The sequence below is a fragment of the Portunus trituberculatus genome, chromosome 42 (assembly GCF_017591435.1).
Source record: "Portunus trituberculatus isolate SZX2019 chromosome 42, ASM1759143v1, whole genome shotgun sequence".
Taxonomy (NCBI): domain Eukaryota; kingdom Metazoa; phylum Arthropoda; class Malacostraca; order Decapoda; family Portunidae; genus Portunus; species Portunus trituberculatus.
Genome location: NC_059296.1, coordinates 25,273,973 through 25,418,151, shown reverse-complemented (window position 1 = coordinate 25,418,151; position 144,179 = coordinate 25,273,973). Strand labels below are relative to the sequence as shown.

Genomic DNA, 144,179 nt, shown 5'->3' with positions numbered 1-144,179 from the left:
CCTCTGCCATTTCCTGGGATCTTCACTGCATACTCCATTTACTTCTAAACTTTCAATACTTTCTCTATTTTTGATGTTGTTGTTCACATGTCTGTAAAAAGCCTTGGTTGGTCTTTACATTTATCAATTATATCCTTTTCTTGTTTCTTTCTTTCTTCTCTTCTAATCAACACATATTCATTTCTTGCTCTTTTGTAACTTTCCACTGCTTAATCCGTCTTTTCCTTCTCCACCTCTTCCATGCATCCTCTTTTCTTGTTCTAGCCTTTTCACATCTATCGTTAAACCAGTCCTGCTTTCCAACTTCTCTATGTTGTCTTATTGGTACAAATTTTTCTCACCTTCTTTGTATATTTTTATAAATTCCTTCCACTTTTCATTTGCTCCTTAGCACTCTTGAATTTCATCCAATTTGTCTCTTGAAAGAATTTCTTTAGGTTTCCAAAATCTGTCTTGGCATAATTCCATCTTCCCACTTTATATTCTTCATTTCTTCTAGATTTCTCTTCATCTATCACCTTGAACTCCAAAACTGCATGATCACTCTTTGCTAAAGGGCACTCCACCCTCATCTCCTCAATGACCATTGGCTCTGTACTAAAGACCAAGTCCAGTCTTGACGATGCTCCCTCTCCTCCAAACCTAGTATCTTCTTTGACCCACTGAGTTAACACATTTTCCATTGCCAGTGTCAATAGTGTATTTCCCCATGTTGTCTCTGATCCTTCCATTGACCAGTCCTCCCAACACACCTCTTTACAATTAAAATCTCCCATCATTATAGTTCGTTCACAGCCACCCAACATTTCTTCCAGACATGTTCCTGTATCACTTATCATTTCTTCATATTCCTGTACTGACCATGCATTTGTCTTAGGTGGTACGTACACCACTATGTAGTGCCTCTTTTTCCTTCATTAGTTTCTGCTCTGATCTTTAGCACTTCTGCCTTTCCCATACCTTCTTTCACTTGATCCACCTTTATATCTTTTTAACCAGCAACATCACTCCTCCTCCCATCTTACCTACTCTATTTCTTTTCCAAACATTATATTTCCTTCTCCAACCATCATCAGGTCTTCTCCCTCTCTCAGTTTTGTTTCAGTAAGACCCACAATATCTGGGTTCTTGTCCCTCAAGTAATCGTTGAGTTCTAAAATCCCGATATCACTCCATTTATGTTGGAATACATTACATTCCGCTCATACGTAAGTTTCTTTAGTCCTTTCTTGCTGTACTTTTCTGGGTTATGAACCACTTCCTCAGTCTCATATCCAAGATTCTCCAGAAAAACTCTTTCTTCTCCTCTTCTGTCCTCTCTTCATTTTTTTCAAAGCCTCCTTTCTCAACTCATTTAACATTTCTCTTTCCTTTTCACCGAGATCTCTTCTCAACCAAATCTTCCTTGTTGTTTCCTGCTGGGCTAGCCTCCATGACTTCTCCACCAATTCATCTACATCCTTTTGTGACTTAAGTTTGATTCTTATTGGCCTCATACCTTCTCTTGTGAACTTTCCAATTCTATGGAAGTCCTCTATTTCTTGTACTAGGTCTTTTCCTCCTCCTGCACCACATTAATGATATTATTTATCACCTTTTTATGTTTTCTCTCTCTCCATTTTACTCGGTGTCTTATCCTCCTCCACACCAAATATCACCACACATCTCTTTTTGTCTACAGTTTCCCTCACCAATGTCTCATTTGACTTAATAACCTTCACCACTTTCTCAGCAATCTTCTCTTCTATGATCTGTTGATCTATAATTTCAGCAAGGCCCAAAGTTTTCTCCCCAGACTCTTTGATTTCCTTTTCCAGACTTGCAACTTTGTAATTTACCTCCTTTCTTTCCACTTCCTGACTTTTTCCATTCAGCCTGCTTCTCCATCACTTTTCCTAGAGATTCTCCACATTTTTGCAATTCACTTTAATTAGCTTAACTTCCTCTTTCAGTGCTTCATTTTCCTTCTTCATATCGGCACACTCTTTCAATACATTGTCATAACTCGTTTCCAGGCCCCCATACTTTTCAAACAGTTTTTCAATTTTACCTTCCAACTCCAGAATTTTCTTCACATAAGCGCTCTTCTCCATTATTCCTTGAAATCCTGTGAAGTCTGATTCATCTTTCGAATTCACGGCCGCCATGTTGCGCAGATGTAAACAAACCAGCTGATGGCTCAAACATTATTTTGCTAATCAACAGTTAACATGACTATATGGAGACGGGACAAACATTACCAGCTCCTTTCCCACCTTGGTTACTCTTAGGCAATGGTAACTGTAGAATTAGAGATGATTGCTCTGGAGCTCAGCGACCACATCCGCCATCGATGATGTCCCGTGTGTGTGTGTGTGTGTGTGTGTGTGTGTGTGTGTGTGTGTGTGTGTGTGTGTCTTCTTGCATTTTTGTGTTGAACTCCATACACATGACCGTCCTGTCCTGAACCCAAATTTCTGTTCATATGACTTGTTCTTCTTCAGATGTTTAACCCATTTTTCTTTGATAATTATTTCACACAACTTCCCCATCACTTGTAAGTGACACCATCTTTTAATGGTTCTTGCCTTTCCTCCTTTAAATATCTATTACATTCTCTCTTCCATTCTAAACTTTTCCTTCATTTAGTAAACTTGTAATTATTTCCCAAATTATCATATTTGTCTTTCATTCTTTTCACCACCTGATCACCATCAGCTCCATTGCTTTTCTCATCCAAATTATCTAATATTCTTCCAATATCCTCTTTGTGTGTGTTTCCTGTAATCTGTTGTGTGTGTGTCCTGTGTGTGTGTGTGTGTGTGTGTGTGTGTGTGTGTGTGTGTGTGTGTGTGTGTGTGTGTGTGTATTTACCTAATTGTATTTACCTAATTGTAACATACGGAAAAGAGCTATGCTCGTGTTGTCCCGTCTCCATATCTATTAATGTCCAGCTTTTCTTAAAATCATGAATATTCCTTGCGTTGACCACTTCCACGTCTAAACTATTCCATGCTTCCACCCTTCTATGAGGAAGCTATATTTTTCACATCTCTCCTATAAGTGGCCATTTTAGTTTTTCCCATGCCCTCTCGACATTCTTCCATTCCACATACACAGATCTTCCCTATCCATTTTTCCATGCCAATCATCACTCTGTATATTGCTATCAGGTCTCCCCTTTCTCTTCTGTTTTCCAGGGTTGGAAGTTGCATTCTTTTCAGTCTGTCTTCATAAGTCAAATCTCTTAAGTCAGGCACCATTTTCGTTGCAGCCCTCTGTACTTTCTCTAGTTTCCTTATGTGTTTCTTTAAGTTCGGAGCCCACTGTATTGTTGCATATTCAAGCCTCGGTCTTATCATTGCAGTAATTATTTTCTTCATCATTTCTTCATCTAGATATCTGAACGCCACTCTTATGTTCCTCAATAAGTTCAATACTTCTCCAATTATTTTGTTTATATGTCTCTCTGGCGATAGGTCATTGGTAATTGTCACCCCAAGGTCTTTTCTTCATGACTGGTTTTATGTCTTCATTTCCTATCTTGTACATACTCCTGATTCTTCTTTCACTCTTGCCAAACTCTATTTTCTTGCATTTTGTCGTGTTGAACTCCATTTGCCATGTACAGCTCCATTTCCATATTCTGTCCAAGTCTTCCTGGAGTAGTTCGCAATCTTTGTCACATCTCACTTTTCGTAACAATTTTGCATCGTCTGCAAATAGGCTCACATAACTGGACACCCCATCCACCATGTCATTTATGTAGACTGCGAACATTACTGGTGCCAACACTGATCCCTGTGGAACTCCACTCTCCACCAATCCCCATTCTGATGGTCTGTCCTTAATTATTGTTCTCATTTCTCTTCCTACCAAAAGTCTTCCATCCATTTTAGTAAACTGCCATGCACTCCTCCTACCATTTCAAGTTTCCAGATCAGTCTCTGGTGTGGTACCTTATCAAAGGCCTTTTTTAAATCCAGATATATTCCATCAGCCCAACCATCTCTTTCCTGTATTACATCTATCACCCTCGAATAGTAACATATCAGGTTTGTCGTGCATGAACGCCCTTTCCTAAAACCAAATTGACACTCACAAAGTATGTCATTTTCTCCAAGAAGTCTGTCCATCTAGTCTTCACCACCCTCTCACACATCTTAGCTACCACACTTGTAAGTGACACTGGTCTATAGTTCAATGGGTCTCTCTTGTTACCTGATTTATAGATTGGGACAATGTTAGCTCTTTTCCAGTCTTGGGGCACTACGCCTTCCCTTAATGAGGCATCAATTACTTCACAAACTTTTTCTGCCAATTGCTCCTGCATTCTCTTAAAATCCATCCTGATACCCCATCAGGTCCCACAGCTTTTCTCACTTCTAAACTCCCCATCATGTTCTTGATCTCCTCCACCGTTACTTGAAACTCCTTCATAATCCCTTTCTGTTCCATTACCAGTGGTTTGTCAAAAGCAGTCTCCTTTGTGAATACCTTCCGAAAGCATCCATTCATAGCCTCTGCCATTTCCTGGGATCTTCACTGTATACTCCATTTACTTCTAAACTTTCAATACTTTCTCTATTTTTGATGTTGTTGTTCACATGTCTGTAAAAAAGCCTTGGTTGGTCTTTACATTTATCAATTATATCCTTTTCTTGTTTCTTTCTTTCTTCTCTTCTAATCAACACATATTCATTTCTTGCTCTTTTGTAACTTTCCACTGCTTAATCCGTCTTTTCCTTCTCCACCTCTTCCATGCATCCTCTTTTCTTGTTCTAGCCTTTTCACATCTATCGTTAAACCAGTCCTGCTTTCCAACTTCTCTATGTTGTCTTATTGGTACAAATTTTTCTCACCTTCTTTGTATATTTTTATAAATTCCTTCCACTTTTCATTTGCTCCTTAGCACTCTTGAATTTCATCCAATTTGTCTCTTGAAAGAATTTCTTTAGGTTTCCAAAATCTGTCTTGGCATAATTCCATCTTCCCACTTTATATTCTTCATTTCTTCTAGATTTCTCTTCGTCTATCACCTTGAACTCCAAAACTGCATGATCACTCTTTGCTAAAGGGCACTCCACCCTCATCTCCTCAATGACCATTGGCTCTGTACTAAAGACCAAGTCCAGTCTTGACGATGCTCCCTCTCCTCCAAACCTAGTATCTTCTTTGACCCACTGAGTTAACACATTTTCCATTGCCAGTGTCAATAGTGTATTTCCCCATGTTGTCTCTGATCCTTCCATTGACCAGTCCTCCCAACACACCTCTTTACAATTAAAATCTCCCATCATTATAGTTCGTTCACAGCCACCCAACATTTCTTCCAGACATGTTCCTGTATCACTTATCATTTCTTCATATTCCTGTACTGACCATGCATTTGTCTTAGGTGGTACGTACACCACTATGTAGTGCCTCTTTTTTCCTTCATTAGTTTCTGCTCTGATCTTTAGCACTTCTGCCTTTCCCATACCTTTTTCACTTGATCCACCTTTATATCTTTTTTAACCAGCAACATCACTCCTCCTCCCATCTTACCTACTCTATTTCTTTTCCAAACGTTATATTTCCCTTCTCCAACCTTCATCAGGTCTTCTCCCTCTCTCAGTTTTGTTTCAGTAAGACCCACAATATCTGGGTTCTTGTCCCTCAAGTAATCGTTGAGTTCTAAAATCCCCGATATCACTCCATTTATGTTGGAATACATTACATTTCGCTCATATGTAAGTTTCTTTAGTCCTTTCTTGCTGTACTTTTCTGTGTGTGTGTGTGTGTGTGTGTGTGTGTGTGTGTGTGTGTGTGTGTGTGTGTAATTCACCTCGGTTCTCTGCTGGTCACCCAGCCAGTCTTCCCCATTACGGAGCGAGCACAGATCTCATAGACTGGTCTTCGGGTAGGACTGAGACCACATCCACACACAACACACACTGGGAAAGCGAGGCCACAACCCCTCGAGTTACATCCCTATACCTATTTATTGCTTGGTGAACAGGGGCCACACATTAAGAGGCTTACCCATTTGCTTCACCACTTACCAGGACTCGAACCCGGGCCTCTCGATTGTGAGTCAAACATGCTAACTACTACAGTACGCGGTGTGTATGTGTGTGTATTTACCTAGTTGTAGTTTTACAGGGCCTGGGTTTATGCTCGTGTGGCCCCGTCTCAATATCTACACTTATCCAATTTTTCTTTAAAATTATGCACACTTGTTGCTGACACCACTTCTTCACTCAAACTGTTCCAAGTTTCAACACATCTTTGTGGGAAACTATATTTTTTAACATCTCTCAGACATCTTCCCTTTCACAGCTTTTTTCTATGCCATCTTGTGCTTCGAATGTCATATTCTTCTCTCAGGATCAGTTTCTCATTCTCCACTTGGTCCATTCAGTTGATCAATTTATAAACTTGTATCAGATTCCCTCTCTCCCTTCTCTGTTCCAGGGTTGGTAGATCCATAGCCTTTAGTCTCTCCTCACATGTCATCCCTTTACATTCTGGAACCATTCTTGTAGCCATTTTTTGTAGTCTCCAACTTCCTTATATATATATATATATATATATATATATATATATATATATATATATATATATATATATATATATATATATATATATATATATATATATATATATATATATATATATATATATATATATATATATATATATATATATATATATATATATATATATATATATATATATATATATATATATATATATATATATATATATATATATATATATATATATATATATATATATATATATATATATATATATATATATATATATATATATATATATATATATATATATATATATATATATATATATATATATATATATATATATATATATATATATATATATATATATATATATATATATATATATATATATATATATATATATATATATATATATATATATATATATATATATATATATATATATATATATATATATATATATATATATATATATATATATATATATATATATATATATATATATATGCACATAAAGACACATACACACATATACTATTGAACTTAATTTGGTGGTTGTAATGTTAATGAAAATTTAGTCTTTAGTACTGGATGGCCTGTCTATTTTGCTGATTTTTCTTTTTTTATTTTCATTCATACCTGCAGATCTCAGCTATCAGGAATAAAATTAAGACACGGAAGAGTAGTATTTTTTTATTTTTTTTATTTTGCTATTGGGATTTTTTTTCTCCAAGATACTGTTGTAGGTAAACCAATATTTGAATTCACTGTTACTACTTGCATTCTAACTGACACATATTTGTATTACCCAAAACTTTTAAATCTTCCTTGGCATGACTGCATTCTGAACCTGGTTAGTGATCTCATTGAAACAATATTTAGTGACACTTTTGACTTGCTATATGTGAAAAATGTTATGCTTTGAACCCTGAAGAGTATGATCAAGAGGAAAGAGGAGAAAATTTGCTTTGTTCATTGTAAGCTTGGAAGAGTAAGCAGGATGGCAGTGCTATAAAGGAATTGCCTCTTATAGTTTCCATTTCAGATTTCTGAAGTCTTTTCTGGTCTCAGTACGTATTTATTGCTTGGTGGTGGAAAGAGACTGACAATGTATATGAGGAACAATTTTGGTTCCTGTGTGATTATACAAATATCATGTTTACCTTCATCCTTTGACATCTTGATTTTTGCCAGAGACAGACTGAAAACTTCTGAAGCATGTTAGGTGTAAAGAACCACATCTGTTGTCAAAGACTCACCTTCCCACACTTTCCCTGTACAGATGCCGGGACCCAGACACCACTTAACACCTCCTGGGGCCAGGCTCCACACATTACTGTCATGCACTCATGCAGATCCAATTTAGTTGTCTTCTGCAATTACAGTTTTATACAAAAATGTATTTAAATTGAGGTTACCATGTAGAATACGAGCATGACATGGTTATTTGCACAGATTGGTCATGTACTTCATTTCTTCTTGATTTCAATAAAAGTTAAAATACCTGTCACTGTAATAAGGCAAATCCACAGTTGATCTTAAATGGTAAATAATGTTAGCAAGTCATTTGAAGTAAATGTGGATGTGCATGAAGGGATGAGTATGTGGTATGGTACTGCTCTGGCCCCAACCTCTCCTTGTGACCTTAACTTCTTTCCAGGTTTGTTGCATGCCTTTGTTCTGGCCTGGTTTTTATGAGTTTTTTTTTCACACCTATTGTCTTCTGTACATAAATGACAAACACATTGCTGTTAGTTTTTTCCTAGAATAAATGGTAGTGGTCATACTGTCTTCAGTCTTGCTTCAGTAATACTGTATACCGGACTACAGTGAACATGTTTCTGACTCTGACGTGACCTACGTATCTTGCATCATAAGTCTGTTCTGCACCTTCCATCATTGCTATTTGTACTCCATATCACCAGTTTCTCACTCCTTGCATTTCTATCACTCTCCAATTTCTATTAATCTGTTACTTGTGTTCAGAGCCGACAAACTTAAGAGTGTGAATTATCTTGTTTATTAATTTTTATTTATTCATTCAGATAATCTATTTATTTTCTAATATCTTTATTATTTTCTTTTTGCTCATCTCAGTGATAAGTAGAGGTGTGCTTGTGTGTATTCCAAAATTCTGAGCATGCTAGGTAATTGATTCTCAACCTGCATACTCATAATTAATTTAATTTTTTGAATTTAGATTTTTTGTTTAATTATCTAGATAAAGCTGGTCTAGTAATTAGACTGGCTGGCATAACTTATTGCTGGATGACTGCCATGTAAACACCTATGAAACATAGCTATCACTGCCATTATTTGACAGTTCCTGGTCATTAGCTGCATTTTCTGTTGTTAAATATTCCACTCATTCTCTGTTGTTCTTGAAGGCTTTATCCACTTGCTTATACTTATGCACTAGTTTGATCCTTCATGTGAAGTGAGTGATGGGGATAAAGCTGTTCATGTTAAGTGTAAAGATGTTATATAGCATATGTATTAATTACAATATGGTATTTTTAGACCTGGTGTCCGGCACAAGGAAGGAGAGGAAGAGGAGGATGTGTCTGATCCGTACAGCTCTCTTGTCACCACAACCACTGTTGTCACTACCACTGATGAAGCTGAAGTATAGCACCACTACTCAGGAAACCATCTTGGCTGTGGAAATAATGATTATTTGTTTCTGAAAGTGCTAGTGACAATTATGACAACTAGTTGAAAATGTGTGAAACACTTATAGGAGAAGTTCCTTATGATCATGTGAAAGTGATATCTCCTCCATAACACATTTCAGCTATGGCTGTTGTCCTTACAATGTAAGAAATAGTCATGTGGCAGCCTCTTTATGAATCATTATAAAAGAATAGCCATAACAATGGTACAGTTACTTGTTCATTCAACCATAACATAATTGTGCTTACCAGTGCTATTGTAAATAACTATACATAGATCTGAGTGAGTGTCCAGATGAAGAAATAATTTATTTTTGTGAAAATAAAAAAAACTTATCTATATGATGAAACCTCTTGTGATAACTTGTGCTTACTGCTGTCTCTGTGTTAAAGTATTCCAGAAGTGGAGTAATTCAGAACACCACAGTAATAGAAGATGTCTACATTTCACCCCATTGCTACTTATATGGTATCACGTATAAGGATTCCATGTCAGAGCTTCAGTCATGCCATATAATTTAAAAGAAGCACTTAGGTATAGATTGGCTGCCAGTGTTGTGGTCACTCACCTGCTCTTAACGTTCACTCATTGAGCTTCCACATGAAGGAAAGTGATGGGTGCATCAGCTCCCATACAAGTGCTAGGATCCCTTGATGCTAGGCAGAGGCAGGCCACATGCAGAGCCATCTTGCCTCTTTTGTAGTAAGGACCTAAGAAATGAGGGAAATCATACTGGGCTTTCATGATACTGTATATAAGTGAAGTTATTTTTTATATGAAGAATTCAGATTATTGAGATGGTGTGACAGAATAATCATCAGGGAATGTACATATTGTGCAGTTATATTTCTGTTAAAATGGCTATTAATTTAGTGTTTGTTTCCCAATGTGGGATGGAACAATCAGTATTACATTTACAGTTTGTTTAATATTCAGAATGAGATAAAACTGGATGAGTAATAAGGGAATGTACAAATTAGATAGACCAGTATAATAGTATTGGTCAGACAAAGTAATTAAACTTAAAATTTAAAGTGAATACATGCATATCTACTAGTTTATGATGTTAATTCCAGCTTTGGCAGAGCAGATGTAAGTAATAAATTATTGTAGATTTTAGACTGTCAGTGCTTGTTTCTTAAGATGTTCAAGATGTACCTCTCAATCAACAGAGAATCCTAGTGATGAATTATAGTAATTGCATACTTTTTATTTAATCTTTGATAATTTCTTAATCTTTGGTAAATTTCTTCATATCCTTTGTGCTGAATTTTCTGGTTCAGTGATAAAGTTCTCCTTTGTTGTTCCATTGATATTGTAAAGCATCATACATTGTCTATAGAATCCTAAAAGTTTAAAAGTTTATTTTTCAGAATCAACATAATAATTCAATTATTTTGATTTCTTTTTTCAAGTACTTTTAGAAAAAAAAAAAAAAAAGAAGAAAAGGAGAATGCATGTGTACATTGCAAAGCATAGGTGATGAGTGTGTGTGTCATGGGTGTAGCTCCTTCTCACTTGTTGGCCCTGCTATGTCACCTAGGCCTGCCTTACCACCTGACTTGAGGATCAGGTTTCTGAATTCAACACAAAATCTATTAGTCTACATCTACAATTTAAGAGTTCTTATTTCAGGTTTCTCTTTTTGTTAAGAATCTTGAGAATCTTGAAAATTGCAAATCATGAAGAGTTATGATTGAAATAGCTGGATTTGACGTCATGCACCTGTAGCAAAAAATACAGTAATATAGTTTCTATATTAATATTACTGGAAAAACTGTAAATAGCAATGAAACTAAAATTTAATTATTTATATGAGTAAAGCACAGTGGATGGTATACAAAGTTGATCCCTGTTGCTCATCAGTTAATGAAGAGATCCATTTCTTAATAAAGTTAGTAATAACTGCCATTCTTAATAATATAACAGGATAGTACTGCCATAGCCATCCTTACTGTAATTATCCATCCATTACCACTGTGTGTCATGTCTTGTTGCAACTATCACCACTATTACTGCTACTGCTAGCCTCTTCCACTTCTACTGTTATAATTACTATTAAGAATAAGAGAAAACTTCATCATAAATAACTACAATTACTACTGCTATATCATGACCACCACCACTACTAACATAAACACTGCTAGTGGCAATGCTTTCACTACTATTACTACTACTTTTACTGCCATTACTGTAATTACTATAACTACTACTGAAAGTTCCACTATCTCTGTATTAGTATGTACAACTAGTCCTGCTAATGTTTTGTTACTGACTCTTATTCACTCATCAAACTTTAAACAAACAACCACCAGTATAGAAAATCACCATACCATTACAAAAATTACAGTAAGCCTGGCCACTATGCTGTCAACACCATCACCACTACTGTTTGTTAGTGTATATTTCTGATCCTCTTTAGGAACTCTCTATTATCATTATTATTATTTTGATTAATTAATTAATTTATTTGTACTTTTACTTTATTATTGTTTTATGTATGAAAGCTCTGCTTTCCATAGGTTGTTGTCCCTCATATTCTTGAGTATGTTAATGTGGTACTTGTGTTTGTATGTATGATATGCAGGATTCACTCATTCTTTGTGTGTATGTATAGGGATTGAAAGCAATGAATGGTAATGCCTTAGTAGAGATGAGTATAGATAATGCAAAATTGGATTCAAAGTCAATATAGATTTGTTTACTGATGTTATTTTCCAGGTAGATGATAAAAAGTACTGTCATTCAAGTACTTCAGTACTATTTGTGAAAGGAAAGGCTAGTCTAGTAAAGAGATGGTTTATGTGAAAAAAAAAAAAGTTGATTTTGCACATCATTGAGCTCATGCCAGAAATAAGTTATGACAAAAAACAATTTAATACACACACAAAAAAATTGTATTAATCAAACCCCTTACACACACACACACACACACACACACACACACACACACACACACACACACACACACACACACACACACACACACACACACACACACACACACACACACACGGGGCTATGAGCCCCGCCTGAAGCCTGTAACACAATTAGGTAAATACACACTTGTGTGCGGAAGAATATATATGACAGAGTGAGAGCACAGTGAGGAAGTGTGATAGTAGTAAAACAAGCCTAAGTCAGTGAGGATGGTGCAGTAATCCTGTCACTAACATTCCTATATTGTATGGAGAAAATAGTGTTAATTGTGTTTTTTACTTTTAGGTTTTTGAACGCATTTAGTTTTGTTATGTGACTGTCACACGTTTCTTTATTTGAGGCGAATCTTCTTTTTTAAGTAAACAGATTATATTTTTTTGTCATTTTCACCAGAAAATACTGCAGCACAAAGTCTTGACTTATGAAATAATTAGAAAATACTTTGATGGCCATAATAAATATTTTGCTGTTTTTGGTGAAATCTTCATTTCGATAGATCCTTCGAAAATTTAATTAGAAGCTGTGCTTATCAATGAAACTTTCATGCATGTCTTTACATGCTCATGTATTGGATAGGTTTATAAGGAGGTGAAGTGCATAGTGTACAAGGTGTGCACCTAAGAATTTAATTACAATAACATGGCATCCAAGTGAGGAATTGTAATTATAATGTGGAGAGATAGATAACATGGAGAAATGTGCCAGGGAGCAAGGCCATATGGTACTATTGGATAAGCATGGGCTAGGAGGAGGAGGAGGATTCGAGAGGGGCTAGATCAGATTAAGAACACTAATGGCGTGGACGAAAGACATAAGAGCAGTGGGAGAAAAGAAGGGGAGTCGGTGAGAATGCCGGCAAGACAGGGAGCACAGAACAGGGAAGAGAGGTGGGGGAAGGCTGCAAGGCAAGGAGCCATGAAGGTGGGACATGAAAGAAGATGGGGAAAAGAGGCAGAGGTGGGGAGGGGAATGGGACATCAAATGAGAATGGGCAAATTTAGTGTGGCCGATGTGTAAGCAGGCCAGGGCAGTCTTCCAGCATCTGGTAGTATGAAATGGGTTAGACTAAAGGAAAACAGAAGGTTTATTAGAAACAAGGGAGGACCAAAAAGAAAAGACTGAAAAGTTGGGAAATAATTGGAAAATGGGTAGTGAAGTAAGGTAGTAGGAAGGGTAAAGGCAATATGTGCCAAAGAATCAACAGCATCATTACCAGGGATTCCAACATGGCTAAGCACCCAGCAAAAACTAACTGTTTTGTGATGGACAGAATAATGAAGGATAAAAGGAAGAGGGATGATCAAGAGTCAGTAAAAATAGTATCATGGGAGTAGAAGATACGTCAGAGCAAAAAAGTACTGCAAACAGCTCAGTTGTAAGCATGCTAACCTTGAGAGGGAGATACCAGAAATAGCTATCAGGGAGAAGGACAGTACAGCCCGAGTTGGCAGAAGACTTGGAACCATCAGTATAGATATGGATGCTATCAGAAAGAGTAGAATGCCATTATGATACCCAGGTTCTAGGTGGTTACACCAAAAAGATGCACTTGGGTGGTGATATGGGCCCTAATATGGGTACCACTATAAATAAAATTGCCTGCGCCAGTAATGGAAGTAAGCTTGACAGTGCTTTCCACATATACTCTTCAAGTATACCTACAGGTGCTATAGGCCATAACATAAAGAAAAAGAAAAGTGAGCCCAGAAGGGGGAACAAAGGATGCAAGGAGGGGTATCAGACTTTGAGGAAGCAGAGAAGACAGACAAACAAAGGGAGAGAAGAAGGGAAAGCCATGGAGGGGAAGAGGAGACAGAGAATGGGAGGGGGAAGAAGGATGAGACAGAAGGGAGGAATAGACATGGCAGCTGTAATTAAGGACTGAAAGGATGAACACAGTATCTAGCAAAAACAAAGTCTTGTGGTCAGCACTCCAAGACACATGGGCAAGGGTCTCTAAGAGATGGAGGCAGCAAAGGATGATATCTTTGAGAGAGAGAGAACATGCTGGCGCTATGTGAGGTGAAAGTCAAACTTAAGACCAAGAAACTTGCTAGACATATAGTACAGGCAACCCCCGTTTAACGAAGGTTCACACAACGAAATTTCGCTACAACGAAGGTTTCGTTTTACTACCATCTGTTCGTTTAACGAACACCAAACTCGCTTTAACGAAGTTTTATCCAGGTATTTTTTTCCAAATTTGAAAGCCCCACCGTATCATGCAAGCTGACAGGCTTTTGAATACACCAGGAGCTGCTGGTACTAAGGCCTGCCTCAGGAGAAATCCTAAGACACCTGTAGAATAAAAATCAAGATCAAGCTTCTCGTGGACAACAAAGGCGCTGCCGATACAAAGGACTGACTCAGAAGAAATTCTGCGTCACCTGTAGCATCAAGATCAAGATCAAGATCACACGCACCACTCACTCCCTAGTCAAAACATAACAGCTTCACCAGCAGCTCATCTTCCCTAGTTCAGCTTACCACCAAAACGCCCTGCAATGTGGCCTAACGTTCCTAAGAAGACCAGGAAGTGTCTTACTCTCGAAGTGAAGCTGGGTATTATTCACAGACAAGAAAACTAATAACATTGCATACCATCATCTTGACTCCATCTACTGTCTACTATTTTCAAGTCACCAGACTCTATTAAGAAGGCTGGTGAGACCGCATCTTCCTTGAAAGCTAAAAGAACCACCTGAACTCATGACTCTACAATGGATGAAATGGAAAGCCTTGTGGAAATGTGGTACATAAGTCTTGTATGCGGTACCATGATGTGCACTTTGTTTACATTCCACAGGTTGCCGGTTAGTGTATTTCCCGTTTCACTCTCCCTCCCTTCATAAAGTTAAGATCATTAACATTATATAGTTACGTACATACATACATTAGTGTACATCTTAATGATTTAAATTAAAGTACCTAAATGTTTAACTTCATAATTTTTACTTTCATTAAACCTTTTACTGTACTATGATGCACTCTCGCTTTGCTTACTCTCAATGGAAGTTCAAATCAGGGGTTAGATTTATTATAATTGGTTAGCTTTGCGAAGTTTCGCTTAACGACTTGTTTTTTTTAGGAACGTAACCCCTTCGTTAAGCGGGGGTTGCCTGTACCTGAGAGGGGTACCATAAAGAGAATGGGGATGAGGAGATTTCGGTAAAACTTTTGCTGTCACATTAGACATATCAAAAGCTTTTGATAGAGTGTGACACAAAGCTTTGAATTCAAAACTGCCCTCCTACGGTTTCTATCCTTTTCTCTGCAACTTTATCACAGGTTTCCTTTCCGAGTGTTCTATTGCAGCTGTGGTAGTTGGCCACTATTCTTCTTCTAAATCTATTAACAGTGGTGTTCCTTAGGGGTCTGTCCTGTCTCCTGGACAGTTTTTAGCTATAGGCGGACTAGGTGATTGCCTAGGGCCCCCAAGCCACCAAGGGGGGCCCCAAGGTAGCTTGGAAAATTCAAATTTCCCAAGTCACCCAGGGGCACCCTATCTAGGGCCCCCCAAACAGCATTTTGCCTAGGGTCACCACAAAGCTTGAAATGGCCCTGCCTGTCACCCACTGTCTTTCTATTATTCATTAATAATCTTAACCAAATTTCTTGCCCTATCCACTCCTACGCTGATGATACCACCCTACATCTTTCCAATTCCTTTCAGAGACGACCAACCCTTCAGGAAGTCATCAGATCATGCAGGGATGCCACAGAATACCTGACTTCTGATCTTTCTAAGATTTCTGATTGGGCAGAAAAAACTTAGTTAAGTTCAATGCCTCAAAAACTCAATTTTTCCATCTATCAATTCGACACAACCTTCCAGACAACTATCCCCTCTTCTTCAATGACACTCAATGTCTCCCTCTTCTACACTGAATATCCTCAGCCTGTCCTTCACTCATAATCTTAACTGGAAACTTCACATCTCATCTCTTGCTAAAACAGCTTTTAATAAGTTAGTCGTTCTGCAGCATCTCCACCAGTTTTTCTCACCCCTCCAACTACTAACTCTGTACAAGGGCCTTATCTGTCCTTGTATGGAGTACTCTTCACATGTTTTTTTTTTTTTTGGAATCAAAAGCTTTTGTCTCATCAACTCTCCTGCTCTGACAGACTGTCTTCACCCTCTCTCTCTCCGCCAAAATGTTACATCTATTTCTATCTTTCATTGCTATTTTCATGCTAACTGCTCTACTGATCTTGCTAACTGCATGCCTCCCTTCCTCCTATGACCTCGCTGCACAAGGCTTTCTTCCTCTCACCCCTATTCTGTCCAACTCTTTAATGTAAGAGTTAACTAGTACTCTCAATCATTCATACCTTTCACTGGTAAACTCTGGAACTGCCTTCCTGCTTCTGCATTTCCATCTTCCTTTGACTTGACTTCTTTTAAGAAAGAGGTGTTGAGGCATTTGTCCCTGAATTTTTGGCTAACTCCTACGTCTTTTAGGGAACTGGCAACCTAGTGGGCCTTTTTTGTATTTTCCATATTTCGTTGCCCTTGGCCAGCTGCCCCTCCTACATAAAAAAAAAGCAGCATGGGAATAAGAGAAGTAAATCTAGAAAGACTGCACGAAATAATTGGAAGCCATGGTTAATGGGTCCATGAAGAGGGGGCCATTAACAGCAGACTGAAGGAGACAATAGAGAAAGGAAGAGGAACTGCCCAAGGCATAGATGGCAAAGTTGTCCACATAGAGGAAGGACCCAACACCAGGAGGAAGGGCAGAAACAATGTCATCAATGGCCAGGGAAAAGAAGGTAGTATTCAAAACTGAACCCTGGGCTACACCCTCAAACTGATAAAAGGAAGGGGAAGCAAAAAGTGGCCCTAATATGAAAGGAATGATCCTGGAGGAAGTTATGGAGGAAAACCCTCATGATGCTAGAGACATCGACACAGGACAATTGGTGGAGAATGTGATAGCGGCAAGTAGTACTATAAGCTATTTTTGAGATTGAAGAAAATGGGTAAGACAGATTCTTTCCGAACAAAAGTGGAAGCAGTACATGTGTATAAGCAGGCGAGAAACTCTGCTACACTGTTGTCATGCCAAAAGCCAAACTGAGAGAAGACAAGGCTCTTTTATTCAAGATACCACATCAAATATCATAAGCTCAAGGAGCTTGTAGACATGCAAGTCAAAGCAACAGGCTGGTAATCCTGGGGGAGAGCACCAGATTTGTTAAGCTTGAGAAAAGGAAGGTTAAGTGTCTCACTCTACTGGGGATGGTGTGGGGGGGGGGGAGGAAATTCCCAGTTAGCCAAACATGGTTAAAAAAGAGTAAATTCAAAGATTAGAGAGGTGGTAGAAAGGGTGGCAGAGCATCTGATTGTGAACACCATCAGCTAGGGCCTGTGGAGGTTTTATGGGAATACTTTAAGCAAAGATCAGTTCAGAGGGAAAGAAGAGAGGCATTGTAAGAAGCAGTTGAAGAAGGTGCGAAAGTAACAGGAGTACATTCATGGACTGCTTTAAGGGGAATAAACTCTGGGGAAAGATGAGAGCCACTGCTGATGTTGCTGAAATATAGACTCAATTCAGTGGTAACATGGAGTGGCTCAGCAATATTACCCTGGGGAAGGCAAAGAACAGGAGCAAAGGAGGGTGGATGTTTACCACATAGTTTATGAATGTGGCAATATGGGGATAGAAGTTAAGGTAGAAACACAAACACACCAGCTGTTGGGCCAGCCCAATTTAGCAGTCCGCAAAACCTAGCTGAAGCACATTTAAAATAAACAAGGGCAGGCAGCTGGTTGGGAGTGTCCTGTTTACACCAGTAACTACTCCAAGCCACCTGCTTCAAGTAGAAAGCTATAGAGCAAGTAGGATTCCACCAGGGAACACACTTGGAGGCAAAGGAGCAGGAAGTTCAAAGGATGAAAACAAAAGCAGCAGCGAGAACAGATACAGTAAAGTAAACCAACATATCAGAGGAAGAAGTAAAATCAGAAGAGGAGGAGTGGAGTGTAGACAGAGAGGTAAAAGTACATGTTCAATCAGCTCTACCAAAGCAACAGCAAGGGGAGCTGGGGAGAAGACTGACCAGTCAAGATTGAGCAGAAGGTCAGGAGAACAGAGGGCAAGGTCAAGGCAGGAGAAAGACTGGACGTGAAGATCAAAGTGGATGGGGGCGCCAGTATTAAAGAGAGAAAGATCGAAGTTTTGAAGGAAGTGATTGAGAGAGTGACCACTGGTGGTGACCATAGAATGCCCCCAAAGTGTGTGACAGCAATTGAAGTTACCAACCATGAATATGGGGGAAGGGACATTAGAAAGAAGGGAGTGGAGGGCATAAAATCGAGAGGTCGGGAAGGAGGAAGGTAAAGGGAAACAAGAGACACCCAACACCGGAGATGAACACAAAGGGCCATACAAGGAAGCGTAGCAGGGACATGAAGAGGGGCAGACACAACAGACTGGTGAAAGAGGGTAGCAGAAGAGATAGGGTGTGGGGAGGAAAAAAAGCAGTAGTGACAGATAGGTATGGGTGGACTAGTAAGAAACCTTTCCTGAAAGCAGAGGACCATGAGGATATAGAATGAGATGACTTAGCGAAGATATTGTCAATGAACATGAAAACCATGAATGTTCCACTGAAGGATGGACATAATCAGAAAGTGACAAGACTTGGAATACGGATATGGGAGGTAGAAATGTCCATAGAAGTCAAAGAAAAGGAGTCCATATCCATAGAGAGTAAGGGAGAAGGAAGAGTGCCAGGAGTGGGTGAGGGAGAGGGAGAGTAAGGCTGAGAGAGGAGATTGGCACAGGAGGAACCAGGAGACATGGGGAGAGTGAGGAGAGTTGAAACAACAGAGGAAGAAGGGAGGGCAGATGAAGGAGGCTGCACCAAAGAACATGTGGGGTGAGGGGAAAGTAAAGCTGGGAAGGTGGGGGAGGAAGCAGTGCTGAGGGTGGAGGGATGGCTAGACTTTGGAAGGAGGTGGGAACCAAAGGGGAGGTGGGGGACTGGGGAGGGGAGACAATAGAAGAAGATGACTGTCATTGTGGAACTGAAGTAGGAAGAAGACGCATGGAAGGAGGGTGAACAGAAGCCACGAACTGGACAGGAAGGGCCAGGAGGGAAGGGTGGGAGAGTCATGTTCTCTATTATTGTGACAATGTCATGACGGGTCTTATTTTTGGAAGGAATGGGAGAGGAGGGGATAGGACAAAACTTTTTAGGGGGATGAGGAAGAGACGAGGGAATTAAGGCAGGAACGGAATAGGAGGCCTGGGATGGAGGGGAAGACAAAGCTGCAGTACAACATTGGCCTTTGGTAGGGTGGGGGCGCTATGGGTGTGGAGAGGAAGGGACAGAAACACGGGAGGGAGAGAAGGTGGGAGTATTAGAATCAAGAACAGGGAAAGGATTAGAGCAGGAGACAGAGGAGGGAGGAAGAGGATAGGAGTGGGTGGAAGCAGGGACTGAGGAGGGAGGCTGAGGGCTGGACCAGGAAGAGGATGATGTAGCAGGAATGCGAGGGACAAAGGCAGAAGTAGAGGCAGGGTGAGGAGAGGAGGTGAAGCCCTGGAGACAGGCTCCTAGCAAGCTTCATGCAACTAGAGGCCGTTATGGAAGTGAATCCTAGTGATTGCAGCCTCAAATTTGTACGTTGAGCAGTCATGATAAAAGGCATTGTGAGGGTCTTTGCAGTTGCATGCCGCATTGCTGGGTAGGAGCTGGGCAGTATTCACGGATGTGGCCATGGCCACACAACGGGAAATGACGGGCAGAACAGCAGTGATGTTCAGGGTGGCTGAAGTGCCAACAGTTTTCACACTGGTGAGAGGGAGGGGCATACGGTCAAATGGGCTACAAGACACCCACAATGTAGACATAAACGAGAGTTCATGACGTCGGAGAGAGATCCAGGGAACGTTAGTGGGGGTCTTCTGGTGACCTGGGGAGATAAGACTGTAACAGTGGATATTGACAGCATCGTAATCACTAAGATGACTGAGATCAGCATTGTAGTCTGACCAGCCCTTGTCATCAATTGGACATTTCTGGGGAGAGATGAAGATAGTGCCTGTACATGTGCTGCGATGGGAGTCAGGGATCACACAAAAGGGAGTGCATACATGGTCAACAAGTTGCACATGGCCTGAGACTTGGCTGCTTATTGTACACATACTAGACGAGAATGGTCATGCTGGATCCGGAAATAGACCTTGCCCACCTGTCTCGGGAGGCAGCGGTGGAAGAGAAGGGTATTCTTGGAGGGGGTAAAGAGGAGATCGCAGGGAAAAGACATGATGCATTACGAGATAAGCCTCTCTGGGACTGTGCCGTCTTTTTCCATAAGGATCCAAGCTAATCAAGGTAACAATGGAAGTCGGAGTAGAAGAGGAGGGAAAGGAGGTTTGGGAAGTAGTAAAAAAGGAAAAAGAGAGAGAAAGAGGCTGGCAATACACAGAAGAGGGCAGAGAGGGACAGCAGGATGAGCGTCAGAAACAGGGGCAACAAAAGGAGGAGCAGGGGACAGAAGAGACGAGTAGACAACAGCAGTGCGGGTAGAGACCGTGGTAGTAGTAAAGGAGGATGAGGAACACCAAGTGCCAGACCATAAGTAAGACTGGGGGCAGCAACAGGAGGGAGGGAAGGCGTGAAAGATGAGACAGGAGTAAGAATAGGGGGATGAGATAGCAAGAGAATCTGGGGAGGAAGTAGAGGTATAGAGGAAGCGTAAAAGAAGTGGAAAATGGTGGCCAATGACATTGAGGGGCTAGACTCCCTTACAGTTGGGTATGTCGTGGTGGAGGAGGAGGAGAGAGATAGTGTAGACATCGGAGTTGTTTGTGGCTGTTGGACAAAAACATTAAATGAGGGCAAGGATTTATCCCCAGGAGCCTGTTTAGCAGACAGGGTAGTAGTCAAGAGAGAGAGTTAAGGTCAGTGCCAAGGAAGACGGGGGGAGTCAGGTTGGTGAGAGGCAGACCCAGGAACCCTATAGGAGGTAAGTTACAATTTCCATGATAAGTCTGGTTAAGAGGAGGGAAATAAGGATATCCACCCTAGAGCCCTTATGAGGGTAAGGACAAAAGAAGAACAGAGGTATTGTTTCCGGAGTCCACTGAGGCTGTTCGCGATTGGGACAAGCCCAGGCTTGAATCCCATCAGTACAGCTCTCACGCTTTGGGAAAAGGGAGGGGAAGGGAGGAAAAAGGGAAGAAGAGAGAAGGAGGAAAAGAGCCAGGCACTCCTCCTCTTCTGATTTTGCTTCTTCCCCTTATATGTTGGTTAACTTTACTGTACCTGTTCTCACTGCTGCTTCTGTTTCTATCCCTTGAAGTTCCCGCTCCTTCGCCTCAAAATGTGCTCGGCACTGTCCCCGAGAAACCGTCCCGCGCGCTCGCCTTGATTCCCAACTCCCCCTTCGCAGCTCCTCCACCCAGCTGATTTGACGTCACATTAAATGACAAATATATGGTATATAATTTTGTTTTTTGCGTAGGGGTTCCTTGAGACATATGATGTATTTGAAAGGTTATGCAAGGGTAAAAAGGTTGAGAAACGCTGCCTTATTAGTTACCATATTCTCTCTCTCTCTCTCTCTCTCTCTCTTCTCCTTATTCGTTTTCATATCTCTCTCTCTCTCTCTCTCTCTCTCTCTCTCTCTCTCTCTCTCTAACTAATAGCGTGGCTTCATAATATGTGCCATGTGTTCCTTGGTGGAATCCTAGGTAAATTTCCAGTTTCACCACATTCTCTTTTCTGGACGAAACTAATTTTTCTGGTAGATTTCAGCTTGCTTTTAATTAATTTACTACTTGTTTTTGGCGCAAATCACCCAGTTTTTTTTTTTTTTTTTTATCACCCCCAAAACCTAACCTAACCGCCAAAAATATGATTAAATCTTTTAAATTCGGTATCGCCATTATAAATACGTTGCGCCTTATAAATATGGGATTCAAAATACTCGTAATGAGGAGCTCCATCTCATGAGGTGAGTAAAAGATACTTCCCTGTACGTAGTCTCGGTGACAAGTAGGACACTGCACCACAGTAGGTAGATCGCCGTGATCACGTAAAAACTGTACGGATTTAGCAGTCCTCGAAAAACTCAGCGATAAATTTGAAGTAATGCAGTTCACAACCTGCACAGTGGGACATCTTGCCTCAAAGCTCAAACTGAATTCAAATTCATAGTTGATACCGCGAGCCTCCAGGCCACCGTGATTGGTTGAATAAATTATGATTTTTTTTCATTGGCTGCCGGTTCACTTTCAAACGGAAGTAATCAATCAGCGGAAACAATAGCTCAAACAAAACGAGTCACTAATGTTGGCCCGCACGGTAGCCGCTGCCCTGGGTCCAGCAGCTCTCGCGCCAGTCTGCCTCTGTTCTATTGCCTCGGAAGTGAGATCGCCCAAAAATACGATTAAATCTTTTAAATTCGGTATCGCCATTATAAATAGGTTGCGCCTTATAAATATGGGATTCAAAATACTCGTAATGAGGAGCTCTATCTCATGAGGTGGGTAAAAAACACCTAGTGAAATATGGTGACACTGGAATAATACCGAATCCTAATGCTTTGCACTTGGATCAGGTGGCTCCAAGTAGTTACCGATGTAAATGGGACACTCCCGCGGCCAGCTGCCAGCCTTTTTTTTTTATTATTATAAGCGTGCTTCAGCTAGGTTCTGCCAGACTGTTTCTGCTTCTGTTCTGCTTCTGTTTCTACTTAACTTCTTCTATCCCCGTTGTTTCAATCTGGTGCTGTATTCATAAACTTTTAGGTAAACATCCACCCTCCTTTGCTCCTGTTCTTCATCTTCCCCAGGGTGATACTGCTGAGCCACTCCAGGTGACCACTGAATTGGGTTCATATTTCAGCAACGTCAGCAGTGACCTTTTTCCTCAGAATTTATTGCCCTTAGAGCACTTCATGAATATGACCCTGTTACTTTCACGCTTTCTTCAACTGCTTCTTACAATAGGGTTGCCATATATGAACTATCAAAATTCCGGACACCTTCACTAACATCTGATTACGGTCCTGATATGATACTGGAAAACATGTAAATTAATTAAAAGAAACAACTTATTTACCTTTGCATGTGGCTGATAATCATGTGACTGTAAGTCATTAATGCCTTTATGTGCCAGTGAGACAAATGTTCCTGGTTTACACACCAAACACTCAACTTCCCACTCATCCCTGCCTTTTTTTGAAGCACGGGAGTTTGTTCTGTATCTCTGCAGTGAATTTACACTTTCATTTGGGCATCTTGACAAGAACAAGTAATAGTTGTAATGACAAGGTCACAAGGCCGCAAACAGTAATCTAAACTGACCCCTATCAGAGCTGGTTAAAGACTGGGGCGTGACACGAAGCGGCATTGGGAAGGCTGCGAGCACTGACTTTGTACAGGACCCATACGCGTCAGAATCTTGATCAAAACCAAACCAAAGCAGCTGCCACTCAGTGAACCCCTCTCTCTCTCTCTCTCTCTCTCCCATCATTTCAACCCAAGGAAATTTAATAAATGTGATTTTTTTTTAACAGTTACTGATGAAAGGTGAAATTCCGGACATTTGAGGGATTTTCAAAAATCTCCCCGGACGCAGATTTCGTTATCTGAATTCCGGATATGTCTGGAAAAATCCGGACGTATGGCAACCCTATCTTACAATGCCTCCTTTCTTCCCATCTGAACTGATCTCTGCCTTGAAGTACTGTAATAATACCTCCACAGACCCTTGCTGATGATGTTCACTATCAGATGCTCCATCACCTTTTCTGCCGCCTCTCTAACCTTCTTACTTACTCTTTATAACTGCGTTTGATTAACTGGGGATTTCCTTCCCCCCCAACCCCCTTCGTTGAGTGAAACACTTAATCCTCCCTTTTCTCAAGTCTAACAAATCTGGTGCTCTCTCCCTGGATTACTGGCCTATTGTTTTGACTCGCTGTGTCTGCAAGCTCATTGAATGTATGATCAACTTCCATTTGTTGTGGTATCTGTGATGTATCATCAATAATCTATATCACAGTATGTGAATTACCCTTATTAGCTTCAGTTTTCTATAATGTACCACATAACCCGTTTTCATCACTATACTGTAAAGGTGGGTTCACACGTGCCAATTTGCGACTGAAATTGCAAGTCGCTAGAAGTATTGACTGAGCCCTTCCAGTGGGAAAACATCACACATATCGACTGATAAATATCGACTACTTGGCGCCTTGGCGGGAAGTGAGTGTAAACAAATAGCTACCCACCAAGATGTCTTCCTTCAGTGACGGTGCTGAAGTGGTGGTTGCTCTTCTTTTGGATTATTGGAAGAGTCAACAGAAAAGAAAATGCCTGTGGATACGTCCCTGGCTAAGTAGAAAGAAAGAAAGGAGTGTTTATCATACACTAATCGTAAGAAGACTATGTACAATTGCGATCAAATTTAATCCTGACGTCTTCAATCCTCACCTCCAACAGCACTCTGCACTGAGGGAAACAGTTCTAGGAGAGTGGCAGCTATTTCAGATGAGTTCTTTTTCCCTCACCAACTTTAACATCTCACACCTGAAAATCACATTTTCAAACCTGATTCTTTGATGTCACAATGTAAATAAAGTCGCAAATCGACTGAACAAGACAAACATGTTGGTCTTGTTTGGCGACTGATTTCTCCAGTCGCTAGGCACTGATATTCAATTGGAAACTCTAACGACTTGCAATTTTAGTAGCAAATTGGCAAGTGTGAATCCGCCTTAAGGAAAGTCTAATACTTTAAGAAGAGGTTCATAACCTATTAAGTGTTCTTATGTATTACTCTTATGTTCCTGTGTTTATAGCCATAACTTTTATATAATCACAGTATTTATAGAAATCAAGAAAAAAAGAACTACCATACAAGATGAAAGTTTGTTTTGCCAAGTCTTTATATAAATGAATAAGTAAGAAACCAAGATGACTCCATCCTTCTACAAGACTTCGTTCCGACGAGGCTGAGATATTGATGCCTCTTATGTATATATTGTTATGTAAGGGGTGTTATAGTTATCCCCCTCCCCAGTGATAGAACCTATAAGTAAGGGAATAGGGGTGTGGAGTGGGGACATTTTTCCTTCGCAACCAGAATTATTTATTTATTCTTATGCCAGTTTGTGTGATTCTTTGTATTGTATAAATGTCTTACCAATAAATAAATTTCTGGTTGGTGCCGTAGATATACAGTAAGGTCTCGGTTTACGACAGAGTTACGTTCCTGAAACATGACGTAAGTCAATTTTGTACGTAACTCGAGTTTCCGTACATTTCAAAGCATATTATGGAGTTTTCAACCAATCATTGTTTATGGTCATTCAGGTAAGTTAAAGGTTATAATGTTATATTATTTACAACTATGTAGGAATATGAAACACAAGCTTGTTTTTGTTGTTGATTAGGGCTACGAACGTGAAGGACTGCAGGTTGCAGAGAGGGGTGGACGCCTGAGGCCGCCAGAAGGGTGGGCAGTTCGAATGTTGTGACGCCTAGGGTGGACAGCTGGGAGCGTAGTGCAGTGCGGTGGGAGTAGAAGCGTGGACAGCGGGGCAGGAAATGCAATAGGAAAGGGCAATAGGGATCAGCAGACAGGCGCATACGGTGCAAGTCGGGTGTCGCAAGGCGAGTGTCGTGTGGCCCAGGCGAAGGCTCCGGAGTTGTTATTGTTGTGATGGGTGCGTGAGCCCTCAAGGGCGTCAACCTCCCCGTTGTCATGGTAACGGGCTTCCCATTTTCTTCTTCCCTCCCTCACACACAGTTGCTGCCTCCCTTCTCATGTCTTTTAATTATGTCCTCTTTTTTCTTATAGCGTAATGGTTTTCCTTTTCTTAGCATCACTGCTGTCACTAAGAAGTTTTCTCTTTGGTGCCATTGAACAAGATACTAAGAACTTGAGTCAGTAAACGCAGAAGTAGGATAACACTCTTGCCAGGGGCGACAGTGTGGTGGAACTGAGGCAGGGTGTTATTATATTCAAGCGTGAGGCGGGCGGTGTGGCGGACAACCACCAACAATAACAATAAATCCTGCACTTTACAATTTATAAATTTTCAATTTTTTTAATCTTAAATTGCCTTATAGTGGACTGACGCAACTACGAGTTTGACGTAACTCGAGACCGACGTAACCCGGGACTTTACTGTATTGATGTTCAGAAGAGTGAGGAAGTGCAGGTTGGCATCATTACACGTTGGGGAGGAGTTGCAAGTGTTTAGTTCCGCCAACCATGTACCAAATTGTGTTTGCAATAAACAGGCTTGAAGAAGGCTGGTTTCTCCAGTTGATCCTCGTTGCCTCTTAGATAGACTTAAGGGACTAGATACCGCTTGGGATTGAGTTTGGTAAATAAACTATGCACAGAGGATAATCAAGGAAGCCCAGCCTTGGTACCTGAGTTAGAAAGACATAAGTGCCTAAGGGGAGATCTATACTGCTGGAGTTATGTACTCCGGTCTCCACTGTCTACTAGCTTGGGGCGTCGTCATAGATGAGGCTGCACACTGCCTGCCCGTGCACCATGAGGATAGGCTACAATAAGGCAAGGGGTCACGGCACGTCACCCAGGAGCTTCGGCGGAAGCGTTTCCTTGCTGGCAGCATATAGGAGGACCAGTCCTGTGTTGGGCCTTCATGTGGCTCACAAAGGTGTAGTGTTGAGTGTGGTCTTCCCAGCCTCTCCTGCCTTGACGTATGTGTGGGGGACCGCAGTGAAGGGGGCGTAACAGTGGTATCAGTCAGGAGTTTGAGATACACCTGTAGGCTGTCTCGCCTGGAAGAGGCAAGATGGCGGACGTAGTGAGCAGTGCAGAAGAGAATGTAGTAATAATCAATGCGAGCTGGCCTGCTTCACTCTTCTCGGAAGAGGACGCGGTGTCACCAAATGTCAGCGGGGCTGCCTCCTTTGTCCTAGACAAGCTTTGACCTGTTCATGCAGTGGATATCACAGCAGATGAAGGATGGATGGATTTAACATTAGGCTCTGCAACAGCTTAGGTCATTTGGCACCACTACAATTTCTTAATTAAAACCATATAGTTTATAAAAAAAATGACTAAAAACAAATAAAAATAAGGAAATTAAAAATAACTAAAAATACTAAAAAAAACAATAAAACCAAATAAAACATTAAAATACATATAATGAAATAAAATTCACAAATTGGGGAGGAAGCCAGCTTCTCCCAAGTACTTGTAAACATCATGGCCTGGGGTCAGATATGCTGGTCCAAAGACCTTTGAGAGATTGTAGACACCGCTATATCTACCGCGACACCGGTAGAGGTAGCGGTGTCGTATATCAATCAAATTAGAGCACTACCAGCAGGTGCCGCACGGTGAGCGGCACCAGGCAGTCATCACAGTAGGGTTGAGGGTCCCTGGTCAAGAGATATTTTTGTGTAAGATAGGTGTGACCTATTCGAAGCCGCGCTAATACAATCTGTGTATGGTGGTCGCGGATATGAGTGTATGTCCAGTTATGGAGAACGGAACTGGTGATCTCTCCCATTTTCGAGTTGGCAACCCCCGTTTGCCACCTTCTCTGCCAACTTGCAATAATCTCCAGACGAATACACTGGAATACATCTCGAAACGGGACAGGGGCAGGGGATGGAGCGTGACTTGACGCCTCTTTGGCAAGGCGATCTGCCTGCTCGTTCCTGGGAACACGAACATGACCAGGGATCCAGCAGAACCCAACACGATATTCTCTTTTGTTAACCAGATAAAGCCACTCCAAAGCTGATAAAACCAATGGGTTGGGGGAAATAATAGAGGAGGAGAGAGCAGCAAGAGCACTGTGAAAATCACTAAAAATTGTAAAAGACGAAAGTGGGAGGTTAAAAATGATCTGTAAAGCAAGGACTGTGGCAGTCAACTCTGCAGTAAAAACAGATGCCTCTGAAGAAAGGCTACCAGCTGCGTTGGATTTGGAACCATCAGTAAAAACAGGGATGTCATCAGAATGGGTAGAAAAGTGTTCTAAAAACCGTGTGTAGGACAGAGCTGACAGGAAATCCTTTTTGCCATCCATGGCAGGAGAGCATAACGAGACAGCAGGAAGCTGCCAATATCCAACTCGTGGGAGTCGGAAAGAGCATACAGTAGTGGGGGCGATAGATAAGTCTGTCAAGAGAAAGGTGACTCGAAAGCCAAAATGTTTAGGGAGACTAGGTCGAGTGACATACGCCTGCGAACACGAGTCTCGCAATATTGACACACAAGGGACTGAATCAGGAAGATGGTGGATGTGAAACCAACATCGGAGCAGCGAAGACTGGCGCTGGAGGTCCAGCGGCCAGAAGCCAGCATCCACCAAGAGGCTAGGAATTGGAGATGTCCGAAATGCATCTGTAGCCAAGTGGAGCCCAGCATGATGCACGGAGTCCAGCACGCGTAGCTGTGCCTCCGTTGCAGAAGAGTAGATCTCACAACTGTATTGCAGCTTGGGAAGGATAAGTGTTTGGTGAAGAAGCAGCAGAGTGTCCCTGTCCACACCCCAAAAGATGTGACTTAAAATGCGAAGAAGGGATAGTACTGTCCTACAAGACACCTTGAGAGGACGGAAGTGAGCGACCCAGGTGAGACGGTGGTAAAAAACAGTCCAAGATATCGTGTCGCCTCCACACATGAGAGACGTTTATTGGCTAGGTATAAGTCAGGATCTGGATGGACACCACGGTTACGACAAAAATGTATAGCTACGATCTTCAAGGTGGAGAAACGAAAACCGTTTATACTGGCCCAACGGGACACTGTCGTGCTGGTGATGGGTTGGAGTAGAAACAACTTGAGTCTGCTCCTGGTGTTTTATTGATAATTACATGCTTGCTGGAAGCGTGGAAGCTTGATAGTTGAACGGCCATGGTGAGGCTTGGTAACGGGCTGGCCGTGATGAGGAATTAGAGGTCTAAACCACTGGAGTCAGGCGGTGTAGAAGTAGGACTGGCTGTGCAAGGACCACAGCAATGGGTCACGGCACTGCAGAAAGACAAAGCCAGCCAGAACAAAGGCAAGCAAGATGCCAAGCCAAGCGTGAGCCCTCTCCCTAAGCTGTGTTAGGAGAGACTGCCGCGCGGGGGGGTCTGCGGAACACCCACCCCCGCAGTACACAGAGTAACAATACTGCGCGTAAGAAAGTAGTCTGTCTATCGTATTGTTCGACCACGCTAATGAATGTGTTCTCACCGAGCACTCTAGTCAATACATAAGCACTTTAAAAAAGACAATAATAATAATAAGATATCTCATACAATGCACAGAGCAAAATAAACATCACATAAGTGTGAGAACAATTAAGAAAATATAGTTAGTTCGCAGATGAACAGCAATAACATGATATTGTAATTATAACATGGCTAAATATATTAATTGATGCAATTTTAAAAGTAAGATACATTATTGATCAAAGATTTACACAGTTGTGGTAATGACAAGTAAATATAACACACAAAATTTTGTGTAAAGACATAGAAATGTTACATGATCATGTATAATTAAGTCACTGAGACATAAAGAACAATGTTGCATATGTATGTGTAAAAATGTGTTACATATGTTGAATAAAATGTATATGTCATATGTATTGTTTCTTACATGTATTACATGTGATAATTGTTCAATATATATATATATATATATATATATATATATATATATATATATATATATATATATATATATATATATATATATATATTGCAATTGAGCACAAGTGAAAATCATGAAAAGATGAAAATGTAAACAAAAACAACAAACAAACACTCAACTAAAAATATCATAAATCATCTACATACCACGAGTTGAATAGCTAATTCAACTCGGATAGAGCAGATAACAATGCATGACAGAAGAGGTCTTGCTAAAGCAAAATGCAATGAATGTGATATTAGTATTAAAGTAACATACATATAATAAATAGAATTGACACTAGCAAAAAAAAAAAAAAATACTATGTAGGTAGGTACAATGCCAAAATGTTACAGTAAATTTAGTAATAAAAAAAAGTAAAATGGGATTTTAAAAAAATGAGACTGTAAATGGGACCCCCCCATTAAACACACGATATACCCTAGGGGCCACGCCTGTGTGCTAAGGCCTGAGAAGCATGAAACATGTCTTCTGATAAATCAGCAAATTTACAGTAAAAAAAAAAAATATTACCTACATTACTTTAATCCCTCCCCATGTGTCATCTGGGGACAGCACATAAAAATATAATATAATACAATGAATACAACATAATATAATATAAGAAGTACACTTTACACACCTGTACGTGTCCGCAAATTGTAACGACATGAGGTTACAACAGGTGAAGACTCAGAAGTAAATGTTGTAGAAAACTGTGTAGTCTGTAAAGGCATGTGTGTAGAAGTGGAAGAAGGTGACAGTGAAACATTACTCTTCTTTAAACGATCAACATATGAACTATCTCAGAAATGTTAGATTCTGGGCAAAGAATTTTAAACTTGTTGCCATGCAAACGTTCAACAATACGGTAGGGACCTGTAAACTTTGGATTGAGTTTTGATTGACGTTCAGGAGTAGATTTATAAACAATGTCATTAACTTTGAGAGTGACAGGATTTGCGCTCATGTGTTGATGCTGGATCATTTCAGTACGAGACACTTGAAGATTACGTCGTACAGACTCATGAATAATCTGAAAAGCTTTTAGTTGATTTTTTGCATAATCCTCTAAAGAGTAAACTGGTACACGACGCTGAAGCAATAGATCATAAGGCAAACGTTTCTCAGAGCCATAAATGATATAATGAGGCGTTTTACCTGTAGAAGCATTAATTGATCCATTAATAGAGGCAGCAACATGTGGAAGCCAATCCTGCCAGGAATCATTAAGTTGACTTACTATATGACGAAGGACGTCCAGAATTTTTTTGTTTGCACGTTCCACTATACCATTAGAGGCTGGATGCTGTACAGAGACAAAAGTCTGTGTTATGTGATATTGTTTACAAATGTTTTGCAAAATTTTATTTTTAAATTCTGTCCCATAGTCACTGAGCAAAACAGTCGGCATAGTATATGGACATAAAAAATGTGTCACTAAAGCATGGGCAACAGCATTAGAAGACTTGTTCTGCAAAGGAGCTAACACAACAAAGTGGCTGAAGTAATCTACACAGACAAGGACGTAAGAAGAACCTTGTCGACTGCATGGTGGCTGCAATAAGTCAATAACAACAGTCTCAAAAGGACCTGCTGGTGTAAGATACTTAAGAATGGGCGCTGTACTAGTGTTACCTTTATGCTGTGCGCAAGAAACACATTAAAATACATGAGTAGTGATGTCAAGACGCATTTTAGGCCAATAATATTTAAGGCGAGCCATAGCAAGAGTTTTGTCTCTACCTGGATGACCTGCTTGCGGCACGTCTTGAACAAAATGCAAAACTGTAGGGACAAGAGATTCAGGAATGACAATTTGTTGTACTTCACGGTCGTAAACATGAGAATGTCATTATGAATATCAAACTCTTTTAATGGAATAGGTAATTCGGGCAAATTTGTTTCATCACCAGATTCTAGTGTGTAAATGACTTTACTCCAAATGGGGTCATTACGTTGAGCTGACGTTAAGTCCTGGTGAGAAAAATTATGAACATGTGTAACTGCGACAATAGCAACGTTACGTGAGAGAGCATCTGCAACTAGATTAGCACGTTCAGGTAGATACTTAATATTTGCTTGAAACTGGTCAACTGTTAAGAACCATCTGGCACGTCGACCTGTAAGGTTCTTTCCTGAGAAAAGTTGAGTGACAGCAGAATGATCAGTATAGATAGTGACTGGATAGTTGTAAATAATATCACGAAAATACTTGAGAGCCCACACTACAGCGAGTGTTTCCATGTGAATTACAGAACAATGAGACTCTGCTGTGTTGAGAACACGACTAGCAAAAGCAATAACATGTGAGTATTGACCCTTAACTTGTTGCATCAAGACAGCTCCTAAACCAATTGGTGATGCATTGGTACAAATTGTGAAAGGTAAGGAGTAGTCAGGAAATGCTAAAACAGGAGACTGTGTTAGACAAGTCTTAAGAAACCCGGCAACCTCATTTGAGCTCTTAGTGTACTTTAGTGCTTGATCGGCAACGTTTCCTTTTTCTTTTCAAGCCTGATTCCTACGTTCACCTTTATCACGAAGCTCAGATTTATTTCAGCTTCCAGGCTTTTAGATAAACAGCTCAGCATTTCAATATCCTGGAAGTGTCCAGGATGTTTCTTCGGTTGATGCTACATGTAACAGAACCACAGCCTGGCCTAAGGTGAAACAAATGCAACATGTCCGAAAGATACATTCAGAGACTCCCACTGTACTTTGTTCCCTATATCAGATGCACTACGACGATACAGCTTGCAAAATAATAGGAAAAAAAACTCCAAGGGAATTAAAACAAACTCAGTGATTGTAATTCATTTTCCGTAATGTAATAATGACGCCAGAGGGTTGAAATGTAGAGAAATGGGAATTTATTGTAAAAGTTAGGTAAATGATTTTCAGTCAGTTTGCAATACTTCGGAGAGTTTCACTAGACGGCAATGCAGTCATCAAATAAGTTGGAAATTCTGTCACTAGAGATTAAAACTGTATTAATACCCATAGCATGTAAACGCCTTTAACGTTCTGAGTTATGACATGCCTGCTTGCATTCATCAAATTCTAATGTCAGACAGACAAAAGAACATCAGGAAATGGGTCAATTATGTCACTTTTGTAGACAAAAGTGAAAACAGTTGATTATGTTGATAGTGAGGTTGATCGAATGGTAAGCTGTGGTAGGTTACAATATAAAGCCAGGCCAGACAGACAATGAACTAACACTAACACAATTTAATTTGCACATGGTAACTAGCAAAAATATGTAAAAAGATGGAGAGATATTTGATGTCGCTGACATACTTTACTGGGCAGCAGATGATTACCATTACGACCATTACTGTTCCCTGACGGTAAAGACGAACTCATTGGGCATTGCCTTGCGGAGAAAGAAACCACTCAAATCAGGTGTCAGGTTGACAGATTTGCCAGGTGCAGGAGCGATGGTGAAGCATTGGAAGACCATGGTGGTGAGGATGAACAGCTCCATCCGGGCCAAACTTTCCCCGACACACACTCTTTTTCCTGAAACAAGCCAAAACACAATGAAAATTAATAGGAAAGAAGGTAATATCATTTTGGAGTTTGAAACATGGAGCAAAAGTACCTTCGCCCAATGAATACAAGGTGAAAGACGCAAATAGGTAAATACATCAAGATAAAAAAAAATAGAAAAGAAACTCAAAGCAATTCAGTTCTATTACCTCAACCTTAACTGGCCTCGCTCCTGCTAAGGAGTTATAAATGTTACCGCACATCTATGTACAGTCCACTGTACCGTACTCTATAAGTCGTCATAGTTGAATCTGTTGTTTATAGCCATACAAAGAAAAAAAATCTTACCCACACCGAAAGGCAGGAAACCATCCTTCGGCATGAAGAATTCGCCTTTCTCATCCAGCCAACGCCTTGGCCTGAACTCCTTTGGTCGATCCCAGGAGCGACTGTCATAGTGGATCGATATGACGTTCGCGCTCACAACCGCTCCCTGCAAAGACGTGTGTTCATTTGACTCAAAATAAGTTCATGTTGTTCTAGTTCTTGTCAGCACCACAAGTCACTGGATCACACGAGAGTAACGCACCTTTGGAATGGTGTAACCCCCGAGCTGCGTGTTATTGGCGGCCATGTGCTGCAATCCAAAGTTTACCAGTGCACAAGCCCTCATCACTTCGTTGATCACTGCTTCTGTGTACGGCATCCTGATAGAGACGCAACGAATAAGCAAGTGAAGACATAAAATACCTGTTTATGCTTACAAGGTGGTACCTAAGCAGGTACTGACAGATGAACAAGACAAGAAAGGGATCTATCTACTTGGATTTCTCTGCCAAAGTGGGAAGAGCTCCACCGGGAAGCACTTCGTCAATCTCAGCTTGCAACTTGCGCTGAACCTGCGGGTATGCTGCCAAGTAGCAACACAGCCACACGAAGGTGTTGACGATGGTCTCGCTTCCCGCAATAAACATGTCCAACATTAAAAACATCATATCCTGCTCTGAAATAAATATGCCAAAGTGGAAGTTTTCAGAAATTATAAAAATACATATCAGTGAAAGAATTTATGGATACAAACATGAGTTGTCATCAATTCAGAGGAGAGCGATTGATATGTCTCGCTTCAGGACTAAACCGACTAAATAACCTTATAAAGAAATTCATAAAGATGGGGAACCTATAGAGAAAAGAACAAGGGAGCGATGGAGCACCTCTAGCAGACTTACCGCTGCAGGTTGTGTCCGGATCATCTTTCTTGGCCTCCATCTCCAACAGGTAGCTATCAATAAGATCCCGTGGGTTGTCTGGATCCAAAGTGGCCTTGTGTTCCTTTATCTCTTCCTGACCGCACAAAGGGAAACAGAAATCACACCCTTCATAACATGACTCCTGTTAGATAAGACTCTACCCACAGTTCAAGGAATGACGATTTCCTAATCAATTGAAATATTATTCTGTTAAAAAGAAAGTAAAATAAAAACAGAAACAAAACTTCTTGGGAAATTAAAACATTTCACAATATCGTCCACTAAGATCAGATTAATCTCTATGAAAGAAGTGTAACGTATGTAACAACATGTAAGATAGAAAACTCACCGCAAAGTATCGCAAGAACTTTTCTTTCAAGTCCATCATTTCATGATATTTTATGAGGCGTTTAAAGAGAAAATCAGGCATGACGTTTTGCAGCCACGGCATGAAGTCCTTGATGGCCAATCGATTGGAAAGCAAGACAAATTCTGACATAAGTTTTACAAACTCATGTAATCTTTTGTCTTCTGCATCGAACTGTTTGCCTGTGAGGATGAGAAATACAAATAGATGAAATGGACAAGACTGGAGTGACAATACAGAAATGCAGAAAAGTAAACTCTTCCTCAGGCTCACTCGCCACGCACTTGCCACCATGTGCCAGATCACGTTGACCACAGTCACGTGAAGCTGATGTGGAATCATTGCAGGTGTTCCAGCCCCCTCGGCAAGAGTCTCGCGTAGCTTGAGGCATTGGTGCTGCACCGCCTCCACCAGCGAGGACTTGCCCATGCCAAGATCACGCAGCTGCCGCAGCGTAAATCTCCGGTTGTTGTGCCATAAGACACCATTACTTGATACGATTCCTGTTTATGAACATAACAATAGTCACATGTGGTACAGCACAACTCTGCATAAACAAATTCCTCATCTCTACGTTTCCTGAGGGTTCACGTAAGGAAGCTAAATATTACTCAAGGAAAATTATAATTTCATTACGTTAACATAAGATTGTTAAGTGGTCTCACCACTGGGAGTTTCATCTATATTCTTCAAAACTTCCCAGTCTGGTCTGAAAGTAAACTCGGATCTGGAGCAAGCTTCCTTCATCAGTTTGTAGTTATTCAGAAACACCATCAACTGAGTTCCCATCCTCCACCTGCATGAGGAACACATTGCTGCTCAAATACATGCTTCTAAAGAGAGGGCGTTTGTTGTATATAGAGTGTACTGAGTAATATCACATCACATTATGCCAATAATTATTAAATTGATGCATAAAACACACACACACACACACACACACACACACACACACACACACACACACACGGCCCTGTAGCTCAGTGGTTAGAGCGCTGGCTTCACAAGCCAGAGGACCGGGGTTCGATTCCCCGGCCGGGTGGAGATATTTGGGTGTGTCTCCTTTCACGTGTAGCTCCTGTTCACCTAGCAGTGAGTAGGTACGGGATGTAAATCGAGGAGTTGTGACCTTGTTGTCCCGGTGTGTGGTGTGTGCCTGGTCTCAGGCCTATCCGAAGATCGGAAATAATGAGCTCTGAGCTCGTTCCGTAGGGTAACGTCTGGCTGTCTCGTCAGAGACTGCAGTAGATCAAACAGTGAATTACACACATACACCGCGTAGTGTAGTGGTTAGCACGCTCGACTCACAATCGAGCTCCGTATTGGGGAAGACTGGCTGGATGACCAGCAGACGACCGAGGTAAATTACACACACACACACACACACACACACACACACACACACACACACACACACACACACACCCGGTAGCTCAGTGGTTAGAGCGCTGGCTTCACAAGCCAAAGGACCGGGGTTCGATTCCCCGGCCGGGTGCAGATATTTGAGTGTGTCTCCTAGCAGTGAGTAGGTACGGGATGTAAATCGAGGAGTTGTGACCTTGTTGTCCCGGTGTGTGGTGTGTACCTGGTCTCAGGCCTATCCGAAGATCGGAAATAATGAGCTCTGAGCTCGTTCCGTAGGGAAACGTCTGGCTGTCTCGTCAGAGACTGCAGCAGATCAAACAGTGAAACACACACACACACACACACACACACACACCGTCACTCACAGGAAGATGTCTCCATACTGCTGGTGGAGGTCCATCACCTGCTCCTCAAAGTTCTTGCTGGTCCAGGGTATGTAGCCCACTAGGGGAAGCCCCCACCTGCCTGAGAGACAACATCACCAAGTACCACCATTACGAATCACAAAACTAAGGGTGTGAAATTCTGCACAAAGTGTAAAATCTCCTAGCATCAAGTTATGTGACGTCAGGTCAAGAAAGATTTACCTGGAGGCAGTCCTGGGGGTTTCCTGAAGGTCTTCCACAACAGAAACACCAATACAGCGAACAGAATCACTTCCACCAGCATCTTTGCGGCTTGCCACCGAACCTTATCTTGTATTCTGAAATGAAAATGGGACAAAACTAAAGGCTAAGACATCGCTATCAAAGGCACTGCTTTCAACCCTTACATTTTTTACTTTCACACTGGTGATGTTGTGAGTAACACTCTTTACTTGACGTTGGTTTGATGGCAAGTCTAAGAGGCACAGATGTAGCCCAATACGGAGTAATGACTCCTCACAGGTTCCATGTGAATATTGCAGGAATTTTCTCAATTCGGTAAATTGATAAATAGTCGTATGGATAGGTTTTCTTCACCACACAGTACCAAAAAAACTCCAAATTACACTTAACAATTAAAAAGACATACACTATAGGCTCACACAATTTCAAAGAACTTGTAAACTTGTGAAGAAAGAACAGGTGATGTAATACAATGATTCTCCTCCGACTATTTTGTGCACACCAACTCGACGGTTCCAGTACCGCCAAGTCCTGCAGTCAGTCCCTCACGTCTCATGATCTCATCCCTTTACTACTGTTGCTGCTGATGATGTGGAGAGCCCAGCAGTTACCAAACATGGAGGCTGCATTGCTGGGTCTGTCAGTTTGTCTCTCTGTGTTTAATAATCATCACACGATTATAACTTTCTGCACAGGCTTGTGCCAGAGTACAACACCAACACTGGTGTCTTCGTACATCTGCAGACACTCATTATACTAAATAATTCACTTATTAGCATCCAGCATGACTACTATCATTCGAGGAGACACTCTCTCTCTCTCTCTCTCTCTCTCTCTCTCTCTCTCTCTCTCTCTCTCTCTCTCTCTCTCATAATCATTAGTTTCACATGAATGGTTAAATAATTAGATAAAGGAGAAAATTAAGAAGTGTGTGTAATTCACCTCGGTCGTCTGCTGGTCACCCAGCCAGTCTTCCCCATTACGGAGCGAGCTCAGAGCTCATAGACTCTTCGGGTAGGACTGAGACCCCAACACACTCCACACACCGGGAAAGCGAGGCCACAACCCCTCGAGTTAAATCCCGTACCTATTTATTGCTAGGTGAACAGGGGCCACACATTAAGAGGCTTGCCCATCTGCCTCGCCGCCCCGGAACTCGAACCCGGCCCTCTTGATTGTGAGTCGAGCGTGCTAACCACTACACTACGCGGTGTGTGTGTGTGTGTGTGTGTGTGTGTGTGTGTGTGTGTGTGTGTGTTGGATTATCACCCGTTTTGCACATGCTAAAAGCTAAAAGTATGCATTGAGACAGGGACATGACACTTACATTAGAACTTCGTCGCCAGAAACGAACATAACTTATTTCTTAATATCGAGCACCGCAGGCAAGGAAGGCAGCAAGTCATCGTTACTTGCTCTGTATTTGAGATACCTGTGTTCTCTCTCTCTCTCTCTCTCTCTCTCTCTCTCTCTCTCTCTCTCTCTCTCTCGTATCATGTCTTTTCGTCATCCCAATGAATTCATTATTTTTTTGTTTATAGACTCCGATTTACTAAAATGATATGACATGTATAAAGGGCTTTAATCGTCTTCCTTCAGTAGAATTTATAGAGTTCATTATGTGCACAGTCACGGTAGTCTCACACTATCATGTTTGTCGCTTTGCTTGACTCATGATTTCCTTTCTTGCAATATCTGATAGCTGAGAGCTGTTTTACGTGATCAATGAGATAAAAAAGCTCCCTCTTGACTTCTCTTATCATACAAACGCATTACTTCACTGCCCATCAGACAGTTCTCTCTCTCTCTCTCTCTCTCTCTCTCTCTCTCTCTCTCTCTCTCTCTCTCTCTCTCTTTGCGCATACTCAGATCGACAAAAAAAGAGGGAGAAGGAGAAACGGCGAGTATAGCCTCTGCCACACTTACTCGTCCAACCGCATTTAACTCACAAGCACACACGAAAAAAAAAAAAAAAATGATAATTTTCAATCATTGTTAACAGGTGTTCTATGAGATATGGAACGATATTGACTTTACAGTAGTTTTGCCCAACCTAGGACAATCTAAAGTGTGGCCCACAGCAAAAGCACAAAGGGAAATGGGGAAAATAATTGGTGAAACTATCAGGCACAATGAATGATCTTTAACATCAGTATTAAGCAGGCTACATGTGACTCCCAGCTCGGCGCTACCCTCTTATGCTGAAGTAAGCTATGTTGTCTCATTCTCCTCATATAGAAATAGGCTCTGCTCTTAATATGAATACCATTATAGAAGCGACTAGTATAGTAATAGTACTAGCAGCAGCAGCAACAGCAGCAGCAGCAGCAGCAGTAGCACCAGTAGTAATACTGTAATAGTAGTAGTAGTAGTAGTAGTAGTAGCAACAGTAGCAGCAACAGGAGCAGTAGCAGCAACAGGAACAGCAGCTGCAACAGTAACAGCAGCAGCAGCGGCGGCGGCGGCAGCGGCGGCAGCGGCGGCAGCGGCAGCGACAGCAGCAGCAGCAGCAGCAGCAGCAGTAGTATTAGTAGTAGTACTGTGGTCAGTCACTAGAGTGAACCTTTGTTTATCATACAAATATGTGTGAAATTTTGTAACACCATACACCAAAGCTAGAGCTTCCTTTTGTATTTGTGAGTAGTTTTTCACAGCTGAATCTAGTGAGTGAGAAGCAAATGCTATTGGTCTTTCTATTCTGTCTGGTAGGACGATGGCAAGTACAGTTCCTATGCCATGAAATGAGGCATCACATGTTAGTTTAACTAGTATGTCTGGCTGAGAGTGAGTAGGGAGTCTGGGAGAAGTTATTTCCCCTTTTGCCTTGCGTATAGCTTCATCACACTCTGAAGTCCAGTACCATATGATTCTATAGTATATCTGAGGAGGTTATGTAAAGGATGTGCAACTGTTGCCAAGGCATGGATGAAGCGTCCATAAATTGTCATTAAACCCATAAATAACTTTAGTTCTGCAACATTTTGGGGTAATTTAGCATCCCTTATAACCTTTACATTACCTGTGGTCTTATGTATATACCACTACCATCTACCTTAAATCCCAGATATTCCACAGACGATACTGCAAATTCACATTTATCTTTTTATTATTTTCAGTCCATAATCTTCAATTATTCTTAGTACTTCTTTTAGTCTGTTAAGATGCTCATCAACAGTTCTACCAGCGACTAAAATGTTGTTCACAAAACATAAAGTTTCTTGAAAATCAAGAAACATTTTATCCATGGTTAACTGCCAAAGGGTTGGACTACTAGCAATTCCACAAGGTAGTCTTTTAGGGAGGAAAAATTCTAAATTTCTGCTTAGTGTACAGATTTCTTGTGATTCATCAGTCATAGTTAGTTGCTGAAATGCTTGTTTTAAGTGTTTTTTTTAAACCTGGCAGTTTCCCAAAGTAGCAAACATGTCCTCAGGTTTAAGCAAAGGGCACTGAGCTACTTGCAACTGAGGATTTACAGTTACTTTATAGTCACAACAAAGCCTTATGCTACCATCTAGCTTTACTACAAGAACAATGGGTGTACCCCAATCAGAGTAGTTAACCTTCTCAAGAGACTTTCTATTAACTAATGTGTGAACTTCTTGTTCGACTAGTGATTTTAGGGCTAAAGGTATTTGTCTTGGTGGACAAAATTTAGGTTTGGCATCAGCCTTAAGTAACAATGAAACAGTTATTCCATTCACTGTTCCTGGGTTATCATTGAAAATAGCTGCATGTTTTTTCAAACAATTTACTAAGATTAAGACTTTTCTCATGGTGAACATTCTATACCTTATTGACATCATAATTATCAAGATCCAGCTGCAGAATTACTTTTCCAATCCAGTCTAAACCAAAAAGACTTTGACGTTGACCTTTAACTATAGTTAGTGGTAATTCTATGTGCTTTTTACCATTATAGCTAACACCAACTTTAGCAATACCTAAAACTTGTATTCATTCTCCATTATAATCTATAAGGAAACTCACAGGGAGATACTATGTTAGGTATTGTCTTTGCCACCTCCTCAGATACTACTGAAACATCCGCTGTTATGTCTAGCTGCATAGGGATGGGAATCCTATTTACATGCAAACTTAATATTATTCTTTTTCTACCATCATGAGAGGTGTTTATTGAAAAAGCAAAATTAGTAGCATTTAGCTCCTTCTGGGCCTGACTGTCTCCTTGCTGTGTACATGAGGAGCATGCATTTTACACTTATTTCTTTGCTGTACAATACTGTTTAAAATGGTTTAGTTTACCACATGCTTGACATTTATTACCTATTTTTGGCTAGGTATTTAAGAGCATAATATGTATATTTGATACTATTATATCTACCACAACTCTTGGGTTTGTACTCTGTTGGTTTATAATATTTCCCAGAGATTTATTTTGTTGATTGTTACTGGAAGCTTTCTTCACTAGTTTATCATGCTGACTTTGTTTATATGTTTATTGTTATTCCCATTCCCTTCTGTTAAGGCGGGTTCACACGTATCAATATGTGATTGCATTTGCAAGTCACTAAAAGCATCAAACTCTCGTCCCTTGTCTGAGTGGAGCTCCCCTGGCACCCCAAAACACAGGAACACCTGAGTGACCAGGAAATCTGCCACTGTCTTGGCTTTATGGTTGGGAGGGCAGAGGCCTCTGGCCACTTCGTGAAGTAATCCATGGCCATGCAGAGGAACTTGTTGCCCCACTGAGTGCAAGGAAATGGGCCTGTTATATCCACAACAACTCTCTCCATGGTTGCTCCAGCCAGGTGCAGCTGAAGGAGCATACATGTCTTCCGAGCAGGACCTCGCTTCACCGCACACACACACAGCAGGCATGACTCCATTCTGTCACATCCTACTTCAAGCCCACCCAGTACACGCATTGCCGCAGCCGACCCAGTGTCTTCTTAACACCTGAGTGGCCACTGGTGTTTCTATCGTGCATCTTTCTCATGAACTCCTTCTGTCAGGAGCGTAGTACCACCACCACCCAGCAATCCTTGCCTCGCCTGGTGTCCACCCACCACCGCTGAAGCACGCTTTCCTCCAGGCACAGTGCATCCCACTGCTCCATTAAGTATATACTCCATTAAGCTCTCATGTGATACGTGTTGCCAGCTTAGCTGCCCCTGGCCAGGCTCAAGCCACTAGATCACAGATCTGGGTCCTCACACTGATCCTTCCTCCACAGTTCACCAGTTTCCGCATCTCCTTGGACCCGTAGCCGCTGGCACGTGACATCAGGTTCTCTCTGGGAGTAGTGAGCACAGCTGGGCTCACATGGGCGACAGCTGAGACTGTCGGTATTACCGTGCACCCTCCCAGCGCGGTGCACAATGCGGTAATTATACTGCTCCAGCTTGCCCAGCCATCATGCTAGCTGCCCCTTGGGTTCCTTTAGCGTCTGGACCCAGCGGAGAGCAGCGTGGTCTGTTCAGATGGTAAATTCTGCCCCGTAGAGGGAGTGGTGAAAAATTATGCAAGTTCTTTACTACGCGGCCAACTCCTTCCTCCTCATGCAGTAGTTTCTTTCCGGTTTTGAAAACTTGGCACTAAATTAAGCCACCACGTGTTCTTGTCCATCCTTGAGCTGAGACAACACAGCTCCCACCCTCTTAGCACTAGTATCAGTATCCAGCAAGTACAGTAGAGACGGGGCAGGGTAAGGCAGTACAGGTGTGTCCACCAAGGCGTACTTCAGCGACTCAAATACCCTTTGACATGCATCATCCAACCGGAAATGTGCCCCCTTCCTTGTAAGCTGGTGGAGTGGAGCGGCGATGGCGGCAAACCCTGGCACAAACCATTGATAGTAGAAGCATAACCCCATAACCCCAGGAAGCTCCTCACACCGATCACATCCGTGGGCATTGGCTAGCTCTCTACAGCTATCACCTTTACAGGGTCCGCATGGATGCCTTTCCACCCCACTATGAGGCGTAAGAAAGGTACTTCTGACTAAAAGAGGGTGCATTTCTTGGGGCTGAGCTTCAGGGGGGTTGCATGTAGACGATGTAGCACTTCCTCTAGGTGTCCCAGCTCCTTCTGGAAAGTGTTACCGTACACGAGGACGTCTTCTAAATACACCAGGATCGACTTCCACTGCAGCCCCTCCAGCACTCTCTTTATCAGTCTTTTGAAGCAGCTGGAGGCATTGCACAGGCCAAAGAGCATCATTCTAAACTGTCATAGCCCCTGGCCAAACGAGAAAGTGGTTTTCTGCTTGTCCTCCTCTGCCATCTCTGGGTACCTGATGGTACCCAGACTTCAAATCCAGTGTTGAGAACCACCGCACTCCAGCTAGCACTTTCAATATGTTGTCCATTTGCGGTAGGGGGTATGCATCCGTCATCATCCCGTATTCACCACTAGCTGAATAGAGCGCCCATTCACTGTGCCTGAGACATGCACGGCTGTACTTACTGCTGTCAGCCAGCACCTTATTCCTGGTGGGGCAGGACAGTCTTCGGCTGATGCTTTTCCCCACTGTTCAGCCCAGTTGCGTTTCCCATCTCCACCACTCCTTTGGGAGTCCTGGCAGTCCCTCGAGCAGTGTCCTGTTTGGCAACAACTCCAGCAGCATGGCTTTTTTTTTTCTTTAATGTTATGGCATATAGCGCCTATAGCCATACTTAAAGAGTATATGTGGGAAGCACTGTTAAGCTTCTTCCCATTAGTGATGCAGGTCATTTTATTTATAGTAGTACCCATATTAGGGCCCATATCACCACCCATGTGCATCTTTGGTGTAACCACCTAGAACCTGGGTATCATGGTGACATGTAGTTAACTTTAAACCACTCAACAAATGTCATAGCTTCAATGTGGTATGTGGTAGGATTCAAACCTACACATGGACATCTGCCTGATCCCATGCTCACCATCTTAACCAGTACGCCACCACCTCTCTATACAGTCAGTGTCCTCCAGCGAGCGTGATCTTCTTGGTTGGCCACACTTCTCTCGCTTATGACCCAACTTGCCACATCCCCAGCAGTCTCCAGTGAAACCTCCTGGGCTCTCCTTCCACTGTCTTGTGACTCTTGTCCGTCGTCGTCCTTCTGGCTCTCACATGGCGGGACAGGGCGTCAGTTCCATCTTCATAACGGGGCAGAACCAACCTTGGGGCATCGGTAGTGGTCCTTTAGAAGGCCTCCATCTCAGAAGCTCGGGTAAGTGCCTCCTGCACGTCCTTTGGGTGAACCTGCTTCACATAGATCTGCAGACGCAAGTACCTTGCCAGGATGCTCACCATGTCCTCCTGTGCAGTCAGGTATGCTTGGCGGACCAAGGATTCCACCTCCTGTGCCAGCTGCGTCAAAGGCTCATCTTGGCCCCTCACTCACACCTTCAAGCATGACTAGTGCACCTCCGCTTGCTGGAGATCCCCAAAACGACATTGCAGGGTCTCTACCATATAGCCTACCTGTAAGACACTCTCTGCGCAGGGGTCAAGTGGTTCAGGACCTCCACCACCTGGCCCGATAGACAGAAGACTAAGTGCAGTGCCCGCTCCCTGTCGCTCCACCCAGGATGTCTGCCAACAACTCAAATTGGGCCTAATAAGCCTCCCAAGGCACCTTGCTATCGAACTCCGCTGGCTTCCTTCACTTAAGACTGGCCTTTGGGGAAGGAAATGGTGATCAACTGCATCTACAGTCCCCCTCCTCACTGCTGGGAGGCGAAGAAGGATGCAGAAAGGTGGTGCCAGTTCCAAGCACCGGGACTGAGCACACAGCCCTCACTGGTGCCCCTGCGTCCTCTTTGTCTTCCACTCTTTCCTCCTTGTAGTGGATAGCACTGATTGGAGCCTCCCAGTGTTTTTCCTCAGCACGGGCACACTGCTCCTCAACAATCTCCGTAGTTCCTGCAGAGCATGGGCACAGTACGCTTTCATCTTTTTCTTAACACTGTCACATTTAACGTCAGTATACTGCTTACTCTCGTCCTGCACTGTTTGGATCCCGTCCTGCATGTCACTTAATTGCCATCTGATACAACTGCTTTTCCATCCGCTCTTTCAGCTGCAACAGCTGTGACATTTCCTGTCACAGCTGTTCCAACTGCTGAGACTGTTTTCTTAACTCCTGTCTCAGCTCCTGTCTCTGTTCCTTCATTTCCTGTGACTGTTCCTTCATCTCCTGCCGTGCTTGGGCCCGCCGCGTTTTGAGGGAGGCAAAAAGAGCCTCTTGGAAAGCCTATGTCTCTTTGATTAACGTTAGCACCCCTCTTACGGATGTATTCAATAAAGTCTGCCGAATTGCTGGGAAGTAGCTATTCTGCGCCTTCCCCGCCAGTATTGTTGTCTGCTGGGCAAACGGTGGCAGATCCTAAGACTGTCGCCGACCTCTTTGCAGAACACTTTGCCAGTGTTTCTCGGAAGGATCCTGCAGCACCAGGTGCACGTTACCGCCAGAGTATGGAATCTCTTGGGGTCAACGTTTTTTTCGACTGGATGGGAGTCTTATAATGTCCCCTTCTCAGTTTCCGAGTTGCGGACTGCTTTGTCCCAGTGTCATGACTTTTCTCCTGGTCCAGATGATATTCTTTATGCCTTCTTGCGCCACATATCTGACAGTGCTTTTACCTTTTTATTAAATCTTTATAATATGATTTGGCATACCGGCGATTTTCCATCTTCTTGGGTTGTGGCAGTGGTTCTCCCATTTCCAAAGCCTGGGAAAGATCATCTCCAGGCTACGAATTACCATCCTATATCTTTGACATCCTGTATTTGTAAAGTGTTGGAAAAGATGGTAAATGTAAGACTCATGTGGTACTTGGAGAAAGAACCACTTGTCATCTGTACAGTATGGTTTCCGAAAGATGAGGTCTACTACTGATGCTCTTTTATCCCTGGAGTCCTCGATTTGTGAGGCCTTCACTAATCACCACCATCAGGTAACCGTGTTTTTTTGCCTAGAGAAGGCCTATGACACAACTTGGTGCCATGGTATTTTACGTTAATTGTTTGATTTTGGCCTTCGTGGCCACCTTCCTATTTTTATTCAGCAGTTTTAATCCAGACGTCTTTTACGGGTTCAAGTGGGGAGTGTTCTCTCCGAGGCTAGTGCTCTAAATGATGGTGTCCCACAGGGAAGTATTCTTAGTGTTACACTATTCGCTGTCGCTATAAATGGTGTTATTGGTGTTCTCCCAGATGGCGTTCACAGCTCCTTGTACGTTGAAGATTTATGTATTTCTTTTGCTGCTGCTAGGATGTCACTGATTGAGCACAAGCTCCAACTGGCAATCAATAGGGTATGATAGACAGATTACTTTCTTACGCGCAGTATTGTTACTCTGTGTGCTGCGGGGGTGGGTGTTCCGCAGACTCCCCATGCGGCAGTCTCTCCTAACACAGCTTAGGGAGAGGGCTCACACTTGGCTTGGCATCTTGCTTGCCTTTGTTTTGGTTGGCCCTGTCTTGCTGCAGTGCCGTGACCCATTGCTTTGGTCCTTGCACAGCCAGTCCTACTTCTGCACCGCCTGACTCCAGTGGTTTAGACCTCTAATTCCTCATCACGGCCAGCCCGCTACCAAGCCTCACCACAGCCGTTCAACTATCAAGCCTCCACGCTTCCAGCAAGCATGTAATTATCAATAAAACACCAGGAGCAGACCCAAGTTGTTTCTACTCCAACCCATCACCAGCACATATTGATGGTGACAGTGGTGACCACCAGCAGTACTTTCTGGTGGCATCCACAGCCCTGTGATACATCGGCGTGCCTCCAGCCTGCCCCAACCACCCTGGTTTCCATCTGGCTATCTGTTGCTGCCCAGTCTCTGCAGCCCTAAGGAGCCTTTAGTGGAGCTGAGGACTACTCAACACATCTCTGCTACTTTATAAGTGTCACCTGTCGTGAGTAAGACTTTCTAGGTATAGTGATTATTTTTCTATTAATTTTCTTTTTTGTGTATAAGGGAGTTGGAGTTCCCACGCAAGGATCCGCCATATTGTCTTTCTCCTTTGAAAACAGTGCTCTGACTGGCCGCCAGTGATGCCGAGTGTTGTGATTGGTCGCCCATAACATCATAGGAGCTTTCTGATTGGCTCTGGGCAGACGCCATATTTGTTTATCTTGGCTAAGGTGCCAAATGCTTATTTTTTTTGCTAGTATACACATTTTTTTTTTCAGTGAGTACACACCTACACATTATCTTTTTGTCAGTGCTGACTGCTATTACATTTATTGTGCATGCTTTAATGTTTTGGTGTATATTATATGCTGTGATTCGTTATTTACATGTGCATATATCATTATTTATTTATTTTCCTTGAGTTTGCCTTGACACGCAGTTCTCTTTGTGTCATATTTTAGGGGTAACTCCTATGTTCACGTTTTTTTTTTATTGTGCACTTACCATAATTGTCTTAATTGTAAACTTTTCATAATTATTTCATTACATTCTTATTTATAGTTATATTAACGCAATTAATACAGTACTTTATTCATTTTATAGTGTAAATTATCATAATTATATCTCTTGATTATTTTGAAAGTGTACTTTGTATAATTTCATCTTATTTCATTTTTCCTCCTGATACAATTATGTTCTTGTTAAGTACTTTTGTACTAATATTGTTCATTTTCACAGAGTGACCGTTTTGCAGACCTGTATTTTGAGTGTGCTTGTCTAATCTGTCTGTGACTCAAGTTGTCGTCATTGTTTTACCCACGTGTACACCCAGCACATCTGTACGTGGCCCGACACAATTTCTCTTTGGATGGTAACTATATATAATATTTTTTGTGTATGCTTTTACGTAGTGGTAAATCTTATCATCAACAGTTTGTCATAATGTCTGACCCTGTTGTTTCAACTACTACAACTTCTACTATAACTACTACAACTCTTACCATGTCTACTACTACTTTTACTCCTATTGTGACTAAATCCACTACAAATGTCACACTACCTCTTACATCTGTAGCATCACCAGCTATTAAACTTCTACAACATGACTCTTCCATTCAGAAATTCAGTGGAGAAGATACTCCTGCTCAATTTTTACAGCTATGTGAGGATGTTCTTAGTAACTCTCAAATTCACTCAGGGGCTGACAAAATTAGCTTTGTACGTTCTCATCTTGTCCCTGGATCATTGGCTAGTGACCTTATGACTGCTACAGCATTTGACACTAAAGTTCTAAACTATGATTATAACCAGTTTAAAGTAAACTTTTTGCAGATCTTTGGTGTACAACAGCCAAAGCATAATTTTCAATGGGCATTTGATGCTGCACAGACAATGTTACACCACTTTGGTAATATAGATTATAGGAAAGCACAGGCTCGTTCTGCACAGTTAGCTAACCAAGCTGTTTCTTCCCTTAAAGCTTCTTCTTGGTTTCAAAATGGTACCTTAGACGAAGAATCTTTTCGTCAGTATTACATACATTGGCTGAATCCAGAGGAACGTCACATTGCCTCTACCCTTCAGTACACAAAAGGTGAAAGTCTTTTGGACTTTTCCTCTAAGTTGCGGCTACTTCTGATTCTACTTCTGCTAGTTCAGGTGTTACACTTAAAGAATCAACAAAGCAGAACACTAACCCTGTTGTATGCCAGTATTGTCATAAGACTGGACACATACTACAACGTTGTTTTCTAAAACAACGTCACGAAAAAGCTAATTAATGCTCAGTATCACAACACAGCTTCATCAGTGAAGTCAGCATCACGTTGTGACCATGACATTCACTCAAGGCAGTTGTCTAGAGATCCAAAACCACAGCGTTATAGGTCTTGGTCGCATGGTAGTCACTCTGATACCACTAAACCAGCGTTGCCTCCACCTTACTATCGTATGATCCATGGCAATTGTAACCATCCTACTGTGGAGTGTAGAACTATATTTAAACTCCAAAAGGAACAAACTGTCATACCACAGTCAACTTCTCAACAGGCTGCCTTTCACAAAGCAAAGGACTAGCTACACAACCTAACACAGCATCACCATGTGTTCCTTCTTTAATAGCTACTGTTTCTCACCGTCAGAATTTTCAATGCTATACCTACAGTACACCATTCTCTGTCTGTATGGACACAGGTGCCTAATCACTGAAAGTGCATATCTTAAATCGTTTCAGTTATATCAGCTTTCTTTTCAACCATGTCGACGCATCTTCAAAGGTCTTGAAGGTTCTCTTTTACACATTCTAGGAAGTGTTCTCTTACCTGTTTCTTTTCACCCTCATGACTCTACTTTATTTGCAAATTTTCACATAGTTTCAAATTTTTTCTTGCAGTGTGATGCTCTTTTAGGGTTTGATGCACTTGCAGAAATTGATATTTCTCTTCATCCTAAACATCAGGCACTTTCTTATAAAGATGAACTTTTCTATGCTACATCCAATCCCAAATCTATTTTAACAGTCACCTCCAAACGTGCACACTTTGAACAATCACCTCTGCCGAGGGTCAAAGAGTCTTCCTCGACGAGGCACCTAACTGTTCCAGCTGCTAATGCAGTAGACTCGAAGTGTTCTGTGTCCGCACCTAGCATGAGTGCAGCTGTTGTTATTGGTGACCAGTACGTAGGCCCTACAAGTGCTTGCGTTATATCAGTGCGTGTCAAGGATGCCCCTGTTGGCTCCTTTGTGTTATCGCACCCTGACACTTCAAAAGTGAAGCATCTTGCAGTAGAAAGGACCTTGTCGTCTATATGCAAGGGTAATGTTACTTCTGCCTTAGTCACAAACCTTACTGGCTCCTCTATCACCCTTAGAGATGGACTTCACTTGGGTTCATTTACAGTTATTGATTCAGCTTCATTGCAGGATCCCATGACATGTGTAGCAGCTGTGTCTTCACAGCCTTCTACTCAAAGTTCTCCTGAAGAAATTGCCTCTCAGCTTGAGCCTCATGTACAAGTCATGGACTTTCTTGATATGAAGTGTAGTCTTATTGACTTACTTATGACCCACAGGGAAGCTTTTGCTTTTCCTGGTAAGCCTTTTGGTGTTACCAATAGAGTTGAGCACCACATTGATTTAAAACCTGACACATGTCCAGTGTACGTGCAGTCATATCGGTTATCGCATTCTCAGCGACAGATTGCTGATGAGCTAGTTCAAAACATGCTACAAGAAGGCATTATACAGGAGTCTTATTCTCCTTGGAACTCATCCTTACTGCTTGTAAAGAAAAAAGACAACTCTTATCGTGTTGTCATTGACTTTAGAAAAGTTAACACAGTGACAGAACCAGATCATTATCCCTTACAAGTTTTTTCTGAGCTTTTACAGAACATTGGCAGTGGGAATATAGTATTCTCAACCCTTGATATTAAATCAGCATTTTGGCAGATTCCCTTATAAGAAGAAAGTCGTCCTGTTACAGCTTTTTCTACTCCTACAGGCCAATGAATGGCTACACTGTCCAATGGGTTTACATAATTCTCCTCTGGCTTGCCAGAGACTATTCAATTCTATGTTCCATGGCCTCATTGGTAATGGTTTATTTGTGTACATGGATGATCTTATTCTTGTCTCTAAAGATACTGACACTCATTTGCAGAAGCTTGATTTGCCTAAATGTCAATTTTTTAGATCACGCATTGAATTTTTGGGACATGTTGTGGATTGCCAAGGAATTCATACAACCTCAGATAAAATTAAAGCCATTCAAAACTTCCCAGTACCTAGTACTCCAACACGTTAGTTTATTTTTAGGTCTTGCTGGTTACTACCGTGCATTCATCAGGAACTTTGCATCTATTGCTCACCCTTTGAACAAGCTTAAAAAGAAAAATGTACCTTTTCAGTGGACTTCAGAACAACAGCAAAGCTTTGATCAACTTAACGACACTTCAAGGTAAACAAGACAAGATGGAAGAGAGTTTGAACAAGTTGACCAAACAAATATCAACAGTGGTCGAGAATGTCCATAAGACTAGAGCTGAACCCCTGTACCTAACTAACTGCTGGCTCCACGGTACAGATACTCACGATATTACACGCTGTACAGGATTTCAAAGGCTTAGCAGTGATGAAAGGGTCGATGCTGTGCGAAATGCGGGTGCTTGTTTTCTTTGTTTGCAATTAGGACATCGAGGACGTCAATGCACGACAGGCGCTCCTTGTAGTGAATGTGGTAAATACCACCATCGAATGCTCCATAGTTTCTTTTCTAAGCCCCCTCCCAACATAAATAGTAACCTGCTATCCCGAGATGGGGTACTATTGATGATAAACTCTGTGTACAGCCATACACGTCCAGTGACCACGCTGTGGGACCCCGGTAGTAATATGACTCTGATAACCAACAGAATGGCCAAACACTTAGGATTGAAGGGAAGAAGTATAAACCTAACGGTGACTAAAGTAGGTAATGAGTGCACGAAGATGGAGACTCGGGAATATGATGTACCACTCAGTGATTGCTATGGTGAAGTACGAGTACTCAAGGCTTGCGGAATCGCCGAAATCACCTCAGAAACGTATCCGGTAGACACAAGAAGTGTAGCCACTCTATTAGGTGTGCAAGATAAGGATATTGAACGTCCACATGGGAAAATTGATTTGCTAATAGGATCTGATTACTGTGAATTATTACCATCAGTGGTGAGGACAGTAGGAAGTCTCCAGCTCATGCGAGGGCCCTTCGGTTACTGTATTAGGGCTCTCATCCCTTGCTAAAGGTTGGATTCGTTGACAACACTAATGTTTGTGTCCGCATTAGTCATATGACCAGTGTGTCCAATGTTAATGACTTGTCTGTGGAACCAAAGGCTAGCTTAACGAAAAGACTAGATGATTTTTTTGCTGTTGATAACCTGGGAACCTACTGTAATCCAAAGTGTGGTGGCTGCAGATGCGGGAAGTGCCCACTGGGGGGCAATAAATACAGTATTAAGGAGGAGAGGAACTGGCCCTCATCACACAAGGATTGTCTCATGACAAGCAGACCAGGCGATGGACTGCAGCATACCCATGGATTAAACCACCAGAGAAGCTACCTAACAACATATCAGTTTCTGTGGCCAGGTTGTATTCCACAGAAAAGAGATTAGCCAAAGGGAAGGGAATATGCAGAGGCGTATAGTGACCAAATCCAGGACATGGTGTCACGTGGAGTAGCCAGGAAACTGACCAAAGAGGAAATCAAGAATTATAAAGGCCCTGTACATTACCTACCTCATCATGAAGTACTGAAGCCAGAATCAAAGTCCACACCCATCAGGATTGTATTCAATTCATCTGCCTCCTACATGGGCCACATCCTGAATGAATATTATGCCAAGGGTCCTGATGTGCTAAGAGATCTATGGGTATTTTACTAAGGTTTCATCAGAAACCAGTGGCAATGGCAGGAGACATAAGTAAGATGTATAATTCTGTGCTCATTTCGGAGCTGGACCAGATGACGCACAGGTTCCTATGGAGGGATATGAACCCTAACAGAGAACCAGACCACTATTGTTTGCAAACAGTGACCTTCGGAGACAGACCAAGTGGCATAATTTCCATAACAGCGCTACACATGACAGCGAAAATGTTCAAAAATAAATATCCTGAAACATCCGACATGATCATTAATGATTCCTATGTCGATGACATTCTCCATTCATGTGAGACCATCTCAGAAACCTATAGCAAAATAAATGCCACAGATGAAATCCTTAAGGAGGGAGGATTTCAAATAAAGCAATGGGTGATTTCGGGCCACCATGACATGACAGAGGATGTGAAAGTAATTGATACCGAGGTCGAGAAAGTGCTGGGCATGATATGGGAGCCAAAGGAGGATCAGTTTTCCTTCAAAGTAAGAATCAACTTCTCAAAAAGGTGCAAGAATGTCCGCCCTGGGCCTGATCTCACAGCAGATGAAATAACACACAAACTGCCGAGCAGTTTGACAAAAAGAATGGTTCTGAGTCAAGTGGCTTCACTATATGACCCTCTGGGCTTACTGACACCTTTCACAGTCCAGTGCAAACTACTACTGAGAAAACTCATCACTTTGAAACGGGAACAAGACGGAGTGGAGCAAACGCTGGGTTGGGACGATCCAATTCCTGATGATGTGTATGGGGAATGGGTGTGCTTATTTAAAAACATGTTTGCACTAGAGAAAATAAAATTCCAGAGATGCATTAAACCGGATTCAGCAATCGGTAAACCTACGCTTGTTGTGTACGCGGATGCTAGTAATATTGCTTACTCAGCTTGTGCATATGTTCATTTTCAATTACAGGATGGCACACACTCGGCCCAGTTACTTGCAGCCAAAAGTAGAATAGCTCCCCTACGACAAATGACTATTCCAAGGCTTGAACTCTGCGCAGCCGTGCTGGCTTCTAGGTTACGTAAGACAATCGAGAAGGAGTCAAGGTTTGTAGTTGAACGAGTGTTCCATTTAGTTGACTCACAGATCGTGCGATCACAGATACAGAAAGAATCTCATGGATTTGAAACATTCGTGGCCACAAGAATCGCAGAGATCCAAACGCATACAGACCCCAGTGAATGGTGGTGGGTGGCTTCAGATGATAACGCTGCCGACTGCGCCACACGTCCCCAGCATCCTCTGAGTTTGAGGTCCGATTCTGTATGGCAGAAGGGACCAGAGTATTTGACTCTTCCTGTCGAAGAATGGCCAATCAGTCAACCCTATGTGCGAGGGCTTCCTGATAGGAATGGCACATCACTTTCATGTAAGACTGAGAGTAATCAGAACACTAAACAATCCCTAATAGACATTGAAAGTTTCAGTTCTTATGAGAAAATGATCAACACTACTGCAATCGTCTTGTCCATCTGCAAGAAGAAAACTTTCCACAACATACTGCAGAACATTACATCTGAGAACCTAAGGAAGCAGAACATTACTGGGTGAAAATGGTGCAGAAGGAGTTCATAGACTGGGAAAGAAGATTCGCAAGGCTAGGACCTAGTAAAGATGAAAATGGGATAATTGTAGTCGGAGAAAGGATTAGCCAGTGGCTAAAGGACAGTTGGAATCATAATCAGTTTATACTGCTCTCGAGAAAACATCCTTTCACTAGACTATATATCCATCATCTCCACAACCTCGATCATGGTGGCGTGGACATGACTTTGGCAAAGCTGCAAGTAAAATTTTGGGTTCCAGGAGCACGCAGGGTAATAAAGTCAGTAAAGGAGAAATGTGTTATCTGCAAGAAGACTGACAAAGTAAGGATGGAACAACAAATGGGACAGCTCCCAGAGCAGCGTTTAAAACCTGCGCCTGCTTTCTTCAACACCTCGCTGGACTTATTTGGCCCGATGATGATAAGAGATACTGTTAAACGTAGAGTAAGATCAAAGGTGTATGGCGTGATATTTACTTGTCTCACTAGTCGTGCTGCATACATTGACCTGGCGGAGGGATATGATACTGACAGTTTTCTAAGTACGTTCCGGCGATTTGTTTCAGTACGAGGATATCCTCACACAATCCACTCTGACATGGGAACGCAGTTAACATCTGCCAGTAAGGAAATTAGGGATATGACTTCCAGATGGAATGTCACTGAGATATCAAAGTTTGGCTCACATCAGGGAACAGCATGGTCTTTCAACAAATCAGCAGACGCACCATGGCAGAATGGAGTGTGTGAGGCTCTCGTTAAGTCAGTGAAGCGACTATTGGTCATTGCCATTGGAGAAAATGTGTTGAGTTTTGGTGAGCTGCAGACAGTGGTATTTGAAGTAGCAAACTTGTTGAACGAACGGCCAATAGGACTCAAACCGGGTTATGATATAAACTTGGGTACTTACTTATGTCCTAATGACTTGCTGCTTGGTCGCGCTAGTAACAAAGTACCAAATGGACCTATGGTTGATACTACTGATGTGAGAAAAAGATTCAGTCTTATTCAGAGTATTATAACATCGTTCTGGAGGCGATGGATGAGGATTACTTCCCACATTAACAGTTAGACAGAAATGGCATACTGCACACAGAAATCTGAAGAAAGGAGATATTGTATTAGTCCAGGATAATGAGATGATAAGGGGAAAGTGGAAACTAGCACAGGTATGTCAAGCTGAGCCAGGTAGAGATGGCAAGATAAGAGATGTGGTATTAAGATACAAAACTTGAGCTCTGATTCTATATATAAAGGAAAGGGGGACCGCTTGATCAACCGATCTGTACATCGATTGGTGCTGCTTCTTCCTGTTGAGGATCAAGGAATGTAATTTGCTGGGGGGAGTGTACTGAGAATAACTCAGTATCCCTACATGGAAAGGTTTTCTTAGATGGGGAATTATAAACCTATTGAGAAATATTGTGTCAATTACTTTTGTATGTAGTCATGTATATTATATTACGTGTTGTAAGAATTAAATTAAGGCATACAATGTATTTCTAGGGTTATTTATGTTTTGTTAATTAAGTGAGCGTTTCATGGTTGTGGGTGATGAGGTGGCAGGGACGCTACGTGGCAGGTGCTCACGCAGGCTCGGTCAGTTCCTAGTCGGTGAGGGGTGTGATTAGTCGACGGACTGCGTTGGCTGGGGGTGTTACGTGATTGTGTCGGAAGTATCCTGTCGTTAGGTGAGTTTGTGTTGGTGAATTTTGTACTATTGTTATTTATTTAGTTCTTTATTGTGTAATTACTTGTTCACATATAGTGAGGAAAGTGACTTTGTAACACATAATTAGGAGGTGTTTGAGGCCGACGTTGCGTTACAGCTGGGTTGTGCTTGTGCCCCTGCTTGTGCACAAGTAGACGCGAGTTGATCGAGTGGTGTGAAGGATTGTGACGAATGTACCCTGCCAGTAGACAGATGTCTTCATGTCTTCATGTGAGTTCAGGTGATTGGTATTCATTGTATAGGTAATTACTTGTTGACATCACGATAGAGGTGATATTTGTAATAATTATGTAGGCCGCAGTCGTTGACTCCGATATTGTGTTACAGTTGGATGGTGCTTTGGGTACTTAACGTGTGGGATCCGAGGTGTTGTAACATAGCAGTAACCAGGACGCTAGGAAGGGAGGCACTGTGTAAGTTATAATAATGTATTTCTTTAGTATTTAATGGTGTAGTAGCAGTCGACAGGAATGTGCATTATAAAATTGATTCTCGGTATTAGTTGTCTCAGACTTACTATGGTTACAGGTTGGACCCAATAAAGGTGTTTACTGCCAGTGTTATCTGATTGGCGCCTGGTGAAACAATAACGATTAGATTTTCCACGAGTTTCCACGATAACGATTCGAGTTTCCACGATAACGATTCGAGTTTCCACGATAACGATTCGAGTTTCCACGATAACGATTCGAGTTTCCACTAGTTTCCACGATAACGATTCGATTTTTCCAAGTTTCCACAATTACGATTCGAGTTTCCACGATAGCGATTCGATTTTACTCGAGTTTCCACGATAATTATTCAATTTTTCACAAGTTTCCACGATAATTATTCGATTTTACTCGAGTTTCCACGATGATTATTCAATTTTCCACGAGTTTCCACGATAACGATTCGATTTTCCAATCGAGACATTGTCTTTGCCGGAGTGAAGTTCGCTGTACCATGTGCATTGTACGTACAGCACCTTGTTGAGTCGGGACAGGAAATTTTGACACTCCAGCAGACACCCGACTCATGTTTCAGATTCTGTAACCAGACTGTTTGTCGAAACCAAGACAAGTGTTGTTCTAATCTCTTGAGAACCAAAAGAAAAAAAAAAAAAATTTGCTTCTTGTAGATCACAAGATGAAGAGTAGACCGGATACCAATAGAGCTATATGACACATATATCACATACCAAAGTAGCACCCTTTATATATTCAAGATTACTACATCAAAGCAATTATAGTTTTGTTGACTATTAATATCTGTGTATATATTTCAGGAAGTTTTGCATCCCTGCAAACAATCAAAATGAATGTAAATATAACCACCTTGACAACATAGCATACCCAAAAAAAGTTGTCATGTGGCACAACTTACCCCATGTATGACTAAGTTGAGAACAGATGAGGAGCAAGTTGAGCCAGACTCCCCATTCCCTCCCCCAACCCTCCATCTGTATCCTCCCAAGCACATCACCTTCTCCCCTTCCCCTCTCTCCCTACCTACCTGCCTAGGTTAAGCTATTCCACAGTTATACATGTGTGTAGTGCTGAATTAAACAAAAGCTACTTCTTTAAATTCAAAATATCTTTATATATACAAAAACAACTGAAAACAAAAACATTCTCCGTTCCCCGCCCTTCCTTTGTCCATTCCTCCCTGCATCTAGGCCTGTCACGATATGAAATTTTGCTGGACGGTATATTCTCCCAGAAATTATCGCGATAAACGATATCATCATCGTTTTGAGACAATTTTCAACTAATATAATCTTCTTCTTCTGCAGCTGCTCCCATGTTCATATGGGGTCGCTGTTCCTCACTAGTCTTCTCCACAAGGCTCTGTCCCCAAACTCCTCTCCACTCAATCCTCTCTCCCTCAGGTCCTCTCCAATACGATCCTTCCATCTTTTCTTTGGCCTGCCACGTCGTCTTCTTCCCTCCACTTCCATATCCAATATCCTTCTGCCGACATATCCTTCTTCTCGCCTTTTGATATGACCGAACCATCGCATTCTCCTTTCTTGTACTTTCTTTGTCACCTCCGTTACTTTGGCTGTTCCTCTTATAAAATTGTTTCTCACTTTATCCTCCTTGTCACCCCAAGCATCCACCTTAACATTCTCATCTCAGCAACCTCCAACTTATTCTCCTGTGCTTTCTTTATTGGCCACGTCTCCGCACCATATAACATGGCAGGTCTAACCACCGATTTGAACACTTTTCCCTTTACTCTTGCACTAATTTTTCGGTCACAGAGCACTCCAGTTGTTCTTTTCCAATTCTTCCAGCCCGATTGGATACGGTGAATGATCTCTCCATCCAGGTTGCCGTCCGCTGATATATGAGAGCCCAAGTATCTGAACTAATATAATAAATAGCATAATTATGCAAGCATACCCTTTCATAGAACAATAAACTTTTATTTTTCAGTCTCAAAAATTGAACTTGAATACAAAATAACCAAAAACAATAAATAAAAAGGACTCTCAATCTCTGTTAGCAAAAATTGAACTTGAATACAAAATAACCAAAAACAATAAATAAGATGGACCAATCTCTGTTAGCAAAAAATGAACTGGTGGCTCGACTTACCCCTAGCCATATTGCTCAACTTACCCCACAGCTACCATATTGACTACGAGTATTAGTCCCCACAGCTAAAATTGTGCACATGTGTGCTAGGTTAGCAGCTTGTTTTGTTACACATAGATACCAACATTGATGTATAAAATCAAAATCAAAATATCTGTTTTGATCTAAACACAATCCTCATGAAACTTATAATAAACTAAATTAACTTTCTTGAGTGAAAAAAATGTTGTTTTAGACAAAAGTGTCTAACCACTTTACCGTGTGGTTCTCACCTTCACAGAGGAAATGATGCCTTCCTACTAAATTTTTGGTCACATGGTCTTCTTTTTTAACGGTTTCCTAGCAACAAGGGGTGGATCAACTTACCCCTATGCTCAGCTTACCCCAGTCTCCCCGTACTACTACTACTACTACTACTACTACTACTACTACTACTACTACTACTGCTACCACTACCACTACTACTACTACTACTATTACTGCTACTACTTCTATTATTATTATTACTACTACCACTATTACTACTACTACTACTACTACTACTACTACTACTACTACTACTACTACTACTACTGCTGCTGCTGCTGCTGCTGCTGCTGCTGCTGCTGCTGCTGCTGCTGCTGCTGCTGCTACTACTACTACTACTACTACTACTACTACTACTACTACTACTACTACTACTACTACTACTACTACTACAACTACTACTATGCATATTGATGTTTTTATCAAGGCAGGTTATAAAATAAGTCTATTTTATCTATGAAGTACTGAAATGGTTTTCTTGAGTCATTACGAGTTGTATAGTTTGGCATTGTGATGCTTGGATGCTGCACGAACACACACACACACACACACACACACACACACACACACACACACACACACACACACACACACACACACACACACACACACAAAGCTTCCATTACGGTCTAACAACACAAGGTCATAATCGCTTGTTGTGTAGATAGCGCAATAACACATAACTGTGAATAATAAATACAATTTCTAAGTAGTAGTATTTACAAGTTTCACTAGTTATATATATCCCTTGTGTCAAGAATAGATATCACTTTGAAGTACAGATAAATAGATAATGTTCCTGTACCTTTTCTAAAATAACCTCGTTACCCTATTGCGTGTTTTTGAAGAAACCTTAGTACAATAATTACACGAATGTTTAACAGTGTGGTATGGCTATCAATTTGAATACAGGTAATATAACGGACTGACTACTCTTGAATTAACTTTGCAGCGAAACGAGTGATATAAAGAAGAGGGGAAGGAAAGAGGCAAGAAAGGAGGGAAGGAGTGTTTGGAGACAAAATCAATGGTTTGGGTAAATGGAATGTGCGGAATCCACATAAACACAGATAACGTGACAACAAAACTGACTCATTATTGTAGCATAACAAATCAAATTTAACCTTAATTTTGCATAGTAACTTAAGGGAGGAGGAGCAAAAGATTCAAGTGTTTCGAGACTAATTGAATGTGTTTGCTACAGACATTCAACTTGATATACAGATAACATGATAACAAAACAAACATTGCATCACAGCAAATCAAACTTAACTCATACTAAACTTTTCAGGAAAAAACAAAACAAAAAGGTATCAAAGATTCAAGCATTTCAAGACCAGAATTAATGGATTGAAGCTTCGCCCCTTCCCCGCTGACTCTCACTTTATGTCGGAACCCACGGACGTACGGACACGGACCTCCTGATACCTCTCATCTGCTCGTAAGTACTGAATTTTGTTCGTTATATGAGATGGCATGTACGTGGATGTGTGGATGAATGACAGGTGGTGTTGGAGGAGGGAGGTATTAGCCATAGGTGAAAGCGTGAATGGGCGTCTCGGGGGTCTGTGAATATAATGGTGAGTGGTGCTTGGGATTGCTGTGTGGATGGGTGTTCGGTATAGTTATGTGGATGACTGTGTGGATATGTAGGGGTTTGGTGGTGCTTAGAATGGTTGCGTGGATGAATGAATGGATGTGTGTGTGTGTGTGTGTATGTGTGTTGAGGTGTAGCTGTGTTGGTGGCGAGGAGGTGTGTGTGTGTGTGTGTGTGTGTGTGTGTGTGTGTGTGTGTGGTTCACCTCGGTCGTCCGCTGGTCACCCAGCCAATCTTCCCCATTATGGAGCGAGCTCAGAGCTCATAGACCGATCTTCGGGTAGAACTGAGACCACATAACACACTCCACACACCGGGAAAGCGAGGCCACAACCCCTCGAGTTACATCCCGTTCCTAGTTACTGCTAGGTGAACAGGGGCCACACATTAAGGGACTTCCCATCTGCCTCGCCGCTTACCGGGTTTCGAATCCGGCCCTCTCGATTGTGAGTCGAGCGTGCTAACCACTACACTACGCTGTGTGTGTGTGTGTGTGTGTGTGTGTGTGTGTGTGTGTGTATTTACCTAGTTGTAGTTTTACAGGGCCTGGGCTTTATGCTCGTGTGCCCCCGTCTCCATATCTACACCACTTATCCAATCTTACTTTAAAAGTATGCACACTCGTTGCAGACACTACTTCTTCATTTAAACTGTTCCACGTCTCAATACATCTCTGCGGGAAACTATATTTTTTAATATCTCTCAGACATCTTCCTTTTCTCAGCTTTTTACTATGCGATCTTGTGCTCCGGATGTCATATTCTTCTCTCAGGATCAGTTTCTCATTATCCACTTGGTCCATTCCGTTGATCAATTTATAAACTTGTATCAGGTCTCTCTCTTCTTTGTTCCAGGGTTGGTAGATCCATAGCCTTTAGTCTCTCCTCATATGTCATCCCTTCAAATTCTGGAATTCTTGTAGCTATTTTTTGTAGTCTCTCCAATTTCCTTATGTGTTTCTTTTTATGAGGGGTCCACACTACTCCTGTATATTCCAATATGGGTCTTATTATAGTACTTATCAATTTCTTCATCATTTCTTTGTCCATATAGTGAAATGCTACTCCAATATTCCTTAGCAAATTATATGTTTCTCTAAAAATTCTATCAATATGGCTTACTGGTTGATTGTTTTCTTCCATCGTCACTCCTAAGTCCTTTTCCTTTTTAACTTTCTCCAGTTCTACTCCATCTCCCATCTTATAGATTCCCACAGGTCGTCTTTTACTCTTTCCCATTTACATGACAAGGCTTTTGTTCACATTGAATTCCATCTCCCATTTTTTACTCCATTCCCAGATCTTATTTAGGTCTTCTTGCAGTATTTCACAATCCTCCTTTTGCTTTATAACTCTGCACAGTTTCGTATCATCTGCAAACAGATTTATGTAGCTGTTCACTCCTTCTGGCATGTCGTTAATATAAATGAGGAAAAGTATTGATGCCAATACTGACCCCTGTGGCACTCCGCTTTCTACTGCTCTCCACTTGGACTTCATATCTTTAACTACCGTCTTTATTTCTTTCCCCCTCAAATAATTTTCTATCCATCTCAATGTGCTTCCTTTTAAGCCACCCTTCTCCTCTAACTTCCATAGTAATCTTGCATGTGGCACTTTGTCAAACGTCTTTTTTAAATCCAAATAAATACAGTCAATCTATCCCTCTCTTGTACTCATATCAACTATTCTAGAATATAAACTCAATAGATTAGTTACACAAGACCGTCTTTTTCTAAAACCAAATTGGCTATTTGATATTAATTTGTTGTCTTCAAGGAATTTGATCCATTGTTTCTTTATTATTCTTTCACACATCTTGCATATTACACTAGTTAGTGATACCGGTCTGTAATTTAAAGGTTCTTCCTTCCTTCCGCTCTTATATATGGGAACCACCTCAGCTCTTTTCCATTCTACTGGTACTGTTCCATTTTCTATTGAGCATTTTATGATGTTGTATATAGGACTTGCTAGTTCTTCCCTATATTCTTTCAGTATTCTGCCTGAGACTTCATCTGGTCCCATTGCCTTCTCTTCATCCAGTTCCTTCATTAACTCTTTTATTTCAAGCTTGGTTACTTTAATCTCTTTCATATAGATTGTCTCTCTATTACTCTGTGGCCTCTCAAATTTGGATTCCTTAGTAAAGACCTCCTGGAATATTTTATTTAATAGTTCTGCAATACTTTTTGGGTCTTCCACCATCCCTTTCTCTCGTTTTAACGTTTCTATTGTTTCTTTTTTGCCTAATTTTTCCATTTATGAATCTATAGAACAATTTTGGTTGCTCCTTCCATTTTTCGACAATGTCTTTTTCGAAGTTCTTTTCCTCTTCCTTCCTCACCTTAACATATTAATTTCTTGCTGCTTTGAAGTTTTCCTTATTTGCTGGATTTTTATTTCTCCTCCACCTTTTCCATGCTCCATCTCTTTTCTTCTTTGCCCTAGCACACCTTGCATTAAACCAATCTTTCTTTCCTTTTTCTTTAGGTCTATATTTCGGAACATATTCCCTGACTCCTGTTTTGTATATTTCCAAAAATAAGTTATATTTGTCTTGCATTGTCTCTGAGTTTTCCATCTCCCAGTCTACGTTTTTAAGATAGTTCTTGAGATTCTCAATATCAGCCTTTCTGTAATCTAATCGGTCTCCTTTGTATGAATCGTCTCTATCTTCCTTTCCCTCTTCTATATCTATTTCTAATATTGCATGGTCACTCTATCCCAATGGGCACTTATATCTTATATCATCATTCATTTGTAAAAATTACGTCCAATCTCGCCGGCTCGTCGTTTCCTCTGAATCTTGTGCATTCCTTTACTGTCTGGTCCATCATATTGTCTATCATTAGGTTCAAGAATCTTTCTCCCCAGGCTTCTTCCCCCATACCACTTTCATAATTTTCCTAGTCCACTTCTTTACAGTTGAAATCTCCTACTAATGTCACTTTTCTCATTTTTTTAACGATTCTCGTTAGACTCCTTATTGTGTCATCTATCATGTCTTTATATTTTTGATTGATCCATGAATTTGTTTTTGGCGGCACATATGTTACAATGATTGTTGACTCTTTTTTATTAATATGCATCTTAATATACAATACTTCTGCTTTTCCTTCCCCACATTTCATTTCGTTTATCACTATCTCCTTCCTTAACATAATCATGACTCCTCCTCCTCCTTTACCCCCTCTGTCTCTTCTCCATACATTATACCTATTATCCAAGTCTATTTTGATTGCCTTATTTAGTTTTGTTTCAGCCAGGCATACAATATCTGGATTTTCTTTCTTTATGTAATTTCTTAATTCTAGTTTACTTGATAAAACCCCGTCTATGTTCGTATACATCATTTTTAGTCTTTTGCCTTTATCATTTTTAGTTAAACTTGTTCCACTTTTTTCTCTTCCTTCTCGTTTATATACCATTTCCTTATCCTGTCTCCTAGAATTCTAAAAAAAAAATGCCTTCTCCTCTTCTTACCTTTCAGTATTCTTTTCCATTGCTGCTGCTGCCAGTTCATTGTATCTCTTCATTTCTTCCTCATTTCTATTTTTCTTTATATAGATATCCTTGCAGCCTTCTGTTTCTCTAAGTTTTGTTGTTCTATATAATATTTCTTCTGTTGCTGCTTGTGATTTTAGTAGTATTTTAATTGGTCTCGTTTTTCCTTCTTGATATGGTGCCATTCTGTTTATTTCTTCTACTTCCTCTTCCAAGTTCTCTCTCTCTCTCTCTCTCTCTCTCTCTCTCTCTCTCTCTCTCTCTGTGTGTGTGTGTGTGTGTGTGTGTGTGTGTGTGTGTGTGTAATTCACCTCGGTCGTCTGCTGGTCACCCAGCCAGTCTTCCCCATTACGGAGCGAGCTCAGATCTTCGGGTAGGACTGAGACCTCATCAACACACAACACACACCGGGAAAGCGAGACCACAACCCCTCGAGTAACATCCCGTACCTAGTTACTGCTAGGTGAACAGGGGCCACACATTAAGAGACTTCCCATCTGCCTCGCCGCTTACCGGGATTCGAATCCGGCCCTCTCGATTGTGAGTCGAGCGTGCTAACCACTACACTACGCGGTTGTGTGTGTGTGTGTGTGTGTGTGTGTGTGTATATGTGTAATTCACCTCGGTCGCCTGCTGGTCACCCAGCCAGTCTTCCTACGGAGCAAGCTCAGAGCTCATAGACCGTGCGTGCGTGCGTGCGTGTGCGCCTGTGTGCGCGCGCGCACGTTTGTCATGTAAAATTTTATTGTATGAATTTTTGACCTTTTTAAGTGCCAATGGTTTTAATTTAGTTGTGTTGCCTTTTCCTATTTACTTTGTTAGGTTACAATGTTTTACCTAAATTGATTTAATGAATTCATTGAGTTGGGTTTGTTTTAATCATCTGTTGTGTTATGTTCTGATGCTTACAGCAGATATTTTATTTAAGGAACGTAACAGATACTATTATCAATGTTTTGGACCAATACCCACCCATTTTATGTTTATTGTAAGATTGCTGTACATTTTATGTGGTCAATAGTAAACTAACTAACTGTGTGTGTGTGTGTGTGTGTGTGTGTGTGTGTGTGTGTGTGTGTGTGTGTTCAAGTTCAACAAGAAGTTTATTCCATATAAAATAAACATACAATAATGCATATATAAAATTAGAATCAATAACATGGATAAGGTCTGCAGAGATTAATCTCGTTAGCAGACCAGTGATAATGTAAATGTATAATGACAATGACCTTAATTAGCAGAAACAGAAAACAAACATGAATTATATTTTAGATATAAGTATACGTACACAAAAATGAAAATACAAATACATAAATCAATATAGATCAAAATTGTATTTCTATACATCATTTCTACCTATACTACATTGTACGCTATATAAATGCTTTTTTAATTTGTACTTGAAACTGTTTACTGAAACAGAAAGTAAATCAGATTTAATAAACATTGGAAGAGAGTTCCATACCTCAGGACCAAGATACATGATAGAATTTTTAAAAAGTGTAGTTCTAAATGGTTGACATATTAAGTTCACATAATTACTCCTGGTGACATGTGGATGTTCCTGAATATTGAAAATTCTATTATTACTTTTTTAGCGATTTGAAAATGTCCAACAGTAGGAAATACTTATGCAAATAATGTAACTTTAACAATTTCAAATCAGTGAAAATGCCCTCAGTAGACTCAAATTTATTTTTAAATGTCATTACTCTTAAAATACGTTTTTGTGTTATAAACAATTTGTCAAGAAATGAAGGCCATGTGCAACCCCAAACAGATATGCAATACATGAGTTTAGAGTAACACAACGTATAATATAGAATTATCATGGATTCGAGAGTAAGGTTATGTCTAATACGATACATGATTCCTGCAGTTTTAGATAGAGTAATAGTTAAATTAACAATATGCTCCCTCCAATTCAAATGATCATCAATTATTACCCCTAGAAATTTTGTTGTGTGGACACGATGAACAATATTCAGATCCAGCATTACAGGAGCCAGCTCAAATGATAACGATCTATTTTGAAATAACATGACATTAGTTTTGTTAACATTTAAATTTAACTTGTTAGCCTTGATCCAATTATTGATGTGATTCAGAACCTGAGATAATTTAAAGTGGAGAGAATGAAGGTCATTACCTGTGACAATAAGGCTTGTGTCATCGGCATACATAGTGAAATGGACATTGTTAGTAGAATTAATTATGTCATTTATATAAATAAAAACAGAATAGGGCCCAGTATAGAACCTTGAGGTACACCATATTTTATAGATTTATAATCAGAATAAACACCATTACAAAATACAAATTGCTTGCGCCCAGTTAGATAGCTTTCAATTAAGTTATATGCAGGTCCCCTCAAACCAATATTTTTTAATTTAGCAAGTAAAATATGATGACTTAAGGAATCAAAAGCTTTCGAGATATCTAAGAAAACAGCAGCAACATGAGACTTCTTATCTAATTCAGAGTAAACCTTTGAAACAAAATGTAACAGGGCAGATTGAGTTGAATATTTTTTCTGAAACCAAATTGAGAACTCGACAATAGATTATTATTCTCCAAAAAATTAGTAAGTCTAAATGCAATAGCTTTTTCGTATATCTTACTGATGACAGGAAGAATTGATATAAGCCTATAATTATTAATATTAGATTTACAGCCTGATTTGTACAATGGTAAAGATTTAGCAATTTTTAACTTGTCAGGAAATATGCCATAACGAAAAGATAAATTTATTAAGTGAGAGAGAGAGGTCGAAATATGGTTTATAGTTTGCTTTAATATGGTTGCAGTAAACTCATCATAACCAGCAGAGTTTGATTTTAATGAGTTAATATACCCTTTAATTTCCAACGCGTCACAGGGGAATAAATATAAGGAGAACACAGATGATTGATTAAGATAACTACTAAAGTCTCTAGTAGCATCAGAGTCGATGGTATTATTCATTGTATTGTCAACAATATTAATAAAATGATTGTTGAATGCATTAGCAGTGTCACAATCTGGAATAGACTCATGGTTAATAGACTTATCAGATTGTTTCCCTCGTCCAAAAATTTCATTAATTATTTTCCATGATTCTTTAGTATTACCTTGATTGTTTTTGAGTTGTCTTTTATGATACTCATTCTTAGCATTTCTTAGTAATAATGTTAAAAAAATTCTATATCTTTTATACCTATTTCTGTAAGTAAGTGGCCATTTAATAGATAATTTAGCAAGTCTGTTTTTCTTTAATACTATTTATTAACCCAGATGTTAAATAAGAAGTAGTATTCTTAATTTTGTTCTTAATACACTTAAATGGAAAGTTATTCTGAAAAATATTATTAATTTTGTCAGAGAAAATACTAAATGCTGAATTAGGGCAGTCACTCCGAAGTACATCATCCCAACCCAGCCGCGCTACACCATCCACGAAGGTCCTCATGTTTCTAGAGATGAACATTCTCCTGAACACTCGGCTCGCAGGCTGAGTCGGGGTGATGCACACTTGGAAACGGGAAACAACTGGAAAGTGGTCAGAGATGTCAGTATATATAATATAATTATCTATGTTACCCTCAGTTTGACTGGACCAAATATGACCGATAAGTGAAGTAGCATTATTGGCAACTCTGGTAGACTTCGTAGTTGTTGGTAACAAAGAAAAGTTAAACATTAAATTTTTAAACTCATTAACATGATTATTGTGATTAAAAAGATTAATATTCCAGTCACCAAAGAAATACACAGCTTTATAGTTGTCACTACTAATGCATTCAAGAATATTGTACATACCATTAATAAAATCAGGAAAATTACCATTAGGTGGTCGGTAAACAGATGCTAAAAAATACTTTTGATTACCATCTTTAGCCCTGACACACACACTCCAAAAAGGGATCACATATACATAAGTCCCGTAACAACACCGATGTGTACACCTCACGCACATACATAACACCACCACCATGTCTGTTGCGGTGCATCGCGTGCATGGAGTAATTAGGTATTTTGAAAAGAGCTGCAAGATCAGTATCAAGTCGCGTTTCTGAAAAACCAATAACATCAAAAACAATATTACTAATGCTTAGAATCTGATCTGAGAGTTTTTGAAGATTCGACGACACACTGGCAATATTCATAGTTAAAATGGTAAATGTATGTTTGTAATCAATAGGAAAATTTTCGTCCATTGCTAAATATTGTGAATTAGGAATGCGTATATCATTTAAATTATTTAGAAAACATTAACACTAGTGTCATCATATCTATCATATTCAAAATCAAAGGGATGTACATTAAATTGGTCTAAAATAGGCATGGTATTGCCATCATTTTGATTAACAACAACTCTAGAGTTCTCATCATCAACATTGTGGAAAGGAAAATGCGCCATCAGAATGATTAGTTAAATTATATAATCTTTCATATATAAAGATAAAATAAAAACAAAAAAGGTAGTTATAATTGGAAGTCTTAACCGTAACAGAACAGTAAAAGTAGTAAATATGGAAGAGGTTAACAAATAGCATCAATAAGACTGAGGTAGTAATTATTGTAGTTGTTGTAGTAGCAATAGTAGTAGTAGTAGTAGTAGTAGTAGTAGTAGTAGTAGTAGTAGTAGTAGTAGTAGTAGTAGTAGTAGTAGTAGTAGTAGTAGTAGTAGTGTAGTAGTAGTAGTAGTAGTAGTAGTAGTAGTAGTAGTAGTGGTAGTAGTAGTAGTAGTAGTAGTAGTGTGGTAGTAGTAGTAGTAGTAGTAGTAGTAGTAGTAGGTAGTAGCAGTAGTAGTAGTGGTAGTGGTGTAATAGTGGTAGTGGTAGTAGTAGTAGTAGTAGTAGTAGTAGTAGTAATAGTAGTAGTAGTAGTAGTAGGTAGTAGTAGTAGCAGTAGTAGTAGTAGTAGTAGTAGTAGTAGTAGCAGTAGTAGTAGTAGTAGTAGTAGTAGTAGTAGTAGTAGTAGTAGTGGAAAGGAGCAGTAGTAGTAGGAATAGTAATAAGTAGTAAATAGCAGCATTAATAGTAGCATCAGCATTATTATCATTATTATTAGTAGTAGTAGTAGCAGCATTAGTAGTAATAGCAGTAAAAGTAGTAGTAGCAAATTCAAATATTGTAATAGATTTTATACCATGGATAATAACAAACATATTATTTGCAGGAGGATACATTAGAAATGGAAATTGAAAATATTGATGGAAATATTTATGATTACAATTGTAGATATTTATGACATTAATGGAAACAGTTGTAAAAGTAACTATAAAAACAATATCAGTGAAGTAAGAAAAAGCAGTAACTAGATGAAAAGTTAAGTATTAATTTGCTATATGCATATAAATAGATATCTTATAGATATGATAGGGTGTAATTACTATAGGGTATTTGTAAGTACTGTATGAAGATTGTTACGTTCACCGGTTAAACTGGTAAGATTGGCATCGGAGAGCCGGTAAACAATAACAATAAAAAAAAAAAAAACACTGCAGATTCAACTGGGGATGGAAATGCAAAGGGGGCACTTTAAAAAGCTATTTTAATAACCCATAATGAAACTGACACACACAGATATAATATGAAACATGAAACACAGATATATAACATGAAACACAGGAAAATGACATACACATATACATATAACACAGAAATAAATACAACAATAAATCCCAACTTAATACCTAACAATAATCCTAATCCTATATGGAGGCATTGTGAAAACATGGGACGAGGGGAAGTGATACTTATGACGTGTCGCAGTGGTGAAGTGCTGGGTGATGGTTGATCCCACGGTAGACCCAAGAGGCGTTGTGTTCACTGGTTGAGGCCTGGACCTCAACTCACTTCCAGAAAGCCAAGAGCTGAGTTATCACTTCCGGTTGAGTCGAATGGGGCCGCGTGAATCCAACTTCGGGACGGTAGCGGGGCTTCATGAAACGGTGACGTGGAGGGTTCATGAGACGGTGGCGTGGAAGGTTCACGAGACGGTGACGTGGAAGGGGAGGCGAAGAGGTGGCGAACGAGGTAACAAGCGGAGGAGGTGATGGTAGTGGAGTATGTTACGGGCGGGCCGTAACAAGATAAATTACAGAATGAGATTGTGACAACTTATCTACTTCCCTTTGCGTGGTCGACGATTACTTTTTTAAGTTCTGTGATGAGGTCAAGCGATTTCAGGGCACCACTTTGTTTCACCTGCTGTCCGGCGTCGTCATCAGGGGTCACCATAGCAGCAGCACCACCTGTGTTGCTACCGTCCTCTTCACTTCTTCCACGAGTTGTACTAGTTTCCTTAGCCGAGGAGGCCTCAGTGAGAACAGGAACAGGAATACCTTCTGAGGTTTGGGGACTCTCAGACACTGGCGCGGTCGTCATTTCATGGTCACTCACGGTCGTTATCACCCCATCACCATTACGAGTATCCTGACTCGGTGACTGGGCAGCAGCTGCTGGGTGGTTGGCTCGTTGATACAGTCTCTCCTTGATTATTAGGCGGGTGTGGCGGAAAAACGCTATCTTGCCTTCATCTCTCGCTTTCTTCATGGCAGGGATTTGTTCTTTCCTTTTTTCAAGAGAGGCGAGGCAGAGATCTTCATTCAGAAAAATCCCTGTTCCTTTTAGCTTTCTTGAGTTTCTTATTGCCGCTTCTCGATCACTGAACTTGTCAAAGCGCACAACAACAGGGCGAGGGGTCGACAGAGTTCGAGACCCCATCCGGTGAGAGCGCTCAAGCTTCACATCTGGCAACTGAAACTTGTCCTGTAGTAATGCAGAAACAGCTGTTGCAGTCTGTTCCCACGTCTCGTTACCTTCTTCTTTGAATCCAGTGATTCTTAGGTTGTTACGTCTGTTGTAATCATCTTGATAGTTTTGACGTCGTTCAAGCTCCGCAATCCTTGCTTGAAGTTCATTGATAATCACTTGTTTGTCCATGTCAGCCTTCCGAAGCACCTTGTTATCACTCTTCAGATCCCGTATTTCAACTTGGGAGAATTCAAGGCTTTTTATCATATCAGTCACTGTGTTTTCTACAAGACGAACACGTTCTTTTAGTTCATCAACCACAATTTTCATGGCCGAATGAAGGGTCCGTTCTTGGGTCTCTAATAACACTTTCACTGCCTTGAGATCCATGTTAAAAGCACTTAATTCGGAGCACTTGCAGGCAACGTTTGCTCTCTGCTGTGGTCACAGTGTGTGTCATTGTGTGTGTGTGTGTGTGTGTGTGTGTGTGTGTGTGTGTGTGTGTGTTTACCTAGTTGTATTTACCTAGTTGTAGTTTTACAGGGCCTGGGCTTTATGGTCGTGTGGCCCCGTCTCCATATCTACACTTATCCAATTTTTCTTTAAAACTATGTACACTCTTTGCTGACACCACTTCCTCACTCAAACTGTTCCAAGTCTCAACACATCTTTGCGGGAAACAAAATTTTTTAAAATCTCTCGGACATCTTCCCTTCCTCAGTTTCTTACTATGCGATCTTGTGCTTCTAATGTCATATTCTTCTCTCAGGATTAGTTTCTCATTATCTACTTCATCCATTCCGTTAATCAATTTATAAACTTGTATCAGATCCCCTCTCTCTCTTCTCTGTTCCAGGGTTGGTAGATCCATAGCTTTTAGTCTCTCCTCATATGTCATCCCTTTAAATTCTGGAACCATTCTTGTAGCCATTTTTTGTAGTCTCTCCAATTTCCTTATGTGTTTCTTTTTATGGGGGGGGGGTGTCCACACAACTCCTGCATATTCCAATCTAGGTCTTATTTTAGTACTTATCAATTTCTTCATCATTTCTTTGTCCATATAGTGAAATACTAATCCAATATTCCTTAGCAAATTATATGTCTCTGAAAATTCTATCGATATGGCTTACCGGTTGATTGTTTTCTTCCATTGTCACTCCCAAGTCCTTTTCCTTTTTTACTTTTTCTAGTTCTACTCCATCTCCCATTTTATAGATTCCCACTGGTCGTCTTTCAATTTTTCCCATTCCATGACATGGCTTTTGTCCACATTGAATTCCATCTCCCATTTTTTACTCCATTTCCAGATCTTGTTTAAGTCTTCCTGTAGTATTTCACAATCCTCTTTTTGTTTAATGACTCTGTACAGTGTGTGTGTGTGTGTGTGTGTGTGTGTGTGTGTGTGTGTGTGTGTGTGTGTGTGTGTGTGTGTGTGTGTGTATGTGTGTAATTCACTGTTTGATCTGCTGCAGTCTCTGACGAGACAGCCAGACGTTACTCTACGGAACGAGCTCAGAGCTCATTATTTCCGATTTTCGGATAGGCCTGAGACCAGGCACACACCACAAACCGGGATAACTATGTCACAACTCCTCGATTTACATCCCGTGCCTACTCACTGCTAGGTGAACAGGGGCTACGCGTGAAAGGAGAGACACCCAAATATCTCCACCCGGCCGGGGAAAAGAACCTCTGGCTTGTGAAGCCAGCGCTCTAACCACTGAGCTACCGGGCCGTGTGTGTGTGTGTGTGTGTGTGTGTGTGTGTGTGTGTGCGCGGGCGTGTGTGCGTGAATGGATGTAGCTAGTATAGATATAATTGTGGGCGTATGGACAGGTGTGGATATTTGTAGTGTAGGTAGTTTCATGAATGTGTGCGTGTGTGCGTACAGTTTACTACCATAACATTTAGTAGAGTGATGAGTAGGGTGACCAGACGTCCCCGGTTTCCGGGGACAGTCCCCGATTTCAGTGACCTGTCCCCGGCTACTGCTGTCCCCGGAAATGTCCCCGGTTTTTTGCAACTGAAAGATCACTTGATGCGTTAAAAAACTATTCCTTTCGATTATGATAATTATGTCCTTTTATCATTACTCTTTTTAGAATGTCAAGAATAAGGAGAAGGCCTTAGTTTCCGTGAAGACGGTGAAGTGTATGGCGGACACATTTTAACAGCTAATGGGTGTTCATGATCTCAGGTATTTCATCAGGTAGAGATTTTTTTTTCTTTGCAACTTGGGTAAATAAGGCGAGAGAAACTTTTGATTGCTGGTTTAGAAATGGTACGGATAGTGTCCCCATTTTAGTTTTTCCAGTGCAAAAACACTACATGTTTTTACCTCCCTGAACTGAAAATGTCCCCGAATTTGTCTCAGAAATGTGGTCACCCTAGTGATGAGTTACTGACAAAGACTTCTGGTAAACATTTAAATCCGTACAATACAGCCGCACCAGATACAACTCACCTATCATGTTAAGGGTCGGTGGCTTTGCCGTAAACGTGGAAAAATTACGTGGCACGCGTGTAGTGCCTATGTCTGTAAGAGGGAACGCGGACGTATTATGAATAAATACTCAAGTTATAGTTTGTCAGTATTTTCCAAACTTAATTTTGTCACTGATATTGTTAAGGTGGGTTCACACGTGCCAATTTGCGACTGAAATTTACAAGTATAGAGGTATAGAGAAGAAGATATTAGAGTTGGTGAGGGAAAAGAACACATCTGGGACCCCAAAAATTAATCATGCAGTACAGAAAAATGTTGCCCAAATCGTCGTTCGACGCTGCTACTCTACAAAAACTGTTTTCCTCAATGCAGGGTGTTGTTGGAGGTGAGAATTGAAGACTTGTCAGGATTGAATTTGATCGCAATTATGAGATCAACAATTTTCTTATAAGAAATGTAGGCTAATGTAGAGTGTGATAGACACTCCTTTCTTTCCTTCTACTTAGCCAGGGACGTATCCACAGGCATTTTCTTTTCTGTTGACTCTTCCGGTACGCCAAAAGAAGAGCAAGCAGAGCTTCACCTCTTTGCGGTTAGCTGTTTGACGTTTGTTTACATTCACTTCCCGCCAAGGCGCCAACTAGTCGATACTCTCCAGTCTTTACGTGTGACACTTTTCGACTGGAAGGGATGAGTCGGAAAATCTACCGACGTAAAATTTCAGTCGGAAATTGGCATGTGTGGGCCCGTCTTAATACAAGAGTTAACCAGTACTCCCAATCATTCATACCTTCCTCTGATAAACTCAAGAGCTTGTGCCTGCTTCTTTATTTCCATCTTCCTACGACTTGACTTCTTTTAAGAGGGAGGTTTCAAGACAGTTATTGTCCCCGTCTTTTTGATAACTTTTAATAACTTTAATGGAACTGACAATCCAGTAGGCCTTTTTTATCCCATCATTTTGTTGCTCTTGGCCAGACTCCCTTCTTGCAAAAAAAAAAAAAAAAGGAAAGGAAAGAATAGCACCTCCTTTCTAATCATTGAAACAACCATGCAAGGTGATATAGTACTTACTATACAACATGTCTGTAATGTTTTTAATGTGGGAATGGCTTTTGTAAAGCCATAGTAATTATATGAATATTCCGGTGCCTGCAGAATCTAAGTCCACAACAATTTGGTTGGTTGCTACAGTTTCGTACAATAAACTCTAGATGATTTGTTCTTACTATTTACAACATTTTCAATAGTACACTACCTGCCGAAAATGAATAATAACGCTGCAATAGGTCCGGGAATGTGAGGTGTTCGGCGAGTTTTCTCTAAGTCCAGCAAGCTGCGGCGAGCCATGGAGCTCCATCACACTCGGAAATGAGCAGTACACTGACTTGCATTTGTTTATTGCTGAAATTTGTGGGTAACTGCTGAATAGAATTCTTATTGTGTCTATAGTTCTTTTGTCCAATGACGTGCCACCACCTCTTTAAAACCACGAGTTGCGCCAACGGGAATTTGCTATATGTATTCGTAGGCGGGGCACAGTTGGGCAGACAGGTGCACAAAGACATCTGTGTGCGCAGTTCAGAACATGGCCACCATTGACATTAGTTGTAAAGGTTGAGAATATGATTACCGGGAAATCATCGCTCCTGCTGTCCCCGTGGAGGACAGTTAACTTAACGACAATCGAGAAGATGTCCCACAGCCAGGACCTTCAACCTTTCATTAAGGTATTGTGAGGAGGGATATTGGTAGAGATAGGGCATATTGTGTGAAGCTATAAGAGAACCGGTGCAGGGAGGGGGTGGGGAAAGCAGCCCCAAAGCTAAGATACGGTAGGTTAGGTTAGTGTTCTAGCTGGGGAGGGTGATGCTGGGGGAACCAGCCCTCCCCCCGCTAGGATACGTTAGGTTAGGTTTATGGTAGGGTTAGGTTGGTGTCCTAGAGGGGGGGAGGGTGCGGGGGGCGCAGCCCTCCCAGTTAGGAAACGTTAGGTTAGGTTTATGTTAGGGTTAGGTTAGTGTCCTAGAGAAGGGGATGCGGGGGGGCGCAGCCCCTGCGGCTAGAAAACGTTAGGTTAGGTTTATGTTAGGGTTAGGTTAGTGTCCTAGAGGGGGGTTGCGGGAGGGGGCGTAGCCCCCTCTCGCCAAGAATACGCTAGGGTAGGTTTATGTTAAGGTTAGATTAGTGTCCTAGAGGGTTAGTATGTTAGGTTATCATAATTTCAGCGAAAATTATCTATTAATTTTTACATTTTCCAAATTTTTCCTTAAAAAACGGCTGCTTTTGTCCTTAGATTTTTTTTTCGGATCGCCATATCTCGCCTCTTTTGGCTTCCCCCGTAAAATCCCCGATTCCCCACAGTCCCCCCAAGCTTGCTGAAGCAGGTGGAGGGTGGGATGGAGGAAAAGGGGGAGGTCCTATTCTGTACTTTTACCGAGTTGAAAATTCAAGTATTTTAAGACCTAAATTATAGGATTGACGCTCCGCCCCTTCCCGCAAGCTCCCACTCTCCCAGACTCCTACTTTACGTATGCCGAAACCCACAGACGCACGGACATCGGCCTCCTTGTACCTTTGCACGTAAGTACGGAATTTTGTACGTTATATTATGAGGTGTAATGTACATGAATGTGTGCATGAATGTGTGGTGCTTGGGATTGCTGTTTGGGATAGTTCTGTGTGCGTGTGCATGGCTGTGTAAATATGTCAGGGTGTGGTGGTGCTTAGAATGGTTGCGTGTATGATTGGATGAATGTGTTTTGAGGTAGCTGTATATGTGTTGAGGCAAATGCATATGGTCTTACGTGTGTGTGTGTGTGTGTGTGTGTGTGTGTGTGTGTGTGTGTGTGTGTGTGTTCACTGTTTGATCTGCTGCAGTCTCTGACGAGACAGCCAGACGTTACTCTACGGAACGAGCTCAGAGCTCATTATTTCCGATCTTCGGATAGGCCTGAGACCAGGCACACACCACACACCGGGACAACAAGGTTACAACTCCTCGATTTACATCCCGTACTTACTCACTGCTAGGTGAACAGGGGCTACACGTGAAAGGAGACACACCCCAAATATCTCCACCCGGCCGGGAAATCGAACCCCGGTCCTCTGGCTTGTGAAGCCAGCGCTCTAACCACTGAGCTACCGGGCGTGTTTGTGTGTGTGCGTGTGTGTGTGTGTGTGTGTAGATATGTGAATGATATGGGTGACTGTGAGCATGTAGATATATCCTATAGGTATTGGTAGTGTAGGTGGAATAACATGAGCCTGTGTGCGTGCAGTGTACTACCGCAACATATAATAGAGTCATGAGTTACTGAAAAGGACTTACAGTAAACACTGAATCTTTATAATACAGCCGCATCACAATAAAATTAGGTAAATACACACACACACACACACACACACACACACACACACACACACACACACACACACACACACACACATACACACACACACACATACACACACACACATCCGGTGTGCCCGGTAGCTCAGTGGTTAGAGCGCTGATTTCACAAGCCAGAGGACCGGGCTTCGATTCCCCGGCCGGATGGAGATATTTGGGTGTCTCCCCTTTCACGTGTAGCCCCTGTTCACCTAGCAGTGAGTAGGTACGGGATGTAAATCGAGGAGTTGTGACCTTGTTGTCCCGGTGTGTGGTGTGTGCCTGGTCTCAGGCCTATCCGAAGATCGGAAATAATGAGCTCTGAGCTCGTTCCGTAGGGTAACGTCTGGCTGTCTCGTCAGAGACTGCAGCAGATCAAACAGTGAATTACACACACACACACACACGCACGCACACACACACACACACACACACACACACACACACACACACACACACACACACACACACACACACACACACACACACACACACACAAACACCCGAAGATCGGTCTATGAGCTATGAGCTCGCTCCGTAATGGGAAAGACTGACTGGGTGACCAGCAGGTGACCGAGGTGAATTACACACACACACACACACACACACACACACACACACACACACACACACACACACACACACACACGCACACGCACAGTACCAATAGAATGGAAAAGAGCTGAGGTGGTGAAGGAAGGAAGAACCTTTAAATTACAGACCAGTATCACTAATTAGTGTAATAAGCAAGATGTGTGAAAGAGTAATAAAGAAACAATGGATCGAGTTCCTTGAGACAACAAATTATTATCAAATAGCCAATTTGGTTTTAGAAAAGGTCGGTCGTGTGTAACAAATTTACTGAGTTTCTACTCTAGAATAGTTGATAGAGTACAAGAGAGAGAGGGATGGATTGACTGTATTTATTTGGATTTAAAAAGAAAAGGCGTTTGATAAAGTGCCACATGCAAAATTACTGTGGAAGTTAGAGGACAAGGGTGGCTTAAAAGGAAGCACATTGAGATGGATGAAAATATTTGAGGGGGAGAGAAATAAGGACGGTAGTTAAAGATATGAAGTCCAAGTGGAGAACAGTAGAAAACGGAGTGCCACAGGGGTCAGTATTGGCGCCAATATTTTTTCTCATATATATAAACGACATGCCAGAGGGAGTGAACAGCTACATAAATCTTTTTGCGGACGATGCGAAACTGTGCAGAGTTATAAAGCAAAAAGAGGATTGTGAAATACTGCAGGAAGACCTAAATAAGATCTGGAAATGGAGTAAAGAGTGGGAGATGGAATTCAATGTGGACAAAAGCCATGTCATGGAAATGGGAAAGAGTGAAAGACGACCAGTGGGAATCTATAAGATGGGAGATGGAGTAGAACTAGAGAAAGTAAAAAAGGAAAAGGACTTAGGAGTGACGATGGAAGAAAACAATCAACCGTTAAGCCATATTGATAGAATTTTCAGAGACATATAATTTGCTAAGGAATATTGGATTAGCATTTCACTACATGGACAAAGAAATGATGAAGAAATTAATAAGTACTATAAAAAGGTACAGATTGGAATGTGCAGGAGTTGTGTGGACCCCCATGAAAAGAAACACATAAGGAAGCTGGAGAGACTACAAAAAATGGCTACAAGAATGGTTTCAGAATTTGAAGGGATGACATATGACGAGAGACTATGGATCTACCAACCCTGGAACAGAGAAGGGAGAGAGGGGATCTGACACAAGTTTATAAATTGATTAACGGAATAGATCAAGTGGATAATGAGAAACTGATCCTGAGAGAAGAATATGACATTCGAAGCACAAGATCGCATAGTAAAAAGCTGAGGAAGGGAAGATGTCTGAGAGATGTCAAAAAATATAGTTTCCCGTAAAGATGTGTTGAGACGTGGAACAGTTTGAGTGAGGAAGTGGTGTCAGCAACGAGTGTGCATAGTTTTAAAGAAAAATTGGATAAGTGTAGATATGGAGAAGGGGCCACACGAGCGTAAAGACTAGGCCCTGTAAAACTACAACTAGGTAAATACACACACACACACACACACACACACACACACACACACACACACACACACACACACACACACACACACACACACACACACACACACACACACACACACACACACACACACACACACACACACACACACACACACACACACACACACACACACACACACACACACACACACACACACACACACACACACACACACACACACACACACACACACACACACACACACACACACACACACACACACACACACACACACACACACACACACACACATGCAAGATTACTGTGGAAGTTGTAGGAGAAGGGTGGCTTAAAAGGAATCACATTGAGATGGATAGAAAATTATTTGAGGGGGAGAGAAATAAGGACGGTAGTTAAAGATACGAAATCCAAGTGGAGAGCAGTAGAAAGTGGAGTGCCACAGGGGTCAGTATTGGCACCAATACTTTTCCTCATTTATATTAACGACATGCCAGAAGGAGTGAACAGCTACATAAATCTGTTTGCAGATGATACGAAACTGTGCAGAGTTATAAAGCAAAAGGAGGATTGTGAAATACTGCAAGAAGACCTAAATAAGATCTGCGAATGGAGTAAGAAGTGGGAAATGGAATTCAATGTGAACAAAAGCCATGTCATGGAAATGGGAAAGAGTGAAAGACGACGTGTGGGAATCTATAAGATGGGAGATGGAGTAGAACTGGAGAAAGTTAAAAAGGAAAAGGACTTAGGAGTGACGATGGAAGAAAACAATCAACCAGTAAGCCATATTGATAGAATTTTTAGAGAAACATATAATTTGCTAAGGAATATTGGAGTAGCATTTCACTACATGGACAAAAAATTGATGAAGAAATTGATAAGTACTATAATAAGACCCAGATTGGATTATGCAGGAGTAGTGTGGACCCCTCATAAAAAGAAACACATAAGAAAGTTGGAGAGACTACAAAAAATGGCTATAAGAATGGTTCCAGAATTTGAAGGGATGACATATGAGGAGAGACTAAAGGGTATGGATCTGCCAACCCTGGAACAAAGAAGAGAGAGAGCTGATACAAGTTTATAAATTGATCAACGGAATGGACCAAGTGGATAATGAGAAACTGATCCTGAGAGAAGAATATGACATTAGAAGCACAAGATCGCATAGCAAAAGGCTGAGAAAAGGAAGATGTCTGAGAGATGTTAAAAAATACAGTTTCCCACAAAGATGTATTGAGACGTGGAACAGTTTAAATGAAGAAGTAGTGTCTGCAACGAGTATGCATACTTTTAAAGTACGATTGGATAAGTGTAGATATGGAGACGGGGCCACACGAACATAAAGCCCAGGCCCTGTAAAACTACAACTAGGTAAATACAACTAGATAAATACACACACACACACACACACACACACACACACACACACACACACACACACACACACACACACTCAATGCAAGGTATACCAGACATGCTATGCCTAACTGAGACAAAGTTGAGAGAGGAACAGAGGTGGTCGTGACTACTTTTACGCCCTTTGTGAACCCTCCATCGGACGCCCTCCGCCCCACCAAGTCCAAACCCAAACCCACCGCCAAACCCCACCTGACGGTGAGACTCACAGGCGAAAGTTGATACCTCGTCCCCCTCTTCCTTGCCTTTTCTTTTGACACACAACCTGTATACATGACTCAACAGTAAATTAATGTTATAGTAAGGGCGCCCCAGCGACCACTTCTCTAACGACGTGGGAGTTAGCGGTATTAGTGTAGAAAACTGGCGTTTTTTTTCTTCTTTTTTTGAGGGGAGGGGAGGAGAAAACGAATATATGGAGGCTAAAACACAAGGAAATGCAAAAGAAAGTGTTAAAAGGCTTAAACAATATGATACAGGACAATGATACTACTAGTTGGGGAATTTGACTAAAAAAACATAAACTGGGAATAAATGGAAGTAAATGAAAATGCTGCGTTGTGGCGTGAAGAAGAGTAACAGCTAATAATGGTGAATACATCTGACGAATGGGTAAATGAATTCACAAGATAGAGAGGAGAGGAGAGGAGGAATTATCTGTGCTAGGTCTGCTGGTGTTCGCAGAATAAAAAAAAAAAAAAAAGGGCTCCGTCCAACCATTAAATACTTAAGCCCCATGGGGAAAACTGATCATTTGGTATTGGAAATAGAACTGCAACACAGTGAGGTTTTAACATACAAGGAGGATCACAAAAATGGGAGGTTAAATTATGACACACACACACACACACACACACACACACACACACACACACACCTTGTTGTCCCGGTGTGTGGTGTGTGCCTGGTCTCAGGCCTATCCAAAGATCGGAAATAATGAGCTCTGAGCTCGTTCCGTACGTCTGGCTGTCTCGTCAGAGACTGCAGCAGATCAAACAGTGAAACACACACACACACACACACACACACACACACACACACACACACACACACACACACACACATGGGGCTATGAGCCCCGCCTGAAGCCTGTAACATACAACTAGGTAAATACACACTTGTGTGCGGAAGAATACGTATGACAGAGTGAGAGTACAGTGAGGAAGTGTGATAACAGTAAAACAATCCTAAGTCAGTGAGGATGGTGCAGTAATCCTGTCACTAACATTCCTATATTGTATGGAGAAAATACTGTTAATTGTGTTTTTTACTTTTAGGTTTTTGAACGCATTTAGTTTTGTTATGTGACTGTCACATGTTTCTTTATTTGAGGCGAATCTTCTTTTTTAAGTAAACAGATTATATTTTTTTTTGTCATTTTCCCCAGAAAATACTGCAGCACAAAGTCTTGACTTATGAAATAATTAGAAAATACTTTGATGGCCATAATAAATATTTTGCTGTTTTTGGTGAAATCTGTATTTCAATAGATCCTTTGAAAATTTACTTAGAAGCTGTGTTTATCAGTCTACATGCTCACGTATTAGATAGGTTTATATAGAAGTAGAGTGCATAGGGTACAAGATGTGCGCCTTACAATTTAATTACAATAACATGGCATCCAAGTGAGGAATTGTAATTATAATGTGGAAAGATAGATAACATAGAGAAATGTGCCAGGGAGCAAGGCCATATGGTACTATTAGATAAACATGGGCTAGGAAGAGGGGGAGAGGTCAAGAGGGGCTAGATCAGATGAAGAACATTAATGGCAAGGAGGGCCGGTGAGAGAAAAGGAAGGGGACTCAGTGAGAACGTCAGCAAGACGGGGAGCAAGGGACAGGGAAAACAGATGAGGGAAGGCTGCAAGGCCACGAAGGTGGGGCACGAAAGAAGATAAGAAGATGGGGAAAAGAGGAAAACGCCACAAGTAGGGCAGAGGGGGGGAGGGAACGGAACATCAAGTGAGAACGGGTGAGTCTGGTGTGGCCAATGTGTAAGCAGGCCAGGGCAGTCTTCCAGCATCTGGTAGAAAGAAATGGGTTAGACTAAGGGAAAACAGAGGGTTTGACAGCCTGAAGTTTATTAGAAGCAAGAGAGGACCAGAAAGAAAAGACTGAAAAGCTGGGAAATAATCGGAAATAGGTAGTGAGGTAAGATAGTTGGAAGGGTAAGGGCAACACGTGCCAAAGAATCAACAGCCAGGAATGCCAGCATAGCTATGCACCCAGCAAAAACTAACTGTTTTGTGACAGAAAGAATGATGAAACAATCAGTCCTGAATGTTGTGGACAAGAGGAGGAAAAGAAAGGAGGATAAAAGAAAGAGAAACAACCAAGAGTCAGTAAAAATAGTATAAGTAGAAGCAGGGGAGTGGAAGATACATCGGAGGGCAAAAAGTACTGCAAACAGCTGGGTAGTAAGGACACTAACCTCAAGAGGGAGACTATACTAGAAATAGGTATCAGGGAGGAGGACAGCACAGCCTGAGCTGGCAGAAGACTTAGAGGCATCAGTATAGACATGGATGCTATCAGAATGAGTAGGAAAGTGAGCTCAAAAGTGGGAATGAAGGATTCAAGGAGGGGCATCAGACTTTGGGGAGGCAGGAAAGACAGATGAATAAAGGGAAAGAGAAGAGGAAAGCCACGGAGGGGAAGAGGAGAAAGAGAATGGGAGCAGGATGAGACAGAAGGGCATGCATATGGAGGGAAGAGGGGAGGGATAACTGGGGCCAGGAGGCAAAGACTGAGAACAAGAAGAGTCAAACGTAAGATCAAGAAACTTGCCAGATGTACAGTACTTGAGAGGGGTAGCATAAAAACGAGGGGAGGAAAGCAAACAGCATGGGAATGAGAGAAGTAAATATAGAAAGACTTTGCATGGGAGAATCAGAAGCCATGGTCAGTGGTATGGAGAAAGGAGGAGGAACTGCCCGAGCCATAGATGGCAAAGTCATCCACATAGAGGGAAGACCTGACACCATGAGGAAGGGCAGAAGCGATGTCATCGATGGCAAGGAAAAAGAGGGTATACCCTCGGGCTGATAGAAGGAAGGGTAGCAAGAAGTGACCCTAACACGAAAGGAACGATACTGTAGGAAGTTATGGAGGAAAACCCTCATGTTGCTAGAAACACCAACACACGATAATTGGTGGAGAATGTGATAGTGTCACACCGACACAGTCAAAGTGGTGGAAGAAATGATAGTGCCAAGGGGTATCATCAGCTTTTTCAAGATTTTTGTTAGGCTTCAGAAAAGGAAGGATAAGTGTTTCACTCTACTTGGGGAGGAGGAAATCCCCAGTTAACCAAACGCAGTTAAAAAATGGTAAGTAAGAAGGTTAGAGAGGCAGCAGAAAGGGTGGTGGAGCATCTGATAGTGAACACCATTAGCTAGGGTCTGTGGAGGTATTATGGCAACACTTCAAGGCAGAGGTCAATTCAGAGGGGAAGAAGAGGGGGCGTTGTAGGAAGCAGTTGAATAAAGCGTGAAAGTAACAGGGATGCGTTTATGGACTGCTTTAAGGGCAGTAAACTCTGAGGAAAGATGAGAGCCACTGCTGATGTTGCTGAAATATGAGCCTAATTCAGTGGTAACCTGGAGTGGCTCGACAATATTACCCTAGGGATGGGAAAGGCGAAGAACGAGCAAAGGAGGGTGGATGTTTAGCAGATAGTTTATGAATACGGCACCAGACTGAAACATGCCAGCTGTTGGACTGGGCCAATTTAGCAGTTTGGCAGAACCTAGCTGAAGCGCGTTTGAAATGAACAAGGGCAGGCAGCTGGCTGGGAGTGTCCCATTTACACCGGTAACTATTTCAGGCCACCTGCTTCAAGTGGAAAGCTGTAGTGCAAGTATGAGTCCACCAAGGAACACACTTGTAGGCAATGAGCAGTAAGTTCGAAGGATGGAAACAAGCAGCAGCGAGAACAGATACAGTAAAGTAAACCAACATGTCAGATAAAGAAGTAAAATAAAAAAAGGAGTGGAGTGTAGACAGAGGTAAAAGCACAAGTCCAATCAGCCCTACCAAAGCAAAAGCAAGGGGAGCTGCAGAGATGGATGAAGGAAGTAGAAGAAAGAAAAAAGGGGAAATGATCGCTATAAGGACTGTGGGCAAGAACCGACCAGTGAAGATTGAGCGGAAGGTCAGGAGAACAGAAGAAAGACTGGATGCAAAGGTCAAAGTGGGCGGGGGTGCCGGTATTAAGGAGGGAAAGGAAGTGATTAAGAGAGTGGTCAGTAGTGGTAATTATAGAATCCTCCCAAAATGTGTGGCGGCAGTTGACGTCGGGGAAGATGGAAAGAAGGGAGTAGAGGGTATTGAAATCGAGAGGTTGAGAAGAAGGAAGGTAAAGGGAAACAAGAGACATCCAACAGCGGAGGTAAATATGAATGGGTATACAAGGAAACCTAGTAAAGACATCAAAAGTGGCAAAAGCAACAGACTGGTTAAGGAGGAGAGCAGATGAGATAGAGTGCGGGGAGAAAAAAAAGAGGTATTGTGGGATGAATATTGATGGACTATATGAAATGTTTCCGAAAGACAGACGACCATGAGGGCATAGGATGAGATGACTTGGCGAAGATACTGTCAATGGGCATGAAAGCCATGACCGTTCTACTGAAAGACAGACATGATCAGGTGACAAGACCTGGAAGTGCGTGAAGCTTGCCACGAAGCCTATCGCCAGGGCTTCATCTCCTCTCCTCACCCTGCCTCTACCTCTGTCTTTCTCCCTCGTATTCCTGCCACATTATCCTCTTCCCGCTCCAGTCTTCTGCCTCCGTCCTCAGCCCCTGCCTCCATCCCCACTCCCTTCCTCTACTCCCTTACTCTTCCTCCTCCCCTCTCCTCCTCCCTCTTCTGTCTCCTACTCTAAACCTTCCTCTGTCCTTGATCCTGATACTCCCACCTTCTCTCCCTTCCGTTCTCCTGTCCCTTCTTCTCTGCACCCCCAGCACTCCCTCCCTACCAAACGTCAATGCTGTACTGCAGCTTTGATCTCCCCTCCTATCCTGTTCCTGCCTTAATACCCTCACTCCCTCCCCATCTCCCTAAAAAGTTTTGTCCTATCCCCTCCTCTCCCATTTCTCCTGAAAGTAAGACCCTTGATGTCATTGTCACATTTATAGAGAGCATGGCTCCCCGCCCTTCCCTTCCTTATCCCCTTCCCCCCGGCTCTTCCTGTCCAGGTCGTGGCTTCCGTTCATCTTCCTTCCACGTGTCTTCTTCCTACTTCAGGTCCCCCACCTTGGTCTCCTCTTTCTACGTATTGTCTCTCCTCCCCAGTCCTCCCTCTGGTCTCCACCTCCCCTCTGGTTCCCACCTCCTAGGAAAGAGAGAGAGAGAGAGAGAGAGAGAGAGAGAGAGAGAGAGAGACTCTCTCTCTCTCTCTCTCTCTCTCTCTCTTTGTATAACCGTCTGATGGTCAGTGACGCAATGCACTTGTGTGATAAAAGGAAGTCAAGAGGGACGCTTTTTATCTCGCTGATTACGTACTAACATTGATATTGGAACAGCTCTCAGCTATCAGATTTTGCAAGAAAAACGTCGGCCTGTCAGGGAAATTAAGAGTAAAGCAAAGCGACAAACATGATGGGAAGGAATGTGAGAATGTGAGACTACAATGAACACAGTCAGCTACTGAAGGAAGACGATTAAATGAAGCCCTTTATACAAAGTTCATGTCATATAATTCTAGTAAATTGAGGTCTATAAACAAATAAATAGTGAATTCATATGGATGACGAAAAGGTATCTGAAGTACAGAACAAATAACGATGACTTTCCGCCTTCCTTGCCTGCGGTGCTCAATGTTAAGAAGTACACTATGCTGGGGTCACACTACAATTTATTTTTTACTACGACGTCCGCGACGGTCGTAGGAGGGCTGTCGCCGGTAGCAATGACGTGATTTTAATCATGTTTGGCCTGTCGTAAGATGTCGTGAGTCAAGTCGTACGTTAACGCAGCGATGTCGTACGATGTCGTAAGATGTCGTTGTTGTCACACGACATCGCAGAAGCATGACGACAATCGAGCGTTGCATTCGACTGTCAGGGAAGTCACGACAGGCAAAGCCATTTCATCGGGCGTACGATGACGTACGATGACGTTATAGAGAGATACGCTGTCGTACGCGATGTTAACGATCGTTCGACATTGAACGAGTAAAAAATCGTTAAAATAGTGAATTTCGACTGGTTTTTGAACATAAGTTTGGCAGTAACGCATGAAAACATTGTAGCTAGAATCGTCGTGACCAGTGTGACAGCTCGTACGTTGTTGCCAGTTAAAAAGAAAAAAAAAAAATTCACAGTTTATCCACCGAAGATAGAGGAAGGGCATGATGGGTGTGATGTCCCATCGTCGTCGCAAGATCTCTTTGGGACATCCTTAGACATCGCAGGCCCATTGGACATGAGTATGGAGGGGCCGCCTCCGACACCAGGAATGAACATCCTCCTTCAGATCCCAACGAAGGTGGATGTCCTTCGTTTTGCGTGTCCTTATTGAACTGAAATGCTCCCGATCGTTACGACAGTCGTATGCAATCGCAGAAAACTGGCCTGTACGACCGTCGGGGGCATGGTAGTAAAAAAAAAAAAAAAAAAAAGCTGTAGTGTGACCCCAGCATTAAGCTCGTTTCTGGCTACGAAGTCCTAATGTGTGTCAAGTCCGTCTCAATGCATACTTTTACCTAACTTGATCTCTAAAATGGGTGATAATACACACACACACACACACACACACACACACACACACACACACACACACACACACACACACACACAAACCGGAAAGGCCCAGGCTCGAGTCCCAGGCGCAAGCCTCTTAAATGTGTAACCCCTGTTCACCTAGCAGCAAGTAGGTGCGGGATGTAATTCGAGGGGTTGTGGCCTCGCTCTCCTGGTGTGTGGAGTGTATTTTGGTCTCAGTCCTACCCGAAGATCGGTCTATGAGTTCTGAGCTTTCCTCGTAATGGAGAAGGCTGGCTGGGTAACCAGCAGGTGAATTACACACACACACACACACACACACACACACACACACACACACACACACACACACACACACATACACACATTGCGTAGTGTAATGGTTAGCATACTCAGCTCACAGCCGAGATGGCCCGGATTCCAGTCCCGGGCGCGACGAGGAAAATGGGCAAGCCTCTTGATGTGTATCCCTATTCACCTATTGCAGCAAGTGGGTATGAGATGTAATTCGAGGAGTTGTGGCCTCGTTCTCTCGATGTGTGGAGTGTGGTGTGGTCTTACCCGAAGATCGATCTATGAGCTCGCTCCGTAATGGGGAAGGCTGGCTGGGTGACCAGTAAGCGACCGTGAATACACACACACAAGCACACACACACACACACACACACACACACACACACACACACACACCTTAAACCATAGCTTTATTTTTACTTTCATTTAATGATTTTTATCATACATGTGTCATAATTTTTGAGAAGAAACTAATGAGAGAGAGAGAGAGAGAGAGAGAGAGAGAGAGAGAGAGAGAGAGAGAGAGAGAGAGAGAGAGTCTCCTTGAATGATAGCAGTCATGTTGGATGCTAATGAATGAATTATTTAGTATAATGAGTGTCTGCAGATGTACGCAGACACCAGTGTTGGTGTTGTACGAGTATTCTGGTACAAACCTGTGCAGAAAGTTATAATCGTGTGCTGATTATAAGACACAGAGAGACAGACTGACAGAGACCCAGCAATGTAACCTCCATGTTTGGTACCTGCTGGGCTTGCCACATCAGCAGTAACAATAGTCCGAGTGGTACTTGTGTACTAGACGCAGCACGGGACGTGACTGCCTCCAGGGTCTGGCGGTGCTGGAACCATCGACTTGGTGAGTAGAAAATTGGTGGAGGAGAATCATTGTATTACATTACCGGTTTTTTCTTCGCAAGTTTACAAGTTCTTTGGAACTGTGTGAGTTTTTTTGTACTGTGTGGTGAAGAAAACCTATCAATACGACTATTTATCAATTTAGCGAATTGAGTTAATTCCTGCAATTTTCACGTGGAACCTGTGAGGAGTCATTACCCATTATTGGATTAAATCTGTGCCTCTTAGACTTGCCATCAATCCAACATAAGGTAAAGAGTGTTACTCACAGCATCACCAGTGTGAAAGTACAAAATGTTAGGGCTGAAATTAGTGTCTTTGATAGCGATATCTTAGCCCTTTTCATTTCAGAATACAAGATAAGGATCGTTGGGAAGCCGCAAAAATGCTGGTGGAGGTGCTTCTGTTCGCTGTATTGGTGTTCCTGTTGTGGAAGACCTTCAGGAAACCCCCAGGACTGCCTCCAGGTAAATATTTCTTGACCTAACTTCACATAACTTGATGTTAGGAGATTTTAAACTTTGTGCAGAATGCACAGTATACGGTGACGGTAGAAATCGAATTGAATATCATGATGTCAGTTCCGACCCTTCACACCCCTGGTTTTGTGATTCGTAATGGCGGTACTTGGTGATGTTGTCTCTCAGGCAGGTGGGGGCTTCCCCTAGTGGGCTACATACCCTGGACCAGCAAGAACTTTGAGGAGCAGGTGATCGACCTCCACCAACAGTATGGAGACATTTTTCTGTGAGTGACGGTGTGGACAGTTACCACCTTTCTACATTCGAACTCCTACCACCTAAACATTATCTTAACGTCTTTCCCCCTTATCTCTCTCTCTCTCTCTCTCTCTCTCTCTCTCTCTCTCTCTCTGTGTGTGTGTGTGTGTGTGTGTGTGTGTTTTATGCATCAATTTAATAATTATAGGCATAATGTGATATAATATTACACAGTATACAATATATAATTATTAGAAGCATGATGTATTTGAGCAGCATTGTGTTCCTCATGCAGGTGGAGGATGGGAACTCAGTTGATGGTGTTTCTGAATAACTACAAACTGATGAAGGAAGCTTGCTCCAGATCCGAGTTTACTGTCAGACCAGACTGGGATATTATGAAGTTTCTAGAGGAAACTCCCAAAGGTAAGATCACTTAACAACCTTATGTTGACGTAATGAAATAAGAACTTTCCTTGAATAATATTTAGCTTCCTTACGTGAACCCTCAGGAAACATAGAAATAAAGAACATGTTTTTGCAGAGTTGTGCAGTACTACAGGTGACTGTTGTTATGTTCATAAACAGGAATCGCATCAAGTAATGGTGTCTTATGGCACAACAACCGAAGATTTACGCTGCGGCAGCTGCGTGATCTTGGCATGGGCAAGTCCTCGCTGGTGGAGGCGGTGCAGCACCAATGCCTCAAGCTGCGCGAGACTCTTGCCGAGGGGGCTGGAACACCTGCAATGATTCCACATCAGCTTCACGTGACTGTGCTCAACGTGATCTGGCACATGGTGGCAAGTGCGTGGCGAGTGAGCCTGAGGAAGAGTTTTCTTTTCTGCATTTCTGCATTGTCACTCCAGTCTTGTCCATTTCATCTATTTGTTTACATTTGTGGTCTCTCATCCCCACAGGTAAACAATTCGATGCAGAAGACAAAAGATTACAAGAGTTTGTAAAACTTATGTCAGAATCAACTTTGCTTTCCAATCGAATGGCCATCAAGGACTTCATGCCGTGGCTGCAAAATATCATCCCTGATTTCCTCTTTAAACGCCTCATAAAATATTATGAACTGATGGACTTGAAGGAAAAGTTCTTGCGATACTTTGCGGTGAGTTTTCTATCTTACATGTTGTTACATACGTTACACTTCTTTCATAGAGTTTGATCTTATCTTAGTGAACGATATTATGAAATGTTCAAATTTTCAAAGGAGTTTTGTTTCTGTTTTCATTTTACTTCCTTTCTAACAGAATAATATTTCAATTGAATAGGAAATAGTCATTCCTTGAACTGTGGGTAGAGTCTTATCTAACAGGAGTCATGTTATGAAGGGCGTGATTTCTGTTTTCCTTTGTGCGGTCAGGAAGAGATAAAGGAACACAAGGCCACTTTGGATCCAGACAACCCACGGGATCTTATTGATAGCTACCTGTTGGAGATGGAGGCCAAGAAAGATGATCCAGACACAACCTGCAGCGGTAAGTCTGCTAGAGGTGCACCATCGCTCCCTTGTTGTTATCTCTATACGTTTCCCATCTCTATGAATTTCTTTATAAGGCTATTTAGTCGGTTTAGTCCTGAAGCGAGACATATCAATCGCTCTCCTCTGAATTTATGACAACTCATGTTCGTTTCATTAAAATTTTTCATTGATAAAGATTTTCATTATTTCTGAAAACTTCCACTTTGGCATATCTATTTCAGAGCAGGATTTGATGTTTTTAATGTTGGACATGTTTTTTGCGGGAAGTGAGACCACCGTCAACACCTTCACGTGGCTGTGTTGCTACTTGGCAGCACACCCGCAGGTTCAGCGCAAGTTGCAAGCTGAGATTGACGAAGTGCTTCCCGGTGGAGCTCTACCCACGTTGGCGGAGAAGCCCAAGTAGATAAATCCCTTTCTTGTCTTGTTCATCTGTCAGTACCTGCTTAGGTACCACCTTGTAAGCATAAACAGGTATTTTATGTCTTCACTTGCTTATTCGTTGCGTCTCTATCAGGATGCCGTACACAGAAGCAGTGATCAACGAAGTGATGAGGGCTTGTGCACTGGTAAACTTTGGATTGCAGCACATGGCCGCCAATAACACGCAGCTCGGGGGTTACACCATTCCAAAGGTGAGTTACTTTCATGTGATCCAGTGACTTGTGGTGCTGACAAGAACTAGAACAACATGAACTTATTTTGAGTCAAATGCACACACGTCTTTGCAGGGAGCGGTCGTGAGCGCGAACGTCACGTCGATCCACTATGACAGTCGCTTCTGGGATCGACCCAGGGAGTTCAGGCCGGAGCGTTGGCTGGATGAGAACGGCAAATTCTTTATGCCGAAGGATGGTTTCCTGCCTTTCGGTGTGGGTAAGTTTTTTTTTTATATATCTTTTTTTATTTTTTATGTATCGTTATGACCAACGGATTCAGCTATGACGGTTTGTCGAATACGGTACGGTGGACTGTACATAGATGTGCGGTAACATTTATAACTTCCTCAGCAGGAGCGAGGCCACTCCCGTTGAGGTAATAGAACTGAATTGTTTTGAGTTTTTTTTTCTAACTATTTTTTCATCCAGATGTATTTACCTATTTGCGTCTTTCACCTTGTATTCATTGGGCAAAGGTACTTGTGCTCCATGTTTCAAACTCCAAAATGATATTACCTTCTTTCCTATTAATTTTCATTGTGTTTTGGCTTGTTTCAGGAAAAAGAGTGTGTGTCGGGGAAAGTATGGCCCGGATGGAGATGTTCATCCTCACAGCCATGGTTTTCCAATGCTTCACCATCGCTCCTCCACCTGGCAAATCTGTCAACCTGACACCTGATTTGAGTGGTCTCTTTTTCCGCAAGGCAATGCCCAATGAGTTCGTCTTTACCGTCAGGGAACAGTAATGGTCGTAATGGTAATCATCTGCTGCCCTGTAAAGTATGTCAGCGACAACAAATATCTCTCCTTCTTTTACATATTTCTGCTAGTTACCATGTGCAGATTGTTAACGTTAGTTCATTGTCTGTCTGGCCTGGTTTTATATTGTAACCTACCACAGCTTACCATTCGATTAACCTCACTGTCAACAATCAACTGTTTTCACTTTTGTCTACAAAAGTGGCATAATTGACGCATTTTCTTATCTTCTGTTGTATGTCCGACATAGGAACTGGATGAATACAAGCTGGCATGCCATAACTCCGAATGTTAAAGACGTTTATATGCTATGGATGTTAATAGTCTTTTCTAATAGCAGAATTTCCAACTTATTTGATGACTGCATTGCCGTCTAGTGAAACTCTCCAAAGTATTGGGAACTGACATCGCTTTGAAAATCATGTATCTAACTTTCACAAGAAATTCCCATTTATCTACATGTTAATCCTTTGGCGTCTGTCAAATTGATATTATTACATTAAAGAAAATAAACTACAATCACTTGAATTTTTTTTTTCTTTGGAGTTTTTTTGTATAATTATTGCAAGACTTCTTTCCTTGAGGCTGTATCGTCGTGGTGCACCAGACAGAGAGAGCAAGGTACACAAGGGAGTCTGAATGTATCTTTTGAACATATGGCATTTGTGCTGCCTAAGGCCAGGGTGTAGCTCTGTTACATGTAGCATCAACCGAAGAAACATCCTGAACACTTCCAGGATATCGAAATGTTGAGTTGTTGATCTGGAAGCTGAAATAAATCTTGAACTTCGTGGGAAAAGTGAACGTAGGAATCAAGCTTAAAAAAAAAAAAAAAAAAAAAACGTTGCCGATCAAGCATTAAGGTACAACACTACTAAGACCTCAAGTGAGTTTGCCAGGCTGCTTGTACAGGTACTACTACTACTACTACTACTACTACTACTACTATAAAATAACAGTTTAGTTTATATACGAAGTATTGAAATGGTGTTTTTGGGGGGTTACGAGTTGGATAGTTTGGTCTTGTGATGCCTGGATGCTGAACGAACGCAAACGCCAGTCTTAACAACATAAGGTCATTATCGCTTGTTCTGTAGATAGCGCAATAACGTTGAATTGTGAATAATAAGTACAATTTTAAGTAGTAGTATGTACAAGTTTCATTAGTTATATCCCTTGTGTCAAAAATAAAAATCACCTTGAAATACAGATAGATAGATAATGTTCCTGGACCTTTTCTAAATTAAAATCGTTATCCTTTTGCATGTTTTTGGCGAAATCTTAGTACAATAATTACGCTAATGTTTAACAGTGTGGTATGGCTATCAATTTGAATACAAGTAATATAACGGATTGACTACTCTTTCATTAACTTTGCAACGAAACGAGTGATATAAAGAAGAGGAAAAGGAAAGAGGGAAGAAAGGAAGGATGGAGTGTTTGGAGACAAAATCAATGGTTTGGGTAAATGGAATGTCAGGAACTCATATAAACATTTGAATACAGATAACGTGATAACAAAACTGACTTAAAATTGTAGCATAACAAATCATATTTATCCTTAACTTTGCTGAGTAACGTAAAAGGGAGGAGAAGATAAAGATTCAAGTGTTTCGAGACTAACTGAATAACTCGCTGTGTGTTTGCTACAGACATTCAACTTGATATACAGCACAACAAATCAAACCTAACTTATATTTAACACTTCAGGAAAAAAGAGGTATTAAAGATTCAAGCATTTCGAGACCAGAATTAATGGATTGAAGCTTCGCCCCTTCCCCGCTGACTCTCACTTTATGTCGGAACCCACGGACGTACAGACACGGACCTCCTGATACCTCTCATCTGCTCGTAAGTACTGGATTTTCGTTCGTTATATGAGATGGAATGTACGTGGATGTGTGGATGAATGACAGGTGGTGTTGGAGGAGGGAGGTATTAGCCATAGGTGAAAGCGTGAATGAGCGTCTGGGGGCTCTGTGAATATAATGGTGAGTTGCGATGTGGATGGGTGTTCGGTATAGTTCTGTGGGCGTGTGGATGGCTATATAGATATGTAAGGGTTTGGTGGTGTTTAGAATAGTTGCGTGGATGTGTGTGTGTGTGTATTGAGGTAGCTGTGTTGTTGAGGGGGAGGGGAGACCAGTGTGTGTGTGTGTGTGAATAGATGTAGCTAGTATAGATGTGTGGGTTATGCGGGTGATTGTGGGCGTATGGACAGGTGTGGATATTTGTAGTGTAGGTGGTTTCATGAGTGTGTGCGTGTGTGCGTTCAGTTTACTACCATAACATTTAGTAGGGTGATAAGTTACTGACAAATGCTTATGGTAAACATTAAATTTGTACATTACAGCCGGACCAGATACAACTCACCTATCATGTTAAAGGTCGGTAGAGAAATTACGTGGCACGCGTGTAGTGCCTATGTCAGTAATATCACTCGGGAATGTGGCACAAACTCAAGATTTTGTAAGTCCAGTGGTGTATTTTTTTTATTTGTTTCGTTAGGTTAGATTATGTTTGGTTAGATTAATTTCGTAGCGGAGGATCCTGGGATAGGTTATTGTAGAAGAATCATTAAGCGGTTGGTGGTTGGAGGAGGTAGAGGGAACGCGGACGTATTATAAATAATTACTCGTTATAGTTTGACAATATTTTCCAGACTCAATTTTTGTCACTGATATTGTTAAGGCGAGTTCACACGTGCCAATTTGCGACTGATATTGTAAGTATAGAAGTATAGAGAAGATGTTTGAGTTGTTGAGGGAAAAGACACATCTGAGACCCAAGTAATTAATTATACAGTTAAAAAAAAAAAAAAAGCTTGCGCAAATCGTCATTCGACAAAATAGATGCCACTCCGTAAGAGCTGTTTCCCTCAATGTAGGGTGTTGGAGGTGAAGATTGAAGACTTGTCAGGATTTAACTTGATCGCAATTGTGCATAGTCTTAAGATTAACAATTTTCTTAGGAGAAATATAGGCTAGTTTAAAGTGTGGTAGACATTCCTTTCTTTCCTTCTACTTAGCCAGGGACGTATCCACAGGCATTTTCTTTTCTATTGACTCTTCCGTTACGTCAAAAGAAGAGCAAGCATAGCTTCAGCATCGTCACTAGAGGAAGACATCTCTGCGGTTAGCTGTTTGACATTTGTTTACATTCACTTCCCGCCAAGGCGGCAACTAGTCGATACTTTCCAGTCGCTACGTGTGACACTTTCCGACTAGAAGAGATGAGTCAGAAACTCTGCCGACATAAATATTCAGTCGGAAATTGGCACGTGTGAACCCGTCTTGATACAGAAGTTAACTAGTACTCCCAATCATTCATACCCTCCTCTGATAAACTCTGGAACTTCCTGCCTGCTTCTGTATTTTCATTTTCCTACGACTTGACTTCTTGTAAGGAGGAGGTTTCAAGACATTTATTGTCCATGTCTTTTTGATAAATTTTGATAACTTTAATGGAACTGACAATCCAGTAGGCCTTTTTTTTCCTCCATTATTTGTTGCTCTTGGCCAGACTCCTCCCTTGCAAAAGGAAAAAAAAAAAAAAATTCCTGTACCTTTTCTGAAATTAACTGATTACCCTTTTTCATGGATATAGCGAAATCTTAGTACAATGATTGTTAATGTTGACCTCTGTTGTATGGATATCAATTTGAATACAGGTAACATAACAGACTGACTTCACTTTGACTTTGCACCGAAACGAGTGCAATAGAGGAGGAGGAAAGGAAGGAAGGAATGAAGGAAGGGGAATGGGGGGGGTTTGGAGGGAAAAAAAATATCAATGGTTTGGATAATTTGTGTGGAATCTTCATAACATTTGAATATGGATAACGTGGTAACAAAACTGACTTAGAATTGCAGCATAACACATCAAATCTTAACTTTAACTTTGCCGAGGAACAAGGGAGGAGGAGCAAACGATTCAATTGTTTCGAGACAAACTGAATGACTCGCTGTGTGTTTGCTACAGACATTCAACTTGATATACAGATAATATGACAACAAAACAAACATTGCAGCACAACGAATCAAACTTAACATTTACCTACCTTTGCAGGAAAAGAGGAGTTAACAATTCAAGTATTTTAAGACCTAAATTAAAGGGTTGAAGCTCCGCCCCTTCCCGCAAACTCCCACTCTCTCAGACTCCCACTGTATGCCGAAACCTACAGATGCTCGGACATCGGCCTCCTTATACCTCTGTACGTAAGTACGGTATTTTGTACGTTATATGAGGTATAATGTACGCAGATGTGTGCATGAATGAGTGGTGCTTGGGATTGCTGTATGGGTATAGCTGTTTGGGATAGTTCTGTGTGCGTGTGCATGGCTGTGTAAATATGTCAGGGTGTGGTGGTGTTTAGAATGGTTGCGTGGATGATTGGATGAATGTGTGTATTTAGGTAGCTGTATATGTATTGAGGAGGAGGGCAAATGCTTATGGTCTTGTGTGTGTGTGTGTGTGTGTGTGTGTGTGTGTGTGTAATTCACCTCTGTCGTCTGCTGGTCACCTAGCCAGTCTTCCCCATTACGGAGCGAGCTTAGAGCTCATAGACCGATCTTCGGGTAGGACTGAGACCACATCAACACACAACACACACCGGGAAAGCGAGGCCACAACGCCTCGAGTTACATCCCGTACCTATTTACTGCTAGGTAAACAGGAGCCACACATTGAGGCTTGCCCATTTGCCTCGCCGCTTACCGGGACTCGAACCCGGGCCTCTCGATTGTGTGTGTGTGTGTGTGTGTGTGTGTGTGTGTGTGTGTGTGTGTGTGTGTGTGTGTATTTACCTAGTTGTAGTTTTACAGGGCCTGGGCTTTATGCTCGTGTGGTCCCGTCTCCATATCTACACTTATCCAATTTTTCTCTAAAGCTATGTACACTCTTTGCTGACACCACTTCCTCACTCAAACTGTTCCAAGTCTCAACACATCTTTGTGGGAAGCAAAATTTTTTAACATCTCTCAGACATCGTCCCGTCCTTAGTTTCTTACTATTCGATCTTGTACTTCTAAAGTCATATTCTTCTCTCAGGATCAGTTTCTCATTATCCACTTCATCCATTCCGTTAATCAATTTATAAACTTGTATCAGATCCCTCTCTCTTCTCTGCTCCAAGGTTGGTAGATCCATTGCCTTTAGTCTCTCCTCATATGTCATCCTTTAAATTCTGGAACCATTCTTGTAGCCATTTTTGTAGTCTCTCTAATTTTCTTATGTGTTTCTTTTATGGGGAGTCCACACAACTCCTGCATATTCCAATCTAGGTCTTATTTTAGTACTTATCAATTTCTTCATCATTTCCTTGTCCATATAGTGAAATGCTACTCCAATATTCCTTAGCAAATTATACGTCTCTGAAAATTCTATCAATATGGCTTACCGGTTGATTATTTTCTTCCATTGTCACTCCCAAGTCCTTTTCCTTTTTACTTTTTCTAGTTCTACTCCATCTCCCATCTTATAGATTCCCACTGGTCGTCTTTCACTTTTTCCCATTTCCATGACATGGCTTTTGTCCACATTGAATTCCATCTCCCATTTTTTGCTCCATTTCCAGATCTTGTTTAAGTCTTCCTGTAGTATTTCACAATCCTCTTTTGTTTAATGACTCTGCACAGTTTCGCATCGTCCGCAAACAGATTTATGTAGCTGTTCACTCCCTCTGGCATGTCATTTATATATACGAGAAAAGTATTGGTGCCAATACTGACCCCTGTGGCACTCCGCTGTCTACTGTTCTCCACTTGGACTTCATATCTTTAACTATCGTCCTTATTTCTCTCCCCTTAAGTAATTCTTCATCCATCTCAATGTGCTTCCTTTTAAGCCACCCTTCTCCTCTAACTTCCATAGTAATCTTTCATGTGGCACTTTATCAAAAGCCTTTTTAGATCTAAATAAATACAGTCAACCCATCCTCTCTCTCTTGTACTTTATCAACTATTCTAGAGTAGAAACTCAATAAATTTGTCACACATGACCGACCTTTTCTAAAACCAAATTGGCTATTTGATAATATTTTGTTGTCTTCAAGAAACTCGATCCATTGCTTCTTTATTACTTTTTCACACATCTTGCATATTACACTAGTTAGTGATACCGGTCTGTAATTTAAAGGTTCTTCCTTCCTTCCGCTCTTATATATGGGAACCACCTCAGCTCTTTTCCACTCCACTGGCACTGTTCCATTTTCTATTGAGCATTTTATGATGTTGTATATTGGACTTGCTAGTTCTTCCCTACATTCTTTCAGTATTCTGCCTGAGACTTCATCCGGTCCCATTGCCTTTTCCTCATCCAATTCCGTCATCAACTTTTTATTTCAAGCTTGGTTACTTTAATCTCTTTCATATAGACAGTCTCTCTATTACCCTGTGGTCTTTCAAATTTGGATTCCTTAGTAAAGACCTCATGAAATTTACTATTTAACAGTTCTGCCATACTTTTGGGTCTTCCACCATTCCGTTTTCTCCTTTTAACCTTTCTATTGTTTCTTTTTGTCTTATTTTTCCATTTATGAATCTGTAGAACAATTTTGGTTGTTCCTTACATTTTTCGACAATGTCCTTTTCATAGTTCTTTTCTTCTTCCTTTCTCACCTTAGCATATTCATTTCTTGCTGTTTTGAAGTTTTCCTTATTTTCTGGATTTCTGTTTCTTCTCCACCTTTTCCATGCTCCATCTCGTTTCTCCTTTGCCCTAGCACATCTTGCATTAAACCAATCTTTCTTTCCTTCTTCTTTAGGTCTATATTTCGGAACATATTCCCTGACCCCAGTTTTGTATATTTCCAAAAATAAGTTATATTTCTCTTGAACCGTTAATGAGTTTTCCATCTCCTCCCAGTTTACGTTTTAAAATAGTTCTTGAGATTCTCAATATCAGCCTTTCTGTAATTTAATCGGTCTCCTTTGTATGATTCATCTCTATCTTCCTTTCCTTCTTCTATATCCATCTTCTAATATTACATGGTCACTCTTTCCCAATGGGCACTTGTATCTTATATCATCGTTAATTGGTATATCCCTTGTAAAAACTAGGTCTAATCTTGCCGGCTCATCGTTTCCTCTGAATCTTGTGTTTTCCTTTACTCTTTGGACCATCAAATTATCTATCATTAGGTTCAGGAATCTATCTCCCCAGGCATCTTCCCCCATACCACTTTCATAATTTTCCCAGTCTACCTCCTTACAGTTGAAATCTCCTACCAATATCACTTTTCTCCTTTCCTTAATGATTCTTGTAAGACTCCTTATTGTGTCATCTATCATGTCTCTATATTCTTGGTTAGTCCATGAGTTTGTTTTGGTGGCACATATGTTCCAATGATTGTTAACTCCTTTTTATTAATATGCATCTTAACATACAGTATTTCTGATTTTCCTTCCCCAAACTCCACTTGATTTACCACTATCTCCTTCCTTAACATCATCATGACTCCTCCTCCTCCTTTACCCACTCTGTCTCTCCTCCATATATTATACCTTTTATCTATGTCTATTTTTATTGCCTCATTTAACATTGTTTCCACCAGGCATATAATATCTGGTTCTTCTTTCTTTATGTAATCTCTTAATTCTAATTTACTAGATTAAATCCCATCTATGTTTGTATACATAATGTTTAATCTCTTGTTTTTATCATTTTTAGTTAAACTTGCTCCATTTTTTTCTCTTCTTTCTCTTTTATGTACCATTTCCTTATCCTGTCTCCTATAATTCTCCAAAAAAATGCCTTCTCCTCGTCTGACCTTTCATTATTTTTTTCTCTTGCTTCTGCCACCAGTTCATTGTGTCTTTTCCTTTCCTCCTCGTTTCTATTTTTCTTTATATATATATCTTTGCAACCTTCTGTTTCTCTGAGTTTTGTTTTTCTATATAGTACTTCTTCTGCTGCTGCTTGTGATTTTAGTAATATCTTAATTGGTCTCACTGTTCTATGGTGTGTGTGTAATTCACTGTTTGATCTGCTGCAGTCTTTGATGAGACAGCCAGACGTTACCCTACGGAACGAACTCAGAGCTCATTGTTTCCGATCTTGGGATAGGTCTGAGACCAGGCACACACCACACACCGGGACAACAAGGTCACAACTCCTCGATTTATATCCCGTACTTACTCACTGCTAGGTGAACAGGGCCTACACGTGAAAGGAGACACACCCAAATATCTCCACCCGGCCGGGGAATCGAACCCCGGTCATCTGGCTTGTGAAGCCAGCGCTCTAACCACTGAGCTACCGGGCCGTGTATGTGTGTGTGTGTGTGATATAGGAGATTGTGGGTATGTAGATATAGCCTATAGGTATTGTTAGTGTAGGTGGAGTTAACGTTATCATGTACCTGTGTGCGTTTAGTGTTCTACCACAACATATTATAGTAGTCATGAGTTACTGACGAGAACTTATAGTAAACATTAAATCTTTATAATACAACCACATCAGAAAAAGCATGTAACTTGCCTACCATGCTGGGGGATCGATGGTCTTGGCGTAAATGTAGATAAATTATGTGGCACGTGTGTAGGCCTTATATGTCTGTAATAGCACTCGAGAATGTGGCAGAAATTCGAGATTTTCCAAGTCAAGCGGTGTGATTTTATGTGTTTCCTTAGGTGAGGTTTAAGTTTAGCTATCTTAATATTCTAGCAGGGTATTATAGGATAGGTTGTTTTAGAAGAATTTGGAGTGTTAGGCGATAGGTGGTTGGAGGAGATGTGGGGAATGCAGACTTTTTATAATAACCCAATTAATATTTGTCAATATTTACCGAACTCAATTTTGTCACTGAAATTACACATGTCATTGAAAGACTTAACTACCTAATTGCGTGTTAGGATGAATATTTACGATAGGTACTTCATTTGTCAAGTATGCCGTTTTTCTGCTTAGGTCTTTAAGAAATACAAAATTTGGTCTATTTTGGTATCCCTGACCATTTAAACCAAAAACTTAAGCTAAGCTTGCCTAACCCTAAAACTAACCTAAGTTAATCTAACCTAAACTTATTATAACTCTTTATGGTGTGATGTGTTGATTTTCAAGAGCATTGATACAAATCAATGATAACCGAGTGTGTGAAGAGGAAAAAAAACTTCATAGATTTGAAGTACAGCGAGTGTATAGCCACTACCATTACATGTAGCCGTGTCATTCATACAGTGTTAGGACATGAAACACTCACTGTAGTTTACTTGTTCTATTGTCTACCTATGTTTTATATATATTGAGGAATTTTTGTGTTTTATTTGATGTTGGATTGTTATAGATATTCAATTATGTGTGCATACATATTTAATGTGTCACCAGAACTTTAAAAACTTTTCAATCCAATGTATTTTGAACTAGATCCTTTTGAAACTAGGTAACCGAGTTCTTAAGATTGTTTCTCCAGTTAATAAGATAGAATCTAAAGTTGTTGCTAGAACTGTAAAAATGGTCTTGAAAACTCGTATATCATCTTTGACTTACATACCTGTAAAGGAACCTAGGCTCCTCTGCACATTTCTCTACTACATCCCTCCTTCATTCTTATTGTAACATACTCATTCTTTGCTTCTTTATACTGGGTCTATTATTTTCATTTCACTGGTTGTTCATTTTCTTGCAAGTTACAGCCTTATCTTTCTTAGCTTTTGCATTTTAGGCATTGTACTAATTGTGTTTGTGCTTCCTTACTTTATATAAAGATACATATTTCAGCACTCCCACATTATATTTTTCCAGGAATGTTTCAAATTTCTCTTGTACTGTCCTGGCCTCCATAAAATCCTTCCAATCAATGTTCCCAAAGAATTTTCTTAAATCTGCAAAATTTGTCTTGGCACAATTTCACCTCCCATTTTTTTTTTATCCTTCTTGTATGTTAAAACCTCATTGTGTTGTAGTTCAACTTCCAATACCAAATGATCACTTTTCCCCATAGGGCTTAAATATTTAATGGCTGGATGGAGCATTTTTTTTTTCTGCGAACACTAGGCCTAGCATGGATAATTCCTCCTCTCCTCTCTATCTTGTGAATTCATTTACCCATTGGTCAAATGTATTCATTACTAGCTGTAACACTTCTTCACCCCATAACCCAGTATTTCATTTACTTCCATTTATTCCCAGTTTACGTTTTTGTAGTCAAACTCCCCAAATAATGGTATTTTATTGTCGTGTATCATTGCTTAAACCTTTTAACACTTCCTTTTGCATTTCCTTGTGTTTTAGCTTCCATGTAGTATTTGTTTGTGTTGGTAACCATGTCGATATGACTCTTCTCTTTTCTGTCACTGGTCCTAATTACCTATTGCCTCCCTTACACCATCTCCGTACTGCACTTCTTCCACATATATATCCTCTCAGACCATTATCATAATTCCTTGTCCTCTTTTCCCTTTCTCTTTCTCCTCCGTGCAGTATAACTCTCTTTCTTAAAGCTCATGCGAGTTTCCTCTCTCAACTTTGTCTCAGTCATGTCTGGTCTACCTTCTTTGTGCATGTGTTTGTGTGTGTATGAATAGAATAGAATAGAATAGAATAGAATAGAATCAAATTTATTTATATGCTCAGACTTTATATAAAGTATGGAGCACAACTCAAACAAAAACAAAACTAACATTATTAATACCTATAACATGAAAAAATTTTACATTTTCATAACCAAACATTAGCAGGCAAAAACATACAAATAGAACAATAGGAAGCATTAACCAGCTGCGATTATCCACCTACCAAAAGGTACCCATAATTGACCTAATAAACAATGACAATTTCTTTAGAGTATTTTCTCGTGTTTTCTGCATGAGTCACCATATTTGCAAACTGTTGACCTAACTGTGTAGTATCTCCACCTTATAATGTTGTCATTAGTGCATTCAAGAAGTACATCAAATTTGTTCCCTATAACATTAATATTACACTTATTACAGAATATTTCTTTTCTGTTTATTGGCAATCTTGTTATTACTAGTTCTGAATCTGGTAATACAAATATGGCTGCATTTTGGTTGTTAAACAAGTTGTGCCTCCATATTTTAAACTTACACAATTTGTAATTACTACACAAGGTTTTTTGTGGACAAGCTATGATACTAACTAGCGATCAACTGATCTTTTAATCTCCTTTCGACTGCTTTTCTAAACCACATTGAGTTGGGAACATTTGTAATAACCCGATCTCTGATATACACCAAAGGCTTATTAGTGGTAAAAATATCTGGTAATCAAACGGCCACACATTTGGTCGTATACAAAGCTCTGTCATCTCCCTTCTCGCAGCCACCACTGTACCGTTTTGATACTGTATTACCGGTAATCCAGTATACCAGATGCCATTGCACTTCACAAGTCCTGGCGAAGTTTTGAGAAAAACAACGTTCTTCTGTGTTCTGTCGGTAGTTTTTCATTTAGAAACTTATGATGGCACCAAAGAGGCTTATTAGTGATGAAAATAAGGAATCTGGTGAGAGTGCAAGTGTTAGTGAGCCACAGCCCTCCACAAGTGGATTCACAGGAAACACACCAGGAGCTAAATTACAAAAATGTTTTCATGGATGATGATTGGTCATCTGGTGACCTCCCTCCTCCTCCCCATCTTTCTCACCTCCTCTTCCAAGTTATCCATCACCAGCACTAGTTCAGGGGGTGCTGTGAACCTTCCATTAAAGCTAGTTGTGATCTTGCTGAACATTTCCCTTTGTGTCTCACTACTCAAGGGGGCAGTCACAGCCTACCCTGTAAAGATGACTCTCCTTCTTCACACAAAACTACATGCACTTACCACACATACACCCTTCACCTGAAAATCAAAATTAAAAAAAAAAATGGGAACTCATAATAACAATGCCTCAGAGTCCTCTTCTGGGGAGGGGACCAAAAATGTCCCCAGGTCGGATGCCTCTCTTAATAATGACCCCAAATGCCTTGACACCTCCCTCAACTTTTTCTACATTAACTTCTGCAACATTTGCGGTCTTAGATCTAATTTTCAATCTGTAGAACACCACCTCTCCTCTACTAAACCTCATCTTTTCCTCACTGAAACACAGCTGTCTGAGGCAACTGACAGTAGCCCCTTCTCTGTTCCCTCCTACTTAATACACAGTTTAAATGGGAGGAATGTACCAAGTAGTGCCATTCCCTCAAGCAAAGCTATGATTTGCTGTAATCCTTGGTAATGCGATGTCCTTTTAGGTTCTGTAAAATCTACAGTGAATACCGTTTGAATAATTTTGCTGTTTGTAAATTTGTAGAAAAGCTTGAGTTCGTCTTTGCTTTTACTCACCACATCTTTCCTCCTCTCTCTTTACTCTAATATATTCATTTCTCGCATCCTTATACTGCTGTCTGTTATTATAATTTCTCTGCTTTACGAGTTTCTTCTGAGTTTTATCTTTTGTTTTTTTTAGCTTCTGTTCATCTAGCATTGTACCAAGTGGTTTTTTTATCTTAACTCTATAAAAAGGTATGGATTTTTTTACTCCGTTATATTTCTGTAAGAATATTTCATATTTCCTTTGTATTGTCCTTTCGTACATAATGTTTCTCCATTCAGTATCAGTAAAAAAATTCCTTAATTTTTGAAAATCTGCTCTTGCATAATTTAATCTCTTTTTTGGAGTCATCTCTGTATCTTATCCCATCCTCCTCCTGTATTTGCATCTCTAATGTCACATGATCACTTCTTCCCCCTCCCTGTACCTTGTTGACTCCTCCACCCACTGGTCCATTGTATTTACCATAGTCAACTGTAACACCTCGCTCTATTGTCTAGCATTATCCATTACTTCCATCTCTCTCCAGTTTATTTTTTAACAATTAAAGTCTTTAACTAAAAGTATTCTTCCATCTCTTCTCATCATATTATCTAAGCACTTAATTACCTCCCTTTGCATGTCTTCATGTTCCTCAGTTCCCCATATATTTGCCTTACACCACACATATGTGACTGATTTTTCTTTTTTTCAATTCCTGTTTTGATTGTTACTCCCATTACTTCCACCTTGCCCTCACCATATTGCACATCCTCCACATATATATTATCATGAACCATTATTTGCACTCCTCCCCCTTTAGCCTTTCTGTCTCTTCTCCAGCTATTATATCCCTCCTCCTTAAAATTAACATGGATCTCTGCTCTTAGTTTTGTTTCAACGACGCACATTACATCCGGCTTTTTTTCTTTCAAATAATCCCTAACCTCCAACACGCTGAATAACAACCTATCTATATTAGCATAAATCACTCTCAATTTCGTGCCTCCTCCTCCTTCCGTAGATACCACTTGTTTAGTCTCATGTCTAGAACCCTCCAGTAGAAATTCTGCTCGATCTCCGTTCTTTTCTCGTTTTTTCCGTAGTTTAATTTCTTAGCACTTTCTCTTTTTCCCACTCCTCTAGGTTCATATCTCTCTTTATCTTTATGTTCAGTATCATCAGCCAGCTTCCCTTTCCTTGTCGTAATTTCCTCCAGCACCACCCACGATCTCATTCTCACTTTTATTGGTCTCCTACCCCCTTCACTAAATCTTCCCAACCTAATCACTTTCTCCACTTCCTGTGTGTTGTCCTGGACCTGTTTGATAGTAGTTTTGGCCAATTTTCTCTCTTCAAGCTCTCTCATGAACTTGTTTTTTCTTCCTTCGTCCTAAAAATCATGAAACATTTCCTCTTATCCACTGTACCTCGCACTAGATCTGTGTGTGTCCGTCTCTCTTTTGTTTTTATCTTGTCCATCTTATATATCTTCATCTCCTTGTTATCTCTCCTGTTCTTCCTAATTTTTAATCTCTCATCAATATCTTTTTCTTATTTCTACATCCTTTTCATCTTTATCTCTCATTTTGCTTCATCTTCACACTTACCTCCTCCTCGTCCATACATCAACAAATGCTACCACATGTACTTGCATCTAAAATTTGTCCTTGTTTTGCAGGAAGAAGCCTGACAGAAGTCAAACCTGTCCTCCTTAGATGGGTCAGTGGTCATCTGCTGAGTTAGTTATCAGGGAGAGAACCTTGGATGCAGCTTGCCTCTGGTGTTTCTTTATTTTTGGTTCTATACAATTTGTTTGTTGTCTTTAGTGATGTCTAAAGATTTGTTGTAAGTTTTTATTTTCCTTACCAAGAGAAATGTCTTTTTAATCAAAATCTAGTAAAAATTGTTAAAATAGATTAAACAAAAAAGTGATGTATATTTACTTCGATAAATATCTAGTAATTAGTAAAAGTGAAGTGATTAGCAATCTATTTTCCTCAGTAGTGAAGGCAGATAACAATGAATTGTAAATCACTTTACCTTTATTAGTTTTTGGCTATATGTACAAAAGCTAGAGATAACTATAGATAGGGTAGGGTACATTGAGATTTATTTTTTGAAGTTCATACATGTCTTTCCATGGAGGAAAAAGGTTAGTTTTTGTAGTCAAAGTGTTCCCAGCCTCACAACAATCAATTTCTTGACCACCAACCACTCATTGCTAGGCTAACATGTGGTTCATCTCTTTCACAGCTCCATCTTCTGTCAAATTTCACTTGTATTTTTAGACAGTCAAGGATGAAAAAGGGGGAGCCAATTCACTCAGGATACAGGGTTGACAGGCAGCAGAGTTCATCCTCCACTCATCTCTTTAACTCTTGTGATGATGCAAGGCCAATTCTGCCAGGACCATACAGGGTTGACAGGCACTAAAATTTATCTATCATCCACTTCATCTCTCCTGCAGCTCCTTTTAAGGCTTCAATTCCTGCTAGCTTGCTGTCACTCCTTGGCACTGATCACTTTGTTCCTCTTGGCTCTACAGGCTTCATGGGGTTGATGGATGACAGCACGAATCAACAATGGCGCAATCTTTCTTGCTTTAGTCAACAGTTCTCCACTCCAGCATCAATCCTGCCAAGCATGTGGGGGTTCTTAGTTATCGATAAACTCTGAAGAATCATAAACATAATTAGTAAAGGAGTACTAAAAGTATGGTACTATATTATCTAATATCACTGATCTGTCTCTATGTCAGACTGGCAATTCCACACAGAATACTCTAGACCAAAAACAACCACACACACACTCTACTTTGGAAATTAGAGAACATAGGACTGTGAGGAACTTTGCTACAATGGACAAGAGATTATTTGAAGGACAGAGAAATGAGAACTGTGATCAGAGATACATACTCATCTTGGGGTAAAGCAGAGTGCCGCAAGGCTCAGTGTTAGCTAGCCCCCATTATGTTTCAGATTAATGTAAACAACACTCACATTGGGGTAAACAGTTATATAGATTTATCTGCTGAGGATGCAAAGCTGCTAAGAGTCATTAAAACCAGAGAGGACTGTCTGCTGTTGCAGGAAGATATAAACAAGATCTATGAGTAGAGCAGGAAGTGGAAATTGGAGTTTAATGCCAAAAAATGTCATATAATGGAAATAGGAAAGAGCAAGAGAAGACCGGTATGGAACTATTTGATGGGAGAGGAACAAATAATGAAGACTAAAGAGGAAAAAGATCTGGGAGTGATCAGGAAAATCAGAACCCTGAAAAACATAAGCAAGATATTTGAACTATAATATAAAATGTTGACTAATAATATACAAGTGACATTTCAATACATGGGCAAAGATATGATGAAAAAAATCATCACAAGCATGATATGTCCAAGGCTGAAATATGGTCTCTAAAAAGGATAAGAAAATTGGAAAGGATACAGAAGATTGCTACAAAGATGGTGCCGGAATTAAAGGACCTAACATATGAAGAACGACTGAAGGAAATGGGACTGCCAACGTTACAAGATAGAAGAGAACCTGGGAACATAATGTACAAGATAGTCAATGGCATTGAAAAGATAGACAAAGAAGACCTGGTGCTGTTGATGGGAGGACAAGAGGACATGAAAAGATCAGGATGAGGCAGTGTGTGAAGGATATTGGAAAATACAGTTTTCCACACAGAACGGTGGAAAATGGAATACATTGGATAATGAAGTTGTTACAGCACATAATGTACATAAGTTTAAGGTATAATGGAGATGGTATAATGTGGAGACAGGACACTATGAGCCCCACTTGAGCCCTGTACAATACAACTAGATACACATACAGAAAAAGAGATTAAATTATGCAAGAGTAGATTTTGATAGTTGATAAAATTTTTTGCTGATATATTGAATGGAGAACATTATGAACAGAAGGACAATAATACAGGGGAAATATGAAAAATATTCCTACAGAAATATAATGAAAGAGTGAAGAAGTAAAGAAAAGTATGCACGCTTGGTACAATTGCCAGATGTATAGAAGATAAAAAGCTTGGAAGAAACTAAAAAAGCAGAGAAATGGAGAGGAAGAAGGGAACTTTGAGAAAGATATGGTGCAAAAAAGCAAAGATGAACTCAAGCTTTTCTACACATTCATAAATGGTAAGACGAAGAATAAGGAAACATTTTATTTATTAAAAGGAGGGAAAACATACCAAACAGCAAAGGAAATGAGTGAAATAATGAGTGATAGCTTCAAAACTGTATTCACTGAAGAAGTGGAATTTGCTGAACCAAATAGGACATTTCATTGCTGAGGATTGCAAGAAATCATAGTGCACAAAGATGATGTTGGAAGACAACTAGATAATTTGGATGTCAGAAAAGCAATGGGGCTGGAGGTGTATCAGGCTGAGCACTAGAACAATGTAAAGAGCAGCTGTTAGATCCAATTTGGGAAACGGTTACAAGTTCATTAAAAGAAGTGAGAGTACCACTAGAATGGAAGAGAGCCAACAAAGTACCACTAGAATGGAAGAAAGCCAACAAAATCCCAATATATTTAAAGGAGGAAACTCGAGCCAACAAAATCCCAATATATTTAAAGGAGGAAACTCAACTAAGCCATTAAATTACAGACCAGTTCACTTACAACAAGTGTAGTGGGGAAAATATGTTATATCGAACAGACAATTTGGAATCGGGACAGGACGGTCATATGTGTCAAACTTATAAAGTTTCTACTCGAGTAATAGAAGGACTGGAGAGCAGAGATGGATGGGTGGACACAGTTTACCTGGTAATGAAAAAGGCTTTTGATAAAGTCCTTCATGGAAGACTACTTTGGAAGTTACAGAGCATAGGAAGACTGAGAGAAACTCTGTTAGATAGGTTGAGAAATTACTTGAAGGACAGAGAGATGAAAACTGTGATCAGAGATACATACTCATCTTGGGGTAAAGCAACAAGTAGAGTTCCACAAGGGTCAGTGTTAGCCCCCATTATGTTCCAGATATGTGTAAATGATATACAAAATGGGGTAAACAGTTAAATTAATTTGTTTGCTAATAATGCAAAATTGCCAAAAATAATCAAAACCTGAGAGGACTGTTTGTTGCTGCAGGAAGATATAAACAAAATCTATACAAGTGGAGTAAGAAGTGGAAATTAGAGTTCAATGCCAAGAAATGTCAAGTAATGGAACTGGGTAAGAGTAAGAGAAGACTGGTATGGAACTCGTAATGGAACTGGGTAAGAGTAAGAGAAGACTGGTATGGAACTATCTGATGGGAGAGGAACAAATAATGAAGAATAAAGAGGAAAAAAATGGAGTGTTTATTCAGGAAAATCTGAAACCCAAAAAACACTGAAGATATTTGAATTAGCATGTAATATAAGCTTTGACGCCTTTGGCGAAAAGCCTATTTTTGGAAGACGAGTGAAGCTAGTGCACTGTGCTATAGTGGAGCAATGCGACCCTCTTTTTCAACCAAGAAATGGGGATGACAGACTATGAAAAGTACCACCAAAAAACATCTAGATAAATCTAGGCTGCACTAGCTGACAAGGAGAAAGAAAATGAGCAGAGGCATCCCTGAGCCAGGAGCAGCTCACCTCATTTGGAGATACCACATAAGTCCTGACCAGAGAGGGGAGGAAAGGCGAAGCCAGGGCGGGGAACTTCATGTGCACTAGCTTCACTTGTCTTCCCAAAAATAGGCTTTTCGCCAAAGGCGTCAAAGCTTGTATTTTAGGAAGACTAATTCTGCTAGTGCACTGTGCTACGTACCACAGGTGGAGGGGCTGCAGTCAGGGCCAACAAAAAACGACGATATGGCCAAAACACAACTTTATTGAAAAAGAAAACAACTGGAAACCCAACCAACCCATGGCTTCTGGAAGCCAGAAATACATAGGAATACAAATAAATCAGAGGGGGTGCTGTGAAGGCAGAAAAACCCAAGTGCAACACAACGGGTGTCCTGCCAAGAATGTGAGAGGTAACGTGTTACAAAGGAACAGGAAGAACTCCATTGGCCCCCTTCTAACACTCTAGACAAGGAAAAAGTCCTCATGAAGGCCAGGGAAGAGGCAGCTCCCCGAATATCATGGGCTCAAGGAGCCTTGCCAGGGTCAGCCTCCTCGATGATGTCCCTGAGGAGACTGGAGATCCTCCTGGAAGACAACTGTTTACCTTCCTCCGAGGCAAAAAGGGCCTGGGGAGGGGAATCCGAGGTGGCATCCAGGTAAGACTTCAGGGCAGCCACCGGGCACAGATGATGAGCACCCTGAGAGAATCAAGCAGGAACGAACTAACAGTGGCTGCAAACGGTGATCCTCCCGCTCGTTCTTGGCCAAGAAAGAAGGAAAGGCAGCTAGAGACGCTGGACATGTCATCAGCAAAAGATGTCCACTGTGGAAAACAAGTGAGGGCCCTGAGCTGGGAGGTCCGAAAGCCTGAGGCAAGGGCAGTCAGGAATAGAGCCTTCTTCAGTAACTGAAGTGGTGAAGGAAAAAGCCTGAAAGAGTCCAACTGAAAAAGGTCCATGACCCGTTGCAGAGACCAAAGGTGGCGTCCCTGCCGAAGCAGGGGACGCTGGTGAAAAAGACCTCTCTTGAGCAGTGTAACTGCTCGTGGATTGAGCTTAATCCCGTAGCCATACAGCAGAGGGTCGGACAAAGCAGTGTGGTGAACACTGACAGTAGAGAGTGCTCTACCTTGCCCGTGTGCTAAGAAGGAAAGAAAAGAGAAAACCTTTTCTTCTGACACGAGAGATGTCTCTTGGGAATGGAGGAATCTGTGGAATGCCTGCCAGAAAGACTTGTATTGTCTGGTGGAGGAAGGGCGCATAGCATGGCGCATACATATTCTCTACCGCCGCTGAGGAGTACTTCTGTCAAAGTGCTTGGCAGAGAAACTCCACGCGTTAAGGTGGAGAGACTTCTGTAGTCTGGTCGTCAAACAGTTGACTAGACAGTTGTTTCCCAAAAACAGGGAGCCCATCGCCATAGTTTGGAGAACCATGGTTGGGCTGGCCACCAAGGAGCTACCAGAAGAACTTTGCCCTCGAAAGTCCGTAGGTGGTGGCAGACCCTGAGAAGTACTCTGGTGGAAGGAGGAGGGAAAAAATAGATGTGACTCCACCTGTTCCAATCGAGTAGGAAAGCATCTGGGCCCCCTGCCACTGTCTTGCTGTTCTTTGTGATGCACAGGGGAAGCTGAGCCGTGGAGTGGGAGGCAAAGAGGTCCACATTTGGAGCAGTGGTGGGCCAGGAAGCAGTGAAAGTCTCAGGATAGAGCATCAGCCCAATGATTTTCCTCTCCTGGAACATAGACTACTGAAAGGTGGAGAGACCAGCTGTGAGCCTCTAAGATGATAATTTCCGAAAGAGACAACAGGGTTTCCGACTTGGAAGAGCTTTGGCGGTTGAGACAAAAAACCGCTGCAGAGTTGTCCATCTTGAAAATGATCCCCATGCTGCGCAAACCTCTGTGAGCCCTGAGAAAGTGAAGGGCCATGTGTAGCTCCTTCGCGTTAATGTGTGCCGCCCTGAGGTAAGGTTCCCAAGATCCGTGATCCTGATGACCCTGGGAGGACTGGTAGCCCCAGCCGTGCTCCGAGGCATCTGTAGAGACTCTCAGGGACGGGAGAGGAGGCACCCAGCGACAGAGGAAATGGGGTTCTAACCACGGCTGAAGAAGCCTTGAGAGATGGGGAGGAACCCAACGAAGATCTCTGGGTTTGGGAGGAAAAATGCATTCACCTCTCTGACAAGCCTGCGGTGCCATAGTCGACTTCTGCTGCAAAGTTTAGGGAACCGAGCAAGGCTCCCACTGGCGGTGCGTCATCGTCTTCGAGACAGAGGCCCGAAAAACTTTGCAAAGAGTCTTGTTGGTATTCTGCTGCGACAAACGAACCCTTACGAAAACAGTGTCCCACTCCATGCCCAGCCACCAAAGGTGTTGGGTTGGCGTCAGAAGAGATTTGTGGTAATTCACCTTGAAACCCAGAGACTCCGTAGTAGCCACGGACGCTGCAGCCTGGCTCTGGGACGGAGAGATGATAAGCCAGTTGTCCAAGTACATCAGGATGTCTACCCCCCATGGCAGAGAGTTTGGAAGCGACCACTTTTGTCAGACGAGTGAAGACTGGGAGCTATGGACAGGCCAAAGGGGAGCCGAGTGAACTGGAAACATCCTGTCTACTTGAAAGGCCAAGAACTTCCTGAAGTGTGGGTGGATTGGAACGTGCTGGTAGGCGTCCTTTAAATCTATGGAGACTAACCAATCCCATTTTTGCAGATGAAGGTGCACCTGAGCGATCGTGAGCATCCGAAAGTGATGATGATAGATGTACTTGTTCAGGGCACTGAGATCCACTACTAGTCTGTCCATGCCGGAGTCCTTCTTGGGCAATGTGAACAGCCAAGAAGTGAAGACTGGACTCGGAGTAGGTTCTACCACACCCGCTTGAAGCATGTCCTGGACATGCACTCCCTGGGCGGTCGGAAAAGGAGCCTCTCTGTCGGAAGATCTGCACAGAATGTGCCAGCTGCTCATCCTCCCACCGTAGGTAAAGGCCCTATTTGGCACAGGCACGACGCGCAGATAACCAACGATGCTTGAGGAGAGCGTATTGGGGAGCCGCTGAAGGAGAAGGAGCCCGGAGGATAGCATCAATCCACTGGGAACAGACGTTGCAAGCACTGGGGGAAAACTTGTCCATCTGAATACAGGGAGAATGAGTGGAGCATTGCCTGTGTCCATTGAAGGAGAATCTGGCTGAACAACCTTCAATGGGGCAAGCAGTCTTGTCCTGATGCAATATAGAGGCCTGCCAACAAAGGAAAAACATAGAAAATGGGCAAGGAAACAACAGAGGTAAAGGCAGCAGGAGAGTACTCAAAAGGTACTTCCTAGGCCGCTGTCCTCATCAAAGAGCAAATATCGCAAGAAAAAAGCCTCAACAGATCCATTCCCCCAGCTGCGCCCCTTAGGGCGCATGCCTCGGGGGGCACTCCTTAACCCCTTTGCGCTGGATGTTAAAAAAGCCCGCCTGTATGATATACGGGTAGTAGTGCCACGCGCCCGAGCGCGGGAAACTCGTGCAAGCTTGTCATACTTGTCGTCTTTGTGTATTATGCCGTTATTTTTTAGTCACTACATCGCCTTTGAAGAGGAAGATGGACGCTTCTCTCTTCGGAGAAAAAGAGAGAGAGAGAGAGAGAGAGTGACATTTGTTAATATTTTAGACACAAGCGGGACGCATGTAGCTTATCTTTCGAGAGGAAGAGGAAATGAAGGAGAGAGAGAGAGAGAGAGAGAGAGAGAGAGAGAGAGAGAGAGAGAGAGAGAGAGAGAGAGAGAGAGAAAATTTGTTTTTTGTGTGTGTGTGTGTGTGTGTGTGTGTGTGTGTGTTTTCACGAATGTTACAAGGCGGGACGATGTAACTTATCTTCGAGAGGGAGAGAGAGAGAGAGAGAGAGAGAGAGAGAGAGAGAGAGAGAGAGAGAGAGAGAGAGAGAGAGAGAGAGAGATGGGAACAGTCTATGCCATTGGGTAATTTTAGACACAAGGTGGGACGCATGTAGCTTATCTTTAGTGAATGGTGGAGACAAGGATGGTGGGAGGAGCACTAGGATTTCAAGGACAGCATACGGCGTGTGTAGTTGGTATCCAACACACTATACGGGACAACTGAGCTGAAGAAAGCTCAGAAAAGAAATATGATGTCTACGTAGGCGTCACCGTATTTGCTACTGGGGCTTCATGATGCCTACATAGGCGTCACCGTATTGAAGGGGTTAAGCCATGTCCGCACGGTCGAGCTGTGCCTGACAAGGCAAAGTGCCCACGTAAGGTATGTGGTGGTTGGAGGCAGTCGGACGCCAGCAGTTGTGAGTGACTGGTTCAGTACGGTACGATCACCATGGTGCGCGCCATACTTTGAAAGAAGATAGCACTCTATTCTATCATAATTGGTGCCTGCATTAAAAAGAAAAACAAGAGACCACAGAGACGTGTCTGTTGCTGGGAGTGGTTGCAGAGACGTGAAAGAATGAGTAGCTTTGTAACAATCACTACGTAAATTGCAGGAGAAAAATGAAACTTTGTTTCGCAATTACGTGCGGATGGACATAAACAGTTTTTATACTCTTGTATCGAAAGTGGAGAGCTACATTAAGAGACGAGACAAATATGAGGCAAAGCATTACACCAGCAGCACGTGTAAAGGCAACTCCGAGATACCTGGCTACTGGATGTTGCTACACATCCATCCAATACAGTACGAGGATATCCAAGCAGAGTCTGTCCATCATCATACCAGAAGCCTGTGATGCTATATATGAAGCTCTGAAGGATGATTACATGAAGGCTTATTGTCTGTGCTATATCCCTTATTGCTGCAGCACGTTTGTTTCTATTTCTGTAATTAAAACACCTTACATTCCACAGACATTCATGTGATTTATATATATATATATATATATATATATATATATATATATATATATATATATATATATATATATATATATATCAATCAATCAATGTACTAGTGTCTTGTCGTGACCAATATGCAATAGTACTCGGTGTGGACATGGTGTACTACTAACGTGGTTGTAGGCGCTCTAGCAGGATCTCTAGTGACTCACGACTGACGTGTTTTTACTGATCAAAGCCATCGTTGTAGGGTCGAGGGAAAGCAGTATTTCCTCTGACAATTTATTTTGGTAGGCTTGACCGTAAAAACTGTTTGGACAAAGTTTCCCTATATTAGTAGTTCTTATCAGTAATATTATTCACTTGTACAAACACTTTCAATACATTATACTAGTTATAAACTCCACATATAATCAATTTGGCACTATGACATTAGGTTAATACTACAAAGAATACAATGTTTACCTTATCGTCTCCCTGCACACGTCTCAATCTCGTGCCCTCTCTCTCATGAGTGAAGACTCGTGATGCCCTGAGGCTAACCCTGAGGCTATAGGGTAGGCAAACACCCAAATAAAATCATGCAAAATAAAATCATGCAGAGGCGAACCTTTATGTGGCATCAAATACTGTTATTTAAGTATATGCTACATGTGTTTTCATGCACATAGAAAAATATTAAACACTTCTTATGATGACAGAGGACTAGCTATACCATAACATAAGTAAACTCTTACAAACTCTTACGTACAGTAACATGGCTCCCCTAAATTGTTTAACAATTTACTTTAGATTTAACAATAACATTTGCCTTAGAATTAGTATTGGCACAGTAGATTTTGTTGCAATGGCTCCTTGGCGGGGACGCTCCAGTCTACATTACATATTACTCTCTAGCAACACTATCAGACTATGTACTGGGCTCTCTATGATGGTCCTGTTGGCCTTTGTACGTTTCCCCTGGTTGTCAATATTGCAATCTGACACTAGCACCGTAACCTTTCTTACAAGCCCATCGGCATCAACATGAGCTTCTGTTATTCTACCTAGTTTCCACTGCTACATTCTGGTCCTTTATAATAACTATATCATCTACACTGAGGCTTCTTCTTGGTGTTGTCCACTTATTTCTAAGTTGTAGAGATTGCACATATTCTCTTTTCCACCTGGACCAGAACTGATTGGCCAGGTACTGTGCTCTGCGCCACCTCTTTGTACAATATAAATCTTCCTTAACAAATATGCTTGGGGAAGGCAGTAACACCTTTGTCTTCATGGTTAGCAAGTTATTTGGTGTTAGTGGTGTAGGATTGTCTGGGGAAAATAAATTATTCACAGTTAGAGGATGACCATTAACTATGTTCTCAGCTTCCACTAAGAAGGTTCTCAGATCTTGGTCATCTAACTGTGCACCATGCTGATGATCAAGTAACACTGTGAAGACATTTCTCACTGTGCATATCTGCCTCTCCCAAATACCTCCCATGTGACTGGCATTGGGTACATTCATCTTACATACAACCCAATCACACTGGTCTTTCATAAGTTCTTGTTTAATTTTATCATTATTCATTTTCTGCCTGTTCTTTGTATATTCTGATTTAGCCCCTACAAAGTTAGTTCCTTGGTCACATCTCAATTGTCTAACAGGCCCTCTTCATCCTACAAAGCGACGATATGCACTGAGGAAGGAACTTGTATCCATGCTGTTTGGCTGTCTCAATATGCAATGCCCTACATGCCATACAAGTGAAGAGCACTCCATACCTTTTAAGTTCTTTACGGCCTTCTTTTATATAGAATGGGCCAAAGAAATCCACTGCAGAGTATGTAAATGGAGGTGATGGTTCTAGTCTGTCAATGGGCAGGTCTGCCATCTTCTGTCCTTGTGTTGAGCCTCTGACTTTATGACAAGTAACACACTTTGCAATATGCTTGGACACAAGGGATGATCCTCCAATTATCCAGTATCCACATGATCTAATTTCATTTAAAGTTATGCCCCTGCCTTGATGATTTGTCCTTTTTATGGTGATGGCATATTATCAGATCGGTTATGTGGGAAACTTTGGGGAGGATCACTGGATGTTTAGATGCACTTTCTAAATTGGCAAGCCTAAATCCTACTCTCAAGACACCATACTCATCAATGAAAGAATCTAGCTTGTATAGAGAACTGGTCTTGTCTATCACCTTTATTCTTTTACCATTGTTCCCTTTAACTAGTGACTTATACTTTGCAGTTGATTTCAGTACATTTATTTCAGCTGGGAAAGCCTTCACTTGCAGTTGCTTTATTATTTTCCCTTTCTGCTTCTTCAATTTCTGCTACATTTACTGGCACATATTTCTCTTCTTTAACTTTATCACTGCCGTTACTTTTCCTTTTAAAATTCTTTAGGAGCTTAAGGCATACAGCAACTGCCCTCTTTGCTTTGAACCAATTATAACCTTTTATTCTAAGTCCTTGAACCTTGATGGAATCAGTCATTTGTCTACCATTAATTGTATGGACGTCAAGTGACACTGTTGGCCCTTTAACACCCAATTCAATTAAGGTGCCTTCCTTAATGAATGAAGCATTTGACTGCTCATCTAACAAAGCATACACTAAGACTTTGTGTTCTTCATTACTGACATGATGGAGCCACACAAGGACTATCATGCTGTGCATGTCATGTGTTACTGACTCAGTCACTTTAACCTTATTTGTTACAACAGCTATGGATGTTTTATCACCTTCGGGCTGAGTAATTTGTTCCACCACCTCTTGGCTCTAACATTTTACCATGTCATTATGGAGAGCTATGGGATGGTATCTCTGACACACTTTACATGTTTTCTTTCTCCTACAATACATCTTTTTATGACCCAGCTTTAGACATCCTGTACACAACTTCTGTTCCCTGGCAAAAGTGTATCTGGTATTAGCAAACTCCTTGCAATCATCTAAGTCATGGTCCGTTGTATAATAGTGACAGATCTGTCTTTTTCCTTCCTGCTCCTTGGGAGATTGTTTGTTGGCTTGCACATCTACTTTACTCTGAAAGGAACACACAGGTTTTTCTTAATTTGCTTTAGCCATGAAAGTTTTACTCCCCTTATACTTTGTTGTAGTGTTTGAATCCCTTGGTTTCCATCTGAATACCTTTGTTCCACTTCTGCTCTGACTACATTCTTCAGCACTTAATGGACTGTCAGAAACAAAAGGATTGCTTGCTTTCTTTGCCTCCAACTGAATCAAGTTACATAAACTTTCAAAGGATGGGTGGTGGTATTTTTCACTGTGAGGAGTATTACTGTTACTTGGATTATAATGTACAGTTGCTCACAAAACTATCGGTGCATAAGGGTCCGATAGCTTTGGACGTATTCGATCAGGTTTTCTGGGGAGGGTTGGTATGCCTGTATGTTGCTGGTTTGGAAGAATCGAACCGGCAGACTGTTGTTTCGAAACGTCGGGAGTGAGACTTACAGTATTAACTAAGTAAGATCATCTGTAGTAAAGGGCGGAAAGAAAAGAAAGGCGGAATTAAAGGTCAGAGAGAGAGAGAGAGAGAGAGAGAGAGAGAGAGAGAGAGAGAGAGAGAGAGAGAGAGAGACAGAGAGTGTAGAGGGACAGTGAGAGTGAGTGTGTAGAGGGACAACTACAAGCATCAGGTCTACAAACATACGACAAGACAGACAGTGAAATTTCGGTTAGCTGCTCCCCATGTTCCACAATGTTTCGACGAATTTTGCACCGATACTTTTGTGAGCGACTGTACCACTACATCTCTCCAACTGTGTTAATTATGTGAAATGGGAGTTTTATAAGCAGTTTCCTTTGCTCCCTAGGATCATCTAAAAATGACATGAGAGAAGTACTTTCCCTTGCAGTCAAGCAGCACTGCAGGAAGTCCGAAAATGCTACTAAGGCTGGTCCGTCATCATGAGGAATTGTAGGCCAATCCTTTAACTTTCTTGTGTAAGCATCAGCTATGATGCTTTCACCTCCAAATCTTTCCCGAAGAATACGCATTGCCTTTGTATAACAGTCAGTCACCTTTGGAATTAAGGTATACTAGCATTTTAATAGCACCCTTTGCTTCACCCCTTGTATATTTATTTAAGCAAGCAAGCTTCCCTTGTTCATCATTAACTTTAGAGTTTACAAAGGTTTCAAAATTCTTTACCCAAACTGGAAATTCCATAGGATTTCCACTAAAGATCTCTGGTTCTATTGGAGACTTCCACCTGGGATCAAACATGTTAGTTGCAAAGTTCCCCACAAGCTGGGAAGGATCTGGACAAATCTGTCTTACAGTATTAACATTATTGCTAGGCATGCTGACATTGTGAGTGGGTCCATGGGAATATGGTACAAAACTTTGAGCTGTAGGATTGAGATTCACTGATGGGGTTCATTAATTATTTGTCTATCTGCATTACCACATATCACCAATTCACTATCCTTATTACAAGAGGGAGGCCCCTTTAGGTCATGGAGTGTAACACTGTTGTGAGGCAGGGCATCAGTACTATGTTGATATGCAATAATTGCCTGTGCTTTTAATTCATTTTGTGACAATGTATTGTTGCCTGTGCTTTCAATTCATTTTGTGACTTAATGTATTGTTGAAGGTGGCTTTGCTTTCCGACACTTTCATCATCATTTGGAAGCCTTTGTTCTTCCCCTTCAACCAAGTTGAATGCATTAAGCTCTGCTTGGGCAATTGCTAGCTCTCTCTCTCTCTCTTTATCTGTGTTATTATTGCTTTTCTTCTTGCCAATGCAACTTCTGTCTCTACCCTTCTAGCATCAGCTTCAGCCCTTTCTCTAACTCGCCTAGCTTCAGCTTCTGCCTTTTCTCTAGCCAATTCAGCTTCTGCTTCTACTAGGCTATTATGATACTCCATTTTCTTTTTAAGTCCGGCTAGCTTTACAGCTGCTGCTTTCATTCTCCTTTGCTCAGATGAACATGAGGTACGTGACACTCTAGAACATCTAGACTGTTTACTAGAGCAAATTGATCCCCTGTCAACCTCTAACTCTCTTTCTCTACATTCTATACTTTGTAATATTTCATGGTGGGCTTCTTGGTTAATTTCCAACTCTTCCTTTATCTCCTCTGACCTTTGTGGTTCTAATTCCACCAATTTTGAATATTCAGCAATATACTGGTCAAATAACTCTCCTTCTTCCCTCAGCAAGGACTGCAGATCAAATGGGTTAGCTACGGTTTCAAGGGTTTTCATAATTCTATTAGTGGCATGGTTCCATTTACTTTTGAAGGAATCTGCCCTTCTCCTTGTTTTACTAATTTCATATTCTCTTCCCTTTTCTGTTATGACTCGCCCTCTCACACTTTGTACATAACTTCCACCCCTGTTCACTTGTTCCTCCTCACCTTCCCTAGAGTCACTCACGGCACAATTTTTTTCAGTATCTGACATATTTAATACTTACTTGTGTCAGCACTGAGTTAAGTATATACTGGTTGCGAAATAAAAATTACCACTCTAATATTAATTCATGTGGGTAATTTTCATTAACTTAAACTAATCACTTCAGTACAAACTCATAACATTCTTGCCTGTGACCAAGGGATGCCACAAAATGGCGGTGCATGGGAGCTGTAGGCCTACAGCGCGAACAAGGGAGTGGTTGTCGTGAAGGGGTCAAGTGCTGACCTGTCACATTCCACTGCGGCGCCCCTCTCTGCTGCCTTGCGGGTTGGCGTCTTGCTTCTTCTAGGCTTGAGTTTTTACTTGGGTTTCTTACTAGGAGATAAGTTCTTACTGTAGGCGCTCTAGCAGGATCTCTAGTGACTCACGACTGATGTGATTTTACTGATCAAAGCCATCGTTGTAGGGTCGAGGGAAAGCAGTATTTCCTCTGACAATTTATTTTGGTAGGCTTGACCGTAAGAACTGTTTGGAACAAAGTTTCCCTATATTAGTAGTTCTTATAAGTAATATTATTCACTTGTACAAACACTCAATACATTATACTAGTTATAAACTCCACATATAATCAATTTGGCACTATGACATTAGGTTAATACTACAAAGAATACAATGTTTACCTTATTGTCTCTCTGCGCACATCTGAATCTCGTGCCCTCTCTCTCGTGAGTGAAGACTTGTGATGCCCTGAGGCTAACCCTGAGGCTATAGGGTAGGCAAACACCCATATAAAATCGTGTAGAGGCAAACCTTTATGTGACATCAAATACTGATACTTAAATACGCGTACATGTGTTTCCATGCACATAGAAAAATATTAAACACTTCTTATGATGACAGAGGACGACTAGCTATACCATAACATAAGTAAACTCTTACAAACTCTTACGTACAGTAACAGTGGTAGTCAGTGGATCTGCCTGCACCTTACCTCGTGCGTTTGGCAGTGACGGAAGACCTCCATCCACTGCCCTCTAATGGCGCCGGGAGCGGACAGTTTGATGGTTTGCCCGCTGAAACTGATCGTACATGGGCAAAGCCTTCATGCCCGATGGACACTGCTCGACCGTGTGGATATGGCTTAATGGCACACCCCTCGTGGAGCACTCCTTAGGGCCCCCCATCAAGACCCAGCTCACAGGGCTTGCTCAATAGCACACCCCTTAGGGTGTACCCCTGACTCTACAGGTCTCAGGGCACACCCTCAAGGCACAGCTTGCAGGGTGCACCCTCAAGGAACATGAGAGACCGAGGAGGACAGAGTACCGGTCCGTCTCTGGGCGGGAAACGCCAACAGAAAGGTTGGCACCAAGCTATGAACTTCGAATCCTAGAGAGGAAATGGAGGACGTGCAGCTCTTTTCCGTAGGAGATACCCACGAGAGGTAACGTCACAACGGAGCATCCCTGAAGGGGCAACCAAAAAGTGGTAACCCAAATAGGGGAAAAGCTGGGCAGGTTTAAACTACTGAACCAGGGTCAAGGAGCCAAGCCTGCTCTGTGCGTTGAAAATACGGGCAGAGGAGGTGGCTCTAAGTGACTCCAAACTCCGGGGAGCAACAAGGGGAAGACCGGAGAAGAGAGAATAGGGGGCGAGAAACAACTCTACCCCCAAAAGCCCCTGAATTCCCAAACCATCAGCCCGGTAACAACTGGTTAAAGGGGTGGGGCCACACGGAAAAATCCCCTTCACTCATCCCCCCCCCGCCAAAACAAAGCCCTACAGAGGGCAAGATAGGAGAGGAAGCAAAATAAGAAGGCGCTCCCTCACCAGCGTCCTCCAAACAACTAAACTAGTAAAAAATCATCACTCCCCCCCTCCTAATACTAAAAAAAACAGAAGAAAAAGTGTAACGAAGGCTAAAACGCCAATGTACCAACCATGACAAACGTAACAGCAGCACAAGAAGAAGAGGCCAGCTGAAACAAACGTCGGTACCCGGAGAGCTTGTAGAAGAAGCCTGGACAAAGGCGCAAAGACAAATGAGGTGAGCTGCTCCTGGCTCAGGGATGCCTCTGCTCATCTTTTTTCTCCTTGTCAGCTAGTGCAGCCTAGACTTATATAGATGTTTTTTGGTGGTACTTTTCGCGGTCTGTTATTCCCATTTCTTGGAACTGAGGGTCGTATTGTTCCACTATAGCACAGTGCACTAGCTGAGCGAGTCTTCGTAAAAAATGTTGACTATTATTAGAGTGGCATTTCAATTCATAGACAAAGATATGATGAAAAAAATATTATGAGCATGATACGTCCTAAGCTGGAGTATGCAACAGTGGTGTGGTCACCAAGGTCTTCAAAAGATAGAAGATTAGAACGGATCCAGAAGATAGCTACAAAGGTGGTGCTGGAGCTAAAGGACCTAAACATATGAAGAAAGGCTGAAGGAAATGGGAATCCCAAACAAAGATAGAAGAGAATGAGGGGACCTAATAACAATGTATAAAAAATAGTAAATGACATTGAAAAATAGACAAGAAAGACCAGGTGCTGGTGACAGAAGTAGCTAGCAGGACAAGAGGACATGTAAAGAAGATTAGGATGAGGCAGTGTGTGAAGGATATTGGGAAACATAGTTTTCCACATGGAATAGTGGAATGCATGGAGTGATGAAGTTGTTACAGCACATAATGTGCATAACTTAAAGAAAAATTGGATAAATGGAGACAAGGAGACAGGACACTGAGTCCCACTCAAACCCTAGGTAAATACACACACACACTTTTATTTACAGAAATCCCACATAGAGGAGCCCAGATATCCCATCACACACACACACACACACACACACAAAGAGTCTGGGGAGAAAACTTTGGGCCTTGCTGAAATTATAGATCAACAGATCATAGAAGAGAAGATTGCTGAGAAAGTGGTGAAGGTTATTAAATCAAATGAGACATTGGTGAGGGAAACTGTAGACAAAAAGAGATGTGTGGTGATATTTGGTGTGGAGGAGGATAAGACACCGAGTAAAATGGAGAGAGAGAAAAACATAAAAAAAGGTGATAAATAATATCATTAATGTGGTGCAGGAGGAGGAAAAGACCTAGTACAAGAAATAGAGGACTTCCATAGAATTGGAAAGTTCACAAGAGAAGGTATGAGGCCAATAAGAATCAAACTTAAGTCACAAAAGGATGTAGATGAATTGGTGGAGAAGTCATGGAGGCTAGCCCAGCAGGAAACAACAAGGAAGATTTGGTTGAGAAGAGATCTCGGTGAAAAGGAAAGAGAAATGTTAAATGAGTTGAGAAAGGAGGCTTTGAAAAAAATGAAGAGAGGACAGAAGAGGAGAAGAAAGAGTTTTTCTGGAGAATCTTGGATATGAGACTGAGGAAGTGGTTCATAACCCAGAAAAGTACAGTAAGAAAGGACTAAAGAAACTTACGTATGAGCGGAATGTAATGTATTCCAACATAAATGGAGTGATATCGGGATTTTAGAACTCAACGATTACTTGAGGACAAGAACCCAGATATTGTGGGTCTTACTGAAACAAAACTGAGAGAGGGAGAAGACCTGATGATGGTTGGAGAAGGGAAATATAATGTTTGGAAAAGAAATAGAGTAGGTAAGATGGGAGGAGGAGTGATGTTGCTGGTTAAAAAAGATATAAAGGTGGATCAAGTGAAAGAAGGTATGGGAAAGGCAGAAGTGCTAAAGATCAGAGCAGAAACTAATGAAGGAAAAAGAGGCACTACATAGTGGTGTACGTACCACCTAAGACAAATGCATGGTCAGTACAGGAATATGAAGAAATGATAAGTGATACAGGAACATGTCTGGAAGAAATGTTGGGTGGCTGTGAACGAACTATAATGATGGGAGATTTTAATTGTAAAGAGGTGTGTTGGGAGGACTGGTCAATGGAAGGATCAGAGACAACATGGGGAAATACACTATTGACACTGGCAATGGAAAATGTGTTAACTCAGTGGGTCAAAGAAGATACTAGGTTTGGAGGAGAGGGAGCATCGTCAAGACTGGACTTGGTCTTTAGTACAGAGCCAATGGTCATTGAGGAGATGAGGGTGGAGTGCCCTTTAGCAAAGAGTGATCATGCAGTTTTGGAGTTCAAGGTGATAGATGAAGAGAAATCTAGAAGAAATGAAGAATATAAAGTGGGAAGATGGAATTATGCCAAGACAGATTTTGGAAACCTAAAGAAATTCTTTCAAGAGACAAATTGGATGAAATTCAAGAGTGCTAAGGAGCAAATGAAAAGTGGAAGGAATTTATAAAAATATACAAAGAAGGTGAGAAAAATTTGTACCAATAAGACAACATAGAGAAGTTGGAAAGCAGGACTGGTTTAACGATAGATGTGAAAAGGCTAGAACAAGAAAAGAGGATGCATGGAAGAGGTGGAGAAGGAAAAGACGGATTAAGCAGTGGGAAAGTTACAAAAGAGCAAGAAATGAATATGTGTTGATTAGAAGAGAAGAAAGAAAGAAACAAGAAAAGGATATAATTGATAAATGTAAAGACCAACCAAGGCTTTTTACAGACATGTGAACAACAACATCAAAAATAGAGAAAGTATTGAAAGTTTAGAAGTAAATGGAGTATGCAGTGAAGATCCCAGGAAATGGCAGAGGCTATGAATGGATGCTTTCGGAAGGTATTCACAAAGGAGACTGCTTTTGACAAACCACTGGTAATGGAACAGAAAGGGATTATGAAGGAGTTTCAAGTAACTGTGGAGGAGATCAAGAATATGATGGGGAGTTTAGAAGTGAGAAAAGCTGTGGGACCTGATGGGGTATCAGGATGGATTTTAAGAGAATGCAGGGAGCAACTGGCAGAAAAAGTTTGTGAAGTAATTGATGCCTCATTAAGGGAAGGTGTAGTGCCCCAAGACTGGAAAAGAGCTAACATTGTCCCAATCTATAAATCAGGTAACAAGAGAGACCCATTGAACTATAGACCAGTGTCACTTACAAGTGTGGTAGCTAAGATGTGTGAGAGGGTGGTGAAGAATAGATGGACAGACTTCTTGGAGAAAAATGACATACTTTGTGAGTGTCAATTTGGTTTTAGAAAAGGGCGTTCATGCACGACAAACCTGATATGTTACTATTCGAGGGTGATAGATGTAATACAGGAAAGAGATGGTTGGGCTGATGGAATATATCTGGATTTAAAAAAGGCCTTTGATAAGGTACCACACCGGAGACTGATCTGGAAACTTGAAATGGTAGGAGGAGTGCATGGCAGTTTACTAAAATGGATGGAAGACTTTTGGTAGGAAGAGAAATGAGAACAATAATTAAGGACAGACCATCAGAATGGGGCTTGGTGGAGAGTGGAGTTCCACAGGGATCAGTGTTGGCACCAGTAATGTTCGCGGTCTACATAAATGACATGGTGGATGGGGTGTCCAGTTATGTGAGCCTATTTGCAGACGATGCAAAATTGTTAAGAAAAGTGAGATGTGACAAAGATTGCGAACTACTCCAGGAAGACTTGGACAGAATATGGAAATGGAGCTGTACATGGCAAATGGAGTTCAACACGACAAAATGCAAGAAAATAGAGTTTGGCAAGAGTGAAAGAAGAATCAGGAGTATGTACAAGATAGGAAATGAAGACATAAAACCAGTCATGAAGAAAAAGACCTTGGGGTGACAATTACCAATGACCTATCGCCAGAGAGACATATAAACAAAATAATTGGAGAAGTATTGAACTTATTGAGGAACATAAGAGTGGCGTTCGTATATTTAGATGAAGAAATGATGAAGAAAATAATTACTGCAATGATAAGACCGAGGCTTGAATATGCAACAATACAGTGGGCTCCGAACTTAAAGAAACACATAAGGAAACTAGAGAAAGTACAGAGGGCTGCAACAAAAATGGTGCCTGACTTAAGAGATTTGACTTATGAAGACAGACTGAAAAGAATGCAACTTCCGACCCTGGAAAACAGAAGAGAAAGGGGAGACCTGATAGCAATATACAGAGTGATGATTGGCATGGAAAAATGGATAGGGAAGATCTGTGTATGTGGAATGAAAGAATGTCGAGAGGGCATGGGAAAAAACTAAAAATGGCCACTTATAGGAGAGATGTGAAAAAATATAGCTTCCCTCATAGAAGGGTGGAAGCATGGAATAGTTTAGACGTGGAAGTGGTCAACGCAAGGAATATTCATGATTTTAAGAAAAAGCTGGACATTAATAGATATGGAGACGGGACAACACGAGCATAGCTCTTTTCCCGTATGTTACAATTAGGTAAATACAATTAGGTAAATACACACACACGTTGTTCACACACTTAGAAATAATTACCTGTTCCTTTCTTTCTCAATACCAGGCTGGCAATCCCACACTTGGTGGCCTAGATAAAACAAGCACAAGAAATCAAGAAAATTATGAAAAAAATTGGATGCAAGTAAGGCTCAAGGACTGGATGGAGTGTCTAATTGGATATTTAAGGAATGTAGTGAACATCGGGAGAGATGTTGCATATAATGCATATCAGTATGTTCTTTTAAGGAAGGAAAAATCCCTTAGGAAGAGCCAATGTAGTACCAATTTTCATTTTTTGAAATAGGTAATAAAGACCCACTGAACTACAGACTAGTATCCCTAACAAGCATGGTTATAAAAATATCTGAAAGGATTGTTAAAGACTGGCGATGGAATACCTAGAAGAATTTGGTTTGAAAAGCAGATCTTGTGCCACAAACTTTTTTGAGTTTTTACAGTAGAGCAATTGATATAATTGAGGAGAGGGACAGATGGGCTGACTATGTCTATTTAGACCTAATATACATTTGATACAGTCCCCCACAGAGATTATTATGGAAAATTCAAAATATATGGGAGGTTTATAGAGCAAAATATTGGATTGGATAAACTTCTTAAACCATGGACAAATGAGAACAGTTAAGTATTATAAAGAATGAGGAATCAAAATGGTGTACAGTTATAAATAAATGATAGTGAATTAGTAATGAAATACCGCGGTATTTCATTACTAATTCACTATCACTCAGTGCCACAGAGTCGAGGTTATCCTCATGACATGAGCATATATGAATACTAAGATATGATATCCATTATAGTAGGCAATAGAGGAGTGAAAACAAATTTTGTGGTGAAAGACAACACGCACGCTAAAAGGGTCACAAGAAGAAGAAGAAGTGGCTGAGTCACTGTGAGTCTCCGCCTCGTCTGTGGGCGATCTCATCTCTGCTTTATTTTCTGGTATTCCACGTAAGATTTCACTTTATGCACTACAAAACAATCCTTTCTTTGGGGACAAGGTTTATAAAAAGCTAATAGAAATATATATATAATTTTTTTTTGTAACCCATATTGGGGACCAGCCCAGAACGCATCCCCGCTATTTCCTATGGGAAAATTATGTCCTCTTAACGAATTTCCGCTCTACGAACACCTTTGACACCCCGTATCCTGTTCATTAAGTGGACTATTACTGTATTTCTATGTGCAAAAAAAAAGACATGTAATTCACTTAAGCATTAGTATTTAATGCTTTATGAGGCATCATGTCAATGCGTGCTTGTCTGTGAGTGCGGTTCCAGACAATGTAACCTCAGGGCATCACTCACGCCATAGACATTGCAATGGGAAGACACAGGAAAGTGGAGAATAAGGTACACATGTTATTTTGTAGTTTATACCAAATGTCACAGTGACAAATTGATTGTATATGTATAATTTATGGCTTGTGTAACATTCTGAAAGTGTTTTATACCAGTTAGTAATGTTATTAATTCAGAAATTGAGTGAACTTTGTCCACAGTTCTTAGTCAAGTCATCAATAAACTGTCAAAGGGAAATACTACTTTTTCTCTGCCCTACGATGATGGCTGTGATAAGTAAAAACAAATCGCCCTGTGAGTCATTAGAGAACCTGCACATGGCCACAGTTAGAACTTCATCTCCAAGTACAAAACTCATCCAGCGCAAGGCTGCAGGGAAGGAGCACTGCCGCTGTGGAATGTACAAAGTCAGCATTTTCACCCTGACAACAGTCACACCCTTCCTTCTAGAAGCACCCACCACCATTTTAAGAACCCTTGGTCACAGGTAAGAAATATATAAGTGTATGTACTGAAATGAGTAATTTAGGTGAATGAAAATTACCCAAATGAGTTAGTATTAGAGTGGTAATTTTAATTTTTCAATCAGTGTATACTTAACTTAGTGTTGATATAATTAAGTGTTAAATATGTCAGATACTGAGGAAATGAATGCCATAGGTGGCTTTAGGGAAGGTAAGGAACAAGTTAGTGTGAGAGAAAGGGTGTTGACATACAAAGGAAGAGAATATGAAGTCAGTCAGACCAAAAGAAGAGGGTAATCTTTCAGAACTAAAATGGAACCATGTCACTAACAAAATTAGGAAAACACTGAAATCTGTAATTAATCCATTTGACATGTAGTCCTTGACAGGAGAGGAAGATGAATTATATAATCAGTATGGAGAAGAATATTTAAAACTAGTGAGATTAAAACCAAAAAGATCAGAAAAGATAAATGATGAGTTGGAAGTTAACCAAGAAGCCCACCACGAATTATTACGAAGTATAGAATGTAGAAGGAGAGAGCTAAAAAGTAACGGGATCAGTTTGTTCTACTATACATACAAAAAAACTCTAGAGCATCATCTACACATTCATCTGAGCAAAGAAGAATTGAAGAAGCTGCAGCAAAAATAGCTAGACTTAAAAAGGAAATGGAGTATCATGATAGTTTAGTAGAAGCAGAAGCTGCATTAGCAAGGAAACAAGCAATGACAATGAAAGAGGAGGGAGAAAAGATATAGCAATTGTCCAGGCAGAACTTAGTTGACAGGGAAGAGCAGAAGCTTCCAAATGATGATGAAAGTGTAAGTAGGGAAGCAAAGTCACCTTCAACAATACAGTGGTACCCTGACATACAAATTTAATTTGTTCCGTGACAATCATTGTATATAAAAAAAATCGTATATCAAATCAATTTTTTCCATAGAAATTAATGGAAATAGAATTAATTCGTTCTTGTGATATGAATTTACACCCCCAAAAAATTAACATGCTCTAAATACCAATCAAATATAGACTTAATATCAGATAAATACAATGTTTATTGTATGCAAAACTCGGGACACATCGATAGACGTTCATCACGCAAGACTCCAGGCATGTCGATAGATGTTAGGCTTTTCACGGCTATATTTTGGCTATTTTCTTTCAGTTTTCTTTCCTTGTGAGCTGGCAACACTCATCAGGAGTAAACATTTGCTCTACATCAGTGTCACCAACGATGGATGGTGGGAGCGACAGTGATTTCATTATGTCTGATTCCGCCACCTCTACCACGCGCCTTACTTCTATACCTCAGGTCTCTCGCCATGTTATGGGGAGACAACTTTTGAATGAGAGTGGTATCAGAATAGGCAACAGGGGAGAGAGAGAGAGAGAGAGAGAGAGAGAGAGAGAGAGAGAGAGAGAGAGAGAGAGAGAGAGAGGATACATGGGGGCCCATTTTCTATTGCTCTAGCCACGGCCGCTGAACCCGATCAGACGCAAGGCCACGTAAACCGATGATACCACCTCATTCAACCTGTGATATTTTGGTAACCATGAAATTTAGAGACTTCTGGTTTTTTGCATTGCAAAGAGGAAGAGTTGCTTGTGGAGTACAACACCATTTGTACTCACTCATTTATTGAATTTCTAAGTGTAATCAGTATGTGAATACAAGCTATTTTGTGTGTTTCTTGCCAAACTTTTATTTTTGGAACCCATGATCTTGAGTTCACAAAACTTAAGAAAAAATACACACTGCCGAGGAGCACAGACACATACATGCACAAAGGATGAACAACGATACACAACGTGGGCTGAATTTCAGGGTGGATGCGGGTAGCCGAGTGATCGCTGCACCACCTACCGATGGCTATTCGTATCTTAAAAATATCTTCATATTTCAAGGTGTAAATTATATTACATTTTTCGTTGTATATAAAAAAAAAAAAAAAAAAAAAAAAAAAAAAATGTATGTTGGTGCGACCATATCTCGAGGTATTACTGTATATTAAGTCACAAAATGAGTTAAAGGCACAGGCAATTGCACATCAATAAACTAATAACGCCCAGCCTCGCAACTATGTTACACTCCATGATCTAAAAGAGCCTACCTCTTATAACGAAGATGATGAATTGATGATACGTGATGATGTAGATAGACAAATAGTTAATGAACCCCCACTAATGAATCTCAATCCAACAGCTCAAAGTTTTGTACCATATTCCCAAGAACCCACTCATAATGTCAACATGCCTAACAACAATGTTAATAATGTAATACAGATTTGTCCGAATTCTTCCCAGCTAGCAGGGAATTTTGCAACCAACATGTTTGATCTCATATGGAACTTTCAAATAAAACCAGAAATTTTTAGTAGAGACCCTATGGAATTTCCAGTTTGGATAAAATTTGAAACCTTTGTAAATTCTAAAGTTAATAGTGATGATGGGAAGCTTGCTTACTTAAATATACAAGTGGTGAAGCAAAAGATGCTATTAAAATGCTAATGTACAGTGGTGCCTTTATTACGAACTTAATCTGTTCATAATTTTGTTCTTACTCCAAAACATTCACAGCAAACCATCCCTGACGGCCCGCCGCAGGCTTTAGAGTGGCTGGGAGCGGCGAAGTGCGGGCAAGTCTTGCCGCTTAAATGCCTGCAGTGACCTGCTGAGGACTTTGTCACAGTAGATGCCGGGAGCGTAACGATTTCGGTGCATGAAAATAGTTCAGCTACCGAGACATTCCTTTGCCCAAACATTAAAAGTATATCCCATTTCACAAGTTATATGCAATAGAACTTGTTTGTGTTTGATTGTAGATAGAAATAATAACCGTATATGTGCCGAATAGTTCCGAGACGAACTCAGCTATACCTTAACATAGTAAATATTTGCATGTATAATTTCTGTTCTTGAAAGAATAGAATATTGAATGTTCTAATATACATTCTGGCGATTGAAAAGATCACTTATGATTCAACGATCATATCTGAAAAAAATTTTTTACATTTTAAAAGAATGCGCCGTTGCTACAATTGGTTGTGTATCATAATACAGATAAGGGAGTTCTTGTGCCAGTTAGGGCAAAATTGTTTTTGAAATTACATTTTGCATTCAGAATTACTGTTTAAATGCTTATGCTGTGTCAAGTGAACCTAATGGGAAGAAAAGACACCGTCCCTGGCGTTTGGCATCGGCACCATGGGATGGACAGTGGCGCGGGAAATCTGTGCCTGTCTGCCTACCAGCCTGCTGTCCTGCTCGCTGTTCTTCCTTCTTATCACCTTTCCTCCTTAAAAGGCAAGTATTCCTAGCAGTAGAATTAATGTCAATGTAGCTTAAGTGCACAGAGGTCAGTTTGTGGTTCGTGAGGCTTAGCTGGCAAGTACAATTGGTGGCATGGAGGGAGAACTGTCTTATTGGAGCAAACGAAGGAGAATTAAGCAGCAGGTTTCAGTTCATTTAGAATATTTGCGTGAAGCAAGAGACAAACAAGATGTTAAACGACAAGCACAAGCAGATTATAGTGGTTCTGACCGACAGAATACTACTGAGAATTCCACAGTTTGTCATGTTAGTGAAATACATCAAAAAATTTCTGGGCCAGACTGTGAGGATGATGAACAGGGTCAGGAAGGAGTAAGCTGTTATGAACAGCATCATTATGATTTGCCCTGTCAACAACAGTGTTCATCTGGAAGTGATTCTGATGTTACAGATTCAGCTTTTGAAATTTCAGGTCATGATGATTATTTAACATAAGTTAACAACAAAAACACTGAAAGATGAACACAGTAAAAAGCTGAGAAAAGGAAATGTCTGAGAGATATTAAAAAATATAGTTTCACGCAGAGATGTATTGAGACGTGGAACAGTTTAAATGAAGAAGTAGTGTCTGCAACGAGTGTGCGTACTTTTAAAGTAAGATTAGATAAGTGTAGATATGGAGACGGGGCCACACGAGCATAAAGCCCAGGCCCTGTAAAACTACAACTAGGTAAATACATAGTACTTCAAATTAATGTAGATGGTCTGCCTTTATTTAAGAGATCAAACAGCCAGTTTTAGCCCATATTAGCAAGAGTTAGTCATCCAGTTGAGAGTGAACCATTTATCATAGCATTATATTGTGGCAGCCATAAACCAGGGAATGTTTCAGAATATCTAAAGGATTTTGTTACTGAAATGAAAATAATCACTGAGAATGGCATAGAAATTGATGGAAACAAGCTTCAAGTTCAGGTATCATCCTTTGTTTGTGATACACCAGCAAGATCATTTGTCAAACAAGTTAGAGAGAGGTCATAATTCATACTATGGCTGTGAAAAATTCATCCAAAGAGGTGTGTGGAAGAGTAAAGTAACATTTCCATCCCTTAATGCCTCACTCCGTACAGATGATAACTTCAAAAGCTTGGCTGATGAAGAACACCACTGTACTAGATCACCTTTATTAGAGCTTGGAATTGGAATGGTTAGCCAGTTTTCATATGATTACATGCACCTTGTTTGCTTAGGAGTAACAAGAAAGCTTATTGGGCTATGGATAAGAGGACCTGTGGGAAATAAGTGTAGAGTTGGAGGTAATGTCATACAAAAAATATCAGAGGACTTACTAAAGTGCAGGAAATATCTGCCCTCAGAATTTCCCAGAAAAATGCAGGTTACTTGCAGAAGTAGATAGATGGAAAGCAACTGAATACTGGCAGTTTCTGCTATACAGTGGACCAATTGTTTTAAAATACAAATTGGTTGATGACAAATATCAAAACTTTTTGGATCTTTTTGTTGGCATTTACTGTCTTGCAAGTCCATTCTATCACACTACACATTCCCAATATGCCCATGAATTATTGTGTACCTTTGTGCAAGACTTTGGCAGGATATATGGTGCAGATATGTTAGTTTATAATGTTCATGGGCTTTCACATTTAGCTGGTGATGTAGCAAACTTTGGTCCACTGGATAGCTTCTCAGCCTTTCCATTTGAAAATTTCCTCGGAAAGTTGAAAGCCAAGTTGCGAAAACCTAACTTTCCTGTCCAACAAGTGATCTGTAGACTTCATGAGGAAATGAATGCTCTTTTGTCAGCAGAAATAAAAAAGCATGTACATATAGAGGTTCCCAAGCACCTGCATAATAATGGACCATTACCAGGGTGATGATAATTTTTATCAGTTCAAGGTCACTTACAAGAAACTGCAGTTTTCAATAGATTCTGGAGATAACTGTGTGAAGGTGGGGTTAAATATAGGTCTGATAAAGAACATTCTGGTTAGAAAGGATGGAAGGCAAGTGATGATACTGTTTGAATCTTTCACTAATATATCCTTTCTTTATGAGCCCACTAAGTTCATCGGATTTGGGTATTTACAAGGTATCACATCTTAGAGGAAGGCTTGATATTGCTCCACTGTCAGAAATCATATGCAAATATGTAATGCTACCTTATAAGACTGATGTCTTTGTTGTAATTCCACTGATTCACCAGTTTAATAGACCATGAATGATGCACAAGTTGGGGCTGTGGTGCTGGAGATGTATGTCAGTGTCTACTTTTTTCTTTATTTATTTAGGGTTGCATTTTGTTATAAAAGGCACTTTTGTGTGTGTTTTTTTTTTTTTTTTACAACAGATGGCTGAAAGATTTCTTTTGGTAGAATTCCTTAAGACAAATTATGTAGCTGTCATCCCTTCATCATGGCTAGTTAGCAAAGATGAAGCAGTGTGGCCTCCATACCATTCCTCAATACGAATAGACACGGCTGTCCACAACAGAAATTCACCAAGTACAGAATGAATGAAGTATTCTGTTAAAATCATGTATGAATCATGTACAGTATATATACACTTTTGGCTTCACAAGGGTTTTGCTATAGCTATGTAATGCATAGATTGATAACAATAGGAGTAGTCACAGTTCTTTATATCATTCCATTTAGTTAATTTTATGCTAATTTTACTAGCCACTTCTAGACCTATTTGATATTATCAGTTGTACTTCACAGAACAGTGTGGCATCCAGTCTGTTGGTTCATCACCTGGGACTTGTGTGTGTCCTTGTCTGTTGTGTTCATCATCTGCGATATCTGTGCTTGTCTGTGTCCGTTGTGTCTTATTGTGCTATTGATGTGAGTATCCTGTTGCACCATATTCACTTGTTTTAATATGTATTTGTGTCTTTCACTTATTTAATTACATTATTTATAGGCAAATTATAAATAAGCAAATTACATAAGAATATAGTACGTACTTAATTCTTTCGTGGCAGATTTCCCCAAAACTTTATTAAATAACCTGTCACTAACTTGAGGCAAGTGAAAGACGAGGTACTGTATGGTAACCAATGATAATAGGAATAATATATACTAAATGGATCCACAGATACATATGAGAGAGCAAGATGAAAGTTGACAACCGCTACGTATCATTCTGACCTGCAGACAGAAGATTCTGAGGATGATGTCAGTATCCGTTGTTCAAAAAGGAGGAGATAGGTGTGTTTTTGCAATAAAAGAAAAATTAATTTGTGTGAAGAGAGAGAGAAAGAGAGAGAGGGTGTGTGTGTATTTATATACCTATGTGTTCAGCTGCATCACTATTTAGCTAGCTTGCGTGTGCTCATACACATGCATGTGAATGTTCCAGATTGTGTTTATTATTTATTTCCACCTTTTTTTTCCAGATCTCCTAGCAGATACACTGACCATGAAAGTTCTGAAGAGGACTGCTTTAGTAGTTCAAGAGCTAAGACAAAGGTTTCCAACAGGAACAGGGATGTGGAGGTAATATCTGAAGGCCAGCGTGCAAGACCAGTTCCACCTAGACCATCTGTACTGAGCTGTATTGTGTCACAGCCACCACAGCCTGAAAGTCTAAATGTAAACAGTAATGCAGTTTCTTCTTTTGAAGTTACTTAACACTATTATAGGTAACTTATTGCATTTAACTTGAAATGCAGTACAAGTATGCTCGTTTTGGGTTGTGACTAGTATTTTGCAGATATTATATGTTAATAGCTTGGTATTACAGGTTATTATGTGCTCATAAGTAATGTGTGTTTGATATTACAGCTCGAGATGCAAGAATTTTTATGGCGTTGGAAGAATTACGCACTATACTGCATTCCCACTCCACCAAGCTGAATACTATCCTCAGACACCACAGTGTGCAGGAACAAGATCAAGCAGTACCTGAGGGTATTCAATTCCCAGTGAAGGAAATCCAAGATATGGATGCCCTTGAAACCAAACTGATGGATCCTGACCTAGAGAAAAAAGTTGTAAGTTTTGTGAACAGTTACTATTTGTTATTGAATCCTTCAAATTGCAGTAGAAATAGGTGCAGGTTTTTGTAAATATAGGTCAAACTTTATTTAATTTGCAGTTTTGACAAACTAGTCGCCGCCGTGGTACAGTGGAACCATGCGTGCTTTGGGGTCTGAGAGGTCTCCAAGCACACAGGTTCGAATCCGGTCCACGGTCCGAGTGTAGGTTGGGTTTCCTCACTCGGGGCAATGGTTTCCTAGCGGGTGGGCTTTGAAATAGGAGGTACCCCAAAAAAGTATCCCCTTTAGCCCATAAATTCCCGTGAAAACCCCACATGGTATAAAAAAAAAAAAAAAAAAAAAAAAAAGACTTGCTGGTAGTAACCCTTGACACTAGAACCACATACATTTTTGGCCTATGATGTGAACTCAAAGTGAATGTGGTGCTGTACAGTTTTCCATGCATCCTTCACTTGCATACTACTGCAAAGTTTCCACTCTTTCAGATTGCCAGTCTGTGTGTAATAGGTGGATCAGGCCTGCCAGACACAGTGAGGCACATTCTGCGACACACAGTGTCCAACTCCCTGGCCATCCACTTTAATTGGTGTGGCAAAGGAATGAAACAGAGCTTTTGCACAATGAAGTTGAAGGATACTATAATTAGTAAGTGCTTCATGATGCAGTCATAGGCTAGTAGTGATCTCACTTAGAACAAGTAAACATTGAAAGAGGCCTTTCGTATGCTGGACTGTAATGTAATAGAATTACTCATTTCTAACTCCTTACATTTCAAATTTGAGTACATTTAAATTTACTGAATTAAAGGCAGATTTCTTTTTTACCAGAAAGTGTCTGCAAGAATGCAGAGCACAAGAGTGCAACAGCTGCCTCAATTGAAAAAGTAATGAAGGAGTGGTTTTGAACAGCCAGGGATCGAGATGGAGGCCGTCAGAGGAGAGATGCAAGAAGTTGTTAGAGAAGTGATACTGCTTAGACTTGCTGGCATTGCATATTTTAAAGTTTTCTCTCTCTCTCTCTCTCTCTCTCTCTCTCTCTCTCTCTCTCTCTCTCTCTCTCATGTGTACCTTAATGCATCATAAAATACTCAGTTTACTGGTACCATGCCAGGCTTCCATGCCACAGTGACACCACACATTCCAGTTTCCTTTCTCCATGTATCCTGAAGCTGTCATGCCACTTCTCCATTCACCTTGACATGCACCTGTATCCCTTTGAAGTGCTTCCACACCTCTTAATGATCTGCCTACTCCATATGCACACCTTATCACATCCCACATAGCCCCGAGTCGGTCTATTTACATGCCTTCTCCCCATTTATAAATACCTTTATCTTAATTTCTTTCTCTTTGCTGTAATATTTCACCAGCACATTCAATAGTTAATAAAATGTTGCAGACAGCATTGCTTTAATGAGAGCCACTTTTATTTATATATTTTACTTATTTATTTTTTATAATTACTCTTTATGTAGGATGTAGGGATAGGATAATTATGGTATTAATTATGTGAACACTGAGTTTAGGAATAAAATTCAGGATAGATAACAGTATTTTTGCACTAACACCAGCACAAAGAAATGAGTCATTTATTAATGTTTGTTTTCATGGAAATGATTAATACTGCTGTTACTGAGAATTATATTAGTGAAAGAATATTAATTGTTCTGCATCAAGGAAGTAATTTTTATAGCTACACATCATGTACAGTATTGTCAAAGAGTGTGTGTGTGTGTGTGTGTGTGTGTGTGTGTGTGTGTGTGTGTGTGTGTGTGTGTGTGTGTGTGTGTGTGTGTGTGTGTAATTCACCTCGGTCGCCTGCTGGTCACCCAGCCAGTCTTCCCCATTACGGAGCGAGCTCAGAGCTCATAGACCGATCTTCAGGTAGGACTGAGACCACAACACACTCCACACACCGGGAAAGCGAGGCCACAACCCCTCGAGTTACATCCCGTACCTATTTTAGTGCTAGGTGAACAGGGGCTACACATTAACCCCTTCGCGCCGGATGTTAAAAAAGCCCGCCTGTATGATATCACGGTGGTAGTGCCTTGCCCGAGCGGGAAACTCTTGCAAGCTTGTCGTCTTTGTGTATTATGCTGCTATTTTTTAGTTACTATATCGCCTTCGAAGAGGAAAGTGGACGCTTCTCTCAGGAGAAAGAGAGAGAGAGAGAGAGAGAGAGAGAGAGAGAGAGAGAGAGAGAGAGAGAGAGAGAGAGAGAGAGAGAGAGAGAGAGAGAGAGAGAGAGAGAATAATTTTAGACACAAGCGGGACACATGTAGCTTATCTTTCGAGAGAGAGAGAGAGAGAGAGAGAGAGAGAGAGAGAGAGAGAGAGAGAGAGAGAGAGAGAGAGAGAGAGAGAGAGAGAGAGATTAGAAAATTTGTTGTTTTTGTATTTGTGTGTGTGTGTGTGTGTGTTTATTTACCTATTTGTATTTACCTATTTGTGTATTACAGGGCCTGAGCTAAGCTCTCTGTGTCCTGTCTCCTTGTCCATTCCTGTCAAATCTCTCTTTCATCTGATTGACACACACCGCGTCAACGACATGACTGCTCAGTTTATTCCACTTATCAATGCTACGATGCGGGAAACTGTATTTTCTCACATCATTTAGACAGATATCCTTTATTAGCTTTTTCCCATGTCCTCGGAGATAATTACTTGTGGTCACCTTTATCAACTCTCTATCCAGTATGTCAATCTTGTTCACCAATTTATACATAGTTATCATGTCTCCTCTTGTTCTTCTCTCTTCTAATGTGATCAGCCCCAGCTTCCTCAGTCTTTCCTCATAGTTTAACTCCCTGAGTCCTGGTACCATCCTTATTGCCAGCCTTTGTACCTTCTTCACATTTTTCTTCATATGCAGTGACCAGACACATGCTGCATATTCTAGCTGAGGTCTTATTAAGGTGCATAATATCTTCTTCATCATTCCTTCATCTAGGTAGTGGAATGCAAGGCCAATATTTTGAAGCATGTTGTATGTTTTCCAAAAAATCTTATTAATGTGTTTCTCCGGTGACAAAGTGTTTTGCACGGTTACTCCTAAGTCTTTCTCCTCATTGGTCTCTTTAATTTTCTCATCACCCAGTCTGTAATCCCAGTTTGGTCTGTATCTACTTCTTCCCATTTTCATAACATGGGTCTTGTCTATATTAAATTCCATCTGCCACTCTTTACTCCACTCATATATTTTATCAAGATCTTCCTGTAACTTGTTACAATCTTCCACATTCTTTACTCTCCTCATAATTTTAGTATCGTCCGCAAACATGTTCATATAACTGTCAATTCCTACTGGCATATCATTAACATAAATCAAAAACATGATGGGACCCAGCACTGACCCTTGTGGAACTCCACTGGTTACCTTCTTCCACTCGGACTTCTTCCTCTCACCACTGTTCTCATTTCTCTTCCCATTAAGTAATTTTCCATCCATTTTGCTAGTTTATCATTTACTCCTCCAGTCATCTTTAGTTTCCACATCAGTCTATTGTGTGGTACTTTATCAAAGGCCTTTCTCAAGTCCAGGTAGATAGCATCCACCCATCCCTCTCTATGTTGCAGTATGTCAGTCACTCTTGAATAAAAACATAATAAATTGGATACACACGATCTTCCTTTTCTGAAACCAAACTGCCTTTCACTCAGAATGTTTTCACTTTCTAGATACTCACTCCACTTAGCTTTAATTACTTCTTCACATACCTTGCACAATATACTAGTCAACGATACTGGTCTATAATTTAGCGGTTCCATTCTACTACCATTCTTATATATAGGCACAATGTCAGCTCTTTTCCACTCTTTCGGGACTAATCCTGTTCGTATGGAGGTATCCACAATATCAAATATGGGGTTCAACAATTGATCCTTACATTCTTTTAGCAACCTCCCAGATATGCCATCAGGCCCCATTGATTTATTAATATCCAGATTGCTTATAATTTTCCTTACGTCTTCCTTAGTAACCATGATGTCCTGCATTTGCTTTATTTCCGTAGGCCTTCCTCCCATAAAATGCTCCTCCTTTGTAAACACTTTGCAAAAGTTGTCGTTCAAAATTTCAGCTATCTCTCCAGCATCTTCATATACTTCTTCCCGTTTTTTACCTTTTCTATTGCCTCCCTTTTATTTAGTTTTCCATTTATGAATTTGTAAAACATTTTGGGTCACTATCACAGTTTTCCACCACCCTGTGTTCATATTCCTTCTGTGCTGTTCTCCTTACTTCAACATATCTATTCCTTGCTGTTTTGTAGCTTTCCTTGATAATACATCACTGTTTTCTTAAGTTTCTTCCATGCCTTTTCTTTGTTCTTTTTGCTTCTTCACAATTTCTATTAAACCACTGTTTATTATTTAAAGTCCCTTCCTGTAATATGGCACAAACTTTTTCACAGCAGAGTTATACAAATCTATAACTTTATCGTACTTCAATTGCATATCTCTTTCCTGGTATACCACGGACCAGTCAATTTCATTAAAGAACTCCCTTATAGGGTTATAATTTGCCCTAGTATAATTTAATTTTTCCTCCCTGCGTTCCACAATCTTATTCGTGCATAATTCTGTATCCAGCTCAAAGCTTAGGACATCATGATCGCTTTTTCCCAAGGGACTTTCATGTTCAATTTCCTCTTTTAGAGATTCCCTGGTAAATACCAAATCCAACCTTGCTGCAACATCTTGTCCCCTGCACCTTGTTGGTGATCTCACCCACTGTGCCATCAAGTTATTTGTTGCTACCTTTAACAATTCTTCTGCCCACTCACCACCATTCACCACTTCGTAGTCTTCCCACACTATTTCTTTGCAATTAAAGTCTCCAACTATCATCACTCTATCCTTTCTGTTGAGTTCTTGCTTCATTCTGTCTAGAGTATTTCTCATCACCATTTGGTACTATTCATATTCCCAAGCACTGGTTCTGGGTGGTATGTATACTGTTATAATATTAATGTCCCTCTTGCCATCTGTTATAAGCATACTTGTGTGTGTGTGTGTGTGTGTGTGTTTTCACGAATGTTACAAGGCGGGACGCATGTAACTTATCTTTCGAGAGGAGAGGGGAAGGAAAGGAGATGGGAGGGAGATAGGTAGGAGAGAGAGAGAGAGAGAGAGAGAGAGAGAGAGAGAGAGAGAGAGAGAGAGAGAGAGAGAGAGAGAGAGAGAGAGAGAGAGAGAGAGAGAGAGAGAGAGAGAGAGAGAGAGAGAGAGAGAGAGAGAAAGATGGGAACAGTCTATGCCATTGGGTAATTTTAGACACAAGGTGGATGTAGATGAATTGGTGGAGAAGTCATGGAGGCTAGCCCAGCAGGAAACAACAAGGAAGATTTGGTTGAGAAGAGATCTCGGTGAAAAGGAAAGAGAAATGTTAAATGAGTTGAGAAAGGAGGCTTTGAAAAAAAATGGAGAGGACAGAAGAGGAGAAGAAAGAGTTTTTCTGGAGAATCTTGGATATGAGACTGAGGAAGTGGTTCATAACCCAGAAAAGTACAGCAAGAAAGGACTAAAGAAACTTACGTATGAGCGGAATGTAATGTATTCCAACATAAATGGAGTGATATCGGGGATTTTAGAACTCAACGATTACTTGAGGACAAGAACCCAGATATTGTGGGTCTTACTGAAACAAAACTGAGAGAGGAGAAGACCTGATGATGGTTGGAGAAGGAAATATAATGTTTGGAAAAGAAATAGAGCAGGTAAGATGGGAGGAGGAGTGATGTTGCTGGTTAAAAAGATATAAAGGTGGATCAAGTGAAAGAAGGTATGGGAAAGGCAGAAGTGCTAAAGATCAGAGCAGAAACTAATGAAGGAAAAAGAGGCACTACATAGTGGTGTACGTACCACCTAAGACAAATGCATGGTCAGTACAGGAATATGAAGAAATGATAAGTGATACAGGAACATGTCTGGAAGAAATGTTGGGTGGCTGTGAACGAACTATAATGATGGGAGATTTTAATTGTAAAGAGGTGTGTTGGGAGGACTGGTCAATGGAAGGATCAGAGACAACATGGGGAAATACACTATTGACACTGGCAATGGAAAATGTGTTAACTCAGTGGGTCAAAGAAGATACTAGGTTTGGAGGAGAGGGAGCATCGTCAAGACTGGACTTGGTCTTTAGTACAGAGCCAATGGTCATTGAGGAGATGAGGGTGGAGTGCCCTTTAGCAAAGAGTGATCATGCAGTTTTGGAGTTCAAGGTGATAGACGAAGAGAAATCTAGAAGAAATGAAGAATATAAAGGGGAAGATGGAATTATGCCAAGACAGATTTTGGAAACCTAAAGAAATTCTTTCAAGAGACAAATTGGATGAAATTCAAGAGTGCTAAGGAGCAAATGAAAAGTGGAAGGAATTTATAAAAATATACAAAGAAGGTGAGAAAAATTTGTACCAATAAGACAACATCGAGAAGTTGGAAAGCAGGACTGGTTTAACGATAGATGTGAAAAGGCTAGAACAAGAAAAGAGGATGCATGGAAGAGGTGGAGAAGGAAAAGACGGATTAAGCAGTGGGAAAGTTACAAAAGAGCAAGAAATGAATATGTGTTGATTAGAAGAGAAGAAAGAAAGAAACAAGAAAAGGATATAATTGATAAATGTAAAGACCAACCAAGGCTTTTTACAGACATGTGAACAACAACATCAAAAATAGAGAAAGTATTGAAAGTTTAGAAGTAAATGGAGTATGCAGTGAAGATCCCAGGAAATGGCAGAGGCTATGAATGGATGCTTTCGGAAGGTATTCACAAAGGAGACTGCTTTTGACAAACCACTGGTAATGGAACAGAAAGGGATTATGAAGGAGTTTCAAGTAACTGTGGAGGAGATCAAGAACATGATGGGGAGTTTAGAAGTGAGAAAAGCTGTGGGACCTGATGGGGTATCAGGATGGATTTTAAGAGAATGCAGGGAGCAATTGGCAGAAAAAGTTTGTGAAGTAATTGATGCCTCATTAAGGGAAGGTGTAGTGCCCCAAGACTGGAAAAGAGCTAACATTGTCCCAATCTATAAATCAGGTAACAAGAGAGACCCATTGAACTATAGACCAGTGTCACTTACAAGTGTGGTAGCTAAGATGTGTGAGAGGGTGGTGAAGAATAGATGGACAGACTTCTTGGAGAAAAATGACATACTTTGTGAGTGTCAATTTGGTTTTAGAAAAGGGCGTTCATGCACGACAAACCTGATATGTTACTATTCGAGGGTGATAGATGTAATACAGGAAAGAGATGGTTGGGCTGATGGAATATATCTGGATTTAAAAAAGGCCTTTGATAAGGTACCACACCGGAGACTGATCTGGAAACTTGAAATGGTAGGAGGAGTGCATGGCAGTTTACTAAAATGGATGGAAGACTTTTGGTAGGAAGAGAAATGAGAACAATAATTAAGGACAGACCATCAGAATGGGGATTGGTGGAGAGTGGAGTTCCACAGGGATCAGTGTTGGCACCAGTAATGTTCATTCTACATAAATGACATGGTGGATGGGGTGTCCAGTTATGTGAGCCTATTTGCAGACGATGCAAAATTGTTAAGAAAAGTGAGATGTGACAAAGATTGCGAACTACTCCAGGAAGACTTGGACAGAATATGGAAATGGAGCTGTACATGGCAAATGGAGTTCAACACGACAAAATGCAAGAAAATAGAGTTTGGCAAGAGTGAAAGAAGAATCAGGAGTATGTACAAGATAGGAAATGAAGACATAAAAACCAGTCATGAAGAAAAGACCTTGGGGTGACAATTACCAATGACCTATCGCCAGAGAGACATATAAACAAAATAATTGGAGAAGTATTGAACTATTGAGGAAAATAAGAGTGGCGTTCGTATATTTAGATGAAGAAATGATGAAGAAAATAATTACTGCAATGATAAGACCGAGGCTTGAATATGCAACAATACAGTGGGCTCCGAACTTAAAGAAACACATAAGGAAACTAGAGAAAGTACAGAGGGCTGCAACGAAAATGGTGCCTGACTTAAGAGATTTGACTTATGAAGACAGACTGAAAAGAATGCAACTTCCGACCCTGGAAAACAGAAGAGAAAGGGGAGACCTGATAGCAATATACAGAGTGATGATTGGCATGGAAAAAATGGATAGGGAAGATCTGTGTATGTGGAATGAAAGAATGTCGAGAGGGCATGGGAAAAAACTAAAAATGGCCACTTATAGGAGAGATGTGAAAAAATATAGCTTCCCTCATAGAAGGGTGGAAGCATGGAATAGTTTAGACGTGGAAGTGGTCAACGCAAGGAATATTCATGATTTTAAGAAAAAGCTGGACATTAATAGATATGGAGACGGGACAACACGAGCATAGCTCTTTTCCCGTATGTTACAATTAGGTAAATGTAGCTTATCTTTAGTGATTGGTGGAGACAAGGATGGTGGGAGGAGCACTAGGATTTTAAGGACAGCATACGGCGTGTGTAGTTGGTATCCAACACATTATACAGGACAATTGAACTGAAGAAAGCTCAGAAAAGAAATATGACGCCTACGTAGGCGTCACCGTATATGCTACTGGGCCTCCTTGATGCCTACATAGGCGTCACCGTATTGAAGGGGTTAAGAGGCTTGCCCATTTGCCTCGCCGCGCTGGGATTCGAACCCGGCCCTCTCGATTGTGAGTCGAGCGTGCTAACCACTACACTACGCGTGTGTGCGGGTGTGTGTGTGTTAGTTGTTCAGTATTGTTTTAAGTTCTCTGCCAGTTGGTTCATAAGCTATACTTTGAACAGAGTTAATCTTTGGTCTTGAGGGTATGATTTATGGATAAGATATGAAAAAATTAATATATGAAGTTTCCTCAGATTGAAGGTAGTAAATACACAAGTAATAATATAAGCTAGGTGTTATCACTGAGGCATAAGGAGTAAGAATATGTATCTTTGTATTCTCTGTAAGGAAGGATGACAAGGGCTAGGATAGAGGGTCAGGAATCTCCTTCCTTTTTGTAGCAAGGAAAAATAATAATTTAATTACTTTTTAGGAGAATTATCTTATTTGAATTTCCACTGTTTTGCTCGGAAACTCCCTCACCATACAAGAAAAAGTTTATAAGGTCCTTAAAAGCTTGAATGTGATTTTAGCTTATTTTTCTTCAGTTTCTAATTAAGGTAATCTATCTATCTATCTATCTATCTATCTATCTATCTATATATATATATATATATATATATATATATATATATATATATATATATATATATATATATATATATATATAGTTAAATCTGGTAATGTTAATGAAGTATAAATGTCTTTTCTCACTTGTCAATGGCATCAACTCTCTAATGTACACTCAATTGTGATAGCTAAAGATCTTGTAAAAATAAACTTATGTACATGAATGCTTCTTTCATTTAATCATCAGGTATATTCATGTAAAATGCATTATATTACTATATATAAGTGGGCGGTTAATGGCAGACATAACTGCACTGGCCCGCTGTTAGCGGGCCTCCGTAGAACCTATGAACATGGGTGACGGCGGCCCCACGTAATTTGTCGCTGTCGGGCCGCTGGTATGACATATGTTAAGCCTACGGAGGGCCGCTGTCTTCTGGTTTGCTGGGAATTCTTACTCCAAAGCATCAAAATACATGTATTCTTATGGAAGTACACTCGAATCTAAAAACAACGGACAAATGCGTGCACGACCTTGTCCGTAGATTGTAAAAGTCAGTTCTTTGCAAAAGTAC

General features: G+C 40.9%; 6 protein-coding genes and 3 long non-coding RNA genes across 22 annotated transcripts in view; 6 read left to right on the top strand and 3 right to left on the bottom strand.

Moving 5' to 3' along the window:
• The window catches only part of LOC123517353 (phospholipid-transporting ATPase VA-like), a 135,009-nt gene extending 122,417 nt beyond the window's left edge, over nt 1–12,592 (top strand). For 2 of the 3 annotated variants that reach the window (XM_045277367.1, XM_045277368.1), the window contains exon 25: nt 9,027–12,592. In XM_045277367.1, the coding sequence (XP_045133302.1) occupies nt 9,027–9,138 (112 nt within the window). In that variant the 3' untranslated portion in view covers nt 9,139–12,592. Of the gene's footprint in view, nt 1–7,788; nt 8,166–9,026 lie in introns of those variants that run through there. The other variant, XM_045277369.1, reaches the window with a different exon arrangement.
• Nucleotides 12,593–32,561: 19,969 nt separating this feature from the next.
• Nucleotides 32,562–37,581, bottom strand: LOC123517642 (cytochrome P450 2L1-like). 2 transcript variants are annotated; one of them, XM_045277944.1, is made up of 11 exons: nt 37,251–37,581; nt 36,824–36,939; nt 36,602–36,701; nt 35,537–35,667; nt 35,156–35,374; nt 34,854–35,053; nt 34,484–34,598; nt 34,077–34,257; nt 33,844–33,961; nt 33,603–33,747; nt 32,562–33,284 (listed from the first exon to the last, which is right to left on the bottom strand). In XM_045277944.1, exons 2-11 carry the CDS (start codon nt 36,903–36,905, stop codon nt 33,097–33,099), a joined length of 1,479 nt encoding a protein of 492 aa, XP_045133879.1. In that variant the 5' UTR covers nt 36,906–36,939; nt 37,251–37,581; the 3' UTR covers nt 32,562–33,096. The 2 variants fall into 2 exon arrangements, with proteins under 2 accessions (XP_045133879.1, XP_045133877.1); XM_045277942.1 differs by having other exon boundaries at nt 37,264–37,580.
• Nucleotides 37,582–52,164: 14,583 nt separating this feature from the next.
• LOC123517398 lies at nt 52,165–53,697 on the top strand. Its single transcript, XM_045277409.1, has one exon. It carries the CDS (start codon nt 52,165–52,167, stop codon nt 53,695–53,697), a length of 1,533 nt encoding a protein of 510 aa, XP_045133344.1.
• A 2-nt stretch (nt 53,698–53,699) lies between these two features.
• LOC123517397 lies at nt 53,700–54,764 on the top strand. Its single transcript, XM_045277408.1, has one exon. It carries the CDS (start codon nt 53,700–53,702, stop codon nt 54,762–54,764), a length of 1,065 nt encoding a protein of 354 aa, XP_045133343.1.
• A 164-nt stretch (nt 54,765–54,928) lies between these two features.
• Nucleotides 54,929–56,024, top strand: LOC123517463. The gene is made up of 4 exons (XR_006678469.1): nt 54,929–55,383; nt 55,522–55,634; nt 55,752–55,837; nt 55,953–56,024. It is a non-coding gene; the product is annotated as an uncharacterized LOC123517463 (long non-coding RNA).
• Nucleotides 56,025–59,641: 3,617 nt separating this feature from the next.
• On the top strand, nt 59,642–91,472 carry LOC123517460 (cytochrome P450 2L1-like). 4 transcript variants are annotated; one of them, XM_045277538.1, is made up of 12 exons: nt 59,642–59,753; nt 87,156–87,322; nt 87,673–87,788; nt 87,969–88,068; nt 88,336–88,466; nt 88,629–88,847; nt 88,961–89,160; nt 89,416–89,545; nt 89,757–89,937; nt 90,053–90,170; nt 90,267–90,411; nt 90,753–91,472. In XM_045277538.1, the coding sequence occupies exons 3-12, from the start codon at nt 87,707–87,709 to the stop codon at nt 90,938–90,940; spliced, it is 1,494 nt and encodes a 497-aa protein (XP_045133473.1). In that variant the 5' UTR covers nt 59,642–59,753; nt 87,156–87,322; nt 87,673–87,706; the 3' UTR covers nt 90,941–91,472. The 4 variants fall into 4 exon arrangements, with proteins under 4 accessions (XP_045133473.1, XP_045133471.1, XP_045133474.1 ...); XM_045277536.1 differs by having other exon boundaries at nt 87,658–87,788; XM_045277539.1 differs by having other exon boundaries at nt 59,652–59,753; nt 89,416–89,530.
• Nucleotides 91,473–105,234: 13,762 nt separating this feature from the next.
• On the bottom strand, nt 105,235–117,175 carry LOC123517464. Of its 2 annotated transcripts, XR_006678470.1 has the most exons (4): nt 114,118–117,175; nt 113,826–113,961; nt 113,458–113,635; nt 105,235–105,844 (listed from the first exon to the last, which is right to left on the bottom strand). It is a non-coding gene; the product is annotated as an uncharacterized LOC123517464 (long non-coding RNA). The 2 variants fall into 2 exon arrangements; XR_006678471.1 differs by having other exon boundaries at nt 113,826–117,175.
• Nucleotides 117,176–119,523: 2,348 nt separating this feature from the next.
• On the bottom strand, nt 119,524–120,137 carry LOC123517465. Its single transcript, XR_006678472.1, has 2 exons — nt 119,720–120,137; nt 119,524–119,564 (listed from the first exon to the last, which is right to left on the bottom strand). It is a non-coding gene; the product is annotated as an uncharacterized LOC123517465 (long non-coding RNA).
• Nucleotides 120,138–133,155: 13,018 nt separating this feature from the next.
• LOC123517461 lies at nt 133,156–135,838 on the top strand. 7 transcript variants are annotated; one of them, XM_045277546.1, is made up of 6 exons: nt 133,156–133,280; nt 133,534–133,613; nt 133,835–133,934; nt 134,223–134,431; nt 134,923–135,082; nt 135,265–135,838. In XM_045277546.1, the coding sequence occupies exons 4-6, from the start codon at nt 134,243–134,245 to the stop codon at nt 135,339–135,341; spliced, it is 426 nt and encodes a 141-aa protein (XP_045133481.1). In that variant the 5' UTR covers nt 133,156–133,280; nt 133,534–133,613; nt 133,835–133,934; nt 134,223–134,242; the 3' UTR covers nt 135,342–135,838. The 7 variants fall into 7 exon arrangements, with proteins under 7 accessions (XP_045133481.1, XP_045133476.1, XP_045133479.1 ...); XM_045277541.1 differs by having other exon boundaries at nt 133,835–134,080; XM_045277544.1 differs by having other exon boundaries at nt 133,534–133,646; nt 133,919–134,030.
• Nucleotides 135,839–144,179: the final 8,341 nt, after the last annotated feature.

Coding starts and splice junctions, on each gene's coding strand:
- LOC123517460 (XM_045277538.1), top strand. CDS start 87,707: ATGCTGGTGGAGGTGCTTCTGTTCGCTGTATTGGTGTTCCTGTTGTGG. Junction 87,789..87,968: donor ACCCCCAGGACTGCCTCCAG/GTAAATATTTCT, acceptor GTTGTCTCTCAG/GCAGGTGGGGGCTTCCCCTA. Junction 88,467..88,628: donor TCTAGAGGAAACTCCCAAAG/GTAAGATCACTT, acceptor GTTCATAAACAG/GAATCGCATCAAGTAATGGT.
- LOC123517642 (XM_045277944.1), bottom strand. CDS start 36,905: ATGCTGGTGGAAGTGATTCTGTTCGCTGTATTGGTGTTTCTGTTGTGG. Junction 36,702..36,823: donor ACCCCCAGGACTGCCTCCAG/GTAAATCTTTCT, acceptor GTTGTCTCTCAG/GCAGGTGGGGGCTTCCCCTA. Junction 33,962..34,076: donor ACTTTGGCAGAGAAATCCAA/GTAGATAGATCC, acceptor CGTCTCTATCAG/GATGCCGTACACAGAAGCAG.
- LOC123517398 (XM_045277409.1), top strand. CDS start 52,165: ATGGCAGGAGACATAAGTAAGATGTATAATTCTGTGCTCATTTCGGAG.
- LOC123517461 (XM_045277541.1), top strand. CDS start 134,041: ATGCAGTTTCTTCTTTTGAAGTTACTTAACACTATTATAG. Junction 134,432..134,922: donor CTGACCTAGAGAAAAAAGTT/GTAAGTTTTGTG, acceptor CCACTCTTTCAG/ATTGCCAGTCTGTGTGTAAT. Junction 135,083..135,264: donor GTTGAAGGATACTATAATTA/GTAAGTGCTTCA, acceptor CTTTTTTACCAG/AAAGTGTCTGCAAGAATGCA.
- LOC123517397 (XM_045277408.1), top strand. CDS start 53,700: ATGGTGCAGAAGGAGTTCATAGACTGGGAAAGAAGATTCGCAAGGCTA.